The sequence below is a fragment of the Chrysemys picta genome, chromosome 6 (genome assembly GCF_011386835.1).
Source record: "Chrysemys picta bellii isolate R12L10 chromosome 6, ASM1138683v2, whole genome shotgun sequence".
Lineage (NCBI taxonomy): Eukaryota > Metazoa > Chordata > Testudines > Emydidae > Chrysemys > Chrysemys picta.
In genome coordinates, this window is record NC_088796.1 from 468,452 (window position 1) to 608,001 (window position 139,550).

At 54.4% G+C, this 139,550-nt stretch overlaps 5 protein-coding genes and 1 long non-coding RNA gene across 8 annotated transcripts; 5 read left to right on the forward strand and 1 right to left on the reverse strand.

Moving 5' to 3' along the window:
• The first annotated feature begins 21,541 nt into the window (after nt 1–21,541).
• Nucleotides 21,542–39,943, forward strand: LOC135984160 (uncharacterized). Its single transcript, XM_065598555.1, has 2 exons — nt 21,542–22,695; nt 39,769–39,943. The coding sequence occupies exons 1-2, from the start codon at nt 21,542–21,544 to the stop codon at nt 39,791–39,793; spliced, it is 1,179 nt and encodes a 392-aa protein (XP_065454627.1). The 3' UTR covers nt 39,794–39,943.
• Nucleotides 27,316–32,772, forward strand: MSMP (microseminoprotein, prostate associated). The gene is made up of 3 exons (XM_005288865.4): nt 27,316–29,888; nt 30,685–30,793; nt 31,403–32,772. Exons 1-3 carry the CDS (start codon nt 29,777–29,779, stop codon nt 31,590–31,592), a joined length of 411 nt encoding a protein of 136 aa, XP_005288922.1. The 5' UTR covers nt 27,316–29,776; the 3' UTR covers nt 31,593–32,772.
• Nucleotides 33,835–49,383, reverse strand: RGP1 (RGP1 homolog, RAB6A GEF complex partner 1). 2 transcript variants are annotated; one of them, XM_005288845.5, is made up of 9 exons: nt 49,228–49,383; nt 48,238–48,368; nt 38,235–38,371; nt 37,716–37,799; nt 36,657–36,806; nt 36,428–36,574; nt 35,884–36,011; nt 35,419–35,596; nt 33,835–35,156 (listed from the first exon to the last, which is right to left on the reverse strand). In XM_005288845.5, the coding sequence occupies exons 2-9, from the start codon at nt 48,351–48,353 to the stop codon at nt 34,933–34,935; spliced, it is 1,164 nt and encodes a 387-aa protein (XP_005288902.1). In that variant the 5' UTR covers nt 48,354–48,368; nt 49,228–49,383; the 3' UTR covers nt 33,835–34,932. The 2 variants fall into 2 exon arrangements, with proteins under 2 accessions (XP_005288902.1, XP_065454625.1); XM_065598553.1 differs by having other exon boundaries at nt 48,198–48,368; nt 49,228–49,269.
• A 620-nt stretch (nt 49,384–50,003) lies between these two features.
• On the forward strand, nt 50,004–116,985 carry GBA2 (glucosylceramidase beta 2). Of its 2 annotated transcripts, none has more exons than XM_065598551.1 (17): nt 50,004–50,501; nt 67,849–67,943; nt 68,802–68,917; nt 70,410–70,628; nt 73,830–74,069; nt 74,677–74,779; nt 89,537–89,690; nt 90,720–90,845; nt 91,057–91,241; nt 91,609–91,713; nt 92,490–92,597; nt 96,313–96,464; nt 96,632–96,738; nt 108,013–108,155; nt 108,392–108,507; nt 115,370–115,561; nt 115,640–116,985. In XM_065598551.1, exons 1-17 carry the CDS (start codon nt 50,326–50,328, stop codon nt 115,874–115,876), a joined length of 2,574 nt encoding a protein of 857 aa, XP_065454623.1. In that variant the 5' UTR covers nt 50,004–50,325; the 3' UTR covers nt 115,877–116,985. The 2 variants fall into 2 exon arrangements, with proteins under 2 accessions (XP_065454623.1, XP_065454624.1); XM_065598552.1 differs by having other exon boundaries at nt 50,008–50,501; nt 67,852–67,943.
• On the forward strand, nt 54,555–60,363 carry LOC135984162 (uncharacterized). The gene is made up of 2 exons (XR_010602062.1): nt 54,555–57,798; nt 58,081–60,363. It is a non-coding gene; the product is annotated as an uncharacterized LOC135984162 (long non-coding RNA).
• LOC135984161 (uncharacterized) lies at nt 93,549–96,306 on the forward strand. The gene is made up of 2 exons (XM_065598556.1): nt 93,549–95,166; nt 95,334–96,306. The coding sequence occupies exons 1-2, from the start codon at nt 94,975–94,977 to the stop codon at nt 96,258–96,260; spliced, it is 1,119 nt and encodes a 372-aa protein (XP_065454628.1). The 5' UTR covers nt 93,549–94,974; the 3' UTR covers nt 96,261–96,306.
• Nucleotides 116,986–139,550: the final 22,565 nt, after the last annotated feature.

Sequence of the window (139,550 nt, forward strand, 5' to 3'; positions counted from 1 at the left end):
TATTTACCAAAGAGTTTCTGTAGCTCATGTTCAAAGTGTGGTGAAATTCACATGGCCACATGGTCACATGGCATGTTTCTGTGCTCTGACTGGGTGAGCCTGATGCTTATAGGGCCCGTTCCAGTTCCCATTAAAGGTAATGGTGCACACACGTCCACTCATGCAGTCAGCGTTGCATTCTGCAGATATCCCCAGCACATGGGTTCCCTCCAGCCACCTCCTTTGCTAGAACCTTGGCAGAAAGCAGGTGCCCAAGAGGCCTGGCCATGCTCAGACTGGCCATTTCTTGACCCTGCTCTGTCCGGAAGCTGCTGGCTGGGGGACTCTGGCGCAGTCTCTTAGTGTTTGCACCACCACCGTGCAAAGAATAGAAGTTCGACGTGGGGATGGAATGCCAGGATCATCCCCCTTCCGGAGTCACAGATCCGTGCCACGGTCCCCCAGCCTGTCGGCACCTCCTACAATGTCTGTCTATTGTCAATGGGCGAGTGCATTTGTTGGCTGATTCCCTTGTAATCTGGCTGCATGTTGCCTGGGCTGGCTGGTCAATGGGCATGTTGCCCAGGGTTCCACGTTTGTCACTAGTGATATGTCTACACTGCAAGATCACACCCACCGCAGCAAGCCTTGGAGCCCAGGTCACCTGACTCAGTCCCGTGGGGCTCGCACTGCGGGGCTCAAAGTACCAGTGTAGCTGTTCCCACGCGGGCTGGAGCCTGGGCTCTGAGACCCCCCCCTCGCCGGGTTTCACAGCCCTGGCTCCAGCCCGAGCGGGAACGTCTACACTGCTACTGAGAATTGACGCAGAGGCTGAGACACTGCGGCAGGGTTTTTGCTTTAGTGTAGACGTAACCCCAGGTGTTTCACTGGGGTCCCTTTTAACCTCTTGTGCAAATGCACTCCTGGCTGCACACACATCTCTGTAACAGAGCCCCCCGGCAGCTGAGCTGTGCACCATTCATGGACAGACCGCCCCCGTTTAGGAGTGGCTGTACTTTCCCTTGGTCGCACTGTTGCCCCTCTGGCACCATTACCTGCATCCGCTCTTTGCTCTCTTCTATTAGCCGCTGCATGTGGCTGCTTCCCCTTGGACCGTCCCAGGACCGTCTGATCTCTCACCTCCGGTCTTTGACCCTTGGGAAGCCCCTCCAGCTGCTTCTAGCTCTGTTTAGCCACAGTACTTATCTGGCCCTGATTGTCATGGTGTCTGGGAACGTACTGTCTAGTGTACGTGTCCTCCCACCCCTTGGGGGCCAGGCAGGGCTCTTATCCCCATGGCCCTGTCAGCTTGCAGCCCCTCCCTGGGGTTTCCTGAGGGCCCTGCCCTCCCCCAGAGCCTCCTCGGCCCCCTGACACTTCGCTGCCCCTCCCTGGGGTTTCCTGAGGACCCCGAGACCTCCCCTGGCCCCGGGTCACCCCACAGCCCCTGGTTCTTGCGCGCTCCCCTGGCCATGTCCCTGACGGGAATGTGGCACTGGCTTTGGACAGCACTTTTCCCTCCTGGTGCAGGAATGAGCTGTGATCTCCCAGGGTTATTTCTGACTCACAGGACAGGAAACATTGAGGGGTTTAAGTTGAAATGAATAATGTGCTCATTTCCTTCTAGAGACTACAAAGCACCTGCTGGAGGAAATTTATAGCGTGCCAGCCCCTCACACTCACTGCAGAGCTGGCCGCCCGGATGTTTTTATTTTCCCAGCATGGCCCGCAAGCGCCAAGTCCTGTTTTCCTAAACACCCTGGGTCCCTCCTGTCACGTTCCACCCAGTGCAAACAAAACCGCGTGCAGCAGCAAAGCCCAGGACCCAGTCACCTCCCCCGTGCAGCCAGCATCCGGAGTAACGAGGGGGCCAGAACGTTCTGACCTGTGCGCTCAGTGCAGTTGTGTTCCAGGCGGGCGATTCCCAGGCCTGGGGATGCAGTCAGCGCTGTGGGAATGGCTCAGACTGGCTTCAGCCCTGTCTCAGCACTGGAGGTGCTGGGAGAAGGTGGAGGTGATGCAGGCAGGGCTGGGTGTTGGGGGCTCCTAGGGCTAGGATGCATTGGGGAGAGTGAGGGCTACAGACGCTGGTATTGTGTTACGCTGTCACCAGCCATGCGGGACACTCTCCAGCTCCGACCCGAGAGCAGCCAGCCCGTGCAGCAAGTGAGAGTAACTGGGGAGGAGGCAAGGCAGAGACAGGCCCAGTGAGACAACCGCCGGGGCGGGGGTGGGGGGGGCTGCAGTGACACTCCACCCCCAGGGATGGGGCAAGGAAGCGAAAGGACCTCCTGGAGGGGGGCGGGACTCACAGCAACACAGCCCAATCCAAGGTCTTACATCTAGGAACAAGCCGTGCAGGTCCCGCCTACAGAATGGGGGCCTGACCCTGGGAAACCGCGACTCGGAAAGCGATCTAGGGCCTGCAGCAACCCAACGGGAGCTCCCAGCGTGATGCCATCCTTGGGGCGTTAAACAGGGGAGGAGCAAGATGGCGCAGGGAAGAGATTGGCGGCAATCCCGCGGGGTCAAGGATGATCTCTTCCACAGCTTTTATTTGTATGGGTCCTTTGGTGACCGAGGAGCCTAAACCCTGAGCCGCAAACTTGGTGGCAGATGTTGCAGGTGATGTTGGAAGGCAGGGTTGGCCAAGCCTGCTGCATGACACTCATCTGACCTTTCTTTTCTGGTGTTTTTCTGAGACCTGGGCAAGGCAATTTTCCTCAAAAGTGACCGTTCCTTCTCTGACAAATCTTCGCCAGTGAGCCCCGTCCTGGGCTGCTGTCTCCCAGTGCATGGTGTCGATGCCACATCTCCGTACACAGCTCTGGTGAAACCAATGCTGGATCCTGCATCTGGTTCTGGTGTGCACACTTTGCAAAGGGTCTTGAGAAACTGGAGCGGTGTCATAGGGTCACCACCTCAGAGCAGGCCCTTGCGGCATAGGCTGGCCCTGCAGAAGTCCCACCCTCCGATTCTCCTTCTCAGGGCTCCTCGAGAATACTTCTCTGGCACAGACTGGACTATGCAACAGCCTTGTTTATGGAGACGGACGCCTCACGTCACACAGTGAAGTTCAGAACCACAGTGCAAAGGGCTCCGGCTCTGCCGCCTTCCTCCCTCCTGCTCATCGGCCCAGTCATCCCCTTCAGACTGGCGAGCTCCGGGCCCGTCCTGGAGCCCACTCTGGAGTGCAAACAGAGCAATATTGTGAGCAGCATCCGCTGCCCGGGGTGTGATTAACATCTCCCGTCCCTGCTGGGTCTGTCTCAGCTCCCTGCCCTGTGTACAGGACCGTGGCCACAGGGCGCTCCCCTGGCCTTCCTCTGCTCCAGAGTCTCCTTCTCCCACTACCCAGCCTCCTGGCTTCTGGCCTGTCTCCTAGCCCGTCTGCTCTCCTGCCCCCTTCCCGGCTGACCCTCAGGCCTGAGTCGCCCGCGCTCCCCCTCTGTAGGCTCCAGGCACCTGTCCTAAAGCCCGACTGGGGGTCAGCTGACAGGTGAACTGGCTCCTCCCCCTCCAGAGGCCTGTGGAGCAGCCGGTGCATCCTGTGACAAGAGGGTGCCGAAAAGATTGCAAGGTTGGCAAAGATCTCTGCCAGTGAGCGACGTGAGGCACACAGGGGACTTGAGGATAGTGCCCGCATACCTTCCCATGGAGAAAACCCCCAGATCGAAGGGCTCTGGCATCTAGCCGGGAAAGGCAGGACAAGAACCGATGGCTGGAAGCGGAAGCAAATTCAGGTTAGAAAAAAGGCACAAATTTGTACGTGTGATTAACCCTGAGAACAAACTCCCCAGGGCAGTGGCGGATTCGCCATCTCTTGGTGTCTTCAGATCCAGACTGGAGGCCTTTCCGGACGATGCTTTAGCCCAACGAGTCCCTGGGCTCAGTGCGGGGGTACCTGGGTGAGATTCTCTGGCCTGTGATGTACAGGCAGTCAGACTAGATCTAATGGACCCTTCTGGCCGTAAGGTCTCTGAGTCTATGACCCTGTGGGGATGGGGTGAGGGTCACACTGGCACGAGCCTGGGGACCCAGCTTTGACATCCAGGTGTGGACATCCAGGTGTGACCGTAAGCAGAGGGGTGGGGACCTGTGTTGGGCTGGAGGGACCACAGGAGCTGTAGAGTGATCAGACCTGATGTCCACCTCGTGCAGTATCCTGTCGTCTCTACGGGCCAGGATCAGCTACGACAGAGGAACATGTAAGAAGTGCACAGCAAGCAGGTGTGGGATTATCTGCCCCAACATCCATTTTTTTCCTGGTCTCTGAGAGTTAGAGTTTGGCTCAAGCCATAAAGCAGAAGGTTTAATAGCCCTGCCAGAATTTTTGGCAGCATTAGGTTTGATAACTCCGGCCATGCCTGATAACCCTGTAAATGTCCACTCCCTCTTTGAGTCTTGACAAGTTCTTGGCCTCCGTGACTTTCCATGGCAATGGGTTCTACAGGCTAATGATGCACTGCGTGGAAAAGCATTTCCTCTGATCCATTTTAAATCTGCCACCTCTCAGTTTCCTCGACTGTCTCTTGTTCTTGTGTTTTGAGACAGGGAGAAAAGCTCCCAAACTCCCTTCTCCAGCCCATTCAGAATCATCTCCCCTCTTACTCATCTCCTTTCTCAGGTCACAGTCCCAATCTTCCTTCTCTTTTCATCTGGGCCTTTGGTCCTTCTCTTACCTGTCTCCATTGTGCTGTCTGCAGTGACACCCAGCTGCCTTTCTTGGACTGAGGCAGGTAACGTAGAACCCTGTCAGGTGTAAGGAGAGTTTAAATCCCCCCTTCCATCCCTTTGCATTTAGAGACACTCAACTTCATTTGCCATCGAGCTGCCTGTTCGTCTGGCTTGGTTGGGTCTCCGTGAAGTTCCTCACAGTCCTCGTTAACCTAAATAACTTTGTGTCATCTGCGAAGTGTGCTCCTTTTCCAGCTCATTAATAAATATATTAAACAACATGGGACCCAGTACAGAGCCTGGAGACGCTGCTGGTCACCTTTTCCCCTGATGAACATTGACCATTTCATCCTGCTCTTCGCTTTCTGTCTCCTGGCCCCTTTTGTGCCTCTCCCCCCAGACTCAGAGCAGTGAGGTGGCAGGGCTCTGGGACGCTGTGTGAGAGATCACATGCACTGCCCTGGCGGGGGCAGGGGCTGGGGGGGGGCACGGGGACTCTCTCTCTCCTGCCTGGCGGTGTGAGTGAGATCACGTCACTCGTGCTGGCTTCTCCTCTCCCATTTCCCCTCCCATCCTCAGCGAGTCTGGATTGTGCAGCGCGCCGGACCCAGTGGCGCTGGAACAGTTTTTGGAGTGGGGGTGCTGAGCCGCACCCCTCTTACCCCTGTCTGCACCCCTCACCGCCCCCTAAAGCTGGGGCTGGGAGCAGGGACGTGGCTATGGGAGGGGGGACGTGGACGGGGTAAGAGGGGTGCAGCTCAGCACCCCCACTCCAGCGGGACCCTGGGCCGGCAGTGGAGCCCATGGGCAGCAGCGGGGCCGGCGGCCAGGACCCCGGGTGGTTGGGATGCTGGCTGCAAAACCTGGGGTCCTGCAGCACCCCCCGCACCCCTACTTCCCGCACCTATGTCCAGAGCTCAATTCCACAGCAGGGCTGGGGTTTATGCTCCGAGCTTTCTGTAGACAGCTCACATGCTCCTCTTTATGTGTAAATATCCTGTAAGACGGGTTTGGTGTCGTGAGTTTGTCAGGTCTGAGGGGAGAGCTGGTTGCAAAGAACAGGGGAGCCTTCGCCAAGCGGTCTCTGTGTCACAAGGCCAGGATCTGGACTCTCTTGAATTTTAGCGTGCTAAGGGCCTGTGAGAGGAGTGGGTTGGCACAGCATGTGTGCTAACGGGGCATATGGGGGCACTGCAGAAAGGGGGTCTGAGCAACCTTAACTCTGCACCTCCTGGGGTCCAGAAGTTTGAGTTTTGCTCAACATCCCCCAATCAGCTGGGCTCCACCAGCCCTGCTTCGACCCAGTCACTGTATTCCCACCCCCCCACACACACTATTGTACCCACGCTCTCTCCTCCCACCCCCCAGCAGGGAACACATCTCCCTGAAGTCTTCACTCCCTCGTATACATACATTTCTATTGCCGTTTTACACACCCACACCCCAACTCCCAGCCAGTGCCTGGAGCGAAGGACAGCTGTGTTACAGGGGACTGGCATTCCTGGTCGTGTTTCACAATGGTTGGCGGGTGAAGATTGTGGCAGAGTTGGCAAGAGAAATCACAGACAGGGTTTCTATTCCAGAATATCAGAGGGGTAGCCGTGTTAGTCTGTATCCACAAAAACAACGAGGAGTCCGGTGGCACCTTAAAGACTAACAGATTTATTTGGGCATAAGCTTTCGTGGGTAAAAAACCCACTTTTTCCCCACAAAAGCTTATGCCCAAATAAATCCGTTACTCTTGAAGGTGCCACTGGACTCCTTGTTGTTTTTCTTCCAGAATAGTTTTATCTTTGAAAGACCCTCTGACCCCCGCTCAGTAGCTTTACCCCTTCTCTCAGAAACAGCGAGGAGTCAGACGTGTAATGTTTCGATGCCAGAACAGTTCACATTCTCTGGTCCTCCAGGAACCTTCCATTTCCCCGTTAACGTTCTTCCAACACTTGCCAATAGCTTTCCTAGTGTCGCTTTAGCAATGAGCTATAGCCAAATCCGAGATAACCATCACAGCTCCTAGACACAAATCTGTACTCCCCTCCAAATCTGCTCCCCTACGGTGTCTGAGGTGCACAGCAAGAACACGGCCCGGATCATTTCCGTCCCCGGGAATCACCACGGTGGCCAGTAGACCACAACCTCTTACGTCACAGGGTAGACGCTGCAGCGTAGGCACGGGATGATGCCAACGCAGGCCGTCACTCTCCACCCGTAACAGAACCCTCAGCGGCATTACGCTGTCCAGCCAGGAGGAGGTGCTGTGTGTACCTCAGCCACACCAGGCAGTACATTAAAGGATCTGATGCTGAACATGTCTAGAGAGTGTCTCTATGATATGGAGGCTCAGTAGCCCGTCCATAACGGTCGAGGAGCCTGACCTGCTAGTAGCAGCCCTGCAATCTACCGTGTCCAAGGTACAGGACATGGTGTCCGCAGTAATCTAGTGCCCGAGGAGAAGAGAAGCTGAAGGAAAGCGGGAACAAAGGTTGCAGGCTCAGTCTCATCCACGTGCCACTCTTCAGTGCCTCCGAGAACTTCAGGTTTGATAGAGCTACAGAATGAAGGACGGACTGGAAGCAGTATTCTGCAAGACTTCACATTGCCACACAACTCCACACGGAAACTGAAGATAGACAGGTATCCTCTTTCATTTTTGCTGTGGGGAAGTGGGCAGGGCACATCTTTAAATCCTTTGACTTTACTGAAGACAGTCACAAAGATGGCCAGGGAAGGGTTCTGGCTGTGTTGGATGCGCACTTTCTACCGCAGAGAAATGAGGTCTATGAAGAGTGAATTCAAGGGCCAGAGGGAAATGTTGGCTGTTTGATATGAGCTCTGCGTACATTGGCTGGAAACTGTGATTTGGGGACTGCAAAACATGAAAGTATCAGAGACAGAGCTGTACAGACAGCAAAGCCGTCTGAGCTAGTCAAACAGCAGAACAAAAGGCAGGAGCGACTTGAAACACCTGAAATGAGCTCTGAAGCTGTAAACAGAAATGAAGGCTAAAAGTCAATATCATAACACCCCTGAGGCAAGGAGAGAACTCCCAAGCTAAGAGGAATAAATTCCAGTCAAGCACCAAAGCCTTTTAGTCTAATGCACGAGATGAGGAAAAATTAATAGCCCAAGAGATGATGTATGTCCAAAGGCACAAGGTAGAATAAATGCACAAAATAGGACATTTTGCAGCTGTTTGCCACACCAAAGCCGACGGGGAGATGATTAATATTACAGACAATCAAGAGCCGTTGTTTCTGGGATGTGTCACGAGTGATGACACAGAACCTGCCTGAGAGTGAAACTGAATATTCCTGGCAAGACTATTGACATTAAAATTGACTCAGGAGCTGATGTCACAGTCCTCTCAGAAGGGACTTACAATCACCTTCAACCCCTCCCAGAGCAGAAGTCCCCTGGCCCAGCTCTGACTAGCCCTGGAGGGTTTCTGAACTCCATGGGCCAGCTCACCACAGAGATAACTTACAGAGACAAAGGCTGCACGTTCACCGTGCATGTGGTCCAAGGATCAAAGATCAACAACCTTCTCTCAGCCTCAGCGCGGCAGCCATGATGGGCCTAGTGAGAAAGGTGGAAGAACTCGATGGACTATTTGGTGATGTTGGACTTTTGAAAGGAGACCCAGTACAAATCACCTCTAAGAGAGAATGGTGAACCATATTACCTTGGCTGATACCTACAAGATCTTTCTACACTGACAAAACCAGGGAATGAACTGCTAAAGTCCAACGCACCTTGGCTCTGGGGGCCAAATCAAGAAATTGTCTTTAAAAAGGTAAAAGAAGTGATCTCCACAGCTCCAGTTCTCAAGTCCTACGATGTGAACGAACCTACCATGGTCAGTGCGGATACAAGCAGCCCTGGCCTAGGTGGTGTCTTGTTCCGACAACATGGCTCTGTGTGGAAACAGGCTGCATTTTGCTGTCGCGCACTCACAGAAGCAGAAAAACGATACGCACAGATTGGCAAGGACTGCCTGGCAAGCGTATGGACGTGTGAGAACTAGTACAGCTATCTGTGTAAACCGGATTCATTTACACCGATACCAGACTATAAATTGCTTGTAAACATTGTCAATGGAAAAGACCTGGACCAAGCACTGCTGAGATGCCAACATCTATTGCTAAGGTTAATGCGATTTAACTCAACTGCTAAGTATGTTCCTGGGGAAAATCCAGTTGTAGCAGACACTCTGCATAGAGCCCAGCATGGCACTCAACTACTAATGAGCTCGAAGAGGACGTAAAAACATGAGTGGATGCTGTGGACACATACAGACCAGTGTCAGAAAAGATACTACGGCAGGCACAGAAAGCAACCTTGACAGACACGGAACTTCAAGAAGTTCTAAGTTACATTAGGGGCGGCTGACTCAAGCGTCTAAAGGACACAAAGGAACTGACAAGGGACTACTTTGTGGTACATGGATAATTAAGCTAGTCAAATGGACTCACGATTAAAGGCAATTGCATCATAATCCCAAACAAAATGAGACAAGAAATCCTAAACGTCATCCATGAATGACTTCAAGGATTCACTAAATGCCGTGAACAGGCCAACCAGTCAGTGCGTGGTCAGGGACCATCAAGGGCAAACATACAATAAAGTATCCACATGTGACCATTGCAGAATTAACCAACCAGCACAACACAACAAACCTTTAATAACAACAGACTCTGGAAGAGACCAACTGCAGATTTATGCGAATTCAGAGGACATCATTATCTGGTTGCAGTGGACGATATATTTTTCCAGGTATATAGAAATAATGTACTTGAAAGACATAACATGTTGCAGCGTTACTGAGCAACTGAAGTGCACTTTAGCTTATTTCGGTATTTCAGTACAAATAGTGACGGACAACGGACCACAATTCACCGGAGCAGAATTTAAGTCATTTTGATCGTATTGCCAGCAGCCCACATTACCCTCGCAGCCTCTCCAGACAGCCAAGAAAAGCCTACAGCAGGAAGATCCATTTCTTGCTCTTCTGAGCTATAGATGAATACCCGCAGCAGCTGTTGGATATAGTCCAGCCCAACTCCTGATGGGACGACAGCTCAGAACTACTGTGCCAACACTGGAAAAGAGCCTGGCTCTAAAGTGCCAAACATGCAGAGAGCAGCCAAATCGGATTAAAAGGCAAAGTGAGTTTATAACACTTTTACCCAAAAGACGTCACTCCGAGAACTGCTGGGTCTAAAACCTGGTGACCAAGTTCCTGTCGAACTGGATAAAGAGAAAGGATGGACAACGCTCAGTGTTGTAAAGAAAAAGAATTCAGCACCCCCAGACGATATGTGAGTGAGACTGATGGTGAGAGTTCACCCGAAACCATCGACAACGACAGTGTGTTCCCCAGAAATAACAAACAGAGCAAACTCTACCGCGGTGGATGCAGAACACGAAGGAGACTCAACTATTCCCAGCCAAGCACAGGCAGTTGTTGTAATGAATGGACAGCCAGACGACCAAGTTGTTATGTGTTCAAATAGTGTAATTAGCAAACTAGTATGACTGAGAGACACTTCACAGACTGATCCGTCCTGAACTTCAGAGACAGCGCGATTGTGTAACTATGGCAAATGCCAGGAGTGTAGAACTTACGAGGGGAGATGGGATGGGCCGGGATGGGATGGGATGCTAAACTGTATTATGCTGTTCAGCCACTAGGTGGTGCTGAGTGTAACATACCTCATTTAAATTAACTCAGCCCTACCTGGCTGTACATTACAGGACGTGATACTACACATCTGCTGTATCTCTGGGGAAGACGCTCTGTAGCCCGTCCATATCTGGTACTGGAGCCTGACCTGCTAGTAGCAGCCCTGCAACCTGCTGTGTACAAGGTGGACATGGCAACATCCAAATCGGCCCGTAGGCAGTAACCCCCGCGTCGGTCTGTAGTCAGAAATCCCCGTGCTGGGCCGTAGGCAGTAATCCCCGCGCCAGCCCGTAGGCAGTAACCCCCGCGTCGGTCCGTAGTCAGGAATCCCCGCGTCGGTCTGTAGTCAGGAATCCCTGCATCGGCCCGTAATCAGAAATCCCCGCGCCGGTCCGTAGGCAGTAATCCCCGCGCCGGCCCGTAGGCAGTAATCCCCGTGCTGGGCCGTAGGCAGTAATCCCCGCGCCGGCCCGTAGGCAGTATTCCCCGCGCCGGCCCGTAGGCAGTATTCCCCGCGCCGGCCCGTAGGCAGTAATCCCCGTGTCGGCCCGTAGGCAGTAATCCCCGCGCCGGTCCGTAGGCAGTAATCCCCGCGTCGGTCCGTAGTCAGGAATCCCCGTGCCGGTCCGTAGGCAGTAATCCCCGCGCCGGCCCGTAGGCAGTAATCCCCGTGTCGGCCCGTAGGCAGTAATCCCCGCGCCGGTCCGTAGGCAGTAATCCCCGCGTCGGTCCGTAGTCAGGAATCCCCGTGCCGGTCCGTAGGCAGTAATCCCCGCGCCGGCCCGTAGGCAGTAATCCCCGCGCCGGTCCGTAGGCAGTAATCCCCGCGCCGGTCTGTAGTCAGGAATCCCCGCGCCGGCCCGTAGGCAGTAATCCCCGCGCCGGCCCGTAGGCAGGAATCCCCGCGCCGGCCCGTAGGCAGGAATCCCCGCGCCGGTCCGTAGGCAGTAATCCCCGCGCCGGTCTGTAGTCAGGAATCCCCGCGCCGGCCCGTAGGCAGTAATCCCCGCGCCGGCCCGTAGGCAGGAATCCCCGCGCCGGCCCGTAGGCAGTAATCCCCGCACCGGCCCGTAGGCAGTATTCCCCGCGCCGGCCCGTAGGCAGTATTCCCCATGTCGGTCTGTAGGCAGTAATCCCCGCGCCGGTCCGTAGGCAGTAATCCCCGTGCTGGTCCGTAGGCAGTAATCCCCGCGCCGGCCCGTAGGCAGTAATCCCCGCGTCGGTCCGTAGGCCGTAATCCCTGCGCCGGCCTGTAGGCAGTAATCCCCGCGCCGGTCCGTAGTCAGTAATCCTCTGCTCTCCTGCAAATTTCTGCAACCTTGTGATCCAGGAATCACCCAGAATCCACACGCTGGCTATCTGGCAGCACGTGTACTTTTCCCTCTGGGATCAAGGTACCTGCGCGGTCAGTTCCAAATCTCTCTGCGGCGCGGTTTTAGAAACACCGCATTCATCCATGCTCCAAGGTCAGGACGTAGCCACTTGCCCCATCCCTCCCACAGACCTCAGCTAGTAAAATCAGATTTTCCAAACTACCAATCCAAATCTTGCTTACCACCCTCTCTGCAGACACAACTCCTCTTGCTGTCAGTGTCCCCTGCACCCTCACTGCACAGTCATCTGGTTCCTCTCCACCTGATCCAACAAACATTTTGGTTAAATTGCCTGCTGACTATTCTGCTGTGGTCCCAGTAAACCTCCCCATAAAATCAAAACATGTTCTGTTGTAGCAGAGAACTGGTAGCAAGCAACCTAGGTCAGTAAATCTTTGTTGCACAGGTGTACAAAGGTTCAGAGCAGAAAGCTCAGTGGCCGGGTTTTCACCTGGGCAGTGGCATTGCCACACTCCCGCGACCCAGGCAAGCATGGAGTGGCTTCATAGAAACCATCTCACCCCCCCGCCCCTTATTGGCACATGCAGCCTGTTAGCCTTCCAGGCTGCACATCTATGCAAGCCAAGAAGGAACATGTTCTTAAATACCACTCACAGCTTGGGTCCCCCCAAGCCTGTGTGGATGCCAAGCACGACCTTGGTAAAACTGACCATCTGAAACCATTTGACCCTCATCCCAACAATTTAGTTTGATCTCTTGCTCTTCACAAAAAAACACACCTAGAAACATTTTGGAAAATGGCTGTTTTTTCAGGGCTTATATCGCCACAACCCCTGGCTCAAATGACCCCAAGTCTGGGTCCCCAACCCTGTCCCGCAGCCGCTGAGGCACACCGAGGCAAAGGAAGCAGAGTGAGCACACGGATTTTAGAGGATTTCGAAAGGTTGTGATGCAGCCTTAACTCCAGTGGCGCTGCCGCATCACTACAACGAATCGCGTCGTACCTGGGCCAGGCCAATGACTTCAGGCGCTAGGGCCGAAATGAGCCTTGAGAAGGGATCCAGGGAAGGAGCTGGCTCCCCGGATTGGGCAGAGGGAGGGCGTTGCATGTGCCAGGGGTTGGCAGTAGAGAGTCACCTAAGAGAGCCCATTGCTGAGCCAGTGGTGGGTACCCCTAGGGGGCCTGTTAGGGGAAATATGGGCCTGTCTGGTCTTCCCCTCCCCCCCAGGGAGACAGAACCCTGTCACCTGGGGCAGCACATTCCCAGCAGCAGAGAAAACCAGTGGATTCTGGCCAGTCCCACTGCCCCATGTGGGGCTGAGCTGACCCCTTCTGCCACCCCCGCAGATGGAGCTTCTGTCCCCAATGCCTTCTGCTCTGCATCCCCAGAAACCTCCCAGAGAGATGAGCACAGTTGTGCCTGGGCTGGGGCGGGGCACATGGGGCTGGGTGACACTTGGAAAAAAATACAGAGGCTGCAGGATTAAAATATAACCGGGGAAAGCGTTTGCCAGGCCAAATCCAGTTGTCACGCTGAAGGCCCATGACCAGCACAGAACCATAGAAGTGTGGGGCAGGAAGGGACCTCGAGAGGCCGCCAAGTCCAGCCTCATGTGCAGAGGCAGGGCCAAGGAACCCTCGACCAGCCCTGACAGGGGTTTGTCCAACCTGGTCTTAAAAACCTCCAGTGACGGGGACTCCACAGCCTCCCCTGGTAGCCTGTTCCAGAGCGTGATGGTAGAAAGCTGGTCCTAATATCTAACCGACATCTCTCTGGCTGCAGTTTAAGCCCATTGCTTCTTGTCCCACCTTCAGTGGCCATGGAGAACAATTGATCACCATCCTCTTTAGAACAGCCCTTAGCATATTTGGAGACTTATCAGGTCCCCCTCAGTCTCCTTTCCTCAAGCCTAAACATGCTCGTGTTTTCAACCTTTCTTCATAGGTCAGGTTTTCTAAACCTTTTATTGCTTTCTTCTGAACTCTCCAATTTGTCCACATCTTTCCTAAAGCGCGGCGCCCAGAAATGGATGCAGTACTTCAGCGGAGGCCTCCCCAGTGCCGAGCAGAGCAGGACAATTACCTCCCATGCAGGGCCAGTGCAAGGAAATTTCGCACCCTAGGCGAAACTTCCATCTTGCGCCCCCCCCCCAGCCCTCCTGCAGCTCCCCGCACCCCCCCCCAGCCCTGAGGCACCCCCCCCCCCCACGGAGCCGTGCGGCAGCTCCCCACCCCAGCTCACCTCTGCTCCGCCTCCTCCCCGAGCACGCCGCCCCTGCTCTAATTCTCCTCCCCACCCAGGCTTGCGGCGCCAAACAGCTGATTGGCGCTGCAAGCCTGGGAGGCGGCAGAAGTGGAGCGGTGACCGTGCACTCGGGGAGGGGGCGTAGGAACGCTGTAAAAAAAATTGGGGGCACTGCTTTTTGGCACCCCCAAATCTTGGCGCCCTAGGCAACCGCCTAGTTTGCCTAAATGGTAGCACCGGCCCTGCTCCCATGTCTTACGTACCCCGGAATGATATTAGCCTTTTTCAACCGCATCCCATTGTTGCCTCATTCAATCTCTCTTTGACGCTAACCCCCAGATCCTTTTCAGCAGCGCTACCACCTACCCAGTTATTCCCTATTTTGTAGTTGTGCATTTGATTTTTCCTTCCTAAGTGAAGTACTTTGCATTTGCCTTTATTGAATTCCATCTTGAATTCAGACCAATTCTCCAAACTGTCATGGTCATTTTGAATTCTAATCTTGTCCTCCAAAGTGCTTCCAACTCTCCCAACTTGGTGTCACCTGCAAATTTTACACGCATTCTCTCCTCTCCATTAGCCAAGTCATTAATGAAAATATTGATTAGTACTAAAGCTAGGATTAATTCCTGCGGGACCCACGAGAGACACCCCCCCAGTTGGACAGTGAACTGTTGATAAGTACTCTTTGAATACACTCTTTCAACCTGTTGTGCACCCATGTCATAGTAATTTCATCTAGACTGTATTTCTCTCCTCTGCTTATGAGAATATCATGAGGGCTCTGGCTGGGGGTGTGGGCTCAGGGATGCCCCTCTCCTGTTTTTCAACGTTCTTTTAAAAATGTGGCCACCAGCGCTGGGTGCAGGATCAGTCTCGGTCTCACCAGCGCTTTGTACAAAGGCAAAATCACCTCCCTGCTCCCGTTTCTGCACCCAAGGGCGGCGTTACCCTTCGTGCCACAGGATCACGCTGGGAGCCATGCTGAGCTGCTTGTACACTCTGGGCCTCGGTCCGTTCAGAGGCTCTGCTTCCCCAGATACAGTCCCCAGGCCGTGGGAGTGCCCTGCCTTCCCTCTTCCTAGATGTGTGAACTTCTATCTACAGCAACAGAAATGCAGGGAAGAAGATGGATAGGTGAGTGGCGGAGGCAGTCTGGGAGGGACCAGAGAATGAACTAGGGCAGCATGAGCCCCAGGGCCATAGAGAAGCCAACACAACCCCAAGAGATCAGAGACACGGGCAAGAAACAGCAGCTGGTGAGTAGCATGAAGTCGGGGAGCGGGAGTGGCTCATGGGCGTGAGGGGGAGGGAGCAGCTCATTGGACAAGAGTTTGCCTCGTGATGTGGTAGCAGGGAAGGGCCATGGGATGTGAGGGCAGAGCAGTCACTCTGCCAGTCCCTCTGCCCACGGGGCCACCTGCCCCAGGCGTTTGTGTTCAGTTTTGGGTGTCTTGATATCAGAAAGGGCCTGGTAACCCGGGGATCAGTGAACGCACAGGAATGGAAGGGGCAGGGCAGGAGGGAAAGCACCCCTTGACACAGTGAGGCCGTGCCCAGCGCTGGGCATGGTCCTGGCAACGCAGACAGGTGGCAAGGGAGTGTCATGCTGTGAACACTGACAGCCCCTGGCCCTGGGAGAGAGGCAGTCCCTTGGGGGGATCCCTGGGCTGGGCAGGGTATCGGAGCAGACTGGAGAATGGGCAGGAGGCTCCAGGGGACTGTGGGGCCCGAGGGAGGAGAGGAGCGATCGTGCCCTCCAGAACGTTAGCAAGGGGAGGTGCTGAGTCGGGCCAGGAGCTGGGAGCCAGTAGCACAGAGCCGTGGTTTGGGCGAGGGGGCACGTGCCGGGGCCCTCCAGAGACCGTTAGGGAAGAGACAGGAGCGGCACAGACTGTGCTGGGGCCTCAGCGTGAGCCCCAGTGACACAGCTTCCCCCTCAGGACGTTGTCCCTGGGCGCAGGGAGCGGAGGGCCAGGGGAACGCTGGGACGGCCGAGCTCAGCCCAGCCATGAGTTGGAATTTTTTCTGTTCCGAGAGAAAATAAGCCGGGTGTGAGGACTGGAGCCAAGGCCTCCTCGGAGCCTAAAACAGCAATCGCCACTTCCTCGGCTTTATGGTGTTTGCTCTGCCAGGGCCAGCAGCAGCCTGTTGCTTCCTGCTCTGCAGCTGCACCCGGCTCCAGGCTCTGGAGATTCTGGTTTTACAGCCACTCCTGGGTCCCTCCAAGGGCAGCCTGTCGTCCATCTGCTGCCATTGCCCAACCCGCTTCCTGTGGGGTTGGTGCGAGCTGTTGTTGCTGCATGTCTCTGCCGTGTCTCCTCCGGCCCGGACACCGCTCTGCCTCCTTCCCTGGCAGCGTCGCCTGCATGCCCCAGTGCCACATCCGCTGACAACCCCCGCATGCTGATATCTCCCCCGACCCGGCCCAGGGCCCATCTCTCTCAGCTTCCCCATACCAACCTCTCAGTCCCACCAGCAGCCTTGTAAAAATACCCCAGCGCCAACGTCCATCGCCATCACCAGCACAAATTTCTGCCTCATTTCTGATTTGAATTGGTCTGGTTCTCGTTCTGCTTGTCCCTGCTAGGTTAAAGAGCCCTTAGTACCCTGCCAAAGTCACTCGCAATCTTCTTTTCAATACACTGAACAGATCGAGCTCTTTAACGCTCTCACTATCAGCCGTTTTCCCCAGGCCTGGAATCGGTTTTGTGGCTCTTCTTTGTACCCTCTCAAATGTTTCAACATTCTTTTTAAAATGGGTCCCCCAGCCCTGGACGCAGGACCCAGTATCGGTCTCACCGAGGCCATACTCAGGGGCAAAATCACCTCCCCACTCCTCCTTGCTGCTCCGCTGTTTACACACCCAGGTGTTGCATTAACCTTTGAGCTGCAGCACCACGCTGGGAGCGCCTGTTGAGCTCTTGTGCGTTTGATCCTACGTCCTTTTCAGAGTCCCAGCTGTCTAGGGCACAGTCCCCTGGTCTGCAGGGGTGGCCAGCACTTCTTGGTCAGCTTCCAGAGTCCATCAGGGCCAGGCAAAGCCCCAGGGCTCGGTCGCTTTATTCCCTAACCAATCCCACGGGGAAGGTGCTCAGACACCACAGTGAGGGGCACCAGCAGAGACCCCCAAGCGAAATAGGCCCCTGAAGTGTTTCTAGCAGACAAACAGGCTTTCAGGAATTCCCGAGAAAGGAGGCGGTAGTGCGCCAGACCATCTCAAAGCGTGAGGCATCCGAGCCCAATGTCCATCATCCACGAGCCCCGGCTTCTCATCAGTCGTGTCTGGCGCCCATGGCGAATGTGGGGCAAGTCAGACACTGTCTGTGCCCTGCAGAGCAAACCCCCCAGTGCTTGGGGCGGCAGCTCGGGGGTGTGGGGGAGTCCGGCTGATGAGACTGAGTGGGAGCTGGATGGAGCCTCACACCTGCCACTTCTCCCAGAGGAGATCAAACAGCCCCCCCCTCGGCAAGGGGCTCAGAGCTTTGTTCCTGATACAGCGTCAGTGCTGCACCCACCTGCCCGGAGCCCTTCCTCATTGACTGCGGAGGCCCTGGGCAGTTATTAGTGCAGAAAACAAATTGGAGAAATGGTCTGAGTTAAACAGGATGAAGTTTAACAAAGACAAATGCAAAGTGCTCCACTTAGGAAGGATCAATCAGTTTCACACATACAGAATGGAAAGAGACTGTCTAGGAAGGAGTACGGCAGAAAGGGATCTAGGGGTTATAGTGGACCACAAGCTAAATATGAGTCAACAGTGTGATGCGGTTGCAAAAAAAGCAAACGTGATTCTGGGATGTATTAACAGGTGTGTTGTGAGCAAGACACGAGAAGTCATTCTTCCGCTCTACTCTGCGCTGGGTAGGCCTCAGCTGGAGTATTGTGTCCAGTTCTGGGCACCGCATTTCAAGAAAGATGTGGAGAAATTGGAGAGGGTCCAGAGAAGAGCAACAAGAATGATTAAAGGTCTTGAGAACATGACCTATGAAGGAAGGCTGAAAGAATTGGGTTTGTTTAGTTTGGAAAAGAGAAGACTGAGAGGGGACATGATAGCAGTTTTCAGATATCTAAAAGGGTGTCATAAGGAGGAGGGAGAAAACTTGTTCACCTTAGCCTCTAAGGATAGAACCAGAAACAATGGCTTAAACTGCAGCAAGGGAGGCTTAGGTTGGACATTAGGAAAAAGTTCCTAACTGTCAGGGTGGTTAAACACTGGAATAAATTGCCTAGGGAGGTTGTGGAATCTCCATCTCTGGAGATATTTAAGAGTAGGTTAGATAAATGTCTATCAGGGATGGTCTAGACAGTATTTGGTCCTGCCATGCGGGCAGGGGACTGGACTCAATGACTTCTCGAGGTCCCTTCCAGCCCTAGAATCTATGAATCTATAAAACCCCAGCGGGGTCCTGGCCACAGCATCCGGGGGGGCAGGTCAGTGACCCGTGGGCAGGATCCTTGTGCCTCATTTAGCTGCTTTCTGTTGACACCCTGGAAATGGCAGCATCCTACCAGAGCTATGTGCTGCCTGGCGGCCTCTTGATCCCCCAGACTGTGGCCCGGGGAGGCCGGGAAGGGATTAATCCGAGCCCCATTTATGGCAAGGAGGCTGTTGGGTACCTTGGGGTCCTTGCTGCCCCAACAATGAAATCCTGCTGGTGGGTGTTTGTCACCTTGCGCTGGGACCCGATCGCTCTGGTAGCTGGTGTCTTGGGCAGAAGTGCCTGGCTTGGGCGTGCTCCAACCCCGACAGCTCGGAGAGGGACAAGTTAAATCCTAGCACTGGGCTGGCTGATCCAACGGGCAGTCGTGCGGCAGAAATGGCAGACGAGTTCCCTGGCTAGGTCTGTTTGGAAAGAAGCTGGATGCTGTGCTCATCTCTCCCAGTGACAAGGAAACACGTTCTAGTCCCTCAGTAGCTGGGGAGGTGTCACACAGGAGCTAAACATTTCTACATCTGCGGGCCCAGATAATTTACAACTTGTCCCCACTTCCCGAGGGACTGAAAATCACAGCGGGTTCAGAGAAGAGCCAGGAGAAGGATTAAAGAATTGGAAAACACACCTTACAGTGAGAGACTCCAGGAGCTCCATCTGTTCAGCTTAAAGAGAAGGTGAAGGGGTGACTGGATCCCAGGCTGTCGTTCCTACGTGAGGAACAGAAAGTTGTGCATTGAAGGGTCTGCAATCTAGCAGACAAAGGTCTAACACACGATCCAGTGGGTGGAAGATGAAACTAGATCAGTTCAGACTGGAAATAAAGGACAAATTTTTAAGTGAGGGGCCATTAAGCATTGGAACAATTTCCCAATCGCCGTAGTGGATTCTCCATCCCTGCCAATGTCTAAATCAGAACTGGACGTTTGTCTAAAAGATCTGCTCTCGTTCAACCACAGCTATTGGTCTGCAAGCAGGAATTAAGCCAGGGATGCCCTGTGACTTGTGCTGTGCAGGGGTCAGACTGGTCCTAGGCCCTGTGCCGTGCAGGGTGTCGGACCGGTCCTGGGGCCCGTGCCGTGCAGGGCGTCGGACCGGTCCTGGGGCCCGTGCCGTGCAGGGGGTCGGACCGGTCCTGGGGCCTATGCCGTGCAGGGGGTCGGACCGGTTCTGGGGCCTGTGCCATGCAGGGGTCAGACTAATTGCCTTCTATGGGGAGATAATGGGTCTGTGGATGAGGGGAAAGCAGTGGATGTGTTATTCCTTGACTTTAGCAAAGCTTTTGATACCGTCTCCCACAGTATTCTTGCAGCCAAGTTAAAGAAGTATGGGCTGGATGAATGGACTGTAAGGTGGATAGAAAGCTGGCTAGATCGTCGGGCTTAACGGGTAGGGATCAACGGCTCCATGTCTAGTTGGCAGCCGGTGTCAAGCGGAGTGCCCCAAGGGTCGGTCCTGGGGCCGGTTTTGTTCAATATCTTCATTAATGATCTGGAGGATGGTGTGGACTGCACTCTCAGCAAGTTTGCAGATGACACTAAACTGGGAGGAGTGGTAGATACGCTGGAGGGTAGGGATCGGATACAGAGGGACCTAGACAAATTAGAGGATTGGGCCGAAAGAAACCTGATGAGGTTCAACAAGGACAAGTGCAGAGTCCTGCACTTAGGACGGAAGAATCCCATTCACTGTTACAGACTAGGGACCGAATGGCTAGGCAGCAGTTCTTCAGAAAAGGACCTAGGGGTCACAGTGGACGAGAAGCTGGATATGAGTCAGCAGTGCACCCTTGTTGCCAAGAAGGCTAACGGCATTTTGGGCTGTATAAGTAGGGGCATTGCCAGCAGATCGAGGAACGTGATCATTCCCCTTTATTCGACATTGGTGAGGCCTCATCTGGAGTACTGTGTCCAGTTTTGGGCCCCACACTACAAGAAGGATTGGAAAAATTGGAGAGAGTCCAGCGGAGTCAACAAAAATGATTAGGGGTCTGGAGCAGAGCGGCGAACAGCAGAGGCTAACAGCGGGAGTTTGCCTGGGAGTTCGCCTGGGGAGAGCTCACTGAGGCTTTCATCTGCAGGTTTCTCTGCGTAGTTCCTGCAACAGTTGAGGAAGCTCTTAAGAGGACGGTGATATGGAAGGTGAGCGATCAGCTGTTGTAACCTGCACAGGTTGTGCCATGTTTGTCTTTCTTCCACAGGACAGAAGCGACTTTGTCTGTACAAAGTGCAAGCTGGTCTCCATATTGGAAGAGAAGGTTCGAGGGCTGGAGAAACGAGTGTCGACTCTGTGTTGCATAAGGGAAAATGAAGATTTCCTGGACAGATGTCAGGAGATGCTTCTACGGCCACAATGTTCTGAAGATTCAGAGCAGGCGCAGCAGGGACAGAAGGATGGTGAGGAGGTTTGGCAGCATGTGACCTCCAGAAGGAGAAAGAGGAGCGTCCATGCACCAGCAATGGAGATACAGGTGAGCAATCGTTTCCATGTTCTCTCTACCGGTACTAATGCGGAGAGTGGACTAGATGACCCATCTGAGGAAAGGGAGCAGAAGGAGACTCCACCGATTGGAAGGCAAAAGATGCACTGTCCTAGGGATGGGGGTTCCACGACCACCACTCCCAAGAGGAGGAGGAGGGTGGTGGTGGTCGGGGACTCCCTCCTCAGGGGGACTGAGTCATCTATCTGCCGCCCCGACCGGGAAAACCGAGAGGTCTGCTGCTTGCCAGGAGCTAGGATACACGATGTGACGGAGAGACTGCCGAGACTCATTAAGCCCTCGGATCGCTACCCTTTCCTGCTTCTCCACGTGGGCACCAATGATACTGCTAAGAATGACCTTGAGCGGATCACTGCAGACTACGTGGCTCTGGGAAGAAGGATAAAGGAGTTTGAGGCGCAAGTGGTGTTCTCGTCCATCCTCCCTGTGCAAGGAAAAGGCCGGGGTAGAGACCGTCGAATCGTGGAAGTCAACGAATGGCTACGCAGGTGGTGTTGGAGAGAAGGCTTTGGATTCTTCGACCATGGGACGGTGTTCCAAGAAGAAGGAGTGCTAGGCAGAGACGGGCTCCACCTAACGAAGAGAGGGAAGAGCATCTTCGCCAGCAGGCTGGCTAACCTAGTGAGGAGGGCTTTAAACTAGGTTCACCAGGGAAAGGAGACCAAAGCCCTGAGGTAAGTGGGGAAATGGGATCCTGGGAGGAAGCACAAGCAGGAGAGCGCAAGAGGGGAGGACTCCTGTCTCATGCTGAGAAAGAGGGACGATCGATGAGTTATCTTAAGTGCCTGTACACAAATGCAAGAAGCCTGGGAAACAAGCAGGGAGAACTGGAAGTCCTGGCACAGTCAGGGAACTATGATGTGATTGGAATAACAGAGACTTGGTGGGATAACTCACATGACTGGAGTACTGTCATGGATGGATATAAACTGTTCAGGAAGGACAGGCAGGGCAGAAAAGGGGGGGGAGTTGCGTTGTATATAAGAGAGGAGTATGACTGCTCAGAGCTCCAGTATGAAACTGCAGAAAAACCTGAGAGTCTCTGGATAAAGTTGAGAAGTGTGAGCAACAAGGGTGATGTCGTGATTGGAGTCTGCTATAGACCACCAGACCAGGGGGATGAGGTGGACGAGGCTTTCTTCTGGCAACTAGCAGAAGTTGCTAGATCGCAGGCCCTGGTTCTCATGGGAGACTTTAATCACCCTGATATCTGCTGGGAGAGCAATACAGCGGTGCACAGGCAATCCAGGAAATTTTTGGATAGTGTAGGGGACAATTTCCTGGTGCAAGTGCTGGAGGAACCAACTAGGGGCAAAGCTTTTCTTGACCTGCTACTCACAAACAGGGAAGAACTAGTAGGGGAAGCAAAAGTGGATGGGAACCTGGGAGGCAGTGACCATGAGATGGTCGAGTTCAGGATCCTGACACAAGGAAGAAAGGAGAGCAGCAGAATACGGACCCTGGACTTCAGAAAAGCAGACTTTGACTCCCTCAGGGAACAGATGGGCAGGATCCCCTGGGAGAATAACATGAAGGGCAAAGGGGTCCAGGAGAGCTGGCTGTATTTTAAAGAATCCTTATTGAGGTTGCAGGAACAAACCATCCCGATGTGTAGAAAGAATAGTAAATATGGCAGGCGACCAGCTTGGCTAAACAGTGAAATCCTTGCTGATCTTAAACGCAAAAAAGAAGCTTACAAGAAGTGGAAGATTGGACAAATGACCAGGGAGGAGTATAAAAATATTGCTCAGGCGTGCAGGAGTGAAATCAGGAAGGCCAAATCACACTTGGAGTTGCAGTTAGCAAGAGATGTTAAGAGTAACAAGAAGGGTTTCTTCAGGTATGTTAGCAACAAGAAGAAAATCAAGGAAAGTGTGGGCCCCTTACTGAATGAGGGAGGCAACCTAGTGACCGAGGATGTGGAAAAAGCTAATGTACTCAATGATTTTTTTGCCTCTGTCTTCACGCACAAGGTCAGCTCCCAGATTGCTGCACTGGGCAGTACAGCATGGGGAGAAAGTGACCAACCCTCTGTGGAGAAAGAAGTGGTTCGGGACTATTTAGAAAAACTGGACGTGCACAAGTCCATGGGGCCGGATGCGCTGCATCCGAGGGTGCTAAAGGAGTTGGCGGGTGAGATTGCAGAGCCATTAGCCATTATTTTTGAAAACTCATGGCGATCGGGGGAGGTCCCAGATGACTGGAAAAAGGCTAATGTAGTGCCCATCTTTAAAAAGGGGAAGAAGGAGGATCCGGGGAACTACAGGCCAGTCAGCCTCACCTCAGTCCCTGGAAAAATCATGGAGCAGGTCCTCAAGGAATCAATTATGAAACATTTAGAGGAGAGGAAAGTGATCAGGAACAGTCAGCATGGATTCACGAAGGGGAAGTCGTGCCTGACTAACCTAATTGCTTTCTATGATGAGATAACTGTCTCTGTGGATGAGGGGAAAGCAGTGGATGTGTTATTCCTTGACTTTAGCAAAGCTTTTGATACGGTCTCCCACAGTATTCTTGCCGCCAAGTTAAAGAAGTATGGGCTGGATGAATGGACTGTAAGGTGGATAGAAAGCTGGCTAGATCGTCGGGCTCAACGGGTAGTGATCAATGGCTCCATGTCTAGTTGGCAGCCGGTTTCAAGCGGAGTGCCCCAAGGGTCGGTCCTGGGGCCGGTTTTGTTTAATATCTTTATTAATGATCTGGAGGATGGTGTGGACTGCACTCTCAGCAAGTTTGCAGATGACACTAAACTAGGAGGCGTGGTAGATACACTAGAGGGTAGGGATCGGATACAGAGGGACCTAGACAAATTAGAGGATTGGGCTGAAAAAAACCTGATGAGGTTCAACAAGGACAAGTGCAGAGTCCTGCACTTAGGACGGAAGAATCCCATGCACTGCTACAGACTAGGGACCGAATGGCTAGGTAGCAGTTCTGCAGAAAAGGACCTAGGGGTCACAGTGGACGAGAAGCTGGATATGAGTCAACAGTGTGCTCTTGTTGCCAAGAAGGCTAACGGCATTTTGGGCTGTATAAGTAGGGGCATTGCCAGCAGATCGAGGGACGTGATCGTTCCCCTTTATTCGGCATTGGTGAGGCCTCATCTGGAATACTGTGTCCAGTTTTGGGCCCCACACTACAAGAAGGATGTGGAAAAATTGGAAAGAGTCCAGCGGAGGGCAACAAAAATGATTAGGGGTCTGGAGCACATGACTTATGAGGAGAGGCTGAGGGAACTGGGATTGTTTAGTCTCCAGAAGAGAAGAATGAGGGGGGATTTGATAGCAGCCTTCAACTACCTGAAGGGGGGTTCCAAAGAGGATGGAGCTCGGCTGTTCTCAGTGGTGGCAGATGACAGAACAAGGAGCAATGGTCTCAAGTTGCAGTGGGGGAGGTCCAGGTTGGATATGAGGAAACACTATTTCACTAGGAGGGTGGTGAAGCACTGGAATGCGTTACCTAGGGAGGTGGTGGAGTCTCCTTCCTTGGAGGTTTTTAAGGCCCGGCTTGACAAAGCCCTGGCTGGGATGATTTAGCTGGGAATTGGTCCTGCTTTGAGCAGGGGGTTGGACTAGATGACCTCTTGAGGTCCCTTCCAACTCTGATATTCTATGATTCTATGAGCACATGACTTATGAGGAGAGGCTGAGGGAACTGGGATTGTTTAGTCTGCAGAAGAGAAGAATGAGGGGGGATTTGCTAGCAGCCTTCAACTACCTGAAGGGGGTTCCAAAGAGGATGGAGCTCGGCTGTGCTCAGTGGTGGCAGATGGGTGTGATCCTGCTGTTCCACCAGCTGGCAGTCAGCTGTGTCCATCCTGTCTCTTCATCCTATAAACAGAAGGGAAGGTGCATCAGTCAAACCCCAGCCCGGGCGGCTGGAACAATGTGTACAGTGGGGGCGCTGGAGACATAGAACGGAAACCACTTCAAGCCAGGGGTGCGGCAGCCCCCCAGCACTCCTAGTTCCAGCACCTCTGCCCTGTCTGCTACCAGGTGAACGTGATTTGTTGGGGAAGAGTCAAAATGGCGTTTGTAAAGGGAAATCGCGCCTCCCCACTCTATTAGAATTCACTGACGTGGGGTCAACAAGTTTGTGGACAAGGGGCATCCAATGGCTATAGTGTACTTGGACTTTCAGAAAGCCTTTGACAAGGTCCCTCACCAAAGGCTCTTAAGCAAAGTAAGCTGTCATGGGATAAGAGGGAAGGTTCTCTCATGGATCAGTAACTGGTTAAAGGACAGGAAACAAAGGGTAGGAATAAATGGTCAGTTTTCAGACTGGAGAGAGGTGGTGTCCCCCAGGGGTCTGTACTGGGACAAGTCCTATTCAACGTATTCATAAATGATCTGGAAACAGGGGTAAACAGTGAAGTGGAAAAATCTGCACATGATACAAAACTACTCAAGATAGTTAAGTCCCAGGCAGGCTGCGAAGAGCTACAAAAGGATCTCTCAAACCTGGGGGACTGGGCAACAAGATGGCAGATGAAATTCAATGTTGATAAATGCAAAGTAATGCACATTGGAAAACATAATCCCAACTATACATATGAAATGATGGGGTCTAAATTAGCTGTTACCACTCAAGAAAGATCTTGGAGTCATTGTGGATAGTTCTCTGAAAACATCCACTCAATGTGCAGTGACAGTTAAAAAAGTGAACAGAATGTTGGTAATCATTAAGAAAGGGACAGATATTAAGTCAGGAAATACCATATTGCCTCTATATAAATCCCTGGTACACCCACATCTTGAATACTGTGTGCAGTTCTGGTTGCCCCATCTAAAAAAAGATATATTGGGATTTGAAAAGGCACAGAAAAGGGCAACAAATGACTGAGGGCATGGAACAGCTTCCATATGAGGAGAGATTAATAAGATTGGGACTGTCCAGCTTGGAAAAGAGACGACTAAGGGGGGGATATGACAGAGGTCTATAAAATCATGACTGGTGTGGAGAAAGTAAATAAGGAAGTGTTATTTACTCCTTCTCATAACACAAGAACCAGGGGTCGCCCAATGAAATTAACAGGCAGCAGGTTTAAAACAAACAGAAGGAAGTATTTCTTCACACAACACAGAGTCAATCTCTGGAACTCGTTGCCAGAGGATGTTGTGAAGGCTGAAACTATAAATGGATTAAAAAAACAGTTAGCCAAGTCCCTTGAGGACAGATCCATCAATGGCTATTAGCCAAGATGGTCGTAGATGCAACACCTAAGCCTCTCTTTGCCAGAAGCTGGGAGTGGACGACAGGGGATGGATCACTTGATGATTCCCTGTTCTATTCATCTGGCAGTGACCACTATCAGCAGACAGGACACTGGGCTAGATGGGCCATTGGTGTGACCCAGTCTGGCTGTTCTTATGTTTCACTTCTGCCACTTACTTTGCGTAGCTGCTTTCATAGTCTCTCTGCTGCCTCGGTTTCCCCTCAGTTCCAAGGGCTGATCGCCGGCCTGCATTCTGCCCACGGGCAGACGCCTCACTGGCCTTTCACTGTGTGCCTCGCTTTGCTCTGGGGCAGCCACAGGAGCAAATCTCCCTCCTGCAGCACTTCTCCAACGGAGTCTCTCTGCCCTTTATGGAGATCAGCCGACTCCTTCCCAGCTGGGTCGGAGAACTGAAGAGGGCTGGCTGGCTCCAGTCCCCCTGGCCTTTAGAGGGGCAGGCAACCCCGTTACAAAGGGTGACCCAAGGAATTACAGACCAGTAAGCCTTGCCCCTGAACTGGGTAAACTGGACAAAATGCCCATTCAAACAGATTAACAAAACAACTGGAAGACCATGACATGATAGGGTCTGACCAGCATGGATTCGGCAAAGGAAAATACTTTATCACTAATCTCTTAGACTTCTGTGTCAATGAAGTAATGGATTCAGGAGAAAAGGTTGACTTTCAAAAGGCCTTTGACTAAGGTCCCCACAAGAGAACACGAAATAAGCCTTCAAAATTCCCTGTCAACTCAAGCCGGGAAGTGGGTGTCATCGCAGACAGTGCAATGGAAACCTCTACAAAAGCTAGCACGACATTAGGAGGCATAAGGAAAGGGACGAAGAAGAATAAGAAAAACATTTCCTTGCAATTGCGAGTCAATGGTGTAGCCCCATCTGAGCACGACATGCAGCCACCCCACGTCCCACAGGACAGCACAGAGCTGGGGGGTTCAGAGAAGGACAAGGAGAACGCTCAAGGGCTTGGAAAAACTCTCCTGTAAAGAGAAATTAAAAGAGTAGGACTGTTACCTTAGAGACAAGATGAACAGGAGGATCCATGATAAAGGAACACAAGACAATGACTGCTCCAGAGAGCTTCCTTTGTTGTGTGCAGTGTCGGCCCCAGGAGATCAGAGACCCAGTGGGGTGGTAATACCTTTTATTGGCCAGCTGCTGTTGGGGAGAGAGACACGCTTAGGAGCTACACAGACCTGAGGAAGAGCTCGGGGTGAGCTCGAAAGCTTGTCTCTCTCCCCAACAGAAGTTGGTCCAATAAAAGATATCCCCCCCCCCCACCTTGTCTGCTCTAGAGAAGGGAGGGCAAGAGAACAGAAGCTGCCGGTCTCAGAACACAAGGACAAGGAGACATTCAATGAAACTGAAAGGAGGCAACTTCAAAACTGACAAAAGGAAATACTTTTTCACATCATGTGCAGTTAGACTGTGGAACTCCCTGACACAGGAAACCATTGAGACCAAAACCCGCAGAGTTCTAAGAGACGGGGTGTTCATGTGGACGAGAAGAACATCCAGAATAATAATTGTTATTTCTAACAAGAATTCCATACGGAACATTAAACCTCCTACTTCAGGGGTTAAAACAACTCCTAACTATTAGGAATTAGGATGAGCCCTAATGCAGGGGCCGATATCCCACATCTCCTATTCAGGGGTTCTTGCACCTCCCTTTGCAGCAGCTGGCAAAGGCCACTGAGAGAGAGGGAGGACCTTGAGTCCGACCCAGTCTGGCTGCTACCCTCTAGCCCTCTGGCACAGTAGCTGATTCCAAGGAGCAGTTGCAAACGTCTGTCAGCAGGTCAACCACTTCATTCGTAATTTCCTGCAGACCTCAGGGCTGTGCCCTCTGGGCCGGGGACTCGTTGCTCTTTGATTTATCAATTTCTTCTGATATCCCCACTTCCGACACCTCGGGCTCTGGCAACACCTCATCCTTCTTACCAGAAAAGAGCAGGTCCAGAGCAGGAATCACCCCAACAGACACAAAAAGAAATAGTGTCGCTTCTCAGCAATATCCTTATTCTCCATGATTGCTCCCTGGATGCCCTGCTGATAGCAGACCAGCTGGTTCGCTCACAGGCTTCCTGCGTCGCATCTACTCCAAGAGTCTCTTGTTCTTAGGTCTCTGGTTCTTTTTTTCTACTAATTCACCTTAGCCTCCCAATTCCTTCGTACTTGTTCCCTGCTGTACGCCCGGCTCCTGCGTCCCGGCCTCTCTCGGGCTGTTTCCTTGGCTCCAGTAACCCGGGACCTGCCATTAACCAGGCGGCTCACGCATCCACGCCATTGGGCATCTCGCACATTTATTACAGCAACCTCCATGCGGCGTTTAAGGGTTTTCATTTCTTCATCTGATCAATCCCCCCATTTGATGGAGATTCCCCCTGTCTGAAGTTCAGGGTCCCGGTCAGTCGCTGATGCCTTTCCTCCCCCAAGGACACTGACGTTAACCGCACTGCGGCTCCTACCACTTTGCAGAACACGCCTCTGGCCTGGCCACAGCAGCGTCTCACCAGCGCTGCAAGCTAGGGTGGATTGCCAGGAGGGGACTGAACACTCCCTCCCACTGCGAATTGCAGGGGCAGAGCAGACAGCCACACACCCACACCTGTGGGGGAGACAACCAATGGGGGGATGGGCACCCCCAAATGTGCTCCGCTGCTCAAACTGTGCCAGCGGGGTGAACTCCCTGACACGTGCGCGTGGCGAGCTCTCCGCTCGGCAGCAGCTCTGAGGCATTCTGCTCATCGGGGAGATGAGGGGCATCCTGGTAGGGAGGCTGTGGCCATGGTCGGTGATGGGAGAAGGCTCAGATAAGCGCTGAACTCTGACTCATGGGGGCTCATCCCTGATGGAACTCCAGAGAAATCCAGGCATTAATTTGGCCCATTGTCTCTGTGGATGGCCGAAGTCATGGTGTGACTGTACTCATGGCCCCGGTTGTTGTTGGTAGCTGTAGTCACATTGGGTCTTGTGGGGGCTGTAGGTGTGTTGTGTCTGGTGACGGCTTGTGTTTGCTTTGTTGCTTGGTAGTTTTGGTCCCGGGCTTTCTGCAGGAATGGTAGTCAGGTTTGTGTGCAACTTCATCTTTTGACGGGGCACGCGTTTCCTCGCTTTTGCATAGGATGGACGCTTGACTGTCCTGGTTAATATCAGGAGCTTTGCGGGAGCTGAATGTTCTGGTCACCACTGAGACAAAACGCCCCCGGAAACCTCATTGGTGGAGGTTTTCAGGAATGAGAGACAGCTCCACGGGACCAGGGGAAGCTTCCACAAAGGCCTCTTTCCCTTGACCCCCGTCACTGCCAGATCTGAGGGACCCTGCACACGGAGACCCAGAGAGGGTCCCTGCTCGGTGACCTCTCTGCCAAGCCTTGCACCCGCCAGGGTTTCCAACTGGAGCCAGTTCTGGAGGGCATGAATCAGCTTTTCACAGCTTGTTAAAAATCTTGATCCTACCTCTTGTTTTCATGCCTTTCACATCAGGAAATGAGTTTTACAACTTTTCCAGTGGGACACAGCTGGTGGCCAGGGTCATAAAGCTGAACTTTATAAATGTCTCCTGGTGGGACTGAGAGGAGATGTTAAACAGGCGAGGGAGAGAAGGAGCAAAGCACAGAGCCGGGGAGAGAGGAGCCGGGGAACTTCATCGGGATTAAGAAGAGTCGAAGCACGACTGCCACAATGGCCAGGAAGGTGCAGAAGGTTGCCCGTGTCTGGGGCAGGATCTGCCTGCTGGTCTCTTTCCTCCTCCAGCTCCAGGGATCCCAGGCGAAATGTTATTTCCAGGCGCAAGGTAAGGCAGCCATGGAGATTACAGCTGGGATGTGCAGGTGCTGGGAGAGGCCTTCAGCTTTTTCTTGGGGTTGTCAGGGCAGTGGGAGCTCTGGGCTCCCAGGCTGCAAAGCAATAAACGAATTGGGCTGAGTCTTGGGAGCGTGACTACAGGCCAGTGATGACTGCAGAGCAGCCCATAAACCACAGAATAGCTCCCCTGGGCCCTGGCTGAGAACCGGCCTGCGGGGCTACGGCCGAGCTGCTGCCGAGAGCCCGGCCGTGGGCAAGGAAGGCGGCCGAGGTAGTGAAGGGAAAGCGGAGGTCACAGCTCCCTGCAGGTGAACGCGGGCGCTGGGGCCTTGCCCACGGGCACAGCCGTTGGCGATCAGGAGCGACGCGTGTCTGCATCACACCCAGGCCTCACTGTGCTCACAGCACAAGAGGAAGTGGCAGAGACTTGCCAAGAACACAAACCGGTGGAAATGTGTCTGCTCTCCGGCCCCGGCCACAGCTGCAGGGGCTTCCCAGTCTGGTAACGGAGCCTAGGCATGAGTGTGGGGCAGGGGTTACTGGCTATCTTCAGCGTCACAGGGCTGGTGGGGGGGCCCTAGGGTCGCTCCCCCAGCCCCTTTCTCACACTGGGGACAGGCGGGGGGCCCTGGTGTTGCTCCCCCAGCCCCTTTCTCATGTCAGAGAGAAGGCAGTGGGCCTGGGGGTCCCCAGCCCGTCCTTACACCGCAGAGCAGCTGGGGGGCCCTGGGTCATGCTCTGGGCGGGCAGGGTCACGTGCGCTCATTGGGGGGGTTTCCTTGCAGCTCCCTGTCACTACGAGGGGAAGCAGTTCACCCTGGGGGAGTCCTGGCTCAGCACCACCTGCCTGCTCTGCACCTGCCTCCACCCCGTCGGCGTGGGCTGCTGCGAGATGTAAGTGGGGACGTGCCAGGGGAGGGTCGCTGCTGCGGTCAGTTCTGTTGGGGTTTCCGCAGGCCAGTCAGGGATCAGCCCCCGGTGGTGGTGCCGTGCATGCGGAGCGAGTGCCAGTCTGTGCATGTGACAAGCAAACAGGCCACACGGCAGTGCAAGCCGGAGCGTCAGCACCCAGCCTGCATGAGGGGTTGCAGGGCCGTGCTGGGACCTGCAGGCAATGGAAATGGCACCCCACTTGTGCTGGGAGGCGCAGTCTGAGGCCGGGGCAAGTCAGACCGGGACATCGTGGGGCTGGGCTGGGGCAGTTCATGGAGATGGCTGGGGAAGGGTCTGGGGGAAGTATCACTGGCACAGGAGGTCCTGAGAGAGGCTGTCCTGTGGGGCAGCCGGGGGGCGCAGGAGCTGGGCTAGCCGTGGCCAGGCCTGGGGGAGGGAAGCGTTTCCCATTTACCTTACAGGTGAGTCAGTGGAATGCACTTAGGGGCCACCTGGCCCGGCCTGCGATCCCTCCCAATGCCCCATAGGGTCTGGGCTTTCCAGGCAGCTTCCCCCCTTCCTGCAGGATGGCTGTGGACAAAGCACCCCTCTCCCTTCTCTCCTGTCCAGCACCCAGCACCCCATCGATTTTCCAGACTGGTGCATGGCCCACTACGACTCGCAGACCTGCCAGATTTCGGTGGTGCAGAAAGCCAACCCCAGCCTGCCTTGTGTGAACAGCATGGAGCGCGAGTGGGGCTCGGCCGGCACCCCGGAGCCAATGATCAACAAGGTGCTAGAGACACGGCTGAGCAGGTAGAGGCAGGGACGTGCCTCCTCCATCCCCCGTCCAGCATGAACCGCCACTGCCCCCGACAGCACATTTCTTGCATGTTCCGTCCCTGCACCACGTGCTGCGAGACGCCGCTGCAGCCACCTTCCAGGGAAACCACTAGCCGCCCAATACTGGAATAACGAACTTAATACTTACAACCTAGCGCTGCCCTGCCCCGGCTTCGCCTTTGCCTTCAGCTTCCTGAACCAAACCAGGGCTCCCCCCGCACCCCAGTGCATGCTCCACACACACAAAGGGAGGTCCCGGCCCAGAGGGGGGCACACTGGGGGCAGTGGACAAGTCCCCTGCTTCCTTTTTCAAACCCCACTGAGGAAAGCCCCTGGAGCGGGAGTCCCAGCTGAGGATGGGGGGCTGGGAAGCAGGGGATGCGTGTTTGAGTGCCCTGGGTCTGTGGCCTCAGCCAGTGCAGTACCCTCAGTGCTCTGTTGGCACCAAGCAGGGCAGGGAGGAGTCCAGGATGCCTTCCTGGGAGCTGGGCTCTCTCCAGGCACGCAGCCCCACAGGGACCAGGCAGGCAGATTTCTGGCTACTGAGAGGCGGAGAGCTGCTTTTCTAACATTCCCGAACTCGCACAGCACTGTGGCAGCCCTCTGCTCTCCCTGCATCACCCAGGAACTGCACCCTGGACCTCCCCCCGCCGTGGCCAGCATCCCAGTGCGGGGCAGGGACACAGGGCCAGCGAGGGCCCTTTGCACTTACACGCCGAGTCACTGCACTTCCCCTGCCGGCCCCTTTGCCTTGGGGTGAAATGGGTGAGGCTCTGTCCTGCCTTTGGATGTGGGGGCAAAAGCCTCCTCTGGAACCACTGCAGCCCCTGCACCCACAGCTCCCTGGGGTGGAAGGAGCCCGCCTGCACCACGTGCCGCCCCCCAGCCCTGGTAAGACAGCAGAGCCCTGCCCGGAGGCAGCAGTGGGCTGGGGGCATGGGGTGGACCAGGCCATTCCTGGGAATCTGACCCCCCGGGCGAGACCTGGCAGATGGGAAGTGTGAGCCCAGGAGCCCTGCTGGAGCTCAGCGAGCTGAAGCGACCCGAGCACCAGCTGTGAGCTGGCTGCCCCGGCAGCCTGGCCCAGCCGGCACCGCATCTATGTTGTGCAGAGCCTTGTGTACATCTTTCTGTCCTTGCAATAAAAGTATGAATTAAACCCCACGAGGGCTCTGGCCAGTGACTGTCTGGGGGAGGGGGACAGCTCCCAGTAGCGGGAAAGGGCCCCACATCACACCCCCTGCACAGAACACATGCTGTCCCTCCAACAAGGGACAGGCCGGGCCACACTCAGGAACCGGGCCGTGCTCAGAGGCAGGAGGGGACATAGCAGGAACGGCCTGTGGGACAGCAAGGAAGCATCCCGCCACCAGGCAGGGGCAGTTACAGGGATCCCCCCCCCTCAGGGCTGGGGCTGTTACAGGGACCCCCCCCTCCCCCGCACAGGGCAGGGCTGGGGCTGTCACAGGGATCCCCCCTCCCCACACACAGGGCCGAGCTAGGTCTGTTACAAGGATCCCCCTCCAGGGCTGGGGCATTTACAGGGATCCCCCTCTCCCCCACACAGAGCAGGGCTGGGGCTGTTACAAGGATCCCCTCTCCCCCGCACAGGGCAGGGCAGGGCTGGGGCTGTCACAGGGATCCCCCCTCCCCTGCACAGGGCAGGGCTGGGGCTGTCACAGGGACCCCCCTCTCCCCCACACAGGGCAGGGCTGGGGCTGTCACAGGGACCCCCCTCTCCCCCCCACAGGGCAGGGCTGGGGCTGTTACAGGGATCCCCCTCTCCCCCGCACAGGGCAGGGCTGGGGCTGTCACAGGGATCCCCCTCCCCACACACAGGGCAGAGTTAGGGCTGTTACAGGGATCCCCCCCCCAGGGCTGGGGCTGTCACAGGGACCCCCCTCTCCCCCCCACAGGGCAGGGCTGGGGCTGTTACAGGGATCCCCCTCTCCCCCGCACAGGGCAGGGCTGGGGCTGTCACAGGGATCCCCCTCTCCCCCCCACAGGGCAGGGCTGGGGCTGTTACAGGGATCCCCCTCTCCCCCCCACAGGGCAGGGCTGGGGCTGTCACAGGGATCCCCCCCCCCAGGGCTGGGGCTGTCACAGGGACCCCCTTCTCCCCCCCCCAGGGCTGGGCAGTTACAGGAAACACAACACCCACCCCCCCCCTGCGCAGAGCAGAGCCTGGGCTGTTGTAAGGACCGGGACGGCTGTGGGTGGGGCACTCAGGTGTTTATTAACTTGCACACACAGAGCAGACACTTTATCAGGCTGCTGGGGAAAGACCCCAGGAGCTTGGAGGGGTCGGGCCTGGCCCCGGTCCAGCACAGCGCTGGGTGCCTCAGGACTTCAGTGAAGCTGCTGCCTGCCCTGACGGGAGGGGCTCTCCCCGGGCGCAGGTCAATGGGACCCAGTGCTGTCAGCACCCGGGGGCAGGTCGGTGTGACAGCGGCACTCGGGGGTGGGGGGGTGGAGAGGAGTTCACTCCCCGAGCGATGGAGTTACGCTGACTTCATTGCCGGGCCCAGCCCAGGAAGAGAAGAGGCGGCACTCATCCGCCCCAGGGAGAGCAGGGCCAAGAACCCAGCCTCCAGGCCAGGATCTCCTTCTCCCAGCTCAGGTGGGGATGGCAGCCGGCCTCCTCCTTGGTCTAGGGTCCTGGAGCTGCAGCGTCGCCCTGTCTCCATGGGACCCTGGCCTCTCCTGTGGGAAGCCAGCCATGTGCAGAAGCCCAGCTTGGGCGTGCAGGGCACCTGCTGCCCCTCTGCTGGGGCTGTCCCAGGCAGGGGGGCTGCTGCGGGGCTGACTCTACCAGAGGGACAGCAGTTCCCACGCGGGATGGACATGCCCCAGGGCTGTCGCTCCCAGCTGGGGCTAGGGGCACTGGACATGTGTCAGCTGGAGATGGGGTCCTCCATGCAGTGGGGGGAGATCCCAGAGGGAATGGGCGTGGGCTTCCCAGGAGCCTGGGACGGGTAGTCACTGGAAGGGCGACCTTCTCCCTTCCCTGGGCTGGGCACAAGGCCCCACACTGGGGAGGAAGCAGCCAGGCCGCCCCTGACAGAGAGCACTGGGGTTCCTGTGCATGCCCAAGCGACCAGGAGCCTGGCTCCCGACCCAGAGAGACGCAGCTCAGGAAGGAGAGGCCAGCTAGTGCTGGGCCTAGAGCGTTGTCTCTCACACAGGCAGGGCCGCACAGCCGGCGCAGGGCCTGGTGCAGGGCTCAGAGTGGGCCTGTGCCCTGCCACTCGGCAGCTACCATCCCGAGTGGGTGGTGTGACTGGCACCCCAGGCTCCCACCTAGGTCCTGCCCCAGCTCAGATAGTGATGGAGTTTGTGCTGGAGAACTGGGACACGTAGGAGGCCAGGACGGGATTGGTCGGCAGGACTTTGATGGGCAGGTCCCAGCTGAAGGTATCCACTTCGATTTGCTCCACCCCAGTCCAGGTGATGGTTTCCGACGGGTTCTCAGGGACCGTGTGGGCCTCCCCCGACTCTCGGGAGGTCACGAACTCAAAGTGCAGCCTCCACTTCAGAGACACTGCGGGTGAAAGGAGGGTCAGAGGCTGCGAGCGCAACGGACCTGGATGGCAGGGGGTCCCCGCTCAGCAGCCACGTTCGCACTGGTCAGCTTGGCGAAGGGGTCCCCCTTTCTAGGACCCCCTGGCACAGCTGCCCCCTCTCTGTCGCCCGGCTCTGATGGGGCTGTGCCAGCACAGGGCAGAGCAGGAGCCTTCGGGGATGGCAGTGGGGCGATGCCCACCCCCCAGTGAGTGCCAGCAGCTCCCTCCCCGGGCACTCACCAATGTTGGTGGTGAAGCCGGGCGTGGAGCTCAGCGGGACGGGGAGGCTGAAGCTGCTCCTGGCCGTATGCAGACAGGACTCCTGGTGGCGGGCGTGTGTGCTGTAGGAGACGGGCTGCCCGTGCCGCCGCTGGAACTCCTCCTGGATACTCTCCTCTGTCTGCAGGCTCACCGAGTACTGGGGAGCAGGGCACACACGTGAGGGAGGGCAGAGCCCTGGCTTTCAGACACTGCTGCGCAATCCCAGCTGAGAGCTGTGCCGAAGGCTCGGGGGGGGACCTAGCTCTGAATAACTCGCAGCTCTCCCCCCTCCCCCCCCAAACCCACCAAGGCAGGACCCTGGACTGCCCAGAGGCACCCAGAGCAGCTCAGTGTTTGTGCCACTGCTGCTAGCCCAGCTGCCCACATCCCCCTGGCTGGACAATGGGACGGGCTACCTGGCCGGGAAGCAAGAGCCGCACTCACCTGCAGGCAGGGGATGTCCCCTTCCGAGAAGTTAAAGGTCCCGAGGATGTCTTCTCCAATCTTATAGACAGTCTTAAAGATCCCGAACTTGCCCACCTTGCCCCGGGTGTTGCTGATGTTATACACGTCTGCGGAGACGGAGACAGGCAGATGAGCCAGGGCTACAGCGACTCCCCGCCTGGAACGAAGCCACAGCCCAAGAGTGCGGCTGTGCCCCTGCAGGACAGGACTCCCCCCGAGGACAGCCCCCGGGGAGCATCGGGGACCCCTCAGCACACGCACTGCACATGCTGGTTACAACAGGGCCCTGGCTGGCTATGGACAGAGATGCTTTGCTCTGTTAGGGCCTTTACGTAGGCAGGGCAGTGTGGGGCAGCTGTCAGAACGCGGTGAGGCTGCCGTTGAGGAATCCAGGGAGCTGGGAATGGCAGACGAATGAGCCGCAGTGCGCACGCCGGCTGGGGACAGAGCAGAGATCGCACAGACCAGGTGCGTGCCGGAGGGGGCAGGGAGGCACGGTAAGATCAAGTGGGGAACAACCTACGCAGGCTGCGCCGGGAGGTGGCTGCCATCAGCAGCTCCGTGGCCAGGTCCGCCAGCCGGGAGTCTTTCTTCACTCCCTCCTCCTCCTCCAGGAAGGGGTTTGAGGGGGCGACCACTTCGTCCTGGGGGAACTGATAATCTTTGAGCCCTGGGGAGACAGTGTAGAAAGGGTCACAGCCTGGCCGTGGGCTGGGCGCGCCCTGCCGGGAGAGGGCCACAGCGGGCCTTACCGTGCAGCACCAGCACCCGGAAGGGCACCCGCAGCAGCTTGATGGGCGAGTTCACCCGCTGGCAGCCGATGGTCAGCTTGTACACGTACTTCACCGACTGCCCCCGGAAGGAGGGCGGCCCATCCACAGGCAGCGTCTCACAGTACGAGTCTGAAACGAGAGGGGCAGGGCTCACCGTCCGTGGGGCTTACCATGGAAAGAGTTGAGCAATCTTAACTGAGGGTGCCCCTGCCAGCTTTGCCTATAGGCCCTGTAACACTTCCCTGTAGTCTCCCCTCACAGAACGCCTGAGCCTCACAAGCACGAGGGACTTATCCTTACAGCGCCCCCACCTGGGAGACAGGGATGTACCATCACCCCCGTTTTACAGACAGGGAACCGAGGCATAGTGGGGTTAGGTGAATTGGTGGTAATGGGGGACTAACTACCCAGACATCTGGGGGGAAAGTAACACAGCAAACCCCAACATTCCCAGGAAGCTCTTGGAATGCACTGGGGACAACGTTTTGTTTCAGAAAGTGGAGGGAGTAACCAGGGGGACAGCCATTTTAGACTTCATTCTGACCACAGGGAGGAACTGGCAACTGGGAGAAAGGGACCAGGACATGATGATTTCATGAGTCTAAGGAAAGAAAGGAGTGAGAGCAGCAGAATAAGGTCAATGAATTTCACAAAAGCCGACCTTAACAGACCCAGAGAACTGGTAGGTAAGGTCCATGGGAAGAAAATCCAAGGGACAAAGGAGTTCAGGACAGCTGGCAGTTCCTCGAGGAGACAACAGTAAATGCACAACTGCAAACTAGTCCAATGCGAAGGAAACGTAGGAGAATAGTAAGAGGCCAATATGGCTCCATCAGCAGTTCTTTAACGACCTGAAAATCAAAAAGGAATCCTGCAGGAAGTGGGAACGTGGCTGAATTGCTAAGGAGGGGTACAAAAGAACAGCCCAAGCTTACAGGGACGAAATCAGGAAGGCTGAGGAAGAAAATGAGTTACACCTAGCAAGGGAGATAAATGCACGGTGAAACACCCCCTCAGGGAAGAAAACACAGTCCTTACAAGATTTCGACTCTCCGGGATCCAGGCGCAAGTCACAAAAGAGAATCTTTGGGGGTGTGGACAGGATGCACTGACCCCGCTCTCCTGAAAGGTAAAGAACAACAACTGCTGCACAGGACCAGAGCACCAGGCAAAACCAGCCCAGTGTCCCCTCTTCCCTGCTACGTCCCTCCCAGACCGCGCAGTGCAGGAGGCATCCTTGCCCAGGGAGGTGACTGCTAGAGCATCTGATGTGCCCTGGAGCCGCAGGCCTGACAGCTCCGAGAGTTTAATCCTAGCTGGGGTCATTGCTTTTCTGAGTCTCACTGTTTGGGGCCGAAGGCTCCTGCAGCAGAAGCTCTGTGGGGTGATGATACAAGGTGGGAAACGGATTCTCTGCCCTGGCTCTCGGCATGCTACGGAGCAGCCCCCCGAGCTCTCTCAGTACCAGTCATTATTTTATCTCTCCCCAGTCTCTTACTCCAAATCCCTTCCCCACACACCGAGGCCTGGCATAACAGAGGCCAGGCCAGCACTCACCTCTGTTGGGGACAAACACTGTCTCGTTCTCGGCCTGCACGTCATGCTTGCTGTCATCCGAGGGAGGCAACGCCACCCGGTTCTCGCTGGAGTGAAACTGGCAGTGAATCTGGGCGCTGGCCCACGCCAGCATCTCACTGGGTGCAGAGGAGAGAGACAAGCAGTGAGACATGGGGGGACAGAGCCCAGCAGGCACCAAGTCAGGCAACACACCCAGAGGGGAGGACACAAGGGGAATCATTCTGCTCCTCATGACATCACATGCCCTGGAACCTCACTCGCTGCAGTGCTCCAGCTGCGGGTGCTGAACCCAGGCACAGGAAAGCACCTAACGTATAAAACCCGAATGGTTTGGGAGATGCCGCTCCCTATGCCATAGGATTCTGCCACAGCTCTGCCCAGCAGACCCCCAAACTACAGCCCCCTTAGTCCAGGCGCTGCTACCGGGGGAATTCTTTATTAGACTTCGTCTTAACAGATAAAGAGCAACTGATCACAGAACTAAAAGTTAATGGTAGCTTAGGTACAAGTCATCAATACTTGATTACATTTATAATGTGCAAGCAGAATAAAGTCCAGATCCATAATATATACACTTGGTCTTTTAACTGGGCCAATTTCACAAAGCTGAAAACAATTATAAGCTAAATCAGCTATTGCGAAGAATTGAATCAGAAAAATTTGAGTGATAATTGGGGATCTTTTAAGGACACCTTCCCACAACTGAGGAAGACAACCATGCTGGTTAAAAAACTGACCTGGTTTAGAAAGGAAGTTAAAGACAGCTATAAAAAATTAAATAGTAATATATTACAAATGGAAGAAAGGGAAAGTTGATAGTAATGAATATAAATCAGAAAGTAGGAGTTGTAGAAAATTGACAAGGGAAGCAAAGGGACACAAGGAGACGCATCTGGGACGGAGGTCAAGATACCGACCACCCAGCAGTAACGACCACCCTGAACCTACAAGGAGTTTGGAGCACATGGTCATTTCTTGTTCTCAAAACACTCCTTTCTGCAGTGACCTGACAGGCTGCTGAGGTGGATCCGCCACCCGGGCCCGCTTCTCTGGAGAGTGGCTGGCCGGGGCATTAGCACAACCGCTACGCTCAGTGCTTTGAGTAGCCTTACACAAGAACGGCCAGACTGGGTCAGACCAAATGTCCATCTAGCCCAGTATTCTGTCCGCCAACAGTGGCCACTGCCAGGTGCCCCAAGGGGAATGAACAGAACAGGTAATCATCAAGTGATCCATCCCCTGTCAGCCACTCCCAGCTTCTGGCAAACAGAGACCTAGAGAAACAAAGCCCGAGAGCTGTCTTTGCTTTGGTTAAATATCCTCCATTGCTTTTGCACAACTGACCCTGGGGGAGAGTCTAAGTTCTGACACACAGCTTTGGCATGGATGGTACAACTGTTGCCACAGAAGGCTGCTAGCCAGTATCTCCTGAGTGTCTAACATTATCTCCCACTTGCAATGGGGCTAACTGCCTTGCTTTGACATTTTTATCATAGTATTTCTTCTGTTTTAGTTGCTTGGCCCATAGCTCTTCGTAAGTACAGCAGAACCTCAGTGTTACAAATCCCACAGCTATGAACTGGCCAGTCAATCACACACCTCATTTGGAACCAGAAGTACACAATCAGACAGCAGCAGAGACGAAAGAAAGAAAGAAAGAAAGAAAGAAAGAAAGAAAGAAAGAAAGAAAGAAAGAAAGAAAGAAAGAAAGAAAGAAAGAAAGAAAGAAAGAAAGAAAGGAATCCAACACAGTACTGTGTTAAATATAAACTACTAAAAAATAAAGGGAAAGTTTAAAAAAAGATTTGACAACTAAGGAAACTGTTTCTGTGTTTGTTTCCTTTATATTCAGATGGTTAAAAGCAGCATTTTCCTTTTGCGCAGTAAAGTTTCAAAGCTGTATTAAGTCAATGTTCAGCTGTAAACTTTTGAAAGAACCAGAACGTTTTGTCCCGAGTTACGAACATTTCAGAGTATCAGAGGGGTAGCCGTGTTAGTCTGAATCTGTAAAAAGCAACAGAGAGTCCTGTGGCACCTTTAAGACTAACAGAAGTATTGGGAGCATAAGCTTTCGTGGGTAAGAACCTCACTTCTTCAGATGCAAGTAATGGAAATCTCCAGAGGCTTATACCTGCCTCTGGAGATTTCCATTACTTGCATCTGAAGAAGTGAGGTTCTTACCCACGAAAGCTTATGCTCCGAACATTTCAGAGTTATGAACAACCTCCATTCCCAAGGAGTCATAACGCTGAGGCTCTACTGGGCTTGAGGGTGGCAGTCTTTGGCTCAAGACGCTTAGGAGATGAGGGAATTAAGGTTTCTATCCTTCCGTCCACAAGTCTCTAACTGGTGTGCTGGTGATGCTAACGAGCGCTGCGAATGCTGTAGTCGTCTGCTAGGTACGGCTCCCTTGACTCACCGGAGCTTGTTACCTCTTAATCAAGGTCCTTGCCATCTGCGCTAGTTTTTCTGCTGACCCAGCTGACTGTGCATAGCATACTTGAATCGCTCTATCAAGCAGAACAGCCACAATGAGCCATTTGTGAGTTGTGACCAAGTGGGAATATTCTGTAACATTTTAATGAGTCCTAGTTGTGCCTCAGCTTCATTGTGCTGCATTGTTCCCCTGTGGGTTGGAAGGGACTGTTTGCTCTCAGAGCAGGCGGGGACACACAGGTGCGGGTATCACCAGTCCCCACATCAGTGGAGCATTTGAAAAGATAAAGGCAAATCCAATCGCTGGGACATTGACACCAAGCAACCAAAGCCCCAGGGGGATCAGGATTTCCCACCTCTCAGCAGCGAGGCTGAGCACCATTCCCCAGCTGGAGAACAAGGGACTGGGGAGGAACGAGGTGAGGATCAGAGCTGGCAGCTGGGAGGAGCCGGGACTCTCACCTGGAGTCTGACAAAGGAGATCAAAGAAAATGGGTTCCCTACAGCTTAGCTGGTCTCTGGGCTGGCCAGACTGGAGGATGCTCTAAGCCAAGGGTAGGCAACCTATGGCACGTGTGCCAAAGGCGGCACACAAGCTGATTTTCAGTGGCACTCACACTGCCCGGGTCCTGGCCACCAGTCTGGGGGGCTCTGTATTTTAATTTAATTTTAAATGAAGCTTCTTAAACATTTTAAAAACCTTATTTACTTTACATGCAACAATAGTTTAGTTATATATTATAGACTTAGAGAAAGAGACCGTCTAAAAATGTTAAAATGTATTACTGGCACGCGAAACCTTAAATTAGAGTGAATAAATGAAGACTCGGCACACCCCTTCTGAAAGGTTGTCGACCCCTGCTCTAAGCGTCAGGTCTCTGGGCTACCCTAAGGGCTCCCTGTGCTGTGTCCAGGTGACAGACAGACCCGACTGTTCTGGCAGCGCTGGGTGAGCGTCACCGCAGATGATGGGCGAGGTGCATTAATCCCTGCAGAGTGGACAAGTCTCCATCAGGGTCCGTCTCAGTGGGACTCACTGAGCAGAGCTCACGGGGTAACGCAGGGGGCCTGCAGGCCCAGAGGCTCAGTCTCAGGAGGTGGAGAGGCCGCGTGACTACCCTGGAGGAAGAGTGAGACCCTTAGGGAGCCTGGCCCACTGACGGGCTCCTCCTAAAGACCGTTCCAAAGCGGGGGTGTAGCACTGATCCTGTGGATCCGTGATATGAGCCTTTCGCTCTTATTATTTCACCTGGCATCCCATGGTGAGCAAACTAGGATTTACTCTGCATTATAGGTTGTGCAGTACCAGCCTCATTTAGAGAAAACTGGAGTGGCAATTCACCATTAAGTGGTAATCTCTTTCCTGCTTCATTCAGAGAGATTAGCGCCAACCTTGGACCATAAGAACATAAAAACAGCCATACTGGGTCAGACCAAAGGTCCGTCTAGCCCAGTATCCTGACTTCTGACACTGGCCAATGCCAAGTGCCCCAGAGGGAATGAACAGAACAGGGAATCATCAAGTGATCCATCCGCTGTCACCCATGCTCAGCTTTTGGCAAACAGAGGCTAGGGACACCATCCCTGTCCATCCTGGCTAATAGCCATTGATGGATCTATCCTCCATGAACTTATCTAGTTCTTTTTTGAACCCTGTTATAGTCTTGGCCTTCACAACATCATCTGGCAAGGAGTTCCACAGGTTAACTGTGCGTTGTAAGAAAAAAAACTTCCTTTTGTTTTAAATCTGCTGCCTATTAATTTCATTGGGTGACCCCTAGTTGTTGTGTTATAAGAAAGAGTAAATAACACTTCCTTATTTACTTTCTCCATACCAGTCATGATTTTATAGACCTCTATCACATTCCCCCTTAGTCATCTCTTTTCCAAGCTGAAAAGTCCCAGTCTTATTAATCTCTCCTCATATGGCAGCCATTCCATACCCCTAATCATTTTTGTTGCCCTTTTCTGAACTTTTTCCAATTCCAATACATCTTTCTTTGAAATGGGGCGACCACATCTGCACGCAGTATTCAAGATGTGGGCGTACCAGGGATTTACATAGAGGCAATATGATATTTTCTGTCCTATTATCTATCCCCTTCTTAATGATTACCAACATTCTGTTCGCTTTTTTTGCCGGCCGCTGCACACTCACTGAGTGGATGTTTCAGAGAACTGTCCACAATGACTCCAAAATCATTTTCTTGAGTGGTAACAGCTAATTTAGACCCCATCATTTTAATGTAGAGTTGGAATTATGTTTTCCAATGTGCATTACTTTCCATTTAGCAACACTGAATTTCATCTGCCATTTTGTTGCCCAATTCCCTAGTTTTGTGAGAGCCTTTTGTAGCTCTTTGCAGCCTGCCTGGGACTTAACTACCTTGAGCAGTTTTGTATCATCTGCAGATTTTTCCACCTCACTGTTTACCACTTTTTCCAGATCATTTATGAATATGTTGAATAGGACTTGTCCCAGTACAGACCCCTGGGGGACACCACTATTTACCTCTCTCTATTCTGAAAACTGACCATTTATTCCTACCCTTTGTTTCCTGCCTTTTAACCAGTTTCTCATTCCTGAGAGGACCTTCCCTCTTATCCCATGACAGCTTACTTTGCTTAAGAGCCTTTGGTAAGGGACCTTGTCAAAGGCTTTCTGAAAGTCCAAGTACACTATATCCACTGGATCCCCCTTGTCCACATCCTTGTTGACCCCACGTCAGAGAATTCTAGTAGATTGGTGAGGCATGATTTCCCTTTACAAAAAAAATATTGACTCTTCCCCAACAAATTATATTAATCTATATAAAGCAACACAGGGTCCTGTGGCACCTTTGAGACTAACAGAAGTATTGGGAGCATAAGCTTTCGTGGGTAAGAACCTCACTTCTTCAGACTTGCATCTGAAGAAGTGAGGTTCTTACCCACGAAGAAGAAGTGAGGTTCTTACCCACGAAAGCTTATGCTCCCAATACTTCTGTTAGTCTCAAAGGTGCCACAGGACCCTCTGTTGCTTTTTACAGATTCAGACTAATACGGCTACCCCTCTTTCAATCTATATGTCTGACAATTTTGTTCTTTACTATATTTTCAACCAGTTTGCCCAGTACTGAAGTCAGGCTTTCTGGCCTATAATTGCCAGAATCACCTCTGGAGCCCTTTTTAAAAATAGGCATCACATTAGCTTATCCTCCAGTCATTTGGTACAGAAGCTGATTTAAATGATAGGTTACAAACTACAGTTAGTAGTCCTGCAATTTCACATTTGAGTTCCTTCAGAACACTTTGTGAATACTATCTGGTCCTGGTGACTTATTACTGTTTAGTTTATCATTTGTTCCAACACCTCCTCTAATGACACCTCAATGTGGGACATTTCCTCAGATTTGTCACCTAAAAAGAACAGGTCCGGTTTGGGAATCTACCTCACATCCTCAGCCATGAAGACCGATGCAAAGAATTCATTTAGTTTCTCTGCAATGGCCTTATCGTCCTTGAGTGCTCCTTTAGCATCTCGATCATCCAGTGGCCCCACTGGTTGTTTAGTAGGCTTCCTGCTTCTGATGTACTTCGAATGTTTTTTGCTATTACTTTTTGAGTCTTTGGGTAGCTGTTCTTCAAATTCTCTTTTAGCCTTCCTAATTATATTTTTATACTTCATTTGCCAGAGTTTATGCTCCTTTTATTTTGTTGTTTAGTCACGGTGGAACTTTTTAGGTTCTCTTACTATGTTTTTTAATTTGGGGTATACATTTAAGTTGAGCCTTTATTATGGTGTCTTTAAAAAATTTCCATTCAGGTTTCAGGGATTTTAATTTTGGCGCCGTACCTTTTAATTTCTGTTTAATTAACTTCCTCATTTTTGTGTAGTCCCTCTTTCTGAAATTAAATGCAACAGTGTTGGGCTGCTGTGGAGTTTTCCCTGCCACAGGGATGTTAAATTTAATTACATGATGGTCACTATTACCAAGCAGTCCAGCTCTATTCACCTCTTGAACTAGATCCTGTGTTCCACTTAGGACTAAGAATTGCCTCTCCTCTTGTGGGTTCCAGGACTAGCTGCTCCAAGAAGCAGTCATTTAAGGTGTCAAGAAACTTTATCTCTGCATCCCATCCTGAGGGGACATGTACCCAGTCAATATGGGGATAGCTGAAATCCCCCATTAGTATTGAGTTTATTTTAATAGCCTCTCTAATCTCCCCAAGCATTTCCCAGTAACTATCACCATCCTGGTTAGGTGGTCGGTAATATATCCCTAATGCTATATTCTTATTATTAGAGCGTGGAATTACTATCCATAGAGATTCTGTGGTACAGTTTGGTTCATTTAAGATTTTTACTTCATTTGATTCTACGCTTTCTTTCACATATAGTGCCACTCCCCCACTAGCACGACTTGTTTTGTCTTATGATATATTTTGTACCCTGGTATTACTGTATCCCACTGATTATCCTCATTCCAACATGTTTCTGTGATGCTTGTTATATCAATATCCTCATTTAATACAAGGCACTCTAGTTCACCCATCTTATGATTTAAACTTCTAGCCTTTGTATATAAGCACTTTAAAAACTTGTCACTTTTTAGCTGTCTGCTATTACATGATGTAATTGAATGGGGCTTTTTTTCATTTGACTGTTTCTCATCAGATCCTACCTGTATTTTATCATCTTCCCTCCTCTCCTCCTTACTAGGACATAGAGAATCTCCATTAATAGATCCTCCTCTAAGGGATGTCTTTGTCTACACCACGTGCTCCTCCGCACCTGTCGGCTTTCCCCCAGCCCTTAGTTTAAAACCTGTTCTACGACCTTTTTAATTTTTAGTGCCAGCAATCTGGTTCCATTTTGGTTTAGGAGGAGCCCATCCTTCCTGTATAGGCTCCTCTTTTCCCAAAAGTTTCCCCAGTTCCTAATAAATCTAAACCCCTCCTCCCTACACCATCGTCTCATCCACATGTTGAGACCCTGAAGTTCCGCCTGTCTAACTGGCCCTGCGCGTGAAGCTGGAAGCATTTCAGAGAATGCTACCGTGGAGGTCCTGGATTTCAATCTCAAGGGCATTCAGGAATCGGATGCTATTTTACGGGATCTTTAGCATTTTGTTTCCTTTATTTACTGCAGATTTCCAGACTTGGATCCTTTATCTTCAGGAGCAGCATTTATGCCTGGCTAGACAGGACATCTAGACTCTGCTCTTACACATCTCGATACCTCAATGGGCACTGTGAATTACACCTTGTATTTCCCCAGCATGTGGAGTAGATCATGAACAATGTTCTTTGCACAGAATCTCAATATGCAGCAATTTCATTTTAAAATGTTTTTATTCTAAGAAGTGCCTCGGCCTTTCTGCCAACCATCCCTCTCAAATAACTGTCTCAAGTTCTTGTCTGGGTGCTCAATATGTGATTCTCACCACAGCTGGTTAGATTTTGCTTTGGAATGGGTTGTACTTGAGTCATATTTACTTCACATTCTTCTTCTTGCAAGTCTTCCACTATTCACAGGCCCTCTTGAAAGCATGTTTGCTGTAAGAAGCTTCTACTAAGACATGTCTCACATGTGATGACAGGTTTCAGAGTAGCAGCCGTGTTAGTCTGTATCCGCAAAAAGAACAGGAGTACTTGTGGCACCTTAGAGACTAACAAATATATTAGAGCATAAGCTTTCGTGGACTACAGCCCACTTCTTCGGACTACAGTCCACGAAAGCTTATGCTCTAATATATTTGTTAGTCTCTAAGGTGCCACAAGTACTCCTGTTCTTTTCACATGTGATGGTTACTCTTGTAATTTCATGATCCTTTTCTGAATTCTAGGTGATGCTTTGCACAATGTTTTTTGTTTTGTGTCTTCCAACACTTTATGGTCTGTTTCTAAATTGACCAATTTCTGTCCATCAATATATTAATTAAATAGCGCACATAAGAACATAATAGCAGCCATACTGGGTCAGACTAAAGGTCCATTTAGCCCAGTATCCTGTCTTCCGACAGTGGGCAATGCCAGGTGCCCCAGAGGGAATGAACAGAACAGGTAATCATCAAGTGATCCATCCCCTGTCGCCCACTCCCAGCTTCTGGCAAACAGAGGCTAGGGACACCATCCCTGCCATCCTGGCTAATAGCCATTGATGGACCTATCCTCCATGAACTTACCTAGTTCTTTTTTGAACCCTATTATAGTCTTGGCCTTCACAACATTCTCTGGCAAGGAGTTCCACAAGATGACTCTGCGTTTGTTTGTTTTAAACCTGCTGCCTATTAATTTCAGTTGGTGACTCCTAGTTCTTGTCTTATGAGAAGGAGTAAGTAACACTTCCTTATTTACTTTCTCTATACCCCAGTCATAATTTTATAGATCTCTGTCGTATCCTCCCCCAGTCTTATTAATCTCTCCTCATATGGAAGCTGTTCCATACCCCTAATCATTTTTGTTGCTCTTTTCTGTATCTTTTCCATTTCCAATACAGTATATCTTTTTTGAGATGGGGCGACTACATCTGCACATAGTATTCAAGATGTGGGTGTACCATGGATTTATATAGGGCCAATATGATATTTTCAGTCTTATTAACTATCCTTTTCTGAATGATTCCCAACATTCCACCCGCTTCTCTGAATGCCGCTGCACACAACCAAACAACTGCCAGTGTTTCTTTTTCAATTTGAGCATAGTTCTGCTAAGTTGTGCTTTCACCCTTGCTTTGGGGGAATCATCTTGCAGGAGGTGAGCCCCAAAACCACGAGCTTGCATCACCCGAGACCTCAGCCCTTTGTTAATCTGAGAGTATTTCAGAACAGGTGCTTCTGACGGTTACGTATTTCAACTGCAAAAGCTTTTCTCTCGACACTCATGGCCACGTCTCTAGGTGGAGCTCTGTGCAGAGCATTGAACTGTGACAAATTTGGGATGAATTTGCTCAGAAAAATTAACACTCCTACCACGGCTGTGGGGCAATTATGTACATGCAAACTGTATGTGTCCAAGTGTCACCCCCTCCCTGGCCCTTCATCCATGGCTCCTCATGGTGGTGTGCGAGGTCTCTGGCGGCAGGACTCTGGCTCTATGCTTGTACAGTGCTCAGCACAAAGATGTCCTGATGCCAAGCGGAGCCCCTGGGTGCTCCAGTAAGTAACTATTCTGCTTTCAGTGACCGGGCCACCCCGGGGGAACCAGCCCTTCAGGTTTAAAAGCCAGTTTAGCTCCATTCTTCCTCTGTAACCTCGTGAGTCATTTCAATCACTCCAGACTGGGGGGGAGGCCTCATCCCACCCACAGTCAGATCCTTTGCCTAGTTTATTCCCCTTGGCCAAACTGACCTGACCCTACAGGCCTGGTTACTGACTAAGTCCCAGTTCGGTGGTGCCTGAGCAGAGGGGCCCGTGGGGTGGGGAAGGCTGTAAAGTGACAAGGCCACAGCATCCCCTCCTGCCCCCTTCTCCTCCCAGGACCCCGCCCTGGGCTCCTCTCTGCTCCGGCCAGGCTCGGACCCACCTCCACTCGGGGCCGGGGGGGACGCCAGGGCAGCTGGTACCTGCTGGCGGAGGTGGAGGAGGCGGAGAGAGGGTTGGTGAAGACGATCCCACACTCCAGCATCTCTCCGGCCAGGAAGACGGGCCCACGGCTCAGCTGGGCCAGAACCTCGATCATGGCTCCGGCCTGCACCTGCAACGCGCCACAGACCTGGGCTGAACGGACACATGGGGGGGAGGGAGATCCAACCCCCCCACACACACACTGTGCCCCGGGAGGGTGGGGGGAGCCTGAGACTTGAGCCCCCCCACACCCCACCCTGAAACCCGAACACCCCCCCCACACACACACACATCATGCCCCGTGGGGGCAGAGACCCAACCCCCCCCCCACACCCCCGAAACCCGAACCCCCCCACACACACACACCGTGCCCCGTGGGGGCAGAGACCCAACCCCCCCCACACCCCCGAAACCCAACCCTCCCCCCACACCATGCCCCATGGGTGCAGAGACCCGAACCCCCCCACCCCCGAAACCCGAACCCCCCCCCACACACACACCGTGCCCCGTGGGGGCAGAGACCCGAACCCCCCACACCCTCGAAACCCGAACCCCCCCCACACCGTACCCCAGGGGGGGGGGTCAGAGAGCCGAACCCCCCCACACACCTTGTCCCGGGGGGGGGCAGAGACCCAAACTCCCCCACACACACCCGAAACCCAACCCCCCCCCACACCATGCCCTGTGGGGGCAGAGACCCGAACCCCCCCACACACACCGTACCCCGGGGGGGGTCAGAGACCCGAACCCCCGAACCCCCCCCCCCCCCGTGCCCCGGGGGGGAACCTGAGACCTGACTCCCCCGCACCTCGCCCGGGGCGGGGGGGCGGGGGGCAGAGACCCGAAGTCCCGCGGGCAGCCGGGCTGAGAGGGACCCAGGCGTCCGGGCGGGCCTTCGGCCAAAACGGCTACCCGGGCTTCCTGCCGTGGGGCCTCCCCCGAGCCCTGCCCCGGCGGACGCTGCCCGGGGGCCCCGCTCACTCACTCACCGGGGGGACAACAGGGACCCTCGGCGGCGGAGACAGCGACCCAGGCCCGCTCGGAGAGGTTCGGGCTCCGCTCGGCTTCGTTCGGGAATCTTTGGCTTCACTCGGAGAGGCTCGGGCTCCATTCGGACATCTTCGTCTCCGCTCGGAGAGGCTCGGGCTCCGCTCGGCTCCGTTCGGGACTCTTCGTCTCCGCTCGGAGAGGCTCGGGCTCCGCTCGGCTCCGTTCGTGAATCTTCGGCTCCGCCCGGAGATGCTCGGGCTCCGTTCGGGAATGTTCGGGCCCGCTCGGCCGGGTTCGGGCCCCGCCATTCGGCCCCGCTCGGGAATGCTCGGGCGCCGCTCGGCCGGGTTCGCATTCCCATCTCCGCTACCCCCCGGCGGCCGAGCCGGTTGGGCTTCGGGCCGGTTTCCTCCCGAGTCCGAGTCCGAGTCCCGCCTTCCGGTGCCCGTCGAGCTCGCGCGGGGTGAGGCCGGCAGGTCAGCGCCCGGCGGGGGGTGTTTGCAGACGGACAGGTGCGGGGGGGGCGGCAGGCAGCGCTTGGGGCGGTTGCAGACGGACACACAGACAGGGACCGGGGGGGAGGGAGGTTTGCAGACAGACGGACGGACAGACAGGTACTGAGGGAGGGAGGGTGCAGGCGGACAGACAGACAGGTACGGGGGGGAGGGGGTTGCGGACAGACAGGTAACGGGGGGGAGGGAGGTTTGCGGACGGACAGGTAACGGGGGGGAGGGGGTTGCAGACAGATAACGGGGGGGGGGTTGCGGACAGACAGGTACCGGGGGGGGAGGGGGTTACAGGTGGGCTCGCACCGGCGGGGCTCGCCGAGCCCGCTGCAGAGGCAGGTGCTGCCCGCGGGGGCCGCAGCGCTGAGCTCTGCCCCGGGGTGGCCGGGAGGCGGCTGCTGCTACCGGGTGTGGGGCGGCGGCTGTTACTGGCCCCGTGTCCTGCCCGAGGCTCTGTGACGGGCGGAGGGGCCCAGGCAGGGCTGGGGCTGAGTGCACGGAGCAGCGCACCCTGAGCCGGGCACCGGAGGGGGAGGCTGCACCCTGAGCCGGGCACGGGACGAGGAAGCTGCTTGGGCAGACGGGGCAGCGATGGCGGACAGCGCCAAGCTGATGGAGCGGTTTGAGGGCACTGCCCGTGGGCACCAGGTGCCGTCGTCTGGCTGGCGGATCTGCCTGGCCCATGAGTTCGCGGAGAAGAGGAAACCCTACCAGGCCTCGGACGTCTCCGCCTCGGACGTGGTGAAACACCTGGGCCTGGGCATGCGGTAGGTGGCTCTGCCCTTCTGTGGCCATTGTGCACTTTGACGCCCCGTCGCAGCGCACCGCGATCGCTGGCCCCTTTCTCTCCCTCAGGGAATTGAATGAGCCACCCACAGGCCACCTGCCTGGTCAGTATCCTTGGGCGCTTTGCCTTGCCTTGCTTGTCTGAGAGCCTGGCACGGCCTCCCCCAGCTCTTCTCCCCACGACCCCCGAGCGGACAGACCTGTCAGTCCTGCCAGATTGGCCGGTTCCCCCAGCGTGCATCTCCCTTCGTTATCACACTTCAGTGTGTGGTCTATAGAGCAGTACAAACAACTCATTGTCTGTACAAAATTTTAGTTTGCACTGACTTTGCTTGTGCTTTGTATGTAGCTTGTTGTAAAACTAGACAAATATGTAGCTGAGTTGATGTACCCCCTAGAAGACCTCTGAGTACCCCCAGTGAGAACCGCTGTCCTAGGGTATCAGTGTCAAGGATTTACTGTAGTTTATGAATGGCTTGTTTTTTCTTTGGCAGTTTGTGGTGATAAAATCTAATGTAAGGGTTAGTTATGACTGTTCTTATAAAGTGCCATGTGATTAATATTTGTCTAGGGTCTGACACTCGTTAGACGCTCTCTTAACGACCAGAACAGCCTGAGATCCGAAATGTGTGCGATTCTGTGCTATGAATAGATGGGACGTGGTCTGTTAAGTTGCAGCATGTTTTTATATACATAGTTACTCAAGGGTTAAAAGTGACTGTTGGAATGTTGACAGAGAATTACTGTTACTGATCAAGGTCCTGTCGCTACTTACCACATGTGTAGGTCTCGCTTGCTTTCCTGTGTGGACCTTGTTACTGTTGCATCTGAGCCTAGTCATTTGCCTTTTCCTTGCCTCAGCCGGGGAGATGGGGCCACGCTGTTGTCCCTGTTGTACCGTTGGGGAACTGAGGCACCGTCACAGGTCACAACGTTGGTCTGCAGCAGAGCTGGGCTCTTCCGTTCCTGGGGCCATTGCACCTGTATTTCCCCTCCGGGGCTCAGCGAGGGCACCCACCCTTGGATTCCAACTCCCAGGTGCTGCCTTTCTGTGGGGAGCCCCACATCTTTCTCTTCTGCCTGGGGTATTCCCAGGCTGCCTCGGTCCCTGCCTTCACTGTGTATCTCCCAGCAAAGAGAGTCTGCTTGCTTTCTCCTGAGACTGGTAACAGAGCGGTTGTTGCAGAGATAAGTTGTGAGACAGCACTTGCTTTATTGTTAAGGTGAAAAGCATTACAGGTCTGGCGCATCTTACGCACAATTAACATGCACGATTTCAGCTTTACGAGGTCGGCAAAAACAAACAAAAACAAAAAGAGAAAAATAACCATTTGAATACTGTACCTGTAGTGCGGGCGATTCCGCCCGCCATTCCGCTCCATGTAATTTTGACTCTACGCGATTTTCGCTTTACGCGCTGACTGCGGAACGTAACCCCAGCGTAAGATGCGACAGACTGTACAGAGAAAACGGAATACAAACCATAAAAGAGCCTACACGCATGCTAATGAGCTTACCAGAGCTCGTGGGGTCTGGTGTGAGCAGTCCTGTGACACCCCACCCCACCCCCTGGGGAGTCCTTGTGACTACCGCCTACCAGTGCATCACAGCTTCAGATCAGAAGATGCACCCAGTCTCCTGGGGCCGTAGTAGGCCCAATCCTACCCTAAGGATCAGGACCCTCTGTGGCCCAGGGGTTCTGGGGCTCCTGCCTGTTTGCTGGATTAGGAAGAAGGCCCTGAGCCAGTTTAAACTCGGCTATTTATCCCAAACTCTTTTCTTTGTCTGTTGGTCTCTGGAGAAGTCAGATTGACGGAGGATTTGCATATCCCTGAGGTGGAAGGTGGGGTTATGGCTTCCACAGCTGACAACTGAAGAAGTGCGTTCACATCCCCCCTTCTACCACAGCAGGTACATACAGTGTCGCAACCACACAGCTGCAGTTGCATTTTTAATGCAATGGCCTCCAAAGGGATTAACCCTCATTCTATCTGGTTTAATTTAATTCAATAATGTTTTGTTAATGTGAGCAGGTTTTTTCCGGGCATTACAAGGTATTGTCAATCTATCACCGCAAAGTTTGCCGATGACCCACAAATTGGTGACAGTTCAGTTGTACAGACTGATCAGGATTGCATGGTTAGATGGGCTCATTTGAACAACATGTGTTTTAATACAACGAAATGCAAGGCCATAAACCTAGCAGCTAAGATTATAGGTCACATTTATAGGTTGGGGGCTATTTTGGAAAGCGGTTACTACCTGAGACAGTATTTGGTCCTGCCATGCGGGCGGGGGACTGGACTCGATGACCTCTCGAGGTCCCTTCCAGTCCTAGAATCTATGAATCTGAGCGTGAGCTGGGAGGGTGGTGGAATGACTAAGAGCAAACAAGATCCTTGTCTGTATAAACAGGAGAGTGGGAGTAGAGAGATGCTATCGCATCTGTATATAGCAGTGGTGAGACCATTGCTGGGCACCCTGTACAGGTCTGGTTTCCACACTTCAAAGAGGATGTTCAAGAAATGGAAGGGGTTCAGAAAAGTGCTATATATGAATGGTGTGAGGTTTGGAAAACCTGCCGGACTTTGAGACACTAAGAAAGCTCCACCTGTTTAGTTTAATAAAGAGAAAGTTAAGATCATGGTCTATGAATACTTGTATGGGTAGAAGGACTTTGATTATTAATTGAGTATTAATTGCACCCTCAGCAAGTTCAGAGATGACACTAATCTGGGGGGAGAGGTAGATACGCTGGAGAGTAGGGATAGGGTCCAGAGTGACCTAGACAAATGGGAGGATTGGGCCAAAAGAAATCTGATGAGGTTCAACAAGGACAAGTGCAGAGTCCTGCACTTAGGATGGAAGAATCCCATTCACTGTTACAGACTAGGGACCGAATGGCTAGGAAGCAGTTCTGCAGAAAAGGACCTGGGGTTACGGTGGATGAGAAGCTGGATATGAGTCAGCAGTGTGTCCTTGTTGCCAAGAAGGCTAACGGCATATTGGGCTGCATTAGTAGGAGCATTGCCAGCAGATCGAGGGAAGTGATTATTCCCCTCTATTCGGCACTGGTGAGGCCACACCTGGAGTATTGGATCCAGTTTTGGTCCCCCCACTACAGAAAGGATGTGGACTCTCTCCAGTGGAGGGCAACAAAAATGATTAGGGGTCTGGAGCACATGACTTATGAGGAGAGGCTGAGGGAACTGGGGTTATTTAGTCTGCAGAAGAGAAGAGTGAGGGGGGATTTGATAGCAGCCTTCAACTACCTGAAAGAGGGTTCCAAAGAGGATGGAGCTCGGCTGTTCTCAGTGGTGGCAGATGACAGAACAAGGAGTAATGGTCTCAAGTTGCAGTGGGGGAGGTTTAGGTTGGATATTAGGAAACACTATTTCACTAGGAGGATGGTGAAGCACTGGAATGGGTTACCTAGGGAGGTGGTGGAATCTCCTTCCTTAGAGGTTTTTAAGGTCAGGCTTGACAAAGCCCTGGCTGGGATGATTTAGTTGGGAATTGGTCCTGCTTTGAGCAGGGGGTTGGACTTGATGGCCTCCTGAGGTCCCTTCCAGCCCTAATCTTCTATGATTCTATGATAGATTAAAGAGCCCTCTGCTAACAGGCAAAGGCAGAATGAGAGTCCATGGCTGGAAGCTGAAGGTAGATGAATTCGTAGTAATAAGGCAAAAATGTTTAACAGGGAGGGTAACCGACCAGTGGAACAACTTAGTGCTTGTTTCCACATACAGTGCTGTATTGCTGTAGCAAAGACGCTGCTACTCCGACGGAAGAGTGTCTCCTGTTGGTGTAGCGAATACACCCCCGTGAGAGGCGGTAGCTCTGTGGATGGGAGAAGCTCTCCGGTCACCATAGCGCTGTGCGTGCTGGGGGTTAGATCGGTAGAATGGAGCTGCTTGGTGGTGGGGGGGGGCGGGTTCGCATCTCTCTGTGACGTGGTTGCACCAATCTAGGCAGGGCCGGCTCCAGCATTTCTGCCGCCCCAAGCAAAAAAAAAAAAAAAAAAAAAAACGCGATCGGCGGCGGCAGTTCAGCGGCAGGTCCTTCGCTCCTAGAGGGAGTGAGGGACCTGCCGCCCCCGAATTGCCGCAGGTGCCGCCCCTCTCCCTTGGCCGCCCCAAGCACCTTGTTAAGCTGGTGCCTGGACCCAGCCCTGAATCTAGGTCTGCAGTGTATCCTAGCCTGAGCGTGGGGCGTGCTGGGGTCTCATTCTCAGACACGCTCTCGCTCAGCTCTGGGCGCAGGAGTCACTCACTGCATGAGATCGTGGCTGTGCTGTGCAGGTAGGATGCTCATCTCGGTCTGTTCTGCCCTTCAAATCAATGCGAGCTAGACTCGTGTCCTAGCTGTAGGCGCCTTCCCCAGCAACAATAGTTTGAGCATTGGCCTGCTAAACCCAGGGTTGTGAGTTCAATCCTTGAGGGGGCCACTTAGGGATCTGGGGCAAAATCAGTAGTTGGTCCTGCTAGTGAAGGCAGGGGGCTGGACTCAATGACCTTTCAAGGTCCCTTCCAGTTCTAGGAGATGGGATATCTCCATTAATTTATTTAAACACGGTCTGGGCAACTCCCTGCCACTCGACACCTTATGGACACAGCGTTACCAAGGGGCATGCTCGGGTGAGAGCCTTGGCCTTATCTTGATACAGTGGCGAGGGCTTAGAGCGATACAATGTATCACGCACAGTGCATGTTGTAATCCCCCTAGCAGCGCGGGGCTCTGTCTCCCCCCGCCCCAGGGGGTTGCCCCCCACGAGGGGTATAGGCGTCGGTCCCCGCCAGGGCTCCAGGCTCACCTGGTTTAGACCAGAGCGCCCAGCTCAGTCCCACAGTCATACTGAGGGCTTGAATTTCTGGTCCCACCACAGCTGAGGCACAGCTTTCGTGGCCAGCGCCGCTAAGACTGTGTGTGCGATGCTCTGTCCCGCTCCTGTCCTGCCAGGTGGGGTCACCTGCGGGGGAATGAGTGCTGGACTTCTGGCTGAGGGGCTCCTAAACCTCCATCCCCGGGGTAGCCACTGCTGGGGGACAGGGCTGCGCTGGCCTCGCGTGGGTTACATTGTGGGTTGGTTCAGGGCACTTAGGCCCGTCATGCCTTACGCTGGGAGCGTGTGATGTGGGGCCAGTGTACGACATGCTGATTATACGTGGAGCACTTTGCATTTGTCTTTGTTAAACTTCATCCTGTTTACCTCAGACCATTTCTCCAATTTGTCCAGATCATTTTGAATTATGACCCTGTCCTCCAAAGCAGTTGCAATCCCTCCCAGTTTGGTATCATCCGCAAACTTAATGAGCTTACTTTCTATGCCAATATCTAAGTCGTTGATGAAGATATTGAACAGAGCCGGTCCCAAAACAGACCCCTGCGGAACCCCACTCGTTATGCCTTTCCAGCAGGATTGGGAACCATTAATAACAACTCTCTGAGTACGGTTATCCAGCCAGTTATGCACCCACCTTATAATAGCCCCATCTAAATTGTATTTGCCTAGTTTATCGATAAGAATATCACGCGAGACCATATCAAATGCCTTACTAAAGTCTAGGTATACCACATTCACTTCAGTAATTCCATATAACCCCACTCAACTCTCCCCCCAAACTTTGCTGTGGCCCCTGGCACCTCAACCCCTGCGTCCCGCAGCAGACTGACAAGTCTCAGGCTCACATGTGCTGGGATCCTGGGGAAGGACACCTGTAGGGATAGTGTGTGTGTGAACTGAGACTTTCACAAGGATCAATGTTACATTTGATTTACGCAAACAGCTGCAGAGACTGAAAGAAAATGTTATAACATTCTGGGCATCTGGCGGGTGTTGGTGTCTCACAACGGCAGGGGAGAAGGTGAAGGAGGTGTGTTTCTCACTGGCAAACATGGGTAGAGCCCTGCGCGGATACAAAATTTGTATCTGCATCCGTGATACGTGGATATCTGCAGATTTGCAGGACTCTAGATACAAATTTGTATCCGCATCCAATCTGCAAAAATGGTCTGTGGATGCGGATATCTGCGGCTAGAAAGTGGATATCTGCTATTTGCGGGGCTTTAGACATGGGGTACTCCAGAGAGAGAGAGTGGGGTAGGGAGACCTGCAGGCAGCCTCCACCCTTCTGCTACAGCCGCTCATGGCTGTATCCGTTTTGCCAACATGCAGGAGCGGCTGCAGCATATTTTGGAAAGGGAGCAATGACACAGACTCCTGCATGGAGTTTCCCTCCAGCTGACAAGCTGTCATAGCTGCTAAACGTGGTGGGTTGCTCTTGGCCTAGTTCCTCTGATACTTTTCAACAGGGTGGATGAAAAGCAACAAAAAATTTAAAAAATTGGATTTTTTTTATTTAAATGAGATTTTTTTTTGATAAAATAGGTTTTTCCTCAAAAAGCATCTAAAGATAGTTTTAATTAAGATACATTATAGCTCAAAGATATTTCCTCATGGAATAGGGATTATAAATTCTAATTCCATAGTATGAGATTATATATTCATGTAATGTTTAAGAAAAGTTTTGTAAATGAGTTCCAATAGTTCATGGATTAGTGACCCAATCTTATGGGGTTCCAGGGGCTTCTGTAGAGATTATTTAGGTTAATCTTTCTGTCTACCCAGTGGGACTCAGTGCTCAGTCTAGAGATGCTTAGTTTTGCAGTTCTCAAACTGTGGATTTGTGTCACCAGAGATAACATGCTTGTTAACAGCAAAAAATGTTTTTAAATAAATAATATAGAGAGGTGAGAAATAACAGACCTCAACACTCTTGTCCCTCTGCAAATTTGTGTACACAGAGTCAATCCCTTACCTCTCTCTAAAAGTGCAAAGTTTCAAAAAGTTCAATGAATAGAAGATTGTTGGGGGCGTAATAGATCTGGACAAGGAAAAGAAGTCTGGAGATAAATTTGAGAAGGGAGGGACAGGCAGTAGAAACAAAAGAGAAACTGTTTGAACAGCATATTCCAGTAGTCTTGAGGTCTTTCGGAGTGTAGCCTTCATTGGTTTGAGATCTACCATCCCATTCTCTCACTAGAAGGGAAAACCTATAATGGCAGCAGGCCGTAAAAGAGACCCAGTTTGAGAATATTTTAATGAAGTTCCTCTACCTGTGGGTAAGACAGGCATGCATGCAAAATGCAAATAGTGCAACAAGGAAATGCAGGGCCTGATTGCCCGAATGAAACAACATCATGAGAAGTGTTCCTACTCAGGAGGAAGCTGCGTTGAAGATGATGAAAGGAACGTGTCTGAACATGCAGGATCTTCAGGTTAGTAAAGTTTTTTATTTCATATTTCTTTCTTAAGGACTGCCTGTCTTCCTTATGGACTATTCTTGAATTCTCATGTTTGAGCAAAAAATATAGTTGTTACTCTATGGTACTATCATTTTAGATGCAGTTGTGATAAAAAATAAATAGCTGAAATAGGCAGATCTTCCTTTTACAATTTCACCTTTAAAGTAGTGCTGAGTGTCAGTGAATGCAATGAGGAATACTAAATGAGCGGTATGGTAATAATAATTAAACACTGCATTGACTTGTTTTGTGTAGGAGAATCCATCCTCAACATACAGGATTCTGAAGACTCCACCTTCAAGATCATCATAATTTTCTATAGTTTCAGAGTTATCTGCCAATGATAGTGTTTGTCACATCATGTTTGTCACATAGCCACAGTATATCACCTGTAGCAAAAAGGAAAAAAAAATCTCCATCATCCAGAAACAACCATAGATAAGTTTGTGATAAGAACCAGCAGATTACAAAAAGAGGTAATTGATGAAAAAATTGTCCGGTTTGTTTATGCAACTAACTCTCCTTTCTGTATGATTGAGAATCCACACTTCATTAACATGGTTCAGTCATGAAGACCAGGATACCGTCCACCCAGATGTCACAGGCAAATTGCTGGATAAAGTGTATGAAAGAGAAATTGAGCAGTGTGCAAAAGGTCTAGAGGGTGAAATTGTTAACCTGAGTCTCGATGGGTGGAACAATGTCCACAATGATCCTGTTGTATGTGCTTGTGTGACAACAGAAGAAGGGAATGTCTTCCTTACAGAAACAATTGATACATCAGGAAATGCACACATAGCAGAATACTTACAAGAAGTAGCAGTAAAAGCTCTAACAAACTGAAAAAAAATTCAGATGTCTAGTACACAGCTTGCTCACAGACAATGCTGCAAATGTATCCAAGATGAGAAGAAATTATTTAGAAGAGAGTGAAAAGTCCCAAGCTAATAACATACGGTTGCAGTGCTCCTTTGATGCACCTCCTAGCCAAAGACCTCAGTGTTCCAGAAATAAAGGCTAATGTGGTTGAAATTGAAAAATACTTCCATAACAACCACTTTGCAGCAGCTGCTCTGAAAAAAGTGGAAGGAACCAAACTAACTCTCCCACAAGACGTGTGATGGAACTCAGTAGTGGACTGTTTTGAGCACTATATCAAGAACTGGCCTAATCTGATGACAGTTTGTGAACAAAATTGTGAAGAAATCGATGGCACTGTCACAGCCAAAGTTCTCAACATTGGGCTTAAGAGAAATGTTGAACACATGCTGAGTACCCTGAAGCCTATTTCTGTAGCCTTGACCAAAACGCAGGGAAATAGCTGTTTTATTGCTGACACTGTTGAAATTTGGAAGGAACTGAGTGAGATCTTAAAAAGAGAAATATGCAATGACAGAGTTAAATTACAAGCATTAAAAAACCGAATGGGACAAGCACTATCTCTAGCTCATTTTCTTGCAAATATTCTCAATACTCGGTACCAGGGTCAAACCTTAACTGCTGAAGAGGAGGAGTTGGCTATGACATGGACATGCAGCAATCATCCCTCCAGAATGGCAACAATAATAAACTTCAGAGCTAAGGGTGAACCAGTCAAGAAATAGATGTTTGCTGATGATGTTTTAAAGAAAGGCACACCAGTGAACTGGTGGAAGTCGCTTGAGCACTTGGATTCAGAGACTGTTGAAGTGATAATCTCACTTTTAACAGCAGTAACTTCTTCTGCCGGTGTAGAAAGAATATTTTCTTCCTTTGGACTAACTCATTCCAAAGTGAGAGATCATTTGGGACATGAAAACGCAGGAAAGCTTGTTTTTCTTTTCCAGATTATGAACAAACAGGAAAATGAAGGTGAAGGCAACGGAGTTAGCTGCAGAAGCCAATATTTTAAGTTTCTCGTGTTGACCTGGCTGACATATTCAATTTAATTTTTTTTAAATATTTCATTTAACTATTTTAGTTAAAAACAAATTTAACAAAAACAAACCTGATTTTATAAATAAAAATAAAAAAATTAATGGAGATATCCCATCTCCTAGAACTGGAAGGGACCTTGAAAGGTCATCGAGTCCAGCCCCCTGCCTTCACTAGCAGGACCAAGTACTGATTTTGCCCCAGATCCCTAAGTGGCCCCCTCAAGTACTGAGTTCACAACCCTGGGTTTAGCAGGCCAATGCTCAAACCACTGAGCTATCCCTCCCCGATTTTAAAAAACTTGAAAGTTTAACTAAATTCAAAAATTCATATGCTTGTTTTGTTAAAATATATGTTTGCTGTCGAAGAAAAAAATCCAGAATACATAACATTGTTGTTTTAGTTAAATAAAACACTTTAAAATGTCTGCCTGATGATGTTCTCCTCCTAATACAGCATGGCAAGAAAATCCTCCAAACATTAATGATAGTTCACCTCCCAATGGCTTCATAAATATCTGCTTCAATTATCTTTGGTAAATGAAATAACCAAACAATCCTTCATTTTCTGATATAGCTGTAAAACTCATCTGAAAAGTTTTCAAAATAAATCACTTTAAAAATGTGTAGTGTGTACCTTCTAAAAATGAAACTTACATCTATCTCTGAGTTGTGAAGAATATGTATTAAGGTTATAACAACCAACAAGAATGCACTTTTATGTAGGAATCCATGATTAAATCTAGTATTCCTGACTAGTGATTTAAATCAATTTGATTTAAATCACATCCACCCTGCTTTTCAATGGTGATAAAATGTTAGAGATTTGGGGGTCGTGTTGAATAATCATCTGAACTTGAGCTCCCAGGAAGACACTGTGGCCAAGAGGCTAATGCGATCCTTGAATGCATACACGGGGATAGTGAGTAGGAGCAGGCAGGTGATTTTACCTCTGTGTACAGCACTAGTGAGACCACTGCTGGAAAACCGCATCCAGTTCTGGTGTCCATAATTCAAGAAGGAGGTTGATTAAATTGGAGAGGTTCAGAGAAGAGCCATGAGAGTGAGTAAAGGATGAGAAAACTTTCCTTCTAGTGATAAGCTGAACAGGTTGAGCTTCTCGAGTCTAACAGAGGGAAGGTTAAGGGGTGACTTGATTCCAGTCAATAAGTACCTCATGGGGAACAAAGATTGATAATAGAGAGCTCATCAATCTAGCCCAGGGGTCGGCAACGTTTGGCACGCGGCTCGCCAGGGTAAGCACCCTGGTGGGCTGGGCCAGTTTATTTACCCGCTGACGTGGCAGGTTCGGCCGATCGCGGCCCTCACTCGCTGCGGTTCGCCGTCCCGGGCCAATGGGGCGTTGGGAAGCCGCAGCCAGCACATCGCTCGCCCACACCCCCATTGGCCTGGGACAGCGAACCGCGGCGAGTGGGGTCCGCGATTGGCCGAACCTGCCGCGTCAGGAGGTAAATAAACTGGCCCGGCCCGTTAGGGTGCTTACCCTGGCGAGCCGCGTGCCAAACGTTGCTGACCCCTGATCTAGCCAATAGAGGTAGAGCATGATCCAGGGCTGGAAATTCAGACTGGAAATAAGACACATTTTTAACAGAGAGGGGAATTAACCATTGGAACAGTTGATCAGGGGCTGCGATAGATTCTCCATCACTGACAAGCGTTAAATCCAGATGGGATGTTTTTCTAACAGAACTGCTCTAGGAATTATTTTGTGACAGTTCTCTGGCCCGTGCCGTGCAGGGGTCAGACTGGTCCTAGGGCCTGTGCTGTGCAAATTAATGGTGTTGAACTAAAATTCATTTTCAAATTTATTTGCAAATTTAACACCATTAATTTGGGCTTGAATAGGGACTGGGGGTGGCTGGCTCATTACAGAAGCAGCTTTTCCTCTCCTGGAATTGACATCTCCTCATCTATTATTGGGAGTGGACTACGTCCACCCTGATTGAATTGGCCCTGTCAACACTGGTTCTCCACTTGTGAGATAACTCCCTGCTCTCCATGTGTCAGTATATAATGCCTGCATCTGTAACTTTCACTCCATGCATCTGAAGAAATGGGTTTTTTTACCTACGAAAGCCTATGCCCAAATATATCTGTTAGTCTGTAAGGTGCCATCGGACTCCTTGTTGTTTTTGTGGATACAGACTAACACGGCTACCCCCTGATACTTGTCCTGAACACGTTAGATTTGGCTCAGAAGATCTCACAGGCTGAGTTCAGCGAGGACCTTCTTTGCATTCTTCTCTGTGGATCATAACCTGGTCCATACAGGGACCCCACGCCGCAGTTAGCAGGCCGGGAACGGCAGGGCGGTCGTGACTACCAAGAATATGCAGAACTATAATAGCTAACATTAAGGATATAAATAGGAGAGGGGATAGAGAGGAACAAAGTTTCCCCTCACCAGCCTGCACAGGATTCAAACGCCTTCCCCAGAAGCGGCTGGTGCGGGCCTCTCCGGGGGACAGGCTGCTGAGCTAGGGGGCTGTTTGTCTGCTCCAGTGTAGCCGTTTGAGTCCTGTGCCTGCCTTGTACCCGTTCGCCAGGCTGAGATCCCCTGTTCTGTTCTGTCGAGGCGGTAATCATGCTCACCAGCGTGGTGTCTGAGTGTGCAAAGCAGGGGTGAGCCCAATGCTCAGAGCCAGGGGGCTGTGTGACCTTGCACAAGACCCCTCCCCTTTCTATCATGACTAGCCCTGTTCAACCAATGGGAAGATGCCCTGGCCCGTCTCCGGGAGGGGGAGGGTTCATTAGTTAACATCTGTCCAGTGCTCAGAAAGTGCTTCCCCTCCCCCCCCCCGGGAAAGCCCCTAAGGTCGGTTCTGCATCCCCCTGCCCTGCTTCCAAGGCTAGTGCCCTGGAGCCTTGCGGGCGGTTGCCGTGTGTTACAGCCCCAGGACCAGCATCTCTCTGGAGTCAGGGCAGGTGAGTCCGTGGCCACGTACAACCTTGTTCAAGTCATGCCATGCAGCCTATACAGGGCCACCTGCACAGGGTGCCCACTGAGCAGGAGGTGAATGTCTGTGTCCCCACCACTGATGGCCAGGGCATGTGTTCCTGGTTCAGTCGATACTGTATTTGCTGCTTTGGGTTTCCTGCAGCCCCTCTTCAAACGTAAGCAGCAGGCTGGAGCGAGCAGACCCAGGATTCAGTCTCTCTCTGCACATACACAGCATCTGGTGTCTCACCCTAAATTACTATTTCCCTGCCCAGGCTTGTTCTCGTCTAACAGCCCCCCTTCCCAGGCTGGAGGGGCCAGCCTGAAGCCGGCTCATCGTCTGCCTTTGAGGAAACCGGGCTTGTATTTTCAGTAATTACTTTTAAACAGCATTTTGGTTCTGTCTCAGATAGGAAATGCTGTCAGGCGCCGTTCCCTGGAGCATTCCACTTGTCATGGCCAGGCCTCGCTCTGGCTGTGTTCCATCTTGGACTCGTTGTGTTCCCATCTGCCTGTACACTGCAGAGCCTTCGGGTAGGGAGAAGTTACCTGATTGGCGCAGCCCAGTGCTGTACAGAGACACGTTTGCTTTAGTTATGTAGCACCTAAAGGGCACTTTACAAGTCCCATGAGGCATGGTTTGAAACTGGGATGGGCCGCATACTGTACTGGTCGTGCCTGACCAACCTGATTGCCTTCTATGAGGAGACAACTGGCTCTGTGGATGAGGGGAAAGCAGTGGACGTGTTATACCTTGACTTTAGCAAAGCTTTTGATATGGTCTTCCACAGTATTCTTGCCAGCAAGTTAAAGAAGTATGGGCTGGATGAATGGACTATAAGGTGGATAGAAAACTAGCTAGATTGTCGGGCTCAACGGGTAGTGATCAACGGCTCCATGTCTAGTTGGCAGCCGGTTTCAAGAGGAGTGCCCCAAGGGTCGGTCCTGGGGCCGGTTTTGTTCAACATCTTCATTAAAGATTTGGATGATGGGATGGGTTGGACCCTCAGCTAGTTTGCAGATGACACTAAGCTTGGAGGTGTGGTAGATACGCTGGAGGGTAGGGATAGGGTCCGGAGTGACCTAGACAAATTGGAGAATTGGGCTAAAAGAAATCTGATGAGGTTCAACAAGGACAAGTGCAGAGTCCTGCACTTAGGAAGGAAGAATCCCATGCACTGCAACAGGCTGGGGACCGACTGGCTTTTCTGCAGAAAAGGACCTGGGGTTACAGTGGACGAGAAGCTGGATATAAGTCAGCAGTGTGCCCTTGTTGCCAAGAAGGCTAATGGCATATTGGGCTGCATTAATAGGAGCATTGCCAGCAGATCGAGGGAAGTGATTATTCCCCTCTATTCAGCACTGGTGAGTCCACACCTGGAGTATTGCGTCCAGTTTTGGTCCCGCCACTACAGAAAGGATGTGGACAAATTGGAGAGAGTCCAACGGAGGGCAACAAAAATGATTAGGGGGCTGGAGCACATGACTTATGAGGAGAGGCTGAGGGAATTGAGGTTATTTAGTCTGCAGAAGAGAAGAGTGAGGGGGGGATTTGATAGCTGCTTTCAACTACCTGAAAGGGGGTTCCAAAGAGGATGGATCTAGACTGTTCTCAGTGGTGGCAGATGACAGAACAAGGAGTAATGGTCTCAAGTTGCAGTTGGGGAGGTTTAGGTTGGATATTAGGAAACACTATTTCGCTAGGAGGGTGGTGAAGCACTGGAATGGGTTACCTAGGAAGGTGGTGGAATCTCCATCCTTAGAGGTTTTTAAGGCCCGGCTTGACAAAGCCCTGGCTGGGATGATTTAGTTGGGGATTGGTCCTGCTTTGAACAGGGGATTGGACTAGATACCTCCTGAGGTTCCTTCCAACCCTGATCTTCTATGAACTGTGCTTACAGTAGGGTCTGCCCCAGTGCCTGGACTCTCCCGCTAGACAAAACACCACTGGTGAACATGATAACCGGAGGGCCTGGGGGGGACAGGAGGGCAAGGTTCACATCAGCATGTGCGTACATAACCTCCCCAGTGCCAGCAATCTGTGCCTGATCTGCAGTGTCTGGCTCGGCACTGGTCTGTCAGCTCCCTGGGCAGGGGCCAGTAATGATCTGGATCTACAATGCCAAGTATGAAGTTGGGTCTTATCACACCTGTCAAACCAACCTGATAGCTCTCTTTGACAGGCTAACAAGTCTTGTGGATGGGGTCAAGCGGTAGACGAGGTATATCTTGACTTTACTAAAGCTTTTGATCTTGCCTCGTGTGACCTTTTCATAAACTAGGGAAATGCAACCTAGATGGAGCTACTATAAGGTGGGTGCAAAACTGGTTGGAAAACCGTTCCCAGAGAGTAGTTATCAGTGGTTCACAGTCATGCTGGAAGGGCATAACGAGTGGGGTCCCACAGGGATCAGTTCTGGGTCCAGTTCTGTACAATATCTTCATCAATGATTTAGATAATGGCATAGAGAGTACACGGATAAAGTTTGTGTGCAATACCAAGCTGGGAGGGGTTGCAAGTGCTTTGGAGGACAGGATTAAAATTCAAAATGATCTGGACAAATTGGAGAAATGGTCTGAAGTAAATAGGATGAAATTCAATAAGGACAAATGCGAAGTACTCCATTTAGGAAGGAACAATCAGTTGCACACATACAAAATGAGAAATGACTGCCTAGGAAGGAACTGCGGAAAGGGATCTGGGGGTCATAGTGGACCACAAGCTAAATATGAAACAGTAATGTAACGCTGTTGCAAAAAAAGCAAATATCACTTTGGGATGTATTAGCAGGAGTGTTGTAAGCAAGACACGATGTAATTCTTCCGCTCTACTCGGTGCTGATTAGGTCTCAGCTGAAGTATTGAGGCTAGTTCTGGGCGCCACATGTCAGGAAAGATGTGGACAAATTGGAGAAAGTCCAGAGAAGAGCAACAAAAATGATTAAAAGTCTAGAAAACGTGACCTATGAGGGAAGATTGAAAAAATCTGGGTTTGTTTAGTCTGGAGAAGAGAAGACTGAGAGGGGACATAAGTTTTCATAAAAGTACATAAAAGGTTGTTACAGTTGTTCTTCTGAACCTCTGAGGTTCGGACAAGAAGCAGTAAGGGAGGTTTAGGTTGGACATTAGGAAAAACTTCCTAACTGTCCGGGTGGTTAAGTACTGGAATAAATTGCCTAGGGAGGTTGTGGAATCTCCATCATTGGGGATTTTTAAGAGCAGGTTGGACAAACACCTGTCAGGGATGGTCTAGGAAGGACGGCAGAAGAGATGGGGTGAGCCTCTAAAGAGAGCCCCCCTTCTCCCTGCTTTCCCAGGCGGCCCGTGTTACACCCAGGGTTAAAGCTGGCGGAAGAGAGAGAGAGACAGGGTGAGGGGCCGTAGAGACCCCCCGGCACCTCCCTTTAACCTTTCTCCCCGCATTCCCTGGTGCTCCGGGTGAACCCAGGGGAGTCCGGCTGCAGAGAGGGCGGTGGCTTAGTCTTGCCTTGAGTGCAGGGGACTGGACTAGATGACCTCTCGAGGTCCCTTCCAGTCCTATGATTCTATGCTAAATATGGCACTGGTGCAGCTGCTGGTGGACTCCTGTGCCCAGCTCTGGTGCCCGCAGTTCACGAAGAACGTTGATAAATTGCAGACGGTTCATAGATGAGCCACGAGAATGATCAGAGGATTAGAAACCTGCCTTGTAGTGACCGACTCAAAGAGCTCAATATATTTAGCTTAACAAAGAGAAGGTTAAGCGGTGACTTGACTCCAGTCTGTATGTACTTAGATGGGGAACAGAAAGACAAGGTGGGGGAGGTAATGTCTTGTATTGGACCAACTTCTGTTGGTGAGAGAGAAAACTACACTGCATATATGGGGAACAAATACTGAGAATGGAGTGCTCATCTATCTAGCAGAGACAGGTATAATGTGATCCATTGGCTGAAAGCTGAAGCTAGACAACTTCAGACAGGAAATAAGGTGTACTTTCTTGTCAGTGAGGGAAATTAATCATTGGAACAGCCTACCAAGGGTTGTTGTGGAGTCTCCATCACTGACAACTTTTAAATCAAGTTGGGATGTTTTTCTAACAGATCTGCTCTAGGAATTATTTTTGGGAAGTTCTCTGGCCTGTGCCGGGCAGGGGGTTGGACCAGTCCTAGGCCCCGTGCCAGGGCAGGGGGTCGGACCGGTCCTGGGGCCCCGTGCCGGGGCCGGGGGTCGGACCGGTCCTGGGGCCCCGTGCCGGGGCCGGGGGTCGGACCGGTCCTGGGGCCCCGTGCCGGGGCCGGGGGTCGGACCGGTCCTGGGGCCCCGTGCCGGGGCAGGGGGTCGGACCGGTCCTGGGGCCCTGTGCCGGGCAGGGGTCGGACTGGACAATCACAGTCGTCCCTTCTGGCTTTGGAATCTCTGAGGTAATGACAATGAAGGCGCCAGGCTGGAAACAGCCTCGTCTCCCTTTCATCCTGAGGCTCCATTGTGCTCCTTGACCTGTCGGCTGCTCCCTACGTCCTCCCTTGGCCTCTGTGCCCTGGTCCCCTCCCGGTTCTCTTGCCCTGATGGCTTCTTCTGTGTGTTCTCGGCCGGCGACTCCTCCTCCCTCCTGCGGGCTCTGGGCTTGTTCCCGTCTCTCCGACGCTGGACACTCGCCCCACGCCTCCAAGGCCTCCTGCCTCCTTCCTGGCACCAGGCAACAGAGGGTCCTGTGGCACCTGTAAGACTAACAAGTGGTGGAGGTACCATCACTAACAAGTCTTTGTTAGTCTTGAAGGTGCCACAGGACCCTCTGTTGCTCTTTACATATTCAGACTAACACGGCTACCCCTCTGATACTTCCTGGCACCACGCGCTCCAGGCTTTGCTCTATTCTTGTGGGGGACGGGAGGAGGGTGGTGCTTGGCTCTGCCCTGCCCTGGGGGCGTGGGGTGTGTCTCACTCGGCCAGACAGCGCCTTTCGAGCGTGGTGTGATCCTGCCACGTGCTGTGCTGCTGTCTGATCTGTCAGGCCGCTTGGGACCCCCGCCGACTCGTTCCCCACATTGCACAGTGGCAAGGGCAGGCGGTCCTGGGCGAGTTGGCCCAGGGCCCCTTGGGTTCCCTTCCCCTTGGGCGGGCTGGGGCCGTGACCAGCTGGGGCCCTTCTCAGGTCTCCCTTCCCCTCAGCAGGTATTTGCGGTGGTGGTACAGGAAGACACACGTGGAGAAGAAGTGTCCCGTCATCGACCTGTTCAACCCGCTCCCCCTGCGCCAGATCTATGGTGAGCTGTCAACTCACCCAGGAGGGAGCCGTGTGGGGGGAGCAGGGTCGCTCTGGGGCACCGAAGCTGGCTGGAGTCTCCCTGGGCCTGAGGCTTGGGGAGGCAGGTGGGAAGATGCCACGGTTCCCCCACGGCTGAGGGCTTAGGGCAGGCGGTTGTGGGTGGGGGGATGCTGGTGTGGACAGAACAGGAGACACACCAAGGCTACTGCTGTCTGGGGCTGCTGTGGGGCTACCCCGGGGGGGGGGGGGGACGACGACGTGGCAGGGCAGGTGAGTTCTGTGGGTAACCCTGAGTACGGGTGCGGGCTGCGGGGGCTACCAGAGGGGCAAGTGCTGCAGGGGTTATCCCCGGGGGTGGGTGCTGGGGCGGGTGCTGTGGGGATTACCCCAGGGGGCAGGTGTTGCAGGGCAGGTGGCTGCTGTAGGAGGTACCCTGGGCAGGTGCTGTGGGGTGGGTGGGTGCTGTGGTGGTTATCCCAGGGGAGCAGGTGTTGCGGGGCAGGTGCTGTGGGGGTTCACCAGTGGGCGGGTTCTGCAGGGGATTACCCTGGGGGCGGGTGGGGGCTGCGGGGTTCACCAATGGGTGGGTGCTGCGGGGCGGGTGGGTTCTGTGAGGGTTATCCCAGGGGGCAGGTGCTGCGGGGGTTCACTGGCGATTGGGTGCTGCAGGGGGTACCCTGGGGGCGGGCGGGGGCTGCAGGGGGTACCCTGGGGGCGGGCGGGGGCTGGCTTGTGCTGCATTGAGTGCAACTCAGCCTCCCCTGCCCAGTGCATGTGCACCAAAGTCCCGCTAGCCCATCTCTCCTGCCGGGCTCCTGCAGGGAGGGGTGAATCTGCTGTTTTGTCTCTCTAACAGGGTGCCCGCTGGGTGGGTTTGGGGGAGGTACCATCACACGAGGCTGGCGGGGAGAGTTCTGTCGATGGCAGTTGAATCCCGGAGTGTACCACCATAAGACAGTCGTAGCAGACCAGGTGGGTGTGTGTTTGCATTGCAGTCTGTGGCATCCTGCTGCCTGGCCCCCTGGTATGCCCTTTCCTCTGCGGGGCTTGGCGCGTTATCCACGTTAGGTGGTGCAGCCTGAAGGCCCAGTTCCCCCTCTGCACCCAGGGGTAAGGAAGGGACCTATGGGCATGGCTCCACCCCCACCCCCAACTGCCATGCAGCCACCTCTGAGGTGGAACGTGGCAGCTGCTAGACAGCTCTGTGCAATGGGGTAGAGGAGGAGGCCAAGAGAAACTCGTGGTTCTGGCAGCGTGGGCCATGGATCGGCTCCCAGCAGCCATGCGAGCAGGGTCACTGCTGCCCAGCCCTGGGTCGTTCACTCCTTGCACGGCCGCGCTCTGCTCCTCGCACGGCCGCTCGGGGACCGCATTTGCCAGTTATCCTGTCAGTGAGCGAGTGACAGATCAGCACAGCAATGGGAGGGGCTGGGAGCCACAGGCCCGGCCCAGGGTGCACAAGGGCTTCAGGGCTAGTGAGCACGAAGCCTGCCCAGGACGGAGCACTGGGGGACACTGGGGAACTGCCAGTTCCTTTCCCTCCTGTCCTAAACTGGCCCCATGGGCTGGCAGAGGAGTCACACCAGGATCTGGGTCTGGGCTGGGAGCCTCTGCCGAGGCCCCTGGACTGCAGGGTGGGCTGAGCCGAGACGCTGGGGTGAAGGCCCCGATGCCCGGGAAAGGGGCCCAGGGCTCTCTGCGGCGCACGCCCCGTCAGGAGCTCAGTGTCATGGCTTTGCAGTAGAGCTGACGCATCCTGTAAAACCCACAATGAGCCGCCCGCGCAGAGGCCTGAGGCGCTGACCCTGGCACGGGACCAAGCTCTCAGAGCCTCACCTGCACAGCAGCGGGCGTGAGGGCGGCTGCAGCAGCTCCGGGCCCCCCAGTGCCGGCAGGACACAGCCGTGCCGGGAGCCGGCCGGGCGGGAGGCTGTCCGCAGAGGTGATTCATCTGATTTGCGTTCCGTGCCACCCAGGCCTCGGCAGGCTGAGCAGCCACGTAACGGCTGGATGCAGGTTCCCAGCGCTCCCGTTTTCAGTGAGCTCCTCCCTCGAGGTTCTGGTGGCTCCGCTGCCGCCTCCAGCGTGACTTTGCTCCCTCCGGTGCAGGGTTCCCCCTGAGGCCTGGTTGGCTGGTCCCTGCCCAGATCTCTTGGGCAGCCTCCCTGTGAGCGCACTCGCGGCCTTCGTTCCTGCCCGGCGGATGACCATAGTCACTGCGGCATTCGAAGTGGGTTCCAAAGCCCAGCCGGGCCCCCCGCCCCTCTGAGCCGGCCCAGGGAGACGGACGGTCTGTGGGGTGGGCAGGACTCGGGCCATTTAGGGCCTATAGGTCAAATCCAGCTCTTTGAGCTGCCCCGGGCAGCCAGTGCTGGGGAGGGTTCTGCTGCTGGAGTTGAAGCGTGCCCGGCTCCTGGGGGGGCCTGCCCAGCATTCCCATCTCTGTGCTCTCCTCCTCTCCCAGTTCACCGTCTGCTTGCGCCGGAAGGGACAGACCGTTTACCAGCAGGTCCTGTCTGTGGAGAGACCCAGCGTGCTGCAGGGCTGGAACTGGGGCTACTGCGGCCACTACGCCTTCTACCATGCCCTGTACCCTCGGGCCTGGACGGTCTACCAGCTCCCTGGGCAGGACGTGGGGCTCACCTGCCGGCAGGTCAGCCCCATCATCCCACACGACTACCAGGTGAGGCTCCCCCTTCTTCAGCCTTCATCCCTGCCTCTGTCAGGGCCTAACCCATTCTAGTCACTGTCCTCACCACGGGGGCCCGCGTCTCCCTGGCCTCGACCAGAGGGATCAGCGCAGAGCGACACAAGGGGTTGGGAATGGACCCTGGAGTTCCCAGCTGGCAGATAAAGCAGCAGGCCTGGCGCCTGGGGGATGGTCTCAGTCACATCTGGGCACCAGGCCTGGCGCCTCGGGGATGGTCTCAGTCACATCTGGGCAGCAGGCCTGGTACCTCGGGGATGGTCTCAGTCACATCTGGGCACCAGGCCTGGCGCCTCGGGGATGGTCTCAGTCACATCTGGGCAGCAGGCCTGGTACCTCGGGGATGGTCTCAGTCACATCTGGGCACCAGGCCTGGCGCCTCGGGGATGGTCCCAGTCACATCTGGGCAGCAGGCCTGGCACCTGGGGGATGGTCTCAGACACAGCCTGGGCACCAGGCCTGGTACCTCGGGGATGGTCTCAGTCACATCTGGGCAGCAGGCCTGGTGCCTGGGGGATGGTCTCAGACACAGCCTGGGCAGCAGGACTAGTGCTTTGGAGTATGGCATGGGAGTGGCCTCCGTCCTGCCGCGGCCCAGATCCCTCTCATTGTGTCACCAACAGGTGTTTCCTTCTCGGCCTCTGCTTATCACTCCATTGCCTCGCCCCGTCCTTGGGGCCTGGCAGTAGTTCTGCCTGGTCTTTGGCCCTGGTTATCAGTCCCAGATCGAGGATAAGGCAGAGTGTGGCTGGGAAGTTCCTGGGGACTCTGGGTGAGAGGGGACAGCTGGAAACCTGCCTGGGGAAAGCTGCACTGACAGGCTCCAGCCGGCTGGGCTGTCTCCTCCCAAGCCTGGAGTGGGATGGGGGCGATGGGCTGGTCTGCCCTGCTCCCTGCCGCAGGTACCCGGCTGTGTGCAGGGGACGTTGTTCCTTTATAAACAGAATGGGGGGAGGGTCAGAGATGGGCAGAGAGAGAGTGGAAGTTCTGGGGCCGCTGCCTTTGAGTGTAGCTGAATCAGGGTGGGTGCGATGAAATCACAGAAGAATGATGGGGAGGGGAAGGTGCAGCAGAAGTGTCTGCTCGCCCTGTCTCATAGCACAGGACCAAGGGAGAAAAGGAAATGCTTTCCCACATGTACAAAGCAACAGAGGGTCCTGTGGCACCTTTGAGGTTCTTGCATCCGAAGAAGTGAGGTTCTTACCCACGAAAGCTTATGCTCCCAATACTTCTGTTAGTCTCAAAGGTGCCACAGGACCCTCTGTTGCTTTTTACAGATTCAGACTAACACGGCTACCCCTCTGATACTTTACACATGTTGTACAGTTATCCTGTGGAACTCACTGCCACTGGATGGTGCTGGGGCCAAGAGCTCAGCAGGATTCAAGGAGGGATTGGACACTCATGTCGGTAACAGCGTCCAGTGTTACAAAATGAAATGCTGTAAATGCCCCTGCTCCAGGATGCAGCCCAGCCTCTAGCGGGAGGCTTCCTCCAGGCAGGTTCTCACAGCCTGACGCGGCGTGATGCTGACCCGGATGGAGGGTTGAGTCTGCAGCAGCCTGTGGCTGATGGAACTGGGTCTCCTAGCTCAGGCAGCAGCAACTCCTGCGCCCACCCGGGGGCCGTGATACATAGACCTGCTGCTTGGTCCAGGATACTGGACTAGATGAGCCGGGCCCCGTCTGGCAGCCTCTACGCGCCTGCGTGTCGTACAGCAGCACCACGGGGCAGTGAGTGTTACAGAGCCACAGGGAAGGGCTCAATCCCTGCCCCAGGGGGTTGAGTCTGACTGGCCAGACGAGGGAGAAGGGGAGACAGCAGTTCAGCAGGGTGGTCGGCTGGTGACCTGCCAAAGCCGGTTAGTTCTGGGGCTTCCCCAGCCACCCCAGCAGGGCAGGAATGCGGCCGGGCCAGGGTGAGGGCTGCTTGGCTCACAACTGCGGGGCTTTCTTCCTTCCTCATTTCTGTCTCAGGTTTTCCTCCCCTCCAGACTGCCCCTCCTGCCAGAGGGGGTGTGACCAGGCAGGGCACCCCAAGGTTTTCTCTCTGGCAGTTCTCACCCCCCTGCCCCCTTTTTGCACTTTGCTGTTTCTGACCCTTTGAGCTCCCCCTTTCTTACCTGTTCCCGGTGCCCGTCCCTGACCTAGATACAGCCCCCTCCCACTGGGCTGTGGCCCAGCCTCGCCGCCCAGCTGTCTGCGTCGGGGGCTGCGGGGGCTCCAGGGCTTGTCTCTGGTGCTGCCCCCGCACAGGGGGCCTGGTGCCACTGTTGTTGGAGCCCATGGAGCTGTCCTTCTGCCCCAGGAAATGCTCCCAACAGCTTCTGGCTGCCCTCCCCTCCCCTCCCCATGGCCAGTCTATCAGCTGGGCCCAGCCCGGCTCACCCTCGCCACGGGAGACTTCGGCAGCGATGGTGTTGATTAGCTGGAATCGCTCAGGTCCAGCTGCTCCCCAGGCCGGGGAAGCTGCCGCAGAAGGAGTGTGATCCCCCAATTCCCCGACAAGTGCAGCCCCGTGTGTAATGCGGCCGAGCGCTGCCTCGCTCCCGGCCTGACCTTGCCGTCCCAGCCTCGGGTCAGCCCCGTGCCTGGGCGTGCGGCTGCCTCGCTCCCGGCCTGTCCTCGCCGTCCCAGCCTCGGGTCAGCCCCGTGCGTGGGCATGCGGCTGCCTCGCTCCCGGCCTGTCCTTGCCGTCCCAGCCTCGGGTCAGCCCCGTGTGTAATGCGGCCGAGCGCTGCCTCGCTCCCGGCCTGTCCTTGCCGTCCCAGCCTCGGGTCAGCCCCGTGCGTGGGCGTGCGGCTGCCTCGCTCCCGGCCTGACCTTGCCGTCCCAGCCTCGGGTCAGCCCCGTGCGTGGGCGTGCGGCTGCCCCGCTGATGTACCCGTCCCGGCGCTGCCCCGGAGAGCGCTTTGGTTTAATGGCTCCAGGCACATGACACCAGTTGCCCTCAGGGCCTTTACCCCTCGTTTCCAGCACTGTGGGCATGCGTCCCTGGTGCTGCTTGGTGCAGGGCTGTCCTCCGGTGGAGCCCTGTGCTCTGGGCTTTGCTGCGTCGGCCCCGTTGCTCCCCTTGCAGCGCCGCAGCCCAGCCGGCTCCTCGTGGTGCAGGGGGGATGCTCCGAGCCGTTTGCCTGGCAGGCTCTGAGTTGCGTGTACCTGGCGCCTGTTTCCCCAGGACACCAGCCTACCCGTGGGAGTGTTCGTCTGGGAGCTGGAGAACGGCAGCGACGAGGCCGTGGACGTCTCCATCATGCTCACCCTGCGGAACGGCACGGGCACCAAGGAGGACAAGAGCGGGGGCCACTGGAACGAGCCCTTCAGCCTGGAGAAGGAGGGTGCGCGGGTCTCGGGAGTCCTGCTGCATCACTGCAGCCCCGTGAACCCCTACACCCTCGCCATCTCTGCCAGGGAGCAGGTAGAGGGCAGGCTGGGGAGGCTGCGTGTCTCAGTGCTGGGGGATGGGGGGCACCCGCGTCTGTCCCTGGTGGCAGGATTTGGTTTCTGGGGAGGTTTGTGCCCCTCAGTCTGCCCCTGCCTGATGCCCGGTGGCAGGGATCCCAGCCCCTGGCTCTCCAGCTACAGCCATGGCTGTGGGCAGGGTGGAGGGGCAGCTGCTGCAGGCCCCAGCCTTGGAGCTTAGGAGCCGGGCTTTGAACTCTGCTCTGCAGCGGCTGGGGGCCAGTGAAGCATGATGGGGCTTGGCCATTGGGCAGCCCTAGTTCCAGGGAGGGCAGGAAGGTGGGTCGTAGGCGCTAAAGGGCTCTTGCTCCCTGGCATCCCCTCTGTAGGCTGGGGGATGGGTAAGACCTGGGCCTGCAGGTCCCTGGGGTGCGGGGGGAGCTGGGATTGATGGTGGGTACAGAGCTGGGGCCAGTGGGTTACCAGGACAGGAGTGGCTCTCCCTGAGATCCAGTCCTGAACGCTGCCAGGGGCCTGGGCTCAGTCAGCCAGCAGGTGCTAACCCTGCTGCTAGAAACGAACGGCTCCCCCAGACTTACCGCATCCTTCTCTTCCTCCGCTAGGCTGGCACAGAAGTGACCCACTTCACAGCGTTCAACCCCGCTGGCACAGGGCAGGCGGTGTGGCAAGACCTCCTTCAGGACGGCAGGCTGGGCTCCCCGGCAGGTGAGTGATGCACAGGCCAGGTAACTCTGAGCAGAGGGGTGCACAGCTCTGCCGTCAGCGAGGCAGGGAGCTGCCAGACTGGATCTGACCCGAGGCCCACCTAGCTCTGTACTGTCCCTGCTTCAGAGGAAGGTGGGAGATCCTGCAGCAGCTGCTGTGGGATAATCGGCCTCCTACAAAGAGCTCATCCTGCTCTCTGATAGTGAGAGAGTGGTTTAAACCCTGAAACCGGGTAGTCTTGTCAGCCACAGAAATGTCCATCTTCTCTCTGTTTCAGAGGAGCAGCCGTGTTAGTCTGTATCCGCAAAAAGAAGAACAGGAGTACTTGTGGCACCTTAGAGACTAACAAATTTATTAGAGCATAAGCTTTCGTGGGCTACAGCCCACTTCTTCGGATGCATATAGAGTGGAATAAATATTGAGGAGATATATATACACACATACAGAGAGCATGAACAGGTGGGAGTTGTCTTACCAACTCTGAGAGGCCAATTAATTAAGAGAAAAAAAAACTTTTGAAGTGATAATCAAGCTAGCCCAGTACAGACAGTTTGATAAGAAGTGTGAGCATACTTACAAGGGGAGATAGATTCAATGTTTGTAATGGCTCAGCCATTCCCAGTCCTTATTCAAACCGGAGTTGATTGTGTCTAGTTTGCATATCAATTCCAGCTCAGCAGTCTCTCGTTGGAGTCTGTTTTTGAAGTTTTTCTGTTGTAATATAGCCACCCGCAGGTCTGTCACTGAATGACCAGACAGGTTAAAGTGTTCTCCCACTGTTTTTTGAGTATTATGATTCCTGATGTCAGATTTGTGTCCATTAATTCTTTTGCGTAGAGACTGTCCGGTTTGGCCAATGTACATGGCAGAGGGGCATTGCTGGCACATGATGGCATATATCACATTGGTAGATGTGCAGGTGAACGAGCCCCTGATGGTATGGCTGATGTGATTAGGTCCTATGATGATGTCACTTGAATAGATATGTGGACAGAGTTGGCATCGGGGTTTGTTACAAGGATAGGTTCCTGGGTTAGTGGTTTTGTTCAGTGATGTGTGGTTGCTGGTGAGTATTTGCTTTAGGTTGGGGGGTTGTCTGTAAGCGAGGACAGGTCTGTCTCCCAAGATCTGTGAGAGTAAAGGATCATCTTTCAGGATAGGTTGTAGATCTCTGATGATGCGGTGGAGAGGTTTTAGTTGGGGGCTGAAGGTGACAGCTAGTGGTGTTCTGTTATTTTCTTTGTTGGGCCTGTCTTGTAGGAGGTGACTTCTGGGTACTCGTCTGGCTCTGTCAATCTGTTTTTTCACTTCAGCAGGTGGGTATTGTAGTTTTAAGAATGCTTGATAGAGATCTTGTAGGTGCTTGTCTCTATCTGAGGGATTGGAGCAAATGCGGTTATATCTTAGAGATTGGCTGTAGACAATGGATCGTGTGGTGTGTCCTGGATGGAAGCTGGAGGCATGTAGGTAAGTGTAGCGGTCAGTAGGTTTCCTGCTAAGTTCTTGGCCTCAACAAATTCCTGTGGCAGTGAGTTCAATAGGCTAATTGTGCACTGTGTGGACATGCATTTCCTTTGATTGGGTGTGAATTTTCCGACTTTGAATTTCATTGAATGTCCCCTTGTTCTCGTGTTCTGAGATAGGGGGAGCAGACATTCCGAAAAGGCATTAAAATATTCTCCAGCCGGTTCCTTGTGCCTCCGAAGGCACCTCCTTGCTAGTTGTTTAAATCACTGTAAGCATGAAAGAGTCAATTTTATGAATTTGTTGAGATGCGGGTCAGATTTTAAAGGTGACATCAAATAAACTAGATTTGCCAATTGTCTAAGTGTTCCAGCCAGTCTCCGACTAGAATCTAATAAGCTCATCCCTTTGAACTGAACCCAGGGAGCACTAGCATCCCCTTTTCCGTTTACCTTCAGGAATTTAATATAATTATTCTTTCCTTCTCAATTTGCTCCAAAGTCTTGCATAGTGCTGAGGTCAGACCTCTGCGATTGTCCAGATCACTTTTTTCCTCTTTTTTAATTATAGGTACAGTGTTAGCTATTCTCCAAGCATACAGTGCTAACGCCAAATGGACAGATTTATTAAAAATCCTTGCTACTGAACAAGCAATCTCATAAGCCATCTCTTTCAGTATTCTGGGATGAAAATTATCTGGTCCCCCTGATTAGAGCACATTAAGTTCTTTGATTTTTTTCTTCCAGTTCAAATGTGGTCGTTTCTATTTCTATACACTCCTTTCCATCAGCCATCTTGCCTTCATGTTCCGTATTATCTTAATTGAAAAATGAGGTAAAGTATTGGGATGGCAGGGCAGAGTTTGACAGCCCTGGAAGTCCTTTCCAATTTATGTCCCTAAAGTTCATGCTTCAAGGTGTAACAAAGCGGCTTGGCAGGACACTTCTGAGAGTGTCAATTCAGGACAAATTGCTTAGAGCAGGGCAGTCACAGCCCAAGTCTGGGGGCCCTTCGCTACTGAGGTAAACCAAACCAGCCAGACAGAGAAGACTTCGGTCTCACCCCACTGGCTAACCACAAGTCTCACAAGCAATTCCCTTAGACACTCCAGTTTCTCAGTATCACCACCAGTGCCACTCGTTATGGAGACGAATGGTTATGAAAACCAATACCCCAGTACAAGAAAAAAGCTTCTCTCGATCCCACAGGACCAAGCCCCAGACCCAGGTCCATATACAAGTCAGATCTTACCCACAAATCACGCTGTTGCCAATCCTTTAGAATCTAAAATCTAAAGGTTTATTCATAAAAGGAAAAGATAGAGATGAGAGTTAGAATTGGTTAAATGGAATCAATTACATACAGTAATGGCAAAGTTCTTGGTTCAGGCTTGTTTCAGGCTTGATGGGATTACTGTTGATTTAAACCAATCAAGTCTCTGGAGTACAAACATCCCAGCTTGGATGGGTCGTTCAGTCCTTTGTTCAGAGGTTCAGTTTGTAGCAAGGTTCCTCCAGAGGTCAGAAGCAGGACTGAAGACAAAATGGAGAAGATGCAGCTGCCTTTCATAGTCTCTTGCCATGTGGCTTGTGCTTCCTTTGTTTCAAACACAAGCTGCCCAGCACATGGCTTGGAAGCCTAAGGGCCTGGCTACACTTGCAAATGTAGAGCGCTGGGAGTTAAACCAGCCCTCGGAGACTGCAGCAGGGAAAACGCTTGTGACGGGTTGGGTCACAGAAACCCCTTTGGGAACTGCCACCTGATGTGCTGAGACTACCCCTGAGCCCATTTTCCCTGCCAGCTCGGGACTTCAGTGCCCTGCCTGGTTGTGCCAGACACGCTAACCTGCTACAAACACAGACCCAGGGTCTGAACCACGTCCCCCACAAGCTGCAGGCTTAACTGAAAACAGCTTAAGAAGTGCTCCTGTCTCCAGCACCCAGACACCCAGCTCCCAATGGGATCCAAACCCCAAATAAACCTGTTTTACCCTGTATAAGTGCACAAATTGTTTGCCCTCTGTAACACTGATAGAGAGAGATGTACAGCTGTCTGCTCCCCCAGGTATTAATACATACTCTGGGTTAATTAATGAGCAAAACGTGATTTTATTAAATATAAAAAGTAGGATTTAAGTGGTTCCAAGTAATAACAGAAAGAACAAATTAAGTTACCAAGCAAAATAAAATAAAACATGCAAGTCTAAGCCTAATACAGTAAGAAAACTGACGTTTCAATAGGCTTTTTTCACAGACTGGACGCCTTCCTAGTATGGGCCTAATCCTTTCCCCCGGTACAGCCCTTGTTCCAGCTCAGGTGGTAGCTAGGGGATTTCTCATGACTGTGGCCCACTTTGTTCTTTTCCACCCCCTTTTATAGCTTTGGCACAAGGTGGGAATCTTTTGTCTCTCTGGGTCCCCACCCCTCCTTCTGAATGGAAAAGCACCAGGTTTCAGATGGATTCCAGTACCAGGTGACATGGTCACATGTCCTGTGAGACCCCAGCCTCCATTCTTTCCGGCTTGACTCACAGGAAGGCTGCCTGCAAACAGAGCCATCCACAGTCAGTTGTCCTGGTTAGTGGGAGCCATCAAGATTCCAAACCACCATTAATGACCGTGATAATTTGCATAATTACAATAGGCCCTCAGAGTTGTATTTCATATTTCTAGTTTCAGATACAAGAGTGATACAGTCATACAAATAGGATGATCATACTCAGTAGATTATAAGGTTTGTAATGATACCTTACAAAAGACCTTTTGCATGAAGCATATTCCAGTTACATTATATCCACTCTTATTAGCATATTTTCATAACGTCATATGGAGTGCACCGTCACAGCACGGCCGTGTGTTCACACTGTCAGTGGCAAGCGCAGTGCCGTGGCCACGTTAGCAGCTCTTGCAATGCCACAGAGAGCACTGCATTGTAGCTATCCCAGCATGCAAGTGGCTGCAATGTGCTTTTCAAATGGGGTGTGTGTGTGTGACCGAGTGTGTTGTGTGTATGTGGGGGGAGAGACTGTGTTTTGGGGGGCAGAGAGTGTGTCAGCATGCTGTCTTGTAAGTTCAGATAGCAGCAGACCCCCCGCTCTCTCTCTCTCTCTCTCTCTCTCTCTCTCACACACACACACACACACACACACACACACACACACACACACACACACACACACACACACACACACACACACACACACACACACACACGCTCGCCTGTCTCCACTGTAGCAGCATTCCACAGTAATGGTTTGCTTTGCCCCGGAGCTGATAAGCAAAATGGAGCTTTGAAAGGGGATAGCCGCATGCTTGCAGCCGAGTTCAAAACAATGATAAGAGCGGCCACTTGATTTCAGGGGATTATGGGACATTTCCGGAGCCAATCACAGCGCAGTAATGCACCACGTCGTCCACACTGACACCCCGGCGTTTCAGCCAGGGCGCAGCAAGCTCTATGCTTCTCGTGGGGGTGGATTACCAGGAGCGCTCCAGCTGCAGAGTCCAGGTGCTCTAAGGGCCTCGCCAGCGTGCACACCTCAGGAGTTAGGGTGCCCGGGACTGATTTAATGCGCTCTAACTTGCAAGTGTAGCCAAGCCCTTACAGTTCTGTCCATAGGCATGTCCCTGTGTGCCTTGCTGAGTCACAAGGTGTATCTGCCTTCTCTCAATGGGTCACTTGTATAGCTGATGGGCCTTAATGAGCCATCAAGCAGGCTAGGTAGAGCTAACGCCTAATTGTCTGGGGTGTCACCCAGAAGCGTAGCATACATAGTTTGAAATACAGACATACATACAGATCTATAACTCATCATACAAAGGCAATACAAACATATAAACAAGATTATCATATCTGGCAAATTATAAAATTTTTGCAGATCTCTTACGTGGCATATCTGGCTGATTACTTCATGGGTGTTACCACGGGAGCCAACATTTGAAACAGGTATAGAGCCAACACTTATAATTTTAAATACAAAAATGATACATGCATCCAGCTAGCATAATCATAACCAGCAAATCATAACCTCCTCATAGACACCTTACTTGACTTCCTTTGTACAAGATTTGGTGCAACTATAGGACCTTGGTTGCAACAATGATCTATATAGTCACAGTTCATGTCAATAACGTCACACAGGCTTCTGCATGTCACCTGCGGGGGTCAGGAAGGAATTCCCCACCCCATGTAGTTGGGTGGAGTTTTTTTGGTTTTGTGCATTTTCCCCCTCCTTCCTCTGAAGCATCAGGGTTGGTCACGCTGGAGATGGGACACTGGACGGGTGGGCCAGGGCTCTGAGGTGGCACCGATCAGTCTCTCTCTCAGGGGCTTGGCTGGCTGGTTCTTGCTCACATGCTCAGGGTCTAGCTGGTTGCCATATGTTCCCAGGTCAGATTGGCAGGGACCATGGGGGGTTTCTATTTCCTCTGCAGTGTGTGGGCGCGGGTCCATCAGTTTCCTGCGTCGTGGGGGCCTTGGGCATGGTGCCTCTCGGCGCCTCCTGTCTTCTGCTTGTGGCATGTCACTGCCTGGTCTCCTAAGGGCTGCACGACTTTGGTCTCATTTCCGTTGTTGGGTTTAGTGGGCGGTGCTTGGTGGCCTGGGATATACTGCAGGTCAGACTAGAGATCTGGTGGACCCTTCTGGCTCTGTGAATGTACCAATGTAGTCTTGCAAGCAATTGTCACAGACAAGAGTTGAGCTCAGTAGCTACATCAAAGAACAGTGCAAGTCTCCGAGATTGCTTTGACATTTACTTGTGATCATCCATCATCGGGCTTTTGGCACTGAATGCAACTGTCCCCTTCCAGTGTTACTCCGAGGAGTAAGGACGCCATTGTCGTTAAGGCACTTCTAAGAGTGTGGCCCCTGCTGTTGGAATGGATTGCTCCCAATGGGCAGTTTACAGTATCAAAAGCAGTTGCTTAAAGGTATAGTTCAGAACTCAGTTTGCTTGGACTTGCACAGGAGGGCATGCCTCAGCATTAGGTAACATACGGTTACATGAGGTCTCGCTACAGAGCATAGACTCACCAAGAGAACCCACAGCCATTGATGTTAAAGACCAGCAGGGGAAATACAAACTTTGGAATGAAATCTCACCACTAATTCTTCTCCCATTTGTGACGGGATCCCCAAGGTGCAGCCTGGGACTGCGGGACCGCTGTGCCCCCTGAACTCTCTCCAGCCTGGGCTGTGTCTCACAATGCCTTGCTAGTGACCAGCAGCAAACCCCTCCAGGTGCTGTGATCACTCAGCACAGCCGCATGTGGAGCCCCTCACCCAGCTAGATTGCATGAATGCTCCCAGAGCCACTCATGAATTGCACAGAGAAAGGCACCAGCCGAATCCCCCCGCAGCTCCCAGCACTGTACCCCAGGAATGTACCGCCTTGCACTGCTCAAAATGAGCGGTGCAGATTATTAATTGGTTCAGCACTTGATCAATGGAAAGTGGATGTACACCAGCCTTTGCAACCCTGAGCAGATTTACCAACCACTTCAGGCAAACTCACTGGCAAAGATAAACAATTAAACAAATGTATTCACTACAAAAGATAGATTTTAAGTGATATTAAGTGATAGGCAAAAAGTCAGCGTTAGTTACCAAAATAAAGTAAAATATAAGCACGCAGTCTAAACTCTCAACTCTATTAGACTGGGCAACATCTAGATTAGCAGTTTTTCCCACCCCACTGGATATTGCAGTTCATAGTACGCAGGTTTCACCCTTGAAACCTGGGCCAGTCTCCTCTGTTGGAGTCTTCAGTCTTCTGAGTGTCCTTGTTGCTTGCAGCATAGGTGGGGGCAGGAGAAAAGGCCGAGCATGGGACCCCCGTGTCCTGTTTTATACCCTCAGTCCATGTGCTTGGAGAACACAAGTCCAGGCATGTCTGGGGGTATTGCTGAGTCCCCAGGCAAGGTTGAGCAATTCCCCTGGTGTGGCCTCATGCAGGTGAGTCATTGCATTGTAGCTCCCTTGCTGGACAGTGGCTGGTGATGGTGGTTCGACACCCGCCCGGGCATTGGTTATCCTCCTGGTTATTGTCTTTGGAGAGTTAGTATCTGTCGCTTCCCAAACCCACAGCATGTTTTAGCGGCCACCATACAACACAATTCTCATAACTTCATACGCATGAATGATACACATGTTTAGATTGAACAGTGGGTGTCAGCAGATCAGAACCTTTCCCTTGATACCGTCCCAGGCCTGCTTTAGATGCAGTAGCACAGTTCTATACAGATGAGGAGTATGGGGGTTCCACCCCCTCCTGTGGGGTGTAGAGTGTCACACCATTAACCCTGGAACCCTCCACATGGCTGCTCTGGGGGTTCATTCTGCAGCTGCTTTGCGGGTTGATTCACCTCTTGGTCCTGTGACTCTGGATGAGGGGAGAGGCTGTCTCGGGTTCACTGAGCTCTGGGGGTCCCACATGGTGTCCTCAGTTTTATATACCCTGATTCCAGGGTTTGTTAGAGGGGCCCGTTCTCATTTCTCACGGGCACTTGCCAACTGATTTCAGCTGCTGCTCTGCTGCCTCCATTGGGATCCAGTAGATGGCGCCGGTGTGTAACCCATCTCTTCAGTGCTTTTCTTACCAAGGCTTCGTATGTCTGGTTCATTTCAAGGACTGTATTTCCGTAGTCGCCCACATTGTTAATTAGAGTGTCCTCCTTCCAAAGTTACTCCCCGCTTTATATCTTTCAATATTCCTTCGTCTTTGGGTCATACAATTCCTATTTCTTCTAGAGTGCCACAATTATTTACAATGAAAACCAGCAAAGTCCCTTCTCTTCCAAATCTAATGCGCGTCCGTGTAGGCGTGCCTGGCTGTCCCTTCTTGTCAATCTCTGAGAGCGGCCACACCTCTTTGCTGCAGTCCTTCATGTGTTTTTGATGGTATAGAAGCATTTCACATGATTTAGGGCTTGCAGCAGAACAAGAGACACTATTCACGCGTAGGGTATGTCCACACGGCACACTCCTTTTGGGGCTGTGTACATCTACACTGCAGCTGCTCCTCCATCTGAGGCGGCATTGCAGTTTAAGCCCTTGTAGATAAAATGGTGTCAATTTACAGCTTCCCTCTGTTTCCCACGGCGAAGCTTCCCGTCAGTCTGGGTTCAAGTTCAATGGTAAAAGTCTTTCTATTCTGGATGGTTTGTGGCCAACAGCAAAGGCTGCGTGGGCTGATCCAGCCTCATGTCCGTCACTCGCAACGAAAGCGGGTCAGTGAGGTCGGTTTCCCGATGAGGGTTTGTAGCGATTTCCTGCTCAGCCTCCTCGTGAGGTGATAGTAATGGCAGCAGCAACGCGCAGAACAAGGGAGAGCCCGTCACACTCAATGGCTTCCGACAAGGATGGTAGAAGAATGGGTTAGGGTTAGGTGGGGAAGGAAGTTATTCAGCCTCGCTTAGTATGAAACTGGCAAACTACCAAGCAGTCGTGTCTCGTTACCATTTCCTTTTCGGGGGGGAAAAGTCTTGGCCAGGTCTTTGCCCGAGGACTGACAAAGACAGGTGACTGTTAATACAGGAGGGCAGCGTGTAGCAGAGCATGGGCTAAGAGCTTCACTCGATGTTTGTGATTCAGTGGCAAGATCAGTTGCATCTGCAGTTCCTCTTCGCAGACATGCGGGGCTGAGATATTCTGCCCTTTTGCCAGAGACAAAACCTAAGAGAGAAAATCCCCCAGGTGAAGGAGATGGACTTTTTAGTGTCAAAACTAACGACGTTTTAGGAAAGATAAAGGATACACGATCAACAGCAAGATGTAGGTCTGTTTTAGTCTTTCAGGAACCAACATTTAGATTCCTCACAGTTTTACTCCCATGATCTTTGTTGTCTTACCACACCCAAAGATGACAAGCATACCAACAACAACAACAAACCTGCAACTTCTCAGCAGCAGCAGAGAAAGTCTTTAAACCGCTCATGGCATCAAGTCATTCTGCAATTTCCTTTTCTCTAGGAAATCAGAGGAGTGAGGATTGAGATCTGCCAACCGCTCAATGATACAACTGTACTTCCCCTTTTTGAATGTCCGCTTTCTCACATTCTCCATGCATGTGTCGGACAATAGTGGGCTTTAGAAATTACAGAAAAAGGTTTTACTATTCAATTCAGGGCCCTCCTGCTATCCAACACCCTCCCTCCCCACCTTTCTCTCCTCAGGGACTCCTCCCATGAGACTATGATAAGAATGGAAATTCAGTCCCTTCTTGAAGTAGGGGCAGTCGAGGAGGTTCTCCGGGAGTACAAGAATCTGGGGTTTTATTCAAGATGTTTCCTTATACTGAAAAAGGGTGGAGGACTCCATCAGATATTGGACCTAAGGAAACTTAATGCATACGTCAGAAAGTTCCATTTCCGTATGGTAATCCTGGCATCTCTCACCCCCTCACTTTCAAGTCAAGTATTGGGGGAGCCATGTTAATCTGTATCCACAAAAACAACGAGGAGTCCGCTGGCACCTTAAAAACTAACAGATTTATTTGAGCATAAGCTTTCATGGGTAAAAAACCCACTTCTTCAGATGCATGGAGTGAAAATGACAGATACAGGCATAAATATATATTGCACATGAAGAGAAGGGAGTTACCTTACAAGTGAAGAACCAATGCTGAAGGCCAGTTTAGTCAGGGTGGATGTTGTCCACTCCCAATAATTGATGAAGAGATGTCAACACCAAGAGAGGGAAAATTGCTTTTGTGGTTAGCCAGCCACTCCCAGTCTCTATTCAAGCCCAAATTGATGGTGTTAAGTTTGCAAATGAATTGTAGCTCAGCAGTTTCTCTTTGAAGTCTGTTTTTGAAGTTTTTTTATTGAAGGATGGCTACTTCTAAATCTGTTGTTGAGTGTCCAGGGAGATTAAAGTGTTCTCCAACTGGCTTTTGAATGTTACAATTCTTGATGTCTGATTTGTGTCCATTTATTATTTTGCGTAGAGACTGTCTGGTTTGGCCAATGTACATGGCAGAGGGGCATTGTTGGCAGATGATGCCATATATCACGTTGGTAGATGTGCAGGTGAACAAGCCCCTGATGGCGTGGCTGATGTGGTTAGGTCCTATGATGGTGTCGCTAGAGTAGATAATCTTTCAAGTCAAGGTTGGTTTGCAGCCCTTGATGTAAAGGAGGTGTGTTTTCATAGTGTGAGGAGACCAAAACACTGCAAATACCTGCAGTTTGCCATTGGACAAGATCACTTCCAATACCAGGTTCTACCCTTTGGGTTTCAGTGGTGCCTAGAGTCTTAACAAAACGCCTCTCTGTGGTAGTGGCTTTTCTAAGACATCAAGGAGTTTTTGTTGACCTGCTTTTGAGCAATTGGCTTCTGAAGACACCAGCCAAGGAAGTTTTGATAAGGGATTCTGCTATAGGCCTGTTTCACAATGTAAGTCTGTTAATAACTGTGAACAAATCTCTTCCATCACCTGTTCAGAGCATTCCTTTCATAGGCCCTACCCTAGAGAGAGCAGAGCTCTCCTCTCAGGGGCAGGTTTTAGACTATTCAGACTACAATACCAGTATTTGACCAGAAACCTGTTCCGAAGGTGGTTATTTATCTGAAATTGCTGGTCCCATGGCATCAGCCACATACGTCGCCCCTATGTAGGCTCGGAATGGGGCCACCGCAGAATGGGGGGGCCTAGAATTACAGCCCAACCAAGGATTGCATGTCCAGAAGAATTTGTATTCCATAAGGAGTCTGATGTCTGTGCTGCGGGGGGCTCGGACAGAAAACACGCTCAGAGGGACAGCTGGCATTGACATTCGCTTCCAATGCACCCACGACAGGATGGGGAGAGCACCTAGGGGAGTTGGTGGGGAGAGATGGCTGGAGCGACAGAGAGGGAGCGTTGTACTTACATGTGCTAGAACTGAGAGCAGTCTGTCTGGCCTGAGGTCCTTTCTCCCACAGACACACAAGACAAGGCAATAGGTGTTACACACAACACGACAGTGCTGTATTACCTGAGGCAGGGAGGCCTGGTTCATCTCACCGTTGCAGGGTGGCCATAGATCTATGGGAATGGTACATTCGACCCAATGGTTACCCAAGAGGTCCTTCACCTAGCAGGCAAGGAGAACAGCAAAGTGGATGAGCTCAGCAGAGATTTGATGCAGCCACACAAATGGTCTCTGAAGGATCCAGTACTTCAAGATGTCTTTGGTCTTTGGGGGATCCAGAGAGATGTGTTCGCTGCCAGCAGGGACAGGAAGGACCTTGATTTTGCTTGAGACAAAGAATCCAATTTCAGATGCATTTCTCCTTAACTGGGGGCAGGGCCCATCCCATCCCGTGTGTTCCCCACTTCCCAGCAGTACTGGAAAGAGAGATCAGGACAAGGCCAACGTAATTGTACCAGTCCCTGCTTGGCTCAGGCAGCAGTGGCACACAGATCTCCCTAGGGTCTCCAAGGGGAATTTCAAATGTCTGCCTGCAGTCCTGGTTTGTTGTCACAGCAGGAAGGGAATATTTATCATCCTGGTCCTCTGGCCCTGCACCAAATGACTTGGATCGTAGGACTTTTACAGACATGAAAAGACCTGATATGATGGACGTACAACTGATTTTCATTATTTTCATTAACTCTGGAAGTAGACGTAGATTCAGCGCCATCTACTGGATACCAGTGGGAGCAGCAGAGCAGCGGCTGAATTCAGTTGGCAAGTGCCCAGGAGAAATGAGACGGTGCCGCCCCCCCCCTCCCCCCACCCGTCCTCCTCTGGGGTCTCGGTGCTGCGACTGCAGAGGCAGTGGACAGAGCGAGGGGCAGGGAGTTCCCACGTCCAGTTTGTAATCTCCCTCGCGGGGAGGGGGCGCGGGAGCACTGGGGCGCCGCTCCGGGAAGGGTCCAGTGTCTGACCTGTGCAGGCCCAGCAGCGGGAGCATGCAGACAACATGGCGAATGCCAGTTATGAGTCAGCGACAGAGAGTCCTGTGGCACCTTATAGACTAACAGACCTATTGGAGCATGAGCTTTCCTGGGTGAATGCCCACTGCGTCCGTTCTGTTACGTCCAATACGTCTGTTAGTCTATAAGTGCCACAGGACTCTTTGTCACTTTTTACAGATCCAGACTAACACGGCTACCCCTCTGATACTTGAGGTATGAGTCAGTAACCTCCATCTTATCACCCTTAGTGACTGGGTCTTCAAATCTGCGCTGACCTCTGGCACGGGCCCTGCTGTAACTCCAGCACCCGTTTATCGCCCCACTAGGGGCAGAGTTCCAATTCTGAAGGGTCTCTTTGGCTCAAATAGCCCCTCAGCCCTGCCATTAGCTGTGGCCATGTGCTCCATGCCAGGTCCCTGTTTGGCCCGTGGGGCGCCTGTCTGTGAAGCCTCTGCTGCTGGGTTTTTGTAGCATCCGTGGCACCATGAAGGACTGTCCTCCCTCTGCTTTTACTGCTAAGGCCCTTCTAGAAAGGAGCATTTTGCTAACGCTGTGTGACTGTCACTGGGGTGCTTCCCTCTACCCTGGACGTTGAGTCTAATTAGATTGTGGTCACTGTTGTTTAGTGGCTCAGCTGCTGTCACTTCTTGAATTGGCTCCTGTGTGTTACTTAAGACAAAGTCAAGAATGGCATCAGAACGGCCAGACTGGGCCAGCCCAAAGGTCCATCTAGCCCAGTACCCCGTCTTCCCACAGGGGCCAATGCCAGGGGCCCCAGAGGGAACGAACAGAACAGGTAACCATCAAGTGATCCATCCCCTGTCACCCATTCCCAGCTTCTGGCAAACAGGCTAGGGACACCATCCCTGTCCATGCTGGCTAATAGCCACTGATGAACCTGTCCTCCATGAACTTACCTAGTTCTTTTTTGAACCCCGTTATAGTCTTGGCCTTCACGACATCCCTGGCAACAAATTCCACAGATTGTGTGTTGTGTGAAGAAATACTTCCTTTTGTTTGTTTTAAACCTGCTGCCTGTTAATTTCATTGGGTGACCTCTGGGTCTTATGTTGTTTACCCTGTTATATAATACTTCCTTATTTACTTTCTCCAAACCATTCTTGATTTTATAGACCTCTAGCATATCCCCCGTTAGTCATCTCTTTTCCAAGCTGAACAGTCCCAGTCTTATTAATTTCTCCTCATATGGAAGCCGCTCCATACCCCTAATCATTTTTGTTGCCCTTTTTCAATTCCAATATATCTTTTTTGAGATGGGGCAACCAGAACTGCATGTAGTATTCAAGGTGTGGGTCTACCATGGATTTATATAGAGGCAATATGATATTTTCTCTTTTTTTCCTAATGATTCCCAACATTCTGTTCACTTTTTTGACTGCCGCTGCACATTGAGTGGATGTTTTCAGAGAACTATCCACAAGGACTCCAAGATCTCTCTCTTGAGTGGTAACAGCCAATTTAGACCCCATCATTTTATATGTATAGTTGGGATTATGTTTTCCAATGTGCATTGCTTTGCATTTATCAACATTGAATTTCATCTGCCATTTTGTTGCCCAGTCACCCAGGTTTGAGAGATCCTTTTGTAGCTCTTCACAGTCTGCCTGGGACTTAACTATCTTGAGTAGTTTTGTATCATGTGCAGATTTTTCCACTTCACTGTTTACCCCTTTTTCCAGATCATTTATGAATATGTTGAATAGGACTGGTCCCAGTACAGACCCCTGGGGGACACCACTATGTACCTCTCTCCATTCTGAGAACAGACCATTTATTCCTACCCTTTGTTTCCTATCTTTTAACCAGTTACTGATCCATGAGAGGACCTTCCCTCTTATCCCATGATAGCTTACTTTGCTTAAGAGCCTTTGGTGAGGGACCTTGTCAAAGACTTTCTGAAAGTCCAAGTACACTGTATCCACTGGACCCCCTTGTCCACATGCTTGTTGACACTCTCAGAGACTTGTACTAGATTGGTGAGGCATGAATTCCTTTTTCAAAAGCTGTGTTGACTCTTCCCCAACAAATTGTGTTCACCTGTGTGTCTGACGATTCTGGTTTTTTACTCTAGTTTCAACCAGTTTGCCTGGCACTGTGGTTAGGCTTACTGGCCTGTAATTGCCAGGGTCGCCTCTGGTTGGCCTTTCCTTGTAGGCACTAGAACTTGCTGTTCCAAGAAGCAGTCACTGAACATGTTTAGAAATTGTTTCTCTGCACTTTGTGCCTTTGCTCAGTTTATCAGAGGGGCCAAGTGCTGAGTCTGGACCAGCCTCGCTCCTTGCCTGAGCCTGCAGGACAGTGTGGGGCTGACGGCCGGTCCGGGGGTGAGAGTCCCAGCGTTCTCACCGTCTGCTTTTCTTACCTGACAGGGAAGGGCAGCCTCACCGAGAAGGGGGAGGTGACTGCAGCAGCTGTCTGTGCCACCTGCACAGTGCCGCCCCGGGGGCACAGGACACTGGAGCTGGGCATGGCCTGGGACATGCCGCGCATTCACTTTGGCTCAAAGGAGAAGCTGCATCTCAGGTACGTGCCCAGATCCCCCGTGTGCTTCCAGGCACAGCTGCCACCCACCAGACGGAGCTGTGTGCCGTGTGCCCGGCCTTCTCTCTCCGTCACGCAACATGGACCCGGCACCTCCTCCAGGGCGGGCATCTTGCATGGTCACCGTGCCCCTGGGACACTGCCCAGCTCCCCCCACCGCGCCCCCCAGCACGCGCCCCAGCCTGGTCTCACATAGCCCCAGCCAGTCCCATCAAGGAGGAGCCGTGCCTGCTGGGGCATGTGGTCTGCAGACTCCTGAGTGGTGCCCATGCCTCGGGAGAGTCTGCCCAGCAGCCTGCCGTCCCTCAGGCACCTTGGCCTGTATTGCCCATCGTTTAACTCTGAGACGCCATTGCTGGGAGTCTGGAGATCCAGGTTGGGCCCCGCTCTGGCTCAGCCCAGCACTGGGCCTGGTGCAAGGGCTGCTGGGTGGGGGGGGGGGGCTGCAGCCGATGTGCTGCAGGTGCTCAGACTGGATGGTGACACGGGTCCTTTCTGGCCTCCTGGCTGCTTGTAATGGCGCACGGCCCGTCTGGGTGCCCCAGCCTTGGGACCCCCGTCCTAGCGCCCCTCGGCCAGGCCAGCTGCAGCCGCTGCTCCTTTCCCATCCGAGCTGGGAGCCCTGCTGGGAAGCGGCAGGTGGGGATGGCTGTGCCTGGGTCAGCAGCAGTGTGTCAGGGTGACAAGCTGCGCCCAGCCTGGGGAGGGGCAGTTCCCCTTCTGCAGGGTGCTAGAGCCGTGAAAGTTTCTGTACGGCACTGCCGGCACATGTGGCGCCCTGAGAGAGGGTAGGAGGGAGAGCAATGGCAGGGCCCCTACCCGAGGGGAATCCATCGCCCCCACCCCTCCCGGCAGTGGCAGGGCTGTGCTGAGAACAGGCCCTGTGGGTGGCTGGCTGGGGCAGGGGTCCCTGCCGCAGGGGGGAGCGTGCTGTCCTGTGCAGACAGGGCCGGACAGACGGCACCGGGCTGCCTCCTGCAGGCCTGCACCCAGTAACGTCTCTCCCCGCAGGCGGTACACGCGCTATTTCGGCAGCGCAGGGGACGCGTGCCCGGCCCTCTCCCACTATGCGCTCACGCACTATGAGCAGTGGGAGGAGAAGATCGAGAGCTGGCAGAGACCCATCTTGGAGAGCAGGTAGAGTACTCGGGCAGGTGTGTCTGAATACGCTGCCCCCCAGCTCTGTGTCTCGAGCTGGGCCGGGGGGGGGGGGGGGCCCTTCCTGGGGTCTGAGGAAGGGGTGGGCTGGGTTGTAGGGCTCCTGCCCATGAGGCCGGGCTGTGGCTCCGTGAAGGGGGATCCACAGAGGCGACATATTCGCTCTCCCATCTGTCCCTCTCGCCCACAGCCACCTGCCCCCCTGGTACAAGTCGGCTCTCTTCAACGAGCTCTACTTCGTGGCGGACGGCGGGACCCTGTGGCTGGAGCTGCCCCCGGAGGCCTGCGCGGAGGACGTGCAGGGCCCAGCGGGGACCGGGCTGTCCCAGATCTTCCCTGTCCTGCGGGAGTACGGAAGGTTTGCTTACTTGGAAGGTAAAGTGCAGGGCTGAGAGCCGCAGGGCGAGGGTCCCACTCACCCCTCCCAACTGAGCCTAGGGCAAGGGGCTTCTCACCCTCTGGGGCGGCCTCGCTGACCCACTTCCCTCAGGGCGCGGGGAGGGAGCAGCTTGCCCCCCCATGGAGTCCATCGGGGGCTGCACCCCCTCGCCCAGGCCGGGGGCGCTGCCTCGCTGCTCACAGCCCCCAGGAAGGGCAAATTCCCTGCTAGGCACAGGGCCGAGGACTGGGCCCAACCCCTCGTCCCCCACTCCCCATCTTTTGTGGAGGGGTGGGGATCTCTGGTGCCCCTGCAGCCCCCCGGCAGGCTCTGCCCCCCTCACTGTGTGTGCTGGGCTTCCAGGCCAGGAGTACCGGATGTACAACACCTACGACGTTCACTTCTACGCCTCCTTCGCGCTCGCCATGCTGTGGCCCAAGCTGGAGATCAGCCTGCAGTACGATATCGGTGAGCGCCCAGCGGGCCCTGCACCCAGCCCGGGCCCCCTGGCCAGCCCGGGCCCCTCGGCAAGTTCACCGACCCCCAGCCCAGCCCCCTGGCCAGCTCGGGCCCCTTGGCAGGTTCACCGACCCCCAGCCCAACCCCCTGGCCAGCCCGGGCCCCTCGGCAAGTTCACCGACCCCCAGCCCAACCCCCTGGCCAGCCCGGGCCCCTCGGCAAGTTCACCGACCCCCAGCCCAGCCCCCTGCCCAGCCCGGGCCCCTCGGCAGGTTCACTGACCCCCAGCCCAGCTCCCTGGCCAGCCCGGGACCCTCGGCGGGTTCACGGGTCCGCGGCCCAGCCTCCCGCCCCTCCCGTGCTCCTTGTCAGGCTCACTGACCCCCAGCCCGGCCCCTCAGCGGGTGCACCAGACCCCTGCCTTGCAGCCCATCCAGCCCAGGGCACCAGCAAACTGCCACAGCCCCCTCAAGGCAGGGAGGGAGCCGGCTGACCGTGCGGCTCGGGCCGGGGAATCCTGTCTGGGCACTGGGGGTGGTTTCTGCTTCCTTTGCTGCACCCCATCAGGGCAGGGATCGAGTGTGGCCCTGGGGCCCTCAGCAGGGGCGGTCTGAGCTCACTGCTCCTGCCAAAGGCCGGGGGCCGTCGCCCGTTCTGACCCGAGACACCCCGCGCCTGGCACCGGGGCGAGTGGTCTCTGCAGGGATAGGGGGGCTCACCCCACTGGCCAGGGAGACCGTGGCATGGCTGGGCTCGCCAGCTCGCTGAGGGTCTGTGTCTCCCAGCTGCTGCTGTGCTGAACGAGGACACGCAGCCCAGGCTGTACCTGATGAACGGGCAGATGGCCCAGGTGAAGCTGAAGAACGTGGTGCCCCACGACATCGGGGATCCCGGTAAGGTCTCGCCCTGGCGTGTGGCTGGGGCCAGGGCGGGGCTGTGCCTGGCAGCCCATTCTCCAGCTCAGTTATAAACGCCCCACGTGATGGGCTCACCCTGCTTAGGGTTACCATATTTCAGCAAGCAAAAAGAGGACGGGAGGAGCCCCGCCCCTGTCCTGCCCTAGCCCCGCCCTGCCCCACCCACTTCCCGCCCCCCTCAGAACCCCCAACCCTCCCCCCCCGCTCTTTGTCCCCTGACTGCCCCCTCCTGAGACCCTCTCCCCAGTCCTAACTGGCCACCTAGGACCCTACCCCCTACCTGTGCCCTGATTGCCCAACCCTTATCCACACCCCCAGACAGAGCCCTGGGACTCCCACACCCATCCAACCACTCCCCACCCCCTGACAGCCCCCCCCCCAGAACTCCCAACCCATCTAAACCCCTCTGCTCCCTGTCCCCTGACTGCTCCGATCCCTCTCCCCACCCCTGCCCCCTGACAGCCCCCCCCAAACTCCCAAACACCCCCCCCGCTCCTTGTCCCCTGACTGCCCCCTCCTGGGACCCTCTCCCCATCCTAACTGGCCACCTAGGACCCTACCCCCTACCTGTGCCCTGATTGCCCCAACCCTTATCCACACCCCCAGACAGAGCCCTGGGACTCCCACACCCCATCCAACCACTCCCCACCCCCCTGACAGCCCCCCCCAGAACTCCCGACCCATCTAAACCCCTCTGCTCCCTGTCCCCTGACTGCTCCGATCCCTCTATCCCTCTCCCCACCCCTGCCCCCTGACAGCCCCCCCCCAAACTCCAAACACCCCCCCCCCGCTCCTTGTCCCCTGACTGCCCCCTCCTGGGACCCCTGCTCCTAACTGCCCTCCAGAACCCCACCCCCTACCTAAGCCTCCCTGTTCCTTGTCCCCTAACTGCCCCCTCCTGAGACCCCCCCCAAATGCCCCCAGGACCCTACCCCCTACCTGTACCCTGACTGCCCAAAACCTTACCCACACCTCCCAGAAAGCCCCCCCCCCCCCGAACTCCCGACCCCCCCCTTGATTGCCCCCTCCAGAACCTCCCTGCCCCTTCTCCTGCCCCCTGGCTCCCTTGTCGTTGGCCTTCGGTTCACCTAAGGGCTCTCTGGGAGCTTGCGGAGTCTGAGCCGTTCTCCCGGCACGCTGGGCAGCAGCGGGGGAGGAGCTCCAGCCTGCCGGAGGCGAATGCAGGGAGGGAGCTATGCTGGGGGAGGGGGGGGGGAAGTGGAGGAGGGGTCTCTCTCGCTGTCGGAGCCCCATGTAAGTGGCACCATCCGGCTGCCCTGTTAGCCGCGAGTGCTCTGCATGGGGGGGAGGGAAGTCCGGACATTAACAAATTCCCCCCGGACGCTATTTTTAGTTCAAAAATCCGGACATGTCCGGGGGAATCCGGACGAATGGTAACCCTAACCCTGCTCCACAGCCAGGCCAGCCCCACTGGGAATGTGTCCTCAGATGCAGCCAAACTGTCCCTTGGTGTGCCTGGGGGAGGTGGAGGGGGGGCAGGGAGTGGGTGGGGCAGGGAGGCCACTGCCAGGAGAGCCCTGTCACAGAGTCCCCGGGCGATGCTCTGGGACTGCTCCCCACAAAGCCAGTCAGGACTTTGGGGAGCCTCCTCTCCCATGGAGCAGACCATCTTCAGGGCAAGACGCTCACACGGCTTCAGCTCCTGGGTCTCTCCTGGGAGCATTCAGCATATGCCCCTCCATGCGCTTCCCACAGCGAGTCCGCCCAGGCGGGGTCCCGGGGGGGGGGGCAGAGGGTTCTGCACCCCCACTTCGCAGTCAGACGTGACTCTCAGCCAGTCAGTACAACAGAGGTTTATGAGATGACAGGAACATGGTCTAAAACAGAGCTTGTAGGTACCGAGAACGGGACCCCTCAGCCAGGTCCATTCTGGGGCCCAGCAAGCCAGACACCCACGTCTGCTCTAACTCCTCGTCCCCAGCCAGCTCCAAACTGAAACCCCCTCCAGCCCCTCCTCCTCTGAGCTTTGTCTCTTTCCCGGGCCAGGCGGTCACCTGATCTCTTTGTTCACCTTTAGCTATTACCTTGCAGGGGGGAAGGGCCCTGGCCATTTGTTGCCAGGATACAGAGTGTTGGCCATTTACACACACTGGAGACTTAAGAAATGCATAGGGGAAACTGAGGCACCCACACAGTATTCAGAGGAAACATTAAGAACAGTCCCACTTCGTCATAGGCCCCACCACTGCTGCTAGGTTGGGGGGCGGATGCGGTGGAGGTGGGTGTGCAGTGCAGTTACAGGGATGGGGAGACCGTTCCCAGGAAGGCTCACTGCCCGGGGGAGGGGCGCAGTACAGTTACAGGAGAGCTCACTGCAGGTGTTGGGGGTGCAATGCAGGTGCTGGGAGGGTGCAGTGTAGTTACAGGAGAGCTCACTGCAGGTGTGGGGTGCAATGCAGGTGTTGAGGGCACAGTGCAGTTACAGGAGAGCTCACTGCAGGTGCTGGGGGGCACAGTGCAGTTACAGGAGAGCTCACTGCAGGTGCTGGGGGGGCACAGTGCAGTTACAGGGGGCTCACTGCAGGTGCTGGGGGCGCAGTGCAGTTACAGGAGGGCTCACTGCAGATGCTGGGGGGTGCAGTGCAGTTACAGGAGGGCTCACTGCAGGTGCTGGGGGGCGCAGTGCAGTTACAGGAGGGCTCACTGCAGGTGCTGGGGGGCGCAGTGCAGTTACAGGAGGGCTCACTGCAGGTGCTGGGGGCGCAGTGCAGTTACAGGAGGGCTCACTGCGGGTGTGTGGGGTGGAGTTACAGAAGGGCTCACTGCAGATGCTGGGGGGTGCAGTGCAGTTACAGGAGGGCTCACTGCAGGTGCTGGGGGGTGCAGTGCAGTTACAGGAGGGCTCACTGCAGGTGCTGGGGGGCGCAGTGCAGTTACAGGAGGGCTCACTGCAGGTGCTGGGGGCGCAGTGCAGTTACAGGAGGGCTCACTGCGGGTGTGTGGGGTGGAGTTACAGAAGGGCTCACTGCAGATGCTGGGGGGTGCAGTGCAGTTACAGGAGGGCTCACTGCAGGTGCTGGGGGGTGCAGTGCAGTTACAGGAGGGCTCACTGCAGGTGCTGGGGGGCGCAGTGCAGTTACAGGAGGGCTCACTGCAGATGCTGGGGGGTGCAGTGCAGTTACAGAAGGGCTCACTGCAGATGCTGGGGGGCGCAGTGCAGTTACAGGGGGCTTACTGCAGGTGCTGGGGGCGCAGTGCAGTTACAGGAGGGCTCACGGCAGGTGTGTGGAGTGCAGTTACAGGAGGGCTCACTGCAGGTGCTGGGGGGCGCAGTGCAGTTACAGGCGAGCTCACTGCAGATGCTGGGGGGCACAGTGCAGTTACAGGAGGGCTCACTGCAGATGCTGGTGGGTGCAGTGCAGTTACAGGAGGGCTCACTGCAGATCCTGGGGGGCACAGTGCAGTTACAGGAGGGCTCACGGCAGGTGTGTGGAGTGCAGTTACAGGAGGGCTCACTGCAGATCCTGGGGGGCACAGTGCAGTTACAGGAGGGCTCACTGCAGATGCTGGTGGGTGCAGTGCAGTTACAGGAGGGCTCACTGCAGGTGCTGGGGGGCGCAGTGCAGTTACAGGAGGACTCACTGCATAGTGGGTACAGTGCAGTTACAGTGGGGGTGACGGGGAAGCCCCCATAGGCAGGGCTGCTGAGAGCTGCTCTCTCCCTGCTCAGAGGACGAGCCGTGGCAGCGGGTCAATGCCTACCTGATCCACGACACGGCCGGCTGGAAGGACCTGAACCTGAAGTTCGTGCTGCAGGTGTACCGCGACTACTACCTGACCCAGGACACTGCCTACCTGCAGGACATGTGGCCCGTCTGTCAGGTACAGCAAGAGCCTCCGCTGGGGCTCCGAGCTCCGCCCCCTGGCTGTCCTGCATGGGAGCAGAGCGCAGGGAGAGGGGAGAAGCTCCCGGCCGCCCGGCACAGGGCTGCGTCCTTGGGTGAGTGCAGCGGAGCAGCTGGGCGAAGGTCTCGGTCTCTCTCCCACAGGCTGTGATGGACTCGGAGCTGAAATTCGACACAGACGACGATGGGCTTATTGAAAACTCGGGCTTTGCTGATCAGACGTATGACGCCTGGGTGGCGACTGGAGCCAGGTGAGTGGGGCAGGGGTAGGGGCAGGGCCGGTGCAACCACTAGGCAAAAGGACAGTTACCTGTTCCGTAACTGGCGTTCTTCGAGATGTGTTGCTCCTGTCTATTCCACAGTAGGTGTGCGTGCTCGCCACATGCACCGGTGCCGGAAGATTTTCTCTCAGCAGTACCCGTAGTGGGAGCGCCCCCCGCGACCCCTGGCGTGGTGCCTCTATATCGCGCTATAAGGGGAGCCACGGGCTCCCCCCACCCTCAGTTCCTTCTTGCCAGACAACTCGGACAGAGGGGAAGGAGGGCGGGACGTGGAATAGACATGAGCAACACATCTCGAAGAACGCCAGTTACGGAACAGGTAACTGTCCTTTCATAGAATCATAGAATCATAGAATATCAGAGTTGGAAGGGACCTCAAGAGGTCATCTAGTCCAACCCCCTGCTCAAAGCAGGACCAATTCCCAGCTAAATCATCCCAGCCAGGGCTTTGTCAAGCCGGGCCTTAAAAACCTCCAAGGAAGGAGACTCCACCACCTCCCTAGGTAACGCATTCCAGTGTTTCACCACCCTCCTAGTGAAATAGTTTTTCCTGATATCCAACCTGGACCTCCCCCACCGCAACTTGAGACCATTGCTCCTTGTTCTGTCATCTGCCACCACTGAGAACAGCCGAGCTCCATCCTCTTTGGAACCCCCCTTCAGGTAGTTGAAGGCTGCTATCAAATCCCCCCTCATTCTTCTCTTCTGGATACTAAACAATCCCAGTTCCCTCAGCCTCTCCTCATAAGTCATGTGCTCCAGACCCCTAATCATTTTTGTTGCCCTCCGCTGGACTCTTTCCAATTTTTCCACATCCTTCTTGTAGTGTGGGGCCCAAAACTGGACACAGTATTCCAGATGAGGCCTCACCAATGTCAAATAAAGGGGAACGATCACGTTCCTCGATCTGCTGGCAATGCCCCTACTTATACAGCCCAAAATGCCGTTAGCCTTCTTGGCAACAAGAGCACACTGTTGACTCATATCCAGCTTCTCATCCACTGTGACCCCTAGGTCCTTTTCAGCAGAACTGCTACCTAGCCATTCGGTCCCTAGTCTGTAGCAGTGCATGGGATTCTTCCGTCCTAAGTGCAGGACTCTGCACTTGTCCTTGTTGAACCTCATCAGGTTTTTTTCTGCCCAATCCTCTAATTTGTCTAGGTCCCTCTGTATCCGATCCCTACCCTCTAGTGTATCTACCACGCCTCCTAGTTTAGTGTCATCTGCAAACTTGCTGAGAGTGCAGTCCACGCCATCCTCCAGATCATTAATAAAGATATTAAACAAAACCGGCCCCAGGACCGACCCTTGGGGCACTCCACTTGAAACCGGCTGCCAACTAGACATGGAGCCATTGATCACTACCCGTTGAGCCCGACGATCTAGCCAGCTTTCTATCCACCTTACAGTCCATTCATCCAGCCCATACTTCTTTAACTTGGTGGCAAGAATACTGTGGGAGACAGTATCAAAAGCTTTGCTAAAGTCAAGAAATAACACATCCACTGCTTTCCCCTCATCCACAGAGCCAGTTATCTCATCATAGAAGGCAATTAGGTTAGTCAGGCACGACTTCCCCTTCGTGAATCCATGCTGACTGTTCCTGATCACTTTCCTTTCCTCTAAATGTTTCATAATTGATTCCTTGAGGACCTGCTCCATAATTTTTCCAGGGACTGAGGTGAGGCTGACTGGCCTGTAGTTCCCCGGATCCTCCTTCTTCCCTTTTTTAAAGATGAAAAGTTTCAGAGTAGCAGCCGTGTTAGTCTGTATCCGCAAAAAGAAGAACAGGAGGACTTGTGGCACCTTAGAGACTAACAAATTTATTAGAGCATAAGCTTTCGTGGACTACAGCCCACTTCTTCGGATGCAAATAGAATGGAACATATATTGAGGAGATATATATACACACACAGACAGAGAGCATAAACAGGTGGGAGTTGTCTTACCACCTCTGAGAGGCCAATTAATTAAGAGAAAACAAACTTTTGAAGTGATAATCAAGCTAGCTCAGTACAGACAGTTAGATAACAAGTGTGAGAATACTTACAAGGCGAGATAGATTCAATGTTTGTAATGGCTCAGCCATTCCCAGTCTTTATTAAGTCTTTATTAACATTGAATTATAATTTGTTAGTCTAATAAATTTGTTAGTCTCTAAGGTGCCACAAGTCCTCCTGTTCTTCTTTTTTTAAAGATGGGCACTACAGTAGCCTTTTCCCAGTCATCTGGGACCTCCCCCGATCGCCATGAGTTTTCAAAAATAATGGCTAATGGCTCTGCAATCTCACCCGCCAACTCCTTTAGCACCCTCGGATGCAGCGCATCCGGCCCCATGGACTTGTGCACGTCCAGTTTTTCTAAATAGTCCCGAACCACTTCTTTCTCCACAGAGGGCTGGTCACCTTCTCCCCATGCTGTACTGCCCAGTGCAGCAATCTGGGAGCTGACCTTGTGCGTGAAGACAGAGGCAAAAAAATCATTGAGTACATTAGCTTTTTCCACATCCTCGGTCACTAGGTTGCCTCCCTCATTCAGTAAGGGGCCCACACTTTCCTTGATTTTCTTCTTGTTGCTAACATACCTGAAGAAACCCTTCTTGTTACTCTTAACATCTCTTGCTAACTGCAACTCCAAGTGTGATTTGGCCTTCCTGATTTCACTCCTGCACGCCTGAGCAATATTTTTATACTCCTCCCTGGTCATTTGTCCAATCTTCCACTTCTTATAAGCCTCTTTTTTGCGTTTAAGATCAGCAAGGATTTCACTGTTTAGCCAAGCTGGTCGCCTGCCATATTTACTATTCTTTCTACACATCGGGATGGTTTGTTCCTGCAACCTCAATAAGGATTCTTTAAAATACAGCCAGCTCTCCTGGACCCCTTTGCCCTTCATGTTATTCTCCCAGGGGATCCTGCCCATCTGTTCCCTGAGGGAGTCAAAGTCTGCTTTTCTGAAGTCCAGGGTCCATATTCTGCTGCTCTCCTTTCTTCCTTGTGTCAGGATCCTGAACTCGACCATCTCATGGTCACTGCCTCCCAGGTTCCCATCCACTTTTGCTTCCCCTACTAGTTCTTCCCTGTTTGTGAGCAGCAGGTCAAGAAAAGCTTTGCCCCTAGTTGGTTCCTCCAGCACTTGCACCAGGAAATTGTCCCCTACGCTTTCCAAAAATTTCCTGGATTGCCTGTGCACCGCTGTATTGCTCTCCCAGCAGATATCAGGGTGATTAAAGTCTCCCATGAGAACCAGGGCCTGCGATCTAGCAACTTCTGCTAGTTGCCAGAAGAAAGCCTCGTCCACCTCATCCCCCTGGTCTGGTGGTCTATAGCAGACTCCAACCACGACATCACCCTTGTTGCTCCCACTTCTCAACTTTATCCAGAGACTCTCAGGTTTTTCTGCAGTATCATACCGGAGCTCTGAGCAGTCATACTCCTCTCTTACATACAGTGCAACTCCCCCACCTTTTCTGCCCTGCCTGTCCTTCCTGAACAGTTTATATCCATCCATGACAGTACTCCAGTCATGTGAGTTATCCCACCAAGTCTCTGTTATTCCAATCACATCATAGTTCCCTGACTGTGCCAGGACTTCCAGTTCTCCCTGCTTGTTTCCCAGGCTTCTTGCATTTGTGTATAGGCACTTAAGATAACTCAATGATCGTCCCTCTTTCTCAGCATGAGACAGGAGTCCTCCCCTCTTGCGCTCTCCTGCTTGTGCTTCCTCCCAGGATCCCATTTCCCCACTTACCTCAGGGCTTTGGTCTCCTTCCCCCGGTGAACCTAGTTTAAAGCCCTCCTCACTAGGTTAGCCAGCCTGCTGGCGAAGATGCTCTTCCCTCTCTTCGTTAGGTGGAGCCCGTCTCTGCCTAGCACTCCTTCTTCTTGGAACACCATCCCATGGTCGAAGAATCCAAAGCCTTCTCTCCGACACCACCTGCGTAGCCATTCGTTGACTTCCACGATTCGACGGTCTCTACCCCGGCCTTTTCCTTGCACAGGGAGGATGGACGAGAACACCACTTGTGCCTCAAACTCCTTTATCCTTCTTCCCAGAGCCACATAGTCTGCAGTGATCTGCTCAAAGTCATTCTTGGCAGTATCATTGGTGCCCACGTGGAGAAGCAGGAAGGGGTAGCGATCCGAGGGCTTGATGAGTCTCGGCAGTCTCTCCGTCACATCGTGTATCCTAGCTCCTGGCAAGCAGCAGACCTCTCGGTTTTCCCGGTCGGGGCGGCAGATAGATGACTCAGTCCCCCTGAGGAGGGAGTCCCCGACCACCACCACCCTCCTCCTCCTCTTGGGAGTGGTGGTCGTGGAACCCCCATCCCTAGGACAGTGCATCTTTTGCCTTCCAATCGGTGGAGTCTCCTTCTGCTCCCTTCCCTCAGATGGGCCATCTAGTCCACTCTCCGCATTAGCACCTGTAGAGAGAACATGGAAACGATTGCTCACCTGTATCTCCATTGCTGGTGCATGGACGCTCCTCTTTCTTCTTCTGGAGGTCACATGCTGCCAAACCTCCTCACAATCCTTCTGTCCCTGCTGCGCCTGCTCTGAATCTTCAGAACATTGTGGCCGTAGAAGCATCTCCTGACGTCTGTCCAGGAAATCTTCATTTTCCCTTATGCAACGCAGAGTCGATACTTGTTTCTCCAGCCCTCGAACCTTCTCCTCCAGTATGGAGACCAGCTTGCCCTTCGTACAGACAAAGTCACTTCTGTCCTGTGGAAGAAAGACAAACATGGCACAACCTGTGCAGGTTACAACAGCTGATCGCTCACCTTCCATATCACCGTCCTCTTAAGAGCTTCCTCAACTGCTGCAGGAACTACTCAGAGAAACCTGCAGATGAAAGCCTCAGTGCGCTCTCCCCACGCGAACTCCCAGGCAAACTCCCGCTGTTAGCCTCTGCTGTTCGCCGCTCAGCTGGTTCGCTGCTGACTGCCCTTATATACCAGTCAGGCCCACTCAAGGCCCACCAACACAGCCCCCCTAATGCAGCACTTAGCGTACCTCCTCTTGGACAGCTCCCAGGCAAACTCCTGCTGTTAGCCTCTGCTGTTCGCCGCTCAGCTGGTTCGCTGCTGACTGCCCTTATATACCAGTCAGGCCCACTCAAGGCCCACCAACACAGCCCCCCTAATGCAGCACTTAGCGTACCTCCTCTTGGACAGCTCCCAGGCAAACTCCTGCTGTTAGCCTCTGCTGTTTCTTCTTCGAGTGATTGCTCCTGTGTATTCCACAGTAGGTGACTCCACACTATACCTGATGGAGGTGGGTAGGAGTTCACAGAGTCGGCAAGAAGGAACTGAGGGTGGCCGGTGCACGGGGGCCGCCGCCCGCATGCATCCGTGTTGTACTTAAAGTACTGCACAGGATCTTTTCAGGGGGAATAAGGCAAAATGTTGTACTTAAAGTACTGCACAGGATCTTTTCAGGGGGAATAAGGCAAAACGCCACATTTATTAGTAATACATGTATTCATTAACACTGTATCATATGCATATAATATATTACACTTACACTCACACACACACACACACAAACACACTCCGTCTTGTTACCAATTAGTTGCTCCCCTTAACTTCACTGGCCAGGCGAGTTAGATGGGGGAGGGGGTGGAGCCGGGCTTCTGCCGATCCGGATTGATGCTCCCATGTTGACAAGACGAGACCCGGGGTCCTCTGCAAGACACCTCACTTTTATAGCAGCTTTTCTCTTATGCAAATTTATACCAGATTCAAACTCTGTGTCTGTGTCCATTGGTCCTTTGTGCTGCTTCCTTCTGGGTGTTGTCCCAATGCTGCAAAGAGGGTGTTTCCAAAAGAAGGTGCTTGCTTCTAACCCCCGAGGCCGTCAGTATGTCTGCTTGTCTTTAATGAGCCCACTTGACACGTTTTATTGTCCTTGGATCTGGCTCCCAGCCCCTCTCCAACAGTTGAGGCTGTCTGGAGGTCCTGCCTTCCATGCCTTGCTCATCCACACCTCATTTATTCAACAGGGCAATTGATTAAGAGTGGGGGGGGGGGAGGGGAGCTCTTGTTCTACTGCTAGCAAAAAGAAAATTTTCTTCTATCTTATTTTATCCTTAGGGGCTATAATATGATACCAAGGGCAATGCAAAGTTTCTAAATGAGGCTTTGATACAAAGTCCCATGAAAACAGAGGTCACACGTGGGTAGACCCACCACAAGGTTATACGAAGAGGCACAATGTAAAGTTATATGAAAATTATCAGAGATTGATCTACATTGTCCCCCTTTTGACCTCTCAAGAACAATTTTTGAGTGGTCACCATATAAATCTTTTGTATTTGTTGCAAACAAACCAAACAATTATAACCAGGTGACTATAACTAAAACCATTACAATTGACCGAACACCAGATATAACATAAACACAAATGCAAACAATTATAATTATAATAATTGGAAATACAACAAAACCATTACCATTACAAAAATTGGGTACATTGACAAACAAAATGAGGCCCAAGTTTGATGCTGCAATAGCCATCAAACAATAAAAGTCACTGAGGTCAGGACCTTCTTAAGCACACACAACAAATAAGATTTTGTAGGAGTACCACAGTTGTTATGCAAGGTTAAGCTGATTTGGACTTAAACTAACATTTAGTTGCTAAAATATTGTAGAATTCCCTATTTTTAACAGTTGTTTTCAGAGGTTTCTGGGGACCTGAAAGATGGGGCCATACAATTATGGGCCAAGGTCTTACAGGTTATGGGGGCCCAAGAACTACCCTTCAGGGCTTGGGGAAATAGAACCAGAGTGCATAGAGGAAAGTGTGGAATTAATAATAATACAAGCAAATATAACTAACAATACAAATGTATCAAGAACAAAAATCAACAGCAAAATGATTATTAGAGAACCTGACAAAACAAAACAACCCTGATGCATTGGGGACCAAAGTCTCTTGGAGACAAGTGGTGATTGATAAGTTGGATGGAGATGGGGGAAGTAGAGAGAGGAAAAGACATTTGCCCTGTCTAGTGTAGTATTTCCTCTTTTTCTAGACCCAATGCTAGCACAGGACACCACTAGAGACAGACACAGAACATGCAACACAGAACACTGAACACAGACTTTGTCATGACACTATAACCATGGTATTTTATAACTCTTCAGCTGGTACCAGCTTTTCTGATGTTCTGGTTCAGATCCTGAAAGATAGAAGCTTGGAAACAAATTAGCACAGTGCTTTCACCCTGGCAGAACCTGCTTGGTCTCTGCCACAGTGTGTTTGGTACTTGGGGCTGCACAAATGCTAATTAAATGGTGCATTTTTTGTGAGTGTAAATCCTCCCTTTCTCTCAGTAAAAGGGGTTAACACTCCATCTAGAAAAAAAATTTCAGTTTTAAAATCTCCAGCCATTTTGCCATGGCCTGGAGATCTGAGGCAGAAGCAGGCACTGTGGTTAACTGTTTTAATGGCATTTTGGCCCTGGGAGGAGGAATTTACCCAAATATTCCAAATATCCCCCTTCCCAATCTCCAGAGGGGTCCCAAAGGTCTGCCCCCTTCTGGGGTTTTAAATGTTTCTTCTCCTGATGTTACTGCTGCTGTAAGATTTGAGAGTGCTGTTTTAACTCTCTGTACCCAACCTGTTTTTCAGTTTCTCTATCTGTTGCTTGCCTGGGCCCGATCCTGCTTTTTTCAATAAACAGTTCCTTTCCATGGGCACAAGCCTTGTTCCACTACCAATTTAGCAAGGAGGGTGGGCTTTTCAACTAGCCCCCACCCTTCCTGGTCCCATTCCTTAAACATTTTCTTCAAAATTGTGAAATTACCAGAATATTACTTACAAAAAAACAAACAAACATAAACCACACTACACTGCCCAAACTCCTATATCCTTCAGAGTTTGGTTTAACAGAACAAGATCTGTATCTTATATTTTTAACCCACTCTGGGCCAGAGGGAGAGACGCTAAGCTTCCCTCTGTATTACTCGGTCTGCTACCACCGAGGGTTCATACACCAATTATACAAATCCTTCCCCGGATTAGATCCTTCCCCGGATCAGAGTGAGAAACACTAAGTTCTCCTCTTTAGCTCAGTCTTGCTACGGCTGAGGGTGTATGTACCTCTATAACACAATTTAAACCTAAACTCCTATATCCTTCAGAGTTTGGTTAATCCTTCCCCGGATCAGAGTGAGAAACACTAAGTTCTCCTCTTTAGCTCAGTCTTGAACACAATTTAAACCTAAACTCCTATATCCTTCAGAGTTTGGTTAATTAACTGAAAGTTTACGCTTTTTTTCCTCTAGTGCCAGTCTTGCTAAAGCTGGCGGTGTGCACACCAGTTTTATAATAACTGTGGATTTTATGCTTGCGGGATCCCCTTTTCGCATTCTCCACCAAAATGTTGTACTTAAAGTACTGCCCAGGATCTTTTCAGGGGGAATAAGGCAAAACGCCACATTTATTAGCAATACATGTATTCATTAACACTGTATTATATGCATATAATATATTACACTTACACTCACACACACACACAAACACACTCCATCTTGTTGTTACCAATTAGTTGCTCCCCTTAACTTCACTGGCCAGGTGAGTTAGATGGGGGAGGGGGTGGAGCCGGGCTTCTGCCGATCCGGATCGATGCTCCCATGTTGACAAGACGAGACCCGGGGTCCTCTGCAAGACACCTCACTTTTATAGCAGCTTTTCTCTTATGCAAATTTATACCAGATTCAAACTCTGTGTCTGTGTCCATTGGTCCTTTGTGCTGCTTCCTTCTGGGTGTTGTCCCAATGCTGCAAAGAGGGTGTTTCCAAAAGAAGGTGCTTGCTTCTAACCCCCGAGGCCGTCAGTATGTCTGCTTGTCTTTAATGAGCCCACTTGACACGTTTTATTGTCCTTGGGTCTGGCTCCCAGCCCCTCTCCAACAGTTGAGGCTGTCTGGAGGTGCTGCCTTTCATGCCTTGCTCATCCACACCTCATTCATTCAACAGGGCAATTGATTAAGAGTGGGGGGGGGAGCTCTTGTTCTACTGCTAGCAAAAAGAAAATTTTCTTCTATCTTATTCTATCCTTAGGGGCTATGATATGATACCAAGGGCAATGCAAAGTTTCTAAATGAGGCTTTGATACAAAGTCCCATGAAGACAGAGGTCACACGTGGGTAGACCCACCACAAGGTTATACGAAGAGGCACAATGTAAAGTTATATGAAAATTATCAGAGATTTATCTACATCCGCTGCAGCCTGCAGGAGCCCCGGGGGGGGAGGTCAGGCGTGCAGCTGCTCCCCGCTAGCAGCGCCGCCGCCTTTGCAGGGCTGCTGCCCCCCTGTGCCACGCCGGCTCCCCCATGGCTGGGGCTCGCTGCAGCCGCAAGCCAACGCTCTGGCTCTCTGGTGCCTCCGGAAGGCGGCTCCTCCCTGCCGAGCTGCTGCAGTGGCCCAAGCCCGGCAAAGCCAGTGAGTGGACTCGGGGCGGAGGCCGCCGGGGTGAGGTGGGGATGGCTCGCGGGGGGGCTGTGCACCCTCCAGGAGAGTTCAGGGGGCGGGGAGCGGGGAACCTGGTCTGGGGAGCAGCCCCTGGGCACGGCTGGCCCCTGGGCTCTATAAAGGCTCGGTGGGATTTGCCCCTCAATTAATCGATGTGCGGGGGTGGGGGGGGCGCAAGGTGGAAGTTTCGCCTAGGGCGCAAAATATCCTTGCACTGGCCCTGGGTAGGGGCAGGCAAGCGGCCCGGGGCCAGGAGTTGGGGAGCAAGGCAGAGGTTAGGGGGCAGGGCAGGGCAGAGGCAGGGCTGGCCAGGGGACTTGGTGGCTGCTGGGTCTTGATGCAGCGCTGGGCTGGGCTGGGCTGGTGTCACCCGGGCGTTATCAGCACTGTTGGAGCACGTTACGCCTCCTGGAGAGCTGCACCTGCACGAGCGGCTCCGTTCGGGGGCTGGCTCAGTCTGCACCCGCCGGGCCGGGCGCCCCAGTGCCCCGAGGGCAGCACTTCGCCGGAACCACGGCCCAGGACAGCCTGGGGTGCCCGGGCAGGTGGTGTCACTCAGCGCCAGGGGAGGGGTTTGCAGTCATCCCCAGTATTGCCCTGGGGCGTTTGTGCTGAGTGGCTGCTGCTGAACCCGTAAAAATGGGCCCAGCGAGAGCAGGCTGGTGGCTGGAAGGCAGCAAGTGCAGCGAGAGCCCCGTCTGGGAGCCCGGCCTGGCTCTCCGCAGACGTGCGAGTCTCTCTCCTGGCCATGCCGGCTGCGGCTCGGGTAGCTGGTCTGTGGCTGCTCCAGAGCCCCTGGCGTGTCCCCCCATCCATCTCCCGCCTTCGCTCGCTGTGCGGCCAGGGTTAGCCTTCTGTTATCTGCCGTGCACGGTGCGGAGCGTCCAGGGGCGTGGCTGGGGTGCCTGCTCGGGTCTCTGTGCCTGGCAGCACGGGGCTGCTGCTGCTCCAGCTCCCATGGGGCTGAAGGGGCAGGTTAGGGGGCTGCACTCTCTGGCGGGGGGAGGAGGGGAACATGCAGCCCCGGGGGGGAGGGGCAAGCGCTGTGAGGCTCGGGGGCTGGAGGGGGGTGCAGCCCCGGGGGGGGAGTGGGACGAGCGCTGTGAGGCTCGGGGGCTGGGGGAGGGCACAGCCCCGGGGGGGAGGGAGACGAGCGCTGTGAGGCTCGGGGGCTGGAGGGGGGGCACAGCCCCGGGGGGAAGGGAGACGAGCGCTGTGAGGCTCGGGGACTGGAGGGGGGGCACAGCCCCGGGGGGGAGGGGGACGAGCGCTGTGAGGCTCGGGGGCTGGAGGGGGGGCACAGCCCCGGGGGGAAGGGAGACGAGCGCTGTGAGGCTCGGGGGCTGGAGGGGGGGCACAACCCCGGGGGGGAGGGAGACGAGCGCTGTGAGGCTCGGGGGCTGGGGGAGGGCGCAGCCCTGGGGGGAAGGGAGACGAGCGCTGTGAGGCTCGGGGCCTGGAGGGGGGGAGTGGGACGAGCGCTGTGAGGCTTAGGGGCCTGGAGGGGGGGCACAGCCCCGGGGGGGGAGGGGGACGAGGGCTGTGAGGCTTAGGGGATGGAGGGGGGTGCAGCCCCGGGGGGGAGTGGGACGAGCGCTGTGAGGCTCGGGGGCTGGTCAGGTGGACAGGAAGTGCAGCCCGTCTCTGTCTAGGGCCCTGTAATGTGCCCGTGATGTAGCGCCAGGGCTGAGGCTGACGTGGCGGATACGTCTGGACTGGCGGCAGCGGCTCGTGCCCAAACCCGTCTCCTTTGCTTTGCAGCGCGTACTGCGGCAGCCTGTGGCTGGCAGCCGTCTGTGTGATGTGCAAGGTGGCGGGGATTGTGGGTGACAGCGAGGTCCTACAGAAATACAGCGCCATCCGAAGGAAGGGCTCGGAGGCGTTTGAGCGGCTGCTGTGGAACGGTGCGTATGGCAGGGTGCCGGGGCCCGGCGGGAGGCGCTGCGCTGACCCGCCCTCGGCCTAGGGTGCGGGCCCCCGCTCTGGGACACGGGGTGTCTGCCTCGGGCAGCGAGTGACTCCCGCCCTCTGGGGCACCGTGTGGTGAACCCGTGGGGAGGGCGCAGTGTAAGAGGAGGGGCCGCCGGTGTCAAGAGGCGGGGGCGTGACTGTCTAGCTGACTCTCTCGTCCCCACTGCAGGGAAATACTACAACTACGACAGCAGCGGGGGTCCCTTCTCCAGCACCGTCATGTCTGACCAGTGCGCCGGGCAGTGGTTCCTCCGGGCCAGCGGCCTAGACCAGGGCGAGTTCCAGGTGAGCAAAGGTTTGTCGCCACCCAGGGTGGCAGGGGTGGATTGGGAAGGCAAATCTACACATGGCACAAGGATTAGGGGAGTGGCAAGTGATGAGGACAGGGCAGCCATGCAGGGCAATCTGGATTGCGTGGGAAGCTGGGCCCATTCAAACACAATGTGGCAAATGCAAAGTCGTATTGTCACACTGTCTGGGGGATGCACCTTACTCAGGGCAGAGTGCCAGAAATAGGGCGTAAAACCCCAGACTGGCGGTGAGCACTGTACTTAGATTTCACCAGCCAAGCAACAAGTGCAAAGCCCTGATGCCAAATCAAGGAGTCATAGAATCGTAGGGACTTTGAGAGGTCTCTAGTCCAGTCCCCTGCACTCAAGGCAGGACTAAGTAATATCTAGACCATCCCTGACAGGTGTTTGTCCAACCTGCTCTTCAAAATCCCCAATGATGGAGATTCCACAACCTCCCTAGGCAATTTATTTCAGTGCTTAACCACCCTGACAGGAAGTTTTTCCTAAAGTCCAACCTAAACCTCTCTTGCTGCAATTTAAGCCCATTGCTTCTTGTCCTGTCCTCAGAGGTTAAGAAGAACAATTTTTCTCCCTCCTCCTTGTAACAACCTTTTATGTGCTGAAAACTGTTATGTTCCCTCTCAGTCTTCTCATCTCCAGACTAAACAAACCCAATTTTTTCAATCTTCCCGCATAGGTCATGTTTTCTAGACCTTTAATCAGTTTTGTTCATAGAATCATAGAATCATAGAATATCAGAGTTGGAAGGGACCTCAAGAGGTCATCTAGTCCAACCCCCTGCTCAAAGCAGGACCAATTCCCAGCTAAATCATCCCAGCCAGGGCTTTGTCAAGCCGGGCCTTAAAAACCTCCAAGGAAGGAGACTCCACCACCTCCCTAGGTAACGCATTCCAGTGTTTCACCACCCTCCTAGTGAAATAGTTTTTCCTGATATCCAACCTGGACCTCCCCCACCGCAACTTGAGACCATTGCTCCTTGTTCTGTCATCTGCCACCACTGAGAACAGCCGAGCTCCATCCTCTTTGGAACCCCCCTTCAGGTAGTTGAAGGCTGCTATCAAATCCCCCCTCATTCTTCTCTTCTGGAGACTAAACAATCCCAGTTCTCTCAGCCTCTCCTCATAAGTCATGTGCTCCAGACCCCTAATCATTTTTGTTGCCCTCCGCTGGACTCTTTCCAATTTTTCCACATCCTTCTTGTAGTGTGGGGCCCAAAACTGGACACAGTATTCCAGATGAGGCCTCACCAATGTTGAATAAAGGGGAACGATCACGTTCCTCGATCTGCTGGCAATGCCCCTACTTATACAGCCCAAAATGCCGTTAGCCTTCTTGGCAACAAGAGCACACTGTTGACTCATATCCAGCTTCTCGTCCACTGTGACCCCTAGGTCCTTTTCAGCAGAACTGCTACCTAGCCATTCGGTCCCTAGTCTGTAGCAGTGCATGGGATTCTTCCGTCCTAAGTGCAGGACTCTGCACTTGTCCTTGTTGAACCTCATCATGTTTTTTTCTGCCCAATCCTCTAATTTGTCTAGGTCCCTCTGTATCCGATCCCTACCCTCTAGTGTATCTACCACGCCTCCTAGTTTAGTGTCATCTGCAAACTTGCTGAGAGTGCAGTCCACACCATCCTCCAGATCATTAATAAAGATATTAAACAAAACCGGCCCCAGGACCGACCCTTGGGGCACTCCACTTGAAACCGGCTGCCAACTAGACATGGAGCCATTGATCACTACCCGTTGAGCCCGACGATCTAGCCAGCTTCCTATCCACCTTACAGTCCATTCATCCAGCCCATACTTCTTTAACTTGGTGGCAAGAATACTGTGGGAGACAGTATCAAAAGCTTTGCTAAAGTCAAGAAATAACACATCCACTGCTTTCCCCTCATCCACAGAGCCAGTTATCTCATCATAGAAGGCAATTAGGTTAGTCAGGCACGACTTCCCCTTCGTGAATCCATGCTGGCTGTTCCTGATCACTTTCCTTTCCTCTAAATGTTTCATAATTGATTCCTTGAGGACCTGCTCCATAATTTTTCCAGGGACTGAGGTGAGGCTGACTGGCCTGTAGTTCCCCGGATCCTCCTTCTTCCCTTTTTTAAAGATGGGCACTACATTAGCCTTTTTCCAGTCATCTGGGACCTCCCCCGATCGCCATGAGTTTTCAAAAATAATGGCTAATGGCTCTGCAATCTCACCCGCCAACTCCTTTAGCACCCTCGGATGCAGCGCATCCGGCCCCATGGACTTGTGCACGTCCAGTTTTTCTAAATAGTCCCGAACCACTTCTTTCTCCACAGAGGGCTGGTCACCTTCTCCCCATGCTGTACTGCCCAGTGCAGCAATCTGGGAGCTGACCTTGTGCGTGAAGACAGAGGCAAAAAAATCATTGAGTACATTAGCTTTTTCCACATCCTCGGTCACTAGGTTGCCTCCCTCATTCAGTAAGGGGCCCACACTTTCCTTGATTTTCTTCTTGTTGCTAACATACCTGAAGAAACCCTTCTTGTTACTCTTAACATCTCTTGCTAACTGCAACTCCAAGTGTGATTTGGCCTTCCTGATTTCACTCCTGCACGCCTGAGCAATATTTTTATACTCCTCCCTGGTCATTTGTCCAATCTTCCACTTCTTATAAGCCTCTTTTTTGCGTTTAAGATCAGCAAGGATTTCACTGTTTAGCCAAGTTGTTGCTCTTCTCTGGACTTTCTCCAATTTGTTCACATCTTTCCTGCAATGCGGTGTCCAGAACTGGACACAATACTCCGGTTGAGGCCTAACCAGCGCAGAGTAGAGCAGAAGAATGACTTCTCGTGTCTTGCTTACAACACTCCTGCTAATACATCCCAGAATCATGTTCGCTTTTTTTGCAACATTGTTACACTGTTGACTCATATTTAGCTTGTGATCCACTATGACCCCTAGATCCCTTTCTGCCGTACTCCTTCCTAGGCAGTCAGTTCCCACTTTGTACGTGTGCAACTGATTGTTCCTTCCTAAGTGCAGTACTTTGCATTTGTCCTTATTGAATTTCATCCTATTTACTTCAGACCATTTCTCCAGTTTGTCCGGATCATTTTGAATTTTAATCCTATCCTCCAAAGCACTTGCAACCCCTCCCAGCTCATGTTCAGTTGCTCGTCCACTATGAGCCCTAAATCCCTGCAGAATCTCTGCTTTCCAGGTTAGTCTCCCAGGCTCTAGGTCTGGCCTGAATTCCTTGTTCCTAGATGTGTGTGAGACACCAGTAAGCCAAGGCCGCAGCATCAGCTGAGAACTGACAAAGCCCTAGCTGGAAGCCAGAGCATGGACTGGTAACGGGTTAAAAGGCAGGAAACAAAGGGTAGGAATAAATGATCAGTCCAGATTAGAGCAACAAACATGATTCAAGGTCTAGAAAACATGACCTATGAGGAAAGGTTAAACAAACCCAATTTTTTTACCCTGAAGAAGAGAAGGCCAGGGGGGAGACATAACATTTTTCAAGTACATATAGGGTTGTTACAAGGAGGAGGGTTAAAATTTGTTCTCCTGAACCTCTGAGGTTGGGACAAGAAGCAGCAAGGGAGGTCTAGGTTGGACATTAGGAAAAAGTTCCTAACTGTCAGGGTGGTTAAGCACTAGAATAAATTGCCTAGGGAGGTTGTGGAATCTCCATCATGGGGGATTTTTAAGAGCAGGTTGACAAACACCTGTCAGGGATGGTCTAGATCAGTGGTCACCAACCAGTCGGTCGCCATCACCGGCAGCACAGTGGGGCTGCCGTTAAGACAGGCTCCCTGCCTGCCCTAGCCCCACACCGCTCCCAGAAGTGTCTAGCGCGGCCCCGGGGGTGGAGGGGCAGAAGTATCCCTCCGCGCGCTACTCCTGCCTGCAAGCACCGCCCCTGCAGTTCCCATTGGCTGGGAATGGGGACTGTGGCCAATGGGAGCTGCGGGGGCAGTGCCTGCAGAGAGGGGCAGCGCGCGGAGCCACCCACCCCCCACAGGGGCAAGTTGGCCCCTTCTGGGAGCGGCGTGAGGCCGGGGTAGGCAGGGAGACGGCCTTAGCAGCAGCCCCGCTGCACCGCCGACCCGGAGCCGCCGGAGATAAGTGCTGCCTTGTGGTAAGCTGCACCCCAACCCCAGCCTCTACCCTCTCCTGGAGCTAGTACCCCATAACCCTCCTGCACCCCGAACCCCACCCCTGATCTCCTCCCAGAGCCAGAACCCCACCCCCTCCTGCACCCCAACCCCCAGCCCCAGCCCAGAGCCCCCTCCTGCACCCCGAACCCCACCCCTGATCTCCTCCAGAGTCAGAACCCCCACCCCCTCTGCACCCCAACCCCAGCCTCTACCCTCTCCTGAGCTAGTACCCCATAACCCTCCTGCACCCCGAACCCCACCCCTGATCTCCTCCCAGTTTCAGAACCCCCACCCCCTCCTGCACCCCAACCCCCAGCCTCTACCCTCTCCTGGAGCTAGTACCCCATAACCCTCCTGCACCCCGAACCCCACCCCTGATCTCCTCCCAGTTTCAGAACCCCCACCCCCTCCTGCACCCCAACCCCCAGCCTCTACCCTCTCCTGGAGCTAGTATCCCATAACCCTCCTGCACCCCGAACCCCACCCCTGATCTCCTCCCAGAGCCAGAACCCCCACCCCCTCCTGCACCCCAACACTCTGCCCCAGCCCAGAGCCCCCTCCTGCACCCCGAACCCCACCCCTGATCTCCTCCAGAGTCAGAACCCCCACCCCCTCCTGCACCCCAACCCCAGCCTCTACCCTCTCCTGGAGCTAGTACCGCATAACCCTCCTGCACCCCGAACCCCACCCCTGATCTCCTCCCAGAGTCAGAACCCCCACCCCCTCCTGCACCCCAACCCCCAGCCTCTACCCTCTCCTGGAGCTAGTACCCCATAACCCTCCTGCACCCCGAACCCCACCCCTGATCTCCTCCCAGAGCCAGAACCCCCACCCCCTCCTGCACCCCAACACTCTGCCCCAGCCCAGAGCCCCCTCCTGCACCCCGAACCCCACCCCTGATCTCCTCCCAGAGAGAACCCCCACCCCCTCCTGCACCCCGAACCCCACCCCTGATCTCCTCCCAGAGTCAGAACCCCCACCCCCTCCTGCACCCCGAACCCCACCCCTGATCTCCTCCCAGAGTCAGAACCCCCACCCCCTCCTGCACCCCAACCCCCAGCCTCTACCCTCTCCTGGAGCTAGAACCCCATAACCCTCCTGCACCCCGAACCCCACCCCTGATCTCCTCCCAGAGTCAGAGCCTCCACCCCCTCCTGCACCCCGAACCCCACCCCTGATCTCCTCCCAGAGTCAGAACCCCCACCCCCTCCTGCACCCCAACCACCAGCCTCTCCCCTCTCCTGGAGCTAGTACCCCATAACCCTCCTGCACCCCGAACCCCACCCCTGATCTCCTCCCAGAGCCAGAACCCCCACCCCCTCCTGCACCCTAACCCCCAGCCTCTACCCTCTCCTGGAGCTAGTACCCCATAACCCTCCTGCACCCCGAACCCCACCCCTGATCTCCTCCCAGTTTCAGAACCCCCACCCCCTCCTGCACCCCGAACCCCACCCCTGATCTCCTCCCAGAGTCAGAACCCCCGCCCCCTCCTGCACCCCAACACTCTGCCCCAGCCCAGAGCCCCCTCCTGCAACCAAACTCTCTCCAAGAGCTTGCACACCTCACCTCCTCCTGCACCCCACCCCTCTGCCCCAGGCTCAGTCTGGAGCCCCCTCCCACACTGCGAACCCCTCAGCCCCAGCCCAGAGCCCGCACCCCCTCCCAAACCCCAACCCCTGCCCCAGCCCGGTGAAAGTGAGTGAGGGTGGGGGAGAGTGAGTGACGGGGGTGGGGGGGATGGAGTGAGTGGGGCAGGGCTTTGGGGAAGGGGCAGGGTCTTGGGGAAGGGCCAGGATAGATCCTGGGTTGCACTTAAATTCAGAAAGTGAACTTGGGCATACAAAGGCTGGAGACCACTGGTCTAGATAATACTTCGTCTTGCCATGAGTGCCGGGGACTGGACGAGAGACCCCTCGAGGCCCCTCCCAGTCCCACGATGCTCTGAGTTGCTCCTGCACTGCTGTGGCACACAAGGCTAATGTGATGTGTACACGGGGCAGCAGGGAGGCGCTTTTACCGCTGCGCAGCGCACTGGTGCGACTGACACTGGATCCCGCAGGCACTGGCTGGGAAAAGGTGTTGAACAACTGGAGAGGGTGGGGGGAAACCACCCCGATGGTGTGAGGGCGGGGGAGTGTCTGATGGAGAGAGGCTGAACGCACTCAGATTGAGCGGGGACTTGCCGGTGGTGTACAAGGTCAGCCTGGGGAGACGATCCTGGGCACTGCCAGGCTCTGTAATCCAGCAGGGACAGGCAGGACAAGAACCCCTGGCTAGGAGCTGAAGCCAGAGAGTTTGCGCAGCCCGGGGTGGCGGCGTGGGTAAGGCTGCCGGTGGGGGGTGGAGTCTCACCCCCCCAGTTCAGCCAGCTGCAGAATGGGAACCTGACCCGGCAGAGGCAGCAGGCGTGGGGCTGGCACCTGGCTCTGCAACCGGCACCGGAGCCGCTGACTCGGGACGCTGGCGCAGACTCGCAGTGGCAGTGGTGGGTTCGCCGCCTCGGGGTCCTGCCATCCAGCCTGTTGCCTTTTCGCTCGGCGTTTGGCTGGGCTCAGACCAGGGGTCTCTGCTGTACAGGAGGCAGATGATGTACTGGCCCTATCTGCCGCCGCTGTCTCCGAGTGCAGGACCGGCCTCTGGGCCCTGGGTTCAGGGTGGGGCCCTGTGGGGCCGAGAGGCCTGAGGGTGTGTCTCTCCGCAGGTTTTCCCCAGGAGCCATGTTGTCAGCGCGCTGAAGACGATCTTTGAGCTGAACGTCATGGGCTTTGGCAATGGGACGATGGGAGCCGTGAACGGCATGAGGCCCGATGGGAGCCTGGACACTTCCAGCGTGCAGTCCAGCGAGGCCTGGGTTGGGGTCGTGTACGCTCTGGCTGCCACCATGATCCAGGAGGTGGGTGTGGTGCGGTGCCCTCGGCACGAGCAGGCAGTGCCAGGGGACGGGCCTGACTCTCTTCTCCCTCTGCTGCAGGGCCTGGTGCAGGAGGGCTTCCACACAGCGGAGGGCTGCTACCGGACCGTGTGGGAGCGGCTGGGCATGGCCTTCCAGACGCCAGAGGCCTATTGCCAAAGGAAGCTCTTCCGCTCTCTGGCCTACATGCGCCCCCTCAGCATCTGGAGCATGCAGCTGGCCCTGGAGAGCAGAGCCGGCCAGGCCCCTGCCGCCGCAGCGCCGCGCCCGGTGCAGGAGAACTCCCTCCAGCCGTGAGGGAAGGAACCTGGGCGCATGAGCCAGAGGGAGCCGCTGGGCCCCCGCTGCAGGCCAGGGACTGTGTGGAGGCCGCTTGCCCTTTTTAAAACCTGATTTTAATTGCTGTATCTTCCCTCCTCTCTGCACCTAGCCTGTGCCTCCCCCCAACGCGCGCCCCCCCATGCTCCACAGCCTGGCTGACCCCTCAGCCCTGGGCCCCCAGCCACCTGAGCGGGGAGAGCAGCCCAGAGAGAATGAGAAGGGAGGAGTGGCGGGGGGGGCTGTGCCCAGGGTCCTTTCCCTCCCCCATGGCTCCGGGGCTTGGCCGTGCACGGGCAAGTCCCCGCGGGAGGTGGGGTATCCCTATGGCCAACAGGTCTCACAGCCTCCCCCCCCTCCTGTCCTGCCTGCGGCCCCACCCAGACCCACATGGCCAGGAGCCGCAGAGGGCATGGAGGGGGGAGCACGTGTGGTGCGCACCGTGCCGGCACTTAGCTGGCACTGTTGCGGAGGGCGTGTGCACAGGCTGCCGGGTGCAGATTTCCCCTGCCCTTGCTGGCTGAGCTGCCCACCCGACACGGGGCGTTTTGTCACCACCTGTACTCGCTGCACCCGCGTGTGGGGCGTGGCGGAGCAGCATGCGCTGCCGGGCACAGACGGGCCGTGGGTGAGGGCCTGGTACGTGCTGAGCCCTCACTGCAGGGAGAACCACCCGGGACAGAAGCTTGGCAGGGGTCCCCCCGCTCTCCCCTTTCAGCAGCACGGCCCGCAGGGGAGCCGAAGACGTGGGCACTGCTGTGAGTGAGGGTGCCATTGCCCCTCCCTGGCCCAAGGGGCTGCCCAGCTGGGCTGGGTCCCTTCAGGGTGCCTGCTCCAGGCAGGGGCCACTGTGGTAACCCGTGGCAAGGCCAGTTTCCCAGCATGATCCAGCCCTGGCCCGGGGCCCGCTGCCTGGCCTCTGACAATCCTCATCCCAAACTCTTGGACGGGCGCTGTCTGTCCCCGGCCCTGCATGGCCACTGCACACGATCACAGCTGGCCCTGGGCCATGGGGCTCAGGGGAGCTGTTTTTAAATGCTGAATAATTTTAATTTAAAATCATCATAATAAAATATCATCTGCCTGTGGGCCTGTCCCTCTGCCTGGGCCTGTCCCCCTCCGGCCCCACCCATGGGCCTGTCCCTCTGCCTGGGGCTGTCCCCCCTCCGGCCCCACCCATGGGCCCGTCCCTCTGCCTGGGCCTGTCCCCCCTGCGGCCCCACCCGGGGGCCTGTCCCTCTGCCTGGGGCTGTCCCCCCTCCGGCCCCATCCATGGGCCTGTCCCTCTGCCTGGGCCTGTCCCCCCTCCGGCCCCGCCCGGGGGCCTGTCCCTCCGCCTGGGGCTGTCCCCCGTCCGGCCCCACCCGGGGGCCCGTCCCTCCGCCTGGGGCTGTCCCCCCTGCGGTCCCGCCCGGGGGCCCGTCCCTCCGCCTGGGGCTGTCCCCCCTCCGGCCCCGCCCGGGGGCCCGTCCCTCCGCCTGGGGCTGTCCCCCCTCCGGCCCCGCCCATGGGCCTGTCCCTCTGCCTGGGGCTGTCCCCCTCCCGCCCCCGCCCGGGGGCCCGTCCCTCCGCCTGGGGCTGTCCCCCCTGCGGCCCCGCCCGGGGGCCTGTCCCTCTGCCTGGGGCTGTCCCCCTCCCGCCCCCGCCCGGGGGCCCGTCCCTCCGCCTGGGGCTGTCCCCCCTCCCGCCCCGCCCGGGGGCCCGTCCCTCTGCCTGGGGCTGTCCCCCCTCCCGCCCCGCCCGGGGGCCCGTCCCTCTGCCTGGGCCTGTCCCCCCTCCCGCCCCGCCCGGGGGCCCGTCCCTCTGCCTGGGGCTGTCCCCCCTCCGGCCCCGCCCATGGGCCCGTCCCTCTGCCTGGGCCTGTCCCCCCTCCCGCCCTGCCCGGGGGCCCGTCCCTCTGCCTGGGGCTATCCCCCTCCGGCCCCGCCCGGGGGCCCGTCCCTCCGCCTGGGGCTGTCCCCCCTCCGGCCCCGCCCGGGGGCCCGTCCCTCTGCCTGGGGCTGTCCCTCTGCCTGGGCCTGTCCCCTCTCCGGCCCCGCCCGGGGGCCCGTCCCTCTGCCTGGGCCTGTCCCCCCTCCGGCCCCACCCATGGGCCCGTCCCTCTGCCTGGGCCTGTCCCCCCTCCGGCCCCGCCCATGGGCCCGTCCCTCTGCCTGGGCCTGTCCCCCCTCCCGCCCCACCCGGGGGCCTGTCCCTCTGCCTGGGCCTGTCCCCCCTCCGGCAGCAGTGGCTTAGCACATGAGCCCAGTGATCCTGGCTCCTGCAAGGCAGCTGGTTTCCACCCGTGCGCCCAGGAACGCTCCCGCTCGTCTGGCCAGCAGCTGCAGTGGCCTGCAGGTCTGTGTGCACCCCAGGAGCCAGTCGTTCCTGTGCTGCATGGCCGGCTGCGTCCGCCTGTGTCTCTCTCCGCAACGCCCAGCGTGGCTCGCAAACGGCCACGGGCTCTCAGTCTCCAGCGAGAGACGTTCCCTCCCTGCCCTGCAGGCTGCCCCGGCCAGCTCACGGGGCGCGGGCTGAGCCGCTGCAGGGCCCGGGTATCAGCGCTGCCAGGGAATCGCTATGGGATCGAGGGTGAGCTCCTTGGCAGCTGGGGTCCCCCAGCCGTGAGCACGACAGCTGGAGAGCCCTGTACCGGCAGCGCACTCGGCTGTATTACATCACAGCCCCCTCCCCGGAGTTCCCCTGGGCACAAACAGCTTGGGGGCTGGTCCCCAGCCTGCGGCGCCCTGCAGCGCCTGTGTCCCAGGACGTGCCCCACCCCCCTCTCGCGGCTGGGTGTGTCCCACCTTCCCCTGCTGGGTTTGCACATGCGCCTAGTGTGCTCACAGCCGGCTTCCAGGCCCCCCCCAGACCCCCAAAGTCCCTGGGTGCTGCAGGCGCGCGGCACCAGGACCACAGGCTGTCACGGAGTATTGGGGGACTCAGGGTCCTGCACCCCCGGCTTCCTGCGATTCACCATGACTCTCAGCCAGCCAGTAAAGCAGAAGGTTTATTTGGATGACAGGAATACAGTCCAAGACAGGTCTTGCAGGCACAGACAACAGGGCCCCCCTCAGTTAGGTCCAGCTTGGGGTCCCAGGGCATTCCAGCCCACCCCCCTTCGGGGGGGTCAGAGCCATCTCTGCCTCCCAGCCATCTCTCCAGCTCGCTTCCAGCATTCTGCCTTCAGCGACCCCTCCCACAGCCTTTGTTCAGTTTCCCGGGCTCTGGAGTCACCTGGCCTTCAACCCCTTCCTGGGTTCTCATGTTACACGCTCAGGTATTCGCCTTCGGGCAGACTCCCATCCCCCAATGCAGACTATCCCAGCCACACTCCCCTGTCAGCATTCACAGACCACAGTGAGAACAGGCCCAGTTCGTCACATCTCCCCCCTTCGAGACCGAACTGAGCAGGGTCACTTTAGCCAGTGACCCGGGGAAGTTCGAACCTACCCCCGTTCGCATGGATGCCCCCGCATCCCTCCCATTCCTTGGTGAGAATTACACCAGGCCCCTCCAGTTTCACGCCCCCCCTTAGGTCGGGGGTGCTTGATGGCACTCGCAGTTCGCATGTGGGAAGGTTTATGCGGCCTGTGCCCTTTTCCCACCCCCATACCTCTGGGGCTCCAACTGGGCTGTGGTCTTCTCCCAGCGCTCCAGTCTGGAGGTCTGTGCGTTGGGCTCTCTTGATTTAGAGCCGCCCTTTTTACCTTGGCCACCCTCCGGAAAGGCTCCTCTATGCTGGGCAAGGGTCCTAAAGCTGTTTTCCCCTTGTCCCAGGCCTTCCTCCCCCTCTGACAGGGGTCACAGGATCCGCAGTACTGTCGGACAGTAGCAAAGACCCCAGGCCAGTAAAAGCTCCGTAGCAGCCTCTGCTGGGTACGCCAGGTTCCCTGGTGCCCTGAGAGGGGAATGTCATGGGCCCGGCACAGCAGCTGGCGGCGATACTTCTGGGGTACCACCAGCTGCCTCCTGATCCCCCCTGACTCCATTTTCCCTGGGGGAGCCCATTCTCGGTACAGGAACCCCTTCTCCCACAGGAACCTTTTCCGGCCACCTCGTCCCATGGTCTGTACCGCATTGAGGTCGGCCAGGTCCCTTATCTTCCGCAAGGAGGGATCTTTCTGCACCTCGGCCTGGAACTCAGCAGCTGGGACAGGGATGGCCACCTGCTCTTTCTCGCACGCTGGGTCCGAAGCTGCAGCCTCCCTGAGCCGTGTCCCTGGGCGTTCCCTCCCCACCAGGTTAGGGTCCTGCGCCTCAGGCAAGGCACCCCCGCCAAGGCCAGGGCGCAGTGCCCCTCGCCGGCTCTGACCGCGGGTCACAACTAAGGCGGTCTGGGGGCTGCTTGGCCAGTCCTCTAGGTCCCCCCCCATCAACACCTCAGTGGGCAAATGGTGGTGCACTCCCACGTCCTTGGGGCCCTCCTTGGCCCCCCATTTCAGGTGTACCCTCGCTACGGGAACCTTGAATGGGGTCCCGCCCACCCCGGTCAGGGTCAGGAAGGTGTTGGGCACCACCCGATCTGGGGCCACCACCTCGGGCCGGGCCAGTGTCACCTCTGCGCCCGTGTCCCAGTATCCATAAACTTTCTTCCCATCCACCTCCAGGGGAACAAGGCACTCGCTCCGCAGGGACAGCCCCGCGCCAACCCTGTAAACGGAGAACTTTGAATCCAGAGCATCTGGCCCCCCAGAGAAGCTGGCCTGGGGCCCTTCTCTTTCTTGAGCAGTTGATAAGCTGCCAGCCCCTCTTGCGTCAGAAGCCTGCCCCTCGTCCGTCTGGGCCTCTACCAAGTTAACCCGGTGCGGGTTCGGTCTGCTCAGTCTGTCCTTGAGCTTGGGGCACTGGGCCCGAACGTGGCCTCTTCGGCCGCAGTAATAGCAGCTCATGTCCCGTGGGTCCCCTCGAGCCGGTCGGTTGTCCCTGACGCTGGGCATTCCCCGTGGGAGGGGATTCCCCATATTCCCCCTTTGGGAGGTCCCAGGGTGACTCTCTCTCTGCATCGCGGCGGGCCTGTTCCTTTGGGGCTCCTCCCTGCCACCCCCTGACCGGCTCTTTACAAACTCATCAGCCAGCTGCCCTGCGTGTCGCGGGTTCTCTGGCTTTCTGTCCACCAACCACAGCCTCAGGTCGGATGGGCACCGCTCGTACAGTTGCTCCAGTACCAGCAGTTTAATCAGGTCCTCCTTCGTCTGGGCCCCACCAGCCCACTTGCTGGCGTATCTTTCCATGCGGACGGCTAGTTGCAGATATGAGATCTCAGGGGTTTTATCTTGACTCCGGAACCTTTCCCGGTACATCTCAGGAGTCAGCCCAAACTCACGTAGCAGGGCCTTTTTGAATAGTTCGTAGTCCCCTTTCTCTGCCTCTCCCAGTTGGCGGTACAATGCCACGGCTTTGGGGTCCAGTAAGGGGGTAAGGACCCGGAGTCTGTCCGCGGGATCAACCCGGTGCAGCTCGCAGGCCGTCTCAAAGGCCTCCAGGAAGTCATCCATGTCCTCCCCCTCCTTGTATGGGGCCAGGATGCACTTATCAAAGCTCCGTGCAGTCCTGGGTCCCCCCTCACTCACCGCAGCCGGGGGTTCGCTGCCCTTCAATCTCGCCAGTTCCAGTTCATGCTGTCTCTGTCTCTCTTCATGCTGACGCTGTCTCTCATTCTCCTGTCTTTGTCTCTGTCTCTCTTTCTCCTCCCGTTCATGCTGTCTCTGTCGTTCACGATCCCCCAGCTCTCTCAGTTTTAGCTCTTTCTCTCATTCCAGCCAATTCCGCTCCACGGATGCCGAACGTCGCCGGGAGGATCCTCTGCTGGCCGGCGAGCTTCGCCGGGAGGATCCCCTGCTGGTCGGGGGGGTCACGGCGCCCTCGGTATTTGCTGGGCTCCTCCCCACCCTTCCCCTAGGCATAGGAAGGAGGGGTCTCGGGAAGCCCTCAGCAGCCGGCTGACCACTCCCAGCTGGGACAGACTCTGGTGCCTGCGCTGCATTTGCCAGGCTGCTTCCCTGAGACACAGGGATCAGTTCATTCGCGCGATCTTCCGCCTCCAGCCGGGCAATGAGCTGTTCTTTTTGGTGAGCCTCCCAATGCGCAGCCGCCTCTGCTTGCACAGCTCCACCAGGTCGCTCTTAAGCCGCTTGGCATACATCTTCCTGCTGGCCACTCACCGGCCTGTGTGCTCACAGCTCCCCACAGTTCCCAGGGGGACCCCTAGTGTGCCAGCCCTTCTCGAGGTCACCGCCTCTCTGCCAGGGTCGAGTTGCAGACTCCTCCGCCCCTGGGACCACTCGCTGCGATCCCCCCGGGGGACCCTGTTACTGCAAAAGTCCTTCTCGCTGGTCACACACTCCCAGGGGTAATAACCGTCTCTCTCCCACTCTTCAGCAGGCCTGGTCCCCGTCAATCCCCCTTCGTTTTACTGCTCCCCAGTCACTTACTGCAGGAAGCGCCGTCCACGGGGTGCAGTAGATCCCACCTCTGCCACCAGTTGTCACGGAGTATTGGGGAACTCAGGGCCCTGCACCCCCGGCTTCCTGCAATTCACCATGACTCTCAGCCAGCCAGTAAAGCAGAAGGTTTATTTGGATGACAGGAATACAGTCCAAGACAGGTCTTGCAGGCACAGACAACAGGACCCCCTCAGTTAAGTCCAGCTTGGGGTCCCAGGGCATTCCAGCCCACCCCCCTTCGGGGGGGTCAGAGCCATCTCTGTCTCCCAGCCATCTCTCCAGCTCGCTTCCAGCACTCTGCACCCAGCGACCCCTCCCACAGCCTTTGTTCAGTTTCCCGGGCTCTGGAGTCACCTGGCCTTCAACCCCTTCCTGGGTTCTCATGTTACACACTCAGGTATGCGCCCTCGGGCAGATCCCATCCTCCAATGCAGACTATCCCAGCCCCACTCCCCTGTCAGCATTCACAGACCACAGTGAGAACAGGCCCAGTTCGTCACACAGGCGCTGGGCTTGGGCTGCTGGGCCCGGGGCGGCCACCTTCCTACCAGACATGTCGACGGCTAACGCGATCCCGTGGCTGGGAGTTGCAGCTAGACCAATTCATGGCGGTAAGGCCCAAATGTTTACGATGAGGGTGACTGGCCCCTGGAACCAGTTGCCAGGGGATGCGGTGGATTCTGTCAGATAGGACGTGTGTCTGGAAGCTCGGCGCTAGTTCAGGGCAGTCATGTGCTATGCAGGGGGGCAGACTAGATCACAGGGGTCCCTTGCGACCTTACACGTTCACAGACTCCAACTTACACATGTGGGGGCAGGAGGGTAGTTTGTTCCATGGAGCTGGTTTTCGATGGCACGTGGGAGCCTGGATTTTTAGAAGAACATAAACGCTGCCACACCAGCTCAGACCCATCTAGCCCACGATCCTGTCTGCTGCCAGTGGCCGGTGCCAGGTGCCCCAGAGGGAATGAGCAGAACAGGAATCATCAAGTATCAGAGGAGTGGCCGTGTTAGTCTGGATCTGTAAAAGCAGCAAAGAGTCCTGTGGCACCTTATAGACGAAGTGGGTATTCACCCACGAAAGCTCATGCTCCAATACGTCTGTTAGTCTATAAGGTGCCACAGGACTCTCTGCTGCTCTTACAGGTAATCATCAAGTGATCCATCCCGTCACCCATTCCCAGCTTCTGGCAAACAGAGGTAGGGACACCCTCCCTGCCATCCTGGCTAATAGCCACTGATGGACCGATCCTCCGTGACCTTATCTAGTTCTTTTTTGAACCCTGTTATAGTCTTAGCCTTCACAACAGCCTGACTCTGGCTGGTCTCTTCCCTGCCCCTCCCTCGTGCCCTTAGCGCCAGGCGGCCTTGCTGACAGGGGAGCTCTCGTCCCTTAGCCTCGTTAGCTCCTTCAGAAAACCAGCTGTTCAGATTCTAGTGTGGCACCAGCCAGGAGCTGTCCCAGCTCAGGGAGCTGCAGTGGCTCAGGGTGTGGGTACCAACCTCAGGGCAGACTGTGAAGAAACGGGCACAAACCCTAAACTGGCTGTGACGTCTATAGACTTCACCAACCAAGTGGCAAGTGTGAACTCAGGCACTACACCAGCCTAACCATGGAGTCACAGACAGCCCCCTGCAGCTCTCCGGTCTGCCTTGTCACCCAGGGGAGCCTGCCTTTGTGATAGATGGCCCCTTACACCAAAACTCAACAATATTCAGGTTACTCCCAATCTCAAAGGACCAGGCACCCCACGTCAATTGCACCCTAGATCTTACACCCAAGACAACGCTTGTAGCCAATCCTGTACTAAACGAACTAAAGAGCTAATAACGAAGAAAGCGAAATAGTGATCTGCAAGGTTAACACAAGTAAATATTGACACACAAGTGAGTTACAAGCTCTAGGTTCCAAAAGGGGAAAGAATGAGCAAGCGCTGTATGTCCTGTAGGGCTAGCCCAGGCCAAGCACTGGGGAGCTTTTGCTTATGCTTAGTGAACATAAAAGACACAATTCCTTCTGGTCAGGGATTATTCCCTTCCCCCACAGTTCAGGCTGATGCGATGAGTCCACCTGCACGTCTCCTCTTCAGGGAAGTGGGGGGGCAATTAACAAAGTCTTAGTTCTTGGATGTCTCGTGATGGCTCATTGGTTTCAATGGGCCGCCTTGGTGGGCGGAGCTACCACTGTAGGAAGTTGGTTAATGCTGCTTTCCTGTTGGATGAGTCACACAGTTCCCGAGCTTTGCAAGGCAAACGCTCAGTACATGGGGTCCGGACGCTGGCAGTGAGATTACTACATGCTGTATCCGACAAGCATTTCATCACGTCTCAGCACTAACCATTCGTCTCAACTTCACATCTGTTTTAACAACATTAGCCCATAGGTGAGCCAGACTGGTCTCCAGCTGGGGATCGGCCAGTGTTCAGCTGAGAGCCTAGGGGCCTTGGCATGAGCCGGCAGCTGGTCCGTCAGAGTCTCCGGCAGCTAGCCCTAGGTAGGTTTATGCAGCATCCCTCACCGTGGCATCTGGGCACCCTGGTGTTTCCACTCCTAAGTCGCCATGTTACATCCCAATTGTGAGGAAACGAGCTCCTGCTCTAAGTAGCTGGAACACAGGGGGGTGGGGCACTGTCCTGGGACAGAGCGTCGCTGGGTGTGTCCCACCTTCCCCTGCGGGGTTTGCACATGCTCCTAGTGTGCTCACAGCTCCTTGTCCTCAGGCTCCGAATGGAGCCCCCTAGTCCTGACTGAATATCTGGCCGTGTGCAGGGAGCTGCTGGAGCACAGCCTGCCATTCGGCCTTCTGGGTGGTGATCAATGGCTCCATGTCTAGTTGGGAGCCAGTATCAAGCGGAGTGCCCCAAGGGTCGGTCCTGGGGCCGGTTTTGTTCAATATCTTCATTAATGATCTGGAGGATGGCGTGGACTGCACTCTCAGCAAGTTTGCAGATGACACTAAACTGGGAGGAGTGGTAGATACGCTGGAGGGTAGGGATCGGATACAGAGGGACCTAGACAAATTAGAGGATTGGGCAGAAAAAAACCTGATGAGGTTCAACAAGGACAAGTGCAGAGTGCTGCACTTAGGACGGAAGAATCCCATGCACTGTTACAGACTAGGGACCGAGTGGCTAGGCAGCAGTTGTGCAGAAAAGGACCTAGGGGTCACAGTGGACGAGAAGCTGGATATGAGTTGACAGTGTGCCCTTGTTGCCAAGAAGGCTAATGGCATTTTGGGATATATAAGTAGGAGCATTGCCAGCAGATCGAGGAACGTGATCATTCCCCTCTATTTGACATTGGTGAGGCCTCACCTGGAGTATTGTGTCCAGTTTTGGGCCCCACACTACAAGAAGGATGTGGAAAAATTGGAAAGAGTCCAGCGGAGGGAAACAAAAATGATTAGGGGGCGGGAGCACATGCCTTATGAGGAGAGGCTGAGGGAACTGGGATTGTTTAGTCTGCAGAAGAGAAGAATGAGGGGGGATTTGATAGCTGCTTTCAACTACCTGAAAGGGGGTTCCAAAGAGGATGGAGCTCGGCTGTTCTCAGTGGTGGCAGATGACAGAACAAGGAGCAATGGTCTCACGTTGCAGTGGGGGAGGTCTAGGTTGGATATTAGGAAAAACTTTTTCACTAGGAGAGTGGTGAAGCACTGGAATGGGTTACCTAGGGAGGTGGTGGAATCTCCTTCCTTAGAGGTTTTTAAGGTCAGGCTTGTCAAAGCCCTGGCTGGGATGATTTAGTTGGGATTGGTCCTGCTTTGAGCAGGGGGTTGGACTAGATGACCTCCTGAGGTCCCTTCCAACCCTGATAGTCTATGAGTCTATGATCTAGTGTGAGGCTGAAATACAGAGGCCTCGGGCTCTACTGGAATGTGACTATCAGGGCCGGCTCCAGGCACCAGCTTAACAAGCAGGTGCTTGGGGCGGCCAAGGGAGAGGGGCGACACCTGCGGCAATTCAGGGGCGGCAGGTCCCTCACTCCCTCTAGGAGCGAAGGACCTGCCGCTGAACTGCCGCCGCCGATCGCGGCTTTTTTTTTTTTTTTTTTGCTTGGGGCGGCAGAAATGCTGGAGCCGGCCCTGGTGACTATTATTAACAGCAGCCATCAGAGGACATCCAGAACGTTCTCCTCCCAGGGTTCAGCCCCCCCTGCTCCAATCCGGACTCTCCAGTGAGGTTAATTACCCTGATGCACAGACACAGAGACCCCCCTCGGTGCCAGCTGTCACTGAGATCAAGCATCAGCATAGTCCTGCAACAGCCTCAAGCCAAGACACGGGTCACCGGAGCAGTGCCATTGGAACCGGTGAAAGTCCGGCGGGCGGCCTGAGCAGGCAGTCCACACCTCACCCTAGAAACATGGGGAAATGACAGTTCCAGGCAGGCTCCTGCCTGAGCACGTTGGTCTCAGCGTGGCAACCCGGCCTGGACCTGGAGCCCGCTGCAACCAGCAGGAAGATACACCGCGTCAGTCCATCTGTGCACCAGTCCCTCAAATGCAGCGTGACGAGTACGGGCCGTGCAAAGGCCTCCCAGGGAAGCTGGGATGTGCTCTCAACCTGACCCTCATTAACACGTCCTGCCCCTCCCGGGTTAGCCCCCATCGCACTCCCAGGGCTAGCGGTGGCTCTGCTCCCGGGCTGCGCTCGCTGAGTGCCTCTTTCCTTACCTGTCTTGCAGCCGCAGCAGTGAATTCAACTCCCCCACCTGCTGCTGCGCTTCTCCTCTGCCCTGCACCCAGCAGCAGCTTGTCTCCAGCTCTGCTCCCCGGCCCCCCTCTGACCGGGGACAGCTCCGCCCAGGTTCCAGCTGCTGCATTCGCAGGGCACAGAGAGGGGAAGGGGGCCGGGGGCCCTGAGCAGCGGGGGAGGAGAGTCAAAAGAAATAAATCGTTTTAGCTGTTTGGACAATTAATTGTTTCTTTTCTAAAGCCTAACGGCTAGTACCGATTGGATAATTTCTGTATTTCTGTAGCTGAGCACAGTTATGTGAAGGAAGTTGAGTGATTTATAATTATTTTTGAAAGGTTTCAGTGTGAGAGAATTGATTATTTACAATCCTCTGTCGGGTTATAAATACGATCACTGCACCAAGCTACAGAGGGCCCTGCCCGGGTTAGCGTTTTCCAGCATTTAGCAAGGTGACCACATTCTGGCACCTGACGATCTTTGCAGCTCACACAAATATTGAAAAATAATGGGAAAACTAGCTCCGTGGGGGGTGTTTTGTTACTGGGGTGTTCATTGTTTATTCTCCAGCCCCGTACAGGAGAGGAGTGTGTGTGTGGGGGTGAAACTCTGAGGGGAGGGAGCCAAGACAGCAGCAGGCCCGGATGGCAGTTCCCCTGTCGTAGGAGTGAGGCGAGGGTGGGCAGCGTCTTCGTCTGAGCAGCTCATGCGAGGTGGCCATGTTTGTGTGAACTGAAGGTTGACTTTCAACTTGAAATTCTCATGCGCACGTTGGCAGAGGAATGGAGGGAGGTAAAAAGTCAGTAGACAGACTGAAAAAACATGATTGGTTTTAGGTTTTGTCTTTTTTTAAATCTCAGGATGTTGGGGCCAATCTTGTGACTTTTTCAGAGTCTGACTTGTGGTTTTTGATCTCCCGAGGTTGGCAATACGGACGGACTCGTGATTCTCCCACTCCTAGTCCAGGGCCTGGGCACCCTGCTCTGGTACCACCTGTTGGTCTGACTGGGCTTCAGGGCCTGCGTTTCCTCCCTTTGGGAAGCCATGACCAGTGTGTTCACTGAGTCATTGGAACAAAACGCTACAGAAAAAGGGAGTTTCAAAAAGCCAACGCGCAGATTTAGTCTCATCTAATCTTATGCTTCAGATGAGCTCAGGTAGACGGACTTTCTTCTCCAGCTGCTGGACCAGAGCTCGAGTCAGCCCACGTCCTCCAGCCAGCCCAGGGCCTCCGCTGGCTCTCAGGCCTGGGCTACACGCAGGGGTGTGAAGAATGCACATCGCCGAGTGCTGTCGCTACGCTGACCTGACCCCGGTGCAGAGGAAGCCGGGGCAATAGATGGGTGCTTCCGTCGGCCTCGGCACTGTCGAGCTGAAAACTCCCTTCCTGCGGCGTAGGCTGCGTCTACACTACAGGGCTCTGCCGGCTTAGCTACGGCACCGTGGCTACGTCACTATTGTGCCCTGAGGGTCTCTGGAGCTGGTTCTCCCAGCCTGACCCACCCTGGTCTGGCTGCTCCGGAGGCTAGAACCGTTCGGGCCACTCGCTAGGCACGGCCCCTTCGTGATCCTGAAGTGAGAGCTGGTATTGGAAGGGGCCTGCGCGCGTACGGAGTGCGCCATGGCCCTGGCCGCCAGAACCTGGTCTGAGCCAACCTCCCAGAGCGCCCCGGTTGGAACTTCATCCATGGGCAGGACGGTGTTAAATGGGAGGGGGCCAGTGCTGAGCCTGGCCCCCCTCCAGCTCCGCGCCTGGCTGCTGGGGAGACCCTGGTTCCAGCTCTGCAGCTGTTACTGCCTGGGACAGCGTCACACCCCCACTAATTGCCCCCTGCAGCGACAAGGGAAGAAGTGTTGGGGGGGGGGAAAGGGCTGTTTGGTTTGGGCTCTTGCCACAGGTTCCCCCCCCACACACCCGATAACCTGATGACAGTCGGGAATGTGGAAAGGAGCGATCGGGCCGCACGGCCTCTCAGTGCCTGCCGAGGGGAGCTTGTCCCGCCCTAGGACTGGCTGCGGGGCACTAATCGGGAGGCTGGGACTAGCCGTTAATAAAACCCAGGGTGGATTCGAGTCCTGTGCAGCTGGATGAAATGTTCGGGGGGGCAGGGGAGATCTGTGCAGGGAGCCCGGACTCATGCGCCCCGAGCAGTAACAACCCAGCACAATGGGCTCCACTCCGGGAGGGGGTCTGGACAGCGCCCGTCTCTCTCTGCCTGCTGCTGGAGGGGCCTAAGAAACACCCTTTCACCTGCACTCTCTGCCCTATGGCCCTGCCCATCCCTAGTTTGAAGGGGCAAAGGTTTGGTGTCACCTGGCTCGGTTCCCGGGGTGTTTGTCCCGCTTCCTTCTCTGCAGCACGGGGCCTTCGCCTCACTGACAGCCATGGGCTGGCACCGGCGTCGGCCTCCCAGGAGTGCAAGAAATACCTCGGCCTCCTGCCCACGCAGGGCCTGTGGCCCCTGGATGCCCGCAGCTCTGGGCTCCCCCTCCCAGGACGTGATGGGGCCGTAGCCCGTGATGGGGACGCCTGGGAGGTGGTGACAGTCACTCTCTAGCACCTGTCCAGTCTCGTTTCCTGGATCCTCGCTGGGGACAGGGCTCCTGTCCTGGGATAAGGGGGTTTCCAGACTGAGGCGGGGGGCAGAGCTGAATGTCCCCCCACATCTTTAGGAATCTCACTAGGAAGTGCCGCTGCAGCTCCATAGCGATGGGCGAGTTGATAACCGTGTCCCATGCGGGGCGTCCGTGCTGACTCTCCTCTCCTGCCCCAGGACCAGCACTGATGGCTCCCGCACCCCGCAGGAGCTGCTGTGGAGAACTAGGGATGGGCAGGGCCATAGGGCAGAGACACCAGGGTCCGAAATCCCACCGGCCGCAGGGAAGGGCCACCCGCCGTTTGCCATTGGAGGAAGGGGGACTCGCTCTCTCCATTAACGAGGGCTCGCCAGAGCCAGCTCCCTCCAGCCCAGACCCCTCTGGCCAATGCCATGCAGAGCAGGGCTGCCCTCGGTGGCACTGCCAGGCAGGCAATGAAAGAGTGGGAATATCCTGCAGGACGAAGATGCCAAGACTCCTATGGAGGAGAGTTCACTCCTCCAGTTCCCTGGGTCTCTGGCCGCTGGGTCACCCACAGCACATATTACCCAACTGTTTGCAGCACTGGCTGGAAAAGACATGTTTCCTCCAGTGGGGCCTTTCCCCAGGGCAGCTGGTTCTGGTAAATTGAGTACACAAAGGGCCTGATCTGGGGCTGGAACAAGACATTTCAAAATCCCCAGGTTGCACAACAGCTGAGCGCTACCCGTAACTCAGGCAGTACTTGCCAGCTGGGAACCCAAATGCTCCTCCTGTGACGTGAGTTCCCGCCCTGTTCTTAAAGGGGCAGCTGCCTTAAATCAAATGCAAATACCAAAATGAAGCAGTAAACTGAATATTAACACAGCCTCCAAACTCACTCCTGCACGCTGTGTTCTGCAATGTAAAATCACTCCAGCAAGTACACTACGGCCCTCAGGACTGCCAGAGGTTATTTATCTAATGATGAGGCCTGTGCTATTGATCTGTGTGACAAAGTGGGACTGTTCTTAATGTTTCCTCTGAATACTGTGTGGGTGCCTCAGTTTCTGGCCGACACTCTGTCTCCTGGCAACTAATGGCCGGGCCCTTCCCCCCTGCAAGAGGATGCTAAAGGTGTGGGAGAATAAAGAGATCAGGTGACCTCCTGGCCTGGGAAAGGAACAAAGCAGAGGAGTTTGGGGCTGGCTGGGGACCCAGAGTGAGGGCAGACGTGGGTGTCTGGCTCGCGGGACCCCAGAATGGACCTGGCTGAGGGATCCAGTTCCCTGGACCTACAAGCTCTGTTTTAGACTGTGTTCCTGTCATAGAATCATAGAATGTCAGGGTTGGAAGGGACCTCAAAAGGTCATCTAGTCCAACCCCCTGCTCAAAGCAGGACCAATTCCCAACTAAATCATCCCAGCCAGGGCTTTGTCAAGCCGGGCCTTAAAAAATAATATCTAATAAACCTCTGTTTTACTGGCTGGCTGAGAGTCACGTCTGACTGCGAAGTGGGGGTGCAGAACCCTTTGGCTTCCCCAGGACCCCACCGGGGCGGACTCGCTGTGGGAAGCACACGGAGGGGCATATGCTGAATGCTCCCAGGAGAGACCCAGGAGGTGAAGCCGTGTGAGCTTCTTGCCCTGAAGAGTCTGCTCCAAGGGAGAGGAGGCTCCCCAAAGTCCTGACTGGCTTTGCGGGGAGCAGTTCCAGAGCATCGCCCAGAGACTCTGTGACAACTGGTGGTAGAGGTGGGATGTACTGAACCCTGTGAATGGTGCTTCTTGCAGTAAGTGACTGGGGAGCGGTAAAACCAAGGGGGGGATAACGAGGACCAGGCGTGTTGAAGGCTCAGAGAGGGACGGTTTCAGGGGGCGATTAACCCCTAGGAGTGTGTGACCAGCGAGAAGGACTGTTGGAGTAACGGGGTCCCCCTGAGGACTGCAGCGAGCAGTCTCAGGGGCGGAGGAGACTGCCGCTTGACCCTGGGAGAGAGAAGGACTTTTGCAGTAACAGGGTCCCCTGGGGATTGCAGCGAGCGGTCCCAGGGGCGGAGGAGTCTGAAACTCGACCCTGGCAAAAAGGTGGTGACCACGAGAAGGGCTGGCACACTAGGGGTTCTTCCTGGAAACCGTGGGGGAGCTGAGAGCACACGGGCCTGTGAGTCCAAAGCAACTTGGGAACAGTGGAGTGATGGCCTATCACCATCTCCTCAAGAAGGACACTGTAATCCTGTGCAAAGAGAGGGTTACGCATTGGGAAGTTCACCAAGGCCCAGTTAATCGGGCAGCTGGAGGACGAGGACCGCTCTAAGGAGCAGATTCCTGACCCAGACAGGGCTACAAGAGGATCTGGGAGCAGCTGGAGCAGTAGCCAGGCATCCCCAAGAGTCTGGTCCCCAACCAGACAGGGGTCTTCATGATTGGGTTCCCCATCAGGGGATCAGAGACGGACGGGACTGGAGCTGAGTCCGAGAGAGTGAGAGGACCGTGAGAGAGAGCGAGAGCCCGAGGAAAAGCTGCAGGAGAAGCAGCGGCAGCATGGACTGGCGATGGTGGAGCGGAGAGGCGTAGGGGGCTCCCCAGGGGTGAGTGGGGATAGACCCCGGGCTGCCAGTTCCGCAGGGAACCTCGACACTAAATTGCTGCCTCTGGATAAGGAGGGAGGAGATGTGGATGCCCACCACACGACCTTCACGCAGGCTGGTGATTTGAACCAGGGGGACCCTGCGGAAAAGCTCCGGTATCTAGCTCCCTTGCTGGGTCCCAAGGCCATAGACGCCGTCAGCCAGATGGGTGGGGTGGTGGACAGGCTCCCACTCCTGGCCCCGGCCTATATGTCTGCGTGGAGTCTCCTGGGCTCAGGCCCCTCGGACCCCCAGTGGGAGTGGAAGGTGGTGGTCAATGGGGAGACATGTCTGGGGTGGCAAGACCCTGGGACAGAGAGAACTGTTGTCAGGCCCTGGGTGGTGCAGCCGCAGATGCTGAGGGGCTGTGTGACCTGAGTGAAGGTCCCCGGCACGAAGCCCCTCGCCTTGCCTATGGCCCGGATCCCTGTGCAGACCCAGGAGGGGTTGGGCTGGCTGGTCGTTGGGGTTCTCCAGGATATCGGCTGTGAGGTCCTGTTGGGGGGTGACTGTGTCTCTTTGGGACAGGATCCAGGCCCTGCTCCTGTAACGGCCGAGGATTTAAATTTGAATCCCGCTAACCAATTGGCTAAGAGGGAAATGCTCAGTGAAAATGCAAATGACCTGGCTGGCAGGAGGGAGGGACTGCTGGGCTCAGGGTACCTGCCTACCTGTAACCAGACCCCTGGGACTGAGTGGGAGGGAGAGATGCTCCCCGCCCCCCTGCACACCGGAGAGAGGGGGCTCACGCTGGCTCTGATGCTGTGACCAGAGCAGGGAGCTCGCTGCCTGCCCCCACTGGGACAACAAGGGCAGCGCTGAGCACGGTGGGAGCTGAGACCCCAGGTGAATGGGGGACACACAGGCAGGGCAGGTTGGCTGCCACCCAGGTTTGCCTGGTCCAGAGGTGCTGCTAGGAAGTGATTACACAGCAGGGAGGGAGCTACCAGGGACAGGGCTCAGAGGGGCTGTGACCCCAGGACAGACCGAGCTGCAGAGGGATCCCTCCTTGGAGAAGCTGAGGGAACTTGCTGGCCACAGTGCTGCAAACCCCCTTGGGGAAGGCTGCAGGGACAGAGTCCTGTGGGAGAAGGGATTCCTGTACCGGGAATGGGCTTTCCAAGGGGAAGTAAAACTGTGGGAAATTGGGAGGCAGCTGGTGGTGCCCCAGGAATCCACAGGGTTCTTCCCTTTCGAGCGGCTGTATGGGAGGAAAGTGAGGGGACCCCTGGACCTGGAAGGGGAGGATTGGGAGGAGAAGGGGGAAGACCCCCTGGTGGATCTCTTCCCTGGGGTGTAAAAGCAGCAAAGAGTCCTGTGGCACCTTATAGACTAACAGACATATTGGAGCATGAGCTTTCGTGGGTGAATACCCACTTTGTCGGATGCATGTAGTGGAAATTTCCAGAGGCAGGTATAAATATGCAAGCAAGAGTGAGTCAGGCTAGAGATAACGAGGTTAGTTCAATCAGGGAGGATGAGGCCCTCTTCTAGCAGTTGAGGTGTGAACACCAAGGGAGGAGAAATGGCTTTTGTAGTTGGATAGCCATTCAGTCTTTGTTTAATCCTGATCTGATGGTGTCAAATTTGCAAATGAGCTGGAGCTCAGCAGTTTCTCTTTGGAGTCTGGTCTTGAAGTTTTTTTGCTGTAAGATGGCTACCTTTACATCTGCTATTGTGTGGCCAGGGAGGTTGAAGTGTTCTCCTACAGGTTTTTGTATATTGCCATTCCTGATATCTGACTTGTGTCCATTTATCCTCTTGCGTAGTGACTGTCCAGTTTGGCCAATATACATAGCAGAGGGGCATTGCTGGCATATATAACATTGGTGGACGTGCAGGTGAATGAGCCGGTGATGTTGTAGCTGATCTGGTTAGGTCCTGTGATGGTGTTGCTGGTGTAGATATGTGGGCAGAGTTGGCATCGAGGTTTGTTGCATGGGTTGGTTCCTGAGTTAGAGTTGTTATGGTGCGGTGCGTGGTTGCTGGTGAGAATATGCTTAAGGTTGGCAGGTTGTCTGTGGGCGAGGACTGGCCTGCCTCCCAAGGTCTGTGAAAGTGAGGGATCGTTGTCCAGGATGGGCTGTAGATCACTGATGATGCGTTGGAGAGGTTTTAGCTGGGGACTATATGTGATGGCCAGTGGAGTTTTGTTACTTTCTTTCTTGGGCTTGTCTTGCAGTAGGAGGCTTCTGGGTACACGTCTGGCTCTGTTGATCTGTTTCCTTATTTCCTCATGTGGGTATCGTAGTTTTGAGAATGCTTGGTGAAGATCTTGTAGGTGTTGGTCTCTGTCTGAGGGGTTGGAGCAGATGCAGTTGTACCTCAGTGCTTGGCTGTAGACAATGGATCGTGTGGTGTGTCTGGGATGGAAGCTGGAGGCATGAAGGTAGACATAGCGGTCGGTGGTTTTTCGGTATAGGGTGGTGGTAATGTGACCGTCACTTATTTGTACTGTGGTGTCTAGGAAGTGGACCTCCCATGTAGATTGGTCCAGGCTGAGGTTGATGGTGGGGTGGAAGCTGTTGAAATCGTGGTGGAATTCTTCCAGGGTCTCCTTCCCATGGGTCCAGATGATGAAGATGTCATCAATGTAGCGTAGGTAGAGAAGGGGCATGAGTGGACGAGAGCTGAGGAAGCGTTGTTCCAGGTCAGACATAAAAATGCTGGCATATTGTGGGGCCATGCGGGTGCCCATGGCGGTACCACTGGTCTGGAGGTATATATTGTCACCAAATTTGAAATAATTGTGCGTGAGGATAAAGTCACAGAGCTCAGCAACAAGTTGTGCTGTGTCATCATCAGGGATACTGTTCCTGACAGCTTGTATTCCATCTGTGTGTGGGATGTTTGTGTAGAGAGCCTCTACATCCATGGTGGCTAGGATGGTGTTTTCTGGGAGGTCACCAATGCATTGGAGTTTTCTCAGGAAATCAGTGGTGTCACGGAGATAGCTGGGAGTGCTGGTGGCGTAGGGTCTGAGTAGGGAGTCCACATATCCAGACAGTCCTTCAGTGAGAGTGCCAAAGCCCAAGATGATGGGGTGTCCAGGATTTCCAGGTTTGTGGATCTTGGAATAACCCCGGTCGGGGCTCTAAGGGTATGTTGATTTGTTCCTGTGTTAGTGTAGGGAGTGTCCTGAGTAGATGGTGCAGTTTCTTAGTGTATTCCTCAGTGGGATCTGAGGAAAGTGGCCTGTAGAATTTGGTATTGGAGAGTTGTCTGGCAGCCTCCTTCTGGTAGTCAGACCTGTTCATGATGACAACAGCACCTCCTTTATCAGCCTCTTTGATGATAATGTCAGGGTGGTTTCTGAGGCTGTGGATGGCATTGCGTTCTGTACGACTGAGGTTATGAGGCAAGCAATGTTGTTTTTCCACAATTTCTGCCTGTGCACGTCGGCGGAAGCATTCTATGTTTAGGTCCAGACTGTCATTTCGACCCTCAGGAGGAGTCCATGTGGAGTTCTTCTTCCTGTGTTGTTGGTGGGAGGGTATCTGTGTATCAGTGCGCTGTCAGTGTTATCTTGAAAGTATTCTTTGAGTTGGAGACGGCGAAAGTAGGCTTCCAGATAGCTGCAGAACTGTATCATGTTCGTGGGGGTGGCAGGGCAGAAAGAGAGTCCCCGAGATAGGACAGACTCTTCTGCCGGGCTGAGCGTGTAGTTGGATAGATTGACGATATTGCTGGATGAATTGCACGGAGTATTGGGGGACTCAGGGCCCTGCACCCCCGGCTTCCTGCGATTCACCATGACTCTCAGCCAGCCAGTAAAGCAGAAGGTTTATTTGGATGACAGGAATACAGTCCAAGACAGGTCTTGCAGGCACAGACAACAGGGCCCCCCTCAGTTAGGTCCATCTGGGGGTCCCAGGGCATCCCAGCCCCCTTTGGGAGGTCAGAGCAATCTCTGCCTCCCAGCCATCTCACCACCCAGCTTCCAAGACCCTGCCTTCAGCGACCCCTCCCACAGCCTTTGTTCAGTTTCCCGGGCCAAGGTGTCACCTGGCCTCCAACCCCTTCCTGGATTCTCATGTTACACGCTCAGGTATTTGCCTTCGGGCAGACTCCCATCCCCCGATGCAGACCATCCTAGCCACACTCCCCTGTCAGCACTCACACACCCCAGCAAGAACAGTCCCAGTTCGTCACATCTCCCCCCTTCAAGACCGAACTGAGCAGGGTCACTTTAGCCAGTGACCCGGGGAAGTTCAAACCTACCCCTGTTCCCATGGATGCCCCCGCATCCCTCCCATTCCTTGGTGAGAATTACACCAGGCCCCTCCAGTTTCACGCCCCCCCTTAGGTCGGGGGTGCTTGATGGCACTCGCAGTTCGCATGTGGGAAGGTTTATGCGGCCTGTGCCCTTTTCCCACCCCCATACCTCTGGGGTTCCAACTGGGCTGTGGTCTTCTCCCAGCGCTCCAGTCTGTCCCTGAGCCTGGGGCACTGGGCCCGTATGTGGCCTTTCTGGCCACAGTGGTAGCAGCCCATGTCCCATGGGTCCCCTTGAGTGGGTCGGATGGTCCTGACACCGGATGTTCCCTTTTGATGGGGTTTTTCTGTATTTTCCCACGGGGAGGTCCCAGGGTGACTCTCTCTCTGCGTTGTGGTGGGACTGTTCCTTTGGGACTCCTCCCTGTTATCTCCTGACCGGCTCTTTACAAACTCATCGGCCAGCCGGCCTGCATGTCGCGGGTTCTCTGGCTTTCTGTCCACCAACCACAGCCTCAGGTCGGATGGGCACCGCTCATACAGTTGCTCCAGTACCAGCAGTTTGACCAGGTCCTCCTTCGTCTGGGCCCCATCAGCCCACTTGCTGGCGTATCCTTCCATGCGGATGGCTAGTTGCAGATATGAGATCTCAGGGGTTTTATCCTGACTCTGGAACCTTTCCCGGTACATCTCAGGAGTCAGCCCAAACTCACGTAGCAGGGCCTTTTTGAATAGTTCGTAGTCCCCTTTCTCTGCCTCTTCCAGTTGGCGGTACAATGCCACGGCTTTGGGGTCCAGTAAGGGGGTAAGGACCCGCAGTCTGTCTGCGGGATCAACCCGGTGCAGCTCGCAGGCCGTCTCAAAGGCCTCCAGGAAGTCATCCATGTCCTCCCCCTCCTTGTGTGGGGCCAGGATGCACTTATCAAAGCTCCGTGCAGTCCTGGGTCCCCCCTCACTCACCGCAGCCGGGGGTTCGCTGCCCTTCAATCTTGCCAGTTCCAGTTCATGCTGACGCTGTCTCTCTTCATGCTGTCTCTGTCTCTCTTCATGCTGTCTCTGTCGTTCACGATCCTCCAGCTCTCTCAGTTTTAGCTCTTTCTCCCATTCCAGCCAATTCCACTCCCCGGATGCCGAACGTCGCCGGGGGGATGCTCTGCTGGCCGGCGAGCTTCGCCGGGAGGATCCCCTGCTGGCCGGGGGGGTCACGGCGCCCTCGGTATTTGCTGGGCTCCTCCCCACCCTTCCCCTAGGCATAGGAAGGAGGGGTCTCGGGAAGCCCTCAGCAGCCGGCTGACCACTCCCAGCTGGGACAGACACTGGTGCCTGCGCTGCGTTTGCCAGGCCGCTTCCCTGAGACACAGGGATCAGTTCATTCGCGCGATCTTCCGCCTCCAGCCGGGCAATGAGCTGTTCTTTGGTGAGCCTCCCACTGCGCAGCCCCCTCTGCTTGCACAGCTCCACCAGGTCGCTCTTAAGCCGCTTGGCATACATCTTCCTGCTGGCCACTCACCGGCCTGTGTGCTCACAGCTCCCCACAGTTCCCAGGGGGACCCCTAGTGTGCCAGCTCCATCTGGTCTTCAATCCTGCTTCTTACCTCTGGAGGAACTTTGCTACAAGCTGAAGCTTTGAACAAAGGACTGAGGACCCACCCCAGCGGGGGATGTATTCCAGACACTTGATTTGAACCTGCAGTTTATTCCATCGCTGCTGCAAGCCTGAACCAAGAACTTTGCCATTACTGTCTGTAATTGATTCCATTTAACCAATTCTAACTCTCATCTCTATCTTTTTCCTTTTATGAATAAACCTTTAGATTTTAGATTCTAAAGGATTGGCAACAGCGTGATTTGTGGGTAAGATCTGATTTGTATATTGACCTGGGTCTGGGGCTTGGTCCTTTGGGATCAGGAGAACCTTTTTCTTTTACTGGGGTATTGGTTTTCATAACCATTTGTCCGCATAACGAGTGGTACTGGTGGAAATACTGGGAAACTGGAGTGTCTAAGGAGATTGCTTGTGAGACTTGCGGTTAGCCAGTGGGGTGAGAATGAAGTCCTCTTAGTCTGGCTGGTTTGGTTTGCCTTAGAGGTGGAAAAAACCCCAGCCTTGGGCTGTAACTGCCCTATTTGAGCAATTTGTCCTGAGTTGGCACTCTCAGTTGGGTTCCGCCAGAACCGCACTGTCACACCCTGTTACCACAAAAGTCCTTCTCGCTGGTCACACACTCCCAGGGGTAATAACCGTCTCTCTCTCACTCTTCAGCACGCCTGGTTCCCGTCAATCCCCCTTCGTTTTACTGCTCCCCAGTCACTTACTGCAGGAAGCGCCGTCCATGGGGTGCAGTAGATCCCGCCGCTGCCACCAGTTGTCACGGAGTATTGGGGGACTCAGGGCCCTGCACCCCCGGCTTCCTGCGATTCACCATGACTTTCAGCCAGCCAGTAAAGCAGAAGATTTATTTGGATGACAGGAATACAGTCCAAGACAGGTCTTGCAGGCACAGACAACAGGGCCCCCCTCAGTTAGGTCCAGCTTGGGGTCCCAGGGCATCCCAGCCCACCCCCCTTTGGGGGGTCAGAGCCATCTCTGCCTCCCAGCCATCTCTCCAGCCCGCTTCCAGCCCTCTGCCTTCAGCGACCCCTCCCACCGCCTTTGTTCAGTTTCCCGGGCCAAGGTGTCACCTGGCCTCCAACCCCTTCCTGGGTTCTCATGTTACACGCTCAGGTATTCGCCTTCGGGCAGACTCCCATCCCCCGATGCAGACCATCCTAGCCACACTCCCCTGTCAGCACTCACACACCCCAGCAAGAACAGTCCCAGTTCGTCACAGTTAGGGGTACCACTGTTGTGGTCCCATGTGGCAGGTAGGATTTTAGACAGCTTACGGTCCTTTTTCCTTTGTAGAGAGGTGAAGTGTGTAATGTAGATCTCCTGTCTTATTTTAGCAAAGTCCGTTTGTGTGGAGGGTTGGTTATTTATGAGAGTCTCCAGGTTGGAGAGCTCTTTCTTGATGTTTTCCTGTTTGCTGTATAGGATGCTGATCAGGTGGTTCCTCAGTTTCTCTGATAGTGTATGGCATAATCTCTCACTGTGGTCTGTGCAGTATGTAGATAGCAATGGATTTTTCACCTTC

Coding starts and splice junctions, on each gene's coding strand:
- LOC135984160 (XM_065598555.1), top strand. CDS start 21,542: ATGGGATCCTGGGAGGAAGCACAAGCAGGAGAGCGCAAGAGGGGAGGA. Junction 22,696..39,768: donor AACAAGAAGGGTTTCTTCAG/GTATGTTAGCAA, acceptor CTTCTGTTTTAG/TTGCTTGGCCCATAGCTCTT.
- MSMP (XM_005288865.4), top strand. CDS start 29,777: ATGGCCAGGAAGGTGCAGAAGGTTGCCCGTGTCTGGGGCAGGATCTGC. Junction 29,889..30,684: donor ATGTTATTTCCAGGCGCAAG/GTAAGGCAGCCA, acceptor GTTTCCTTGCAG/CTCCCTGTCACTACGAGGGG. Junction 30,794..31,402: donor GGCGTGGGCTGCTGCGAGAT/GTAAGTGGGGAC, acceptor TCTCCTGTCCAG/CACCCAGCACCCCATCGATT.
- RGP1 (XM_005288845.5), bottom strand. CDS start 48,353: ATGATCGAGGTTCTGGCCCAGCTGAGCCGTGGGCCCGTCTTCCTGGCC. Junction 38,372..48,237: donor TCCTCCACCTCCGCCAGCAG/GTACCAGCTGCC, acceptor CTCTGCACCCAG/TGAGATGCTGGCGTGGGCCA. Junction 37,800..38,234: donor AGTGTTTGTCCCCAACAGAG/GTGAGTGCTGGC, acceptor TTTACCTTTCAG/GAGAGCGGGGTCAGTGCATC.
- GBA2 (XM_065598551.1), top strand. CDS start 50,326: ATGGCGGACAGCGCCAAGCTGATGGAGCGGTTTGAGGGCACTGCCCGT. Junction 74,780..89,536: donor CAGGCTGGGCTCCCCGGCAG/GTGAGTGATGCA, acceptor CTTACCTGACAG/GGAAGGGCAGCCTCACCGAG. Junction 91,714..92,489: donor CAGCCTGCAGTACGATATCG/GTGAGCGCCCAG, acceptor TGTGTCTCCCAG/CTGCTGCTGTGCTGAACGAG.
- LOC135984161 (XM_065598556.1), top strand. CDS start 94,975: ATGCAGGTGCTGGGAGGGTGCAGTGTAGTTACAGGAGAGCTCACTGCA. Junction 95,167..95,333: donor TTACAGGGGGCTCACTGCAG/GTGCTGGGGGCG, acceptor GGCTCACTGCAG/GTGCTGGGGGCGCAGTGCAG.